General features: G+C 40.6%; 1 protein-coding gene across 12 annotated transcripts; it reads right to left on the bottom strand.

Moving 5' to 3' along the window:
- Positions 1-262: 262 nt before the first annotated feature.
- Positions 263-106,761, bottom strand: PCGF5 (polycomb group ring finger 5). Of its 12 annotated transcripts, none has more exons than XM_065552063.1 (13): positions 106,533-106,761; positions 92,469-92,585; positions 77,247-77,384; positions 56,714-57,014; positions 51,338-51,434; positions 33,056-33,111; positions 32,883-32,942; positions 29,262-29,333; positions 24,693-24,841; positions 18,992-19,090; positions 17,380-17,469; positions 15,221-15,280; positions 263-12,795 (listed from the first exon to the last, which is right to left on the bottom strand). In XM_065552063.1, exons 4-13 carry the CDS (start codon positions 56,823-56,825, stop codon positions 12,748-12,750), a joined length of 843 nt encoding a protein of 280 aa, XP_065408135.1. In that variant the 5' UTR covers positions 56,826-57,014; positions 77,247-77,384; positions 92,469-92,585; positions 106,533-106,761; the 3' UTR covers positions 263-12,747. The 12 variants fall into 12 exon arrangements, with proteins under 12 accessions (XP_065408135.1, XP_008168804.2, XP_042712757.2 ...); XM_008170582.4 differs by lacking the exons at positions 77,247-77,384; positions 106,533-106,761 and adding exons at positions 105,627-105,805; positions 106,039-106,447; XM_042856823.2 differs by lacking the exon at positions 106,533-106,761 and adding an exon at positions 106,039-106,447.
- Between the last annotated feature and the right edge of the window lie 15,135 nt (positions 106,762-121,896).

Raw genomic sequence — 121,896 nt, 5'->3', positions numbered from 1 at the left:
CTGTTTAGGTCAATTCTTGTGCTATATTTAATTTAAAGCCTGACCCTGTGGTTAGCTGAGTGCCATCAATGACCAGGACACTCCACACCTCTAGGAGGCACTAAGCACCATATAGGATTGAGAGTTAAATCAAGTATCGCAACAAGAGACTCCTTGAAGCAAGGCACCTGCCATTTAATTGGTCTATAAAGCCTGCATGATTAGATTTGAAATTAGGAAATGTGAATTCAAATATTTTTACAATCTAGAGAAAAGTCAGAGAAACCAGAGAAACTTTTTATTGCACAAAATAAATTATATAGAAAACAAAATGCAACAAAACAACTTGTATTTGTAGGCTGCACAACAGATGTTACAACATGAATATATTTATTGCTTTCAGAAAGGAGCAATTCAGTGCTAGTAAGCAGATTAGTTATACTTCTTGCTCATCTAGGATTTTTCTTAGGATTAATTCAACTGGGCCAGAGGCATCTTGCAGCATATGGACCATACACAATTGTAACTTACTATAGCAGTAATGAAGGTGCCGTGGATATTCTTGACATTAACATGAAACACTCAATTTAACATCACTGGTACTGAAGCATACATATGGTGACAATAAGAAACTGTTACATATCAAATATATTTCTTAAAATGTCCATTTACAGAGTTTGCATGAGTTATTGTACTAAAATTTACCCTCTTTACAAATGTAGATATAACTCCAAACAAACTTACTTCACTCTGCATCAAAATACAACACAGATTCTGCCAAATGAAGTCTAGTGCCAACTCAGTACCTAATTATAGAAGTGTTCACTAGTTCTAATGTAGTTACGGGTTTATCGTCCTTTTTCAGAACAACCCTCTTTTTTAAAAAGGTTATAACTCAGCTGAAAAGAATATTCCAGAGTGAACTTTGGCAGAGCTGGGGGAAACCACAGTACTTGTTTTATACACTTTTAACAAAAATACTCATTTGGTTATTAAAAAATAAAAGGCTGCAATATATATTTTACATATATATTACATTTATAACTCAAACTGGTTTGAGATTCTAAAATGCTACTTTGTTGACCCTGAGATGTTGAGCCCCCATTGATTTAATATGGACAAACTATTAGCAGCTATTTAACAAGAAATTTAAAAAGTAAAATATTCAAATTGTAAGATGTTTTAAAAATATTGACTACTTTAGGAACTCAAGGAAAGGGTAAGTGTATTAATATGGTAATGGTTTTACCAAGTATTTGCAGTCTATTGAATAAAATCCTCTATTTAATTATGTAAATATTTACACACATTTAGAATTGTAATATTGTAATTTACTGTGGACTCCTGGGCTTATAGTTACAAAACTTTACAAACTTATGGAAAACTAACACAAAAGATTAAGTGTGACTAATGTTAGAGATATGAAAGACCCCACAAATGTGAGGAAATTCAGAGTTATGGTGGGAACTCTTGGCCATATTCAAATCTCAGTTACATGAATGTAAAAGCAAAGAAACACCATTAAAGTTAAATCCAGAGCTCTGACACAGCCTCAGGATCTGTTAGTGTGGACCCATGCAGAGTCCCATTGTGTGAAGACTGTGGGTTTACACCTGTGGAACAGAGATCAGAATCTGGCCATCTGTCGTTAACAGTGATCTGGTAGAATTAATTTGGAATTGTGTGTGTGTTGCTGGGTTCTTTTAGATGTTAGATATACTACAGTACAAGCTGGCACAAAAAATGGGTTAAGAATGTCATTTCAACCATCATTTCAATTTCACCATTTCAGTGTCCATCGTTCCGTGAGATTAAGTCCTAATGTCATTTCATGTGTTCTTTTGTGTTTTCAAAAAAGTAGTTTAAAAGTATGGTTGGTACAAATGACTATGTACTAGTAACTCAAAAGGTGCAGTTGTAACATGCATATGTTCCAGCAGCAGTTTCCTAAAATTCAAAAATATCGAGTATCAGATATGTCCCATTGCACTAGGAAAATACTATTTGCTTCACATATCTGGTATGTCATTTTCATTCAGTGGGGAATTTGCTATTAAATACTGATGTCTAGCAAATTTTAGGCAATTTTATAGATTGCATAAACTGTAAATGGACTATATAAATATTGTATACAGTACCTTAAAACATCCATTGGAATGCGACCCTCAAAATGAAATTTGCTGTACCACAACAAATACAATAAAGTAGGAATGCTATAAGGTAGGAAGAAACTAATGTCAAAAATGAAAAAACAGCACCGTCATTATATGTTATGCAATCAAATTGTTGATAATATAAATATTTTTTGTAGCATGGTCAGATATACTTGGCTAAGTCCAGGTATAAAATGCATTTAGCCCAGCTGTAACAACTATACAGCTTTATACAGAATAAACATTCCATAAATCAACTGAGAATGCATTTGAGCACAAAAATAAAAATATTTAAGTGATTCTCTAAGCAGCTTTTTGTTTTTTTAAAACATAAACATAGATATTGGACTGATTAAATATCTACAAGTGCTTTTCCTTTATAAAAATACATATATTCTTAGTAGTAGGATAGACTAAGTCATTAACAATGACCTGGTATTTTTTTTTTCACTTCAATTTGAATGATTTATAAGCTAAATTTTACAACCACAAAAAGGTTTATTTGTAATAAGGTGTTATCACTTTTGACAAAAAGCTTAAAATATTTTATATTTTAAAAGAAAATTAGCAACATAACATTACAATATGTTCTATGATCTCTAAGTATTGTGAGGGCTGTTGTATTAAAAACTGATAGCCACTGACCAGATGCAAGGAAGAATTACTGCCCACCACAAGCTCCTTTCTTATCTTTACTTGGATCACAGCTTATATAAGGACACTTAAGCCCCCATCCAAAAAAATGCCATTTAGAGTACTCTATACAGACTAGTCAATAGCCTAGAACGTCTAACAAATCAGGCTTTGCATTGATTTTTCTAAAATGCAAAATGTTTTTAAATTTGCATTTGGGAAAAAATTTACAAAATTATGCATTGCTTAATGTTTATTCCAGGAAGTTTCTACTCCAGGAAAAAAAAGAAAAGAAATAAGAGCTACTGCAATTTTTTAAGTGACAGATTTAAAAACCTATTTAAATAATTGTTCTGTTTTTTCCAATCTAGTTCAGGACTATCCTGGAAAAGAAATACAAGAGATTTATATAATTTTTTATTTTTACTGCACAACACATAAAATAACCCTGATATTTTTGCTAATCAATACTCTGATGTTACTGAAAGCAATGCCATTTGCTAAAAAAATAGCTATAAAATCTGTAAAATGTAGTTTAACATCTTTGCATGATCCTCCAAGTCTGTCCTTTTTACCCTCCAAAAATTCACTAAGCTACAGCTAGAAAACCCCAAAGTATCTTGAATATTTTGTGCTTCAGAAGGTTTATGAGATTGACAGCGCACTAAAGTATTTTATTAGTTCCTAGGCCAGGTATAGCACAGATATCAGTAATGCAAGCCTTTATGCGTCTTTTTGTTAAAAGACATTACCATGACCTAAAAGGGACCATTCTTTCTACCCATGACTGGTAAATTCAATCCTTATGCTAATTTCCATAATTTATCTGTTATTTAAAAACTGACAGGTATGCCAAACTCTAGTTTGGCAATAAACAGCTACCATCAGTAACATACGTTTGTTTGATACCAGATGCACTAAACTTGACTAACTAGATGTCCACTGCACTCCTCAAGGGAAAATGACAATGCTTTATTCCAAGTCAGTTTCTGGATGGCTGACCTTTGGTATTAAAAAGTCCCTTACAACTATTAGGCAAGCAAATAAGTCATAAAAATATAGTCTTTTAAAAAAACTTTATGAATAAATTAAATGCCTGATAGGCAGATGCACAGAGTACTTTAAGTCGATCAGAATTCAGTTTTCCAGTAAAAGGGTACAGTGAGCAGCTCTGATTATACTACACCAAAATCCCTCAGACACATCGGCAACATCTACATTGCTAATCACCTGATAGAATACAAAACACAGTTATGGGACCAGAATATCACCACAGAATAAATGCATCTCACTTTGACAGTAAATATCTTTGCTTCACCTTTGTTTGCAATAGAAAACTTAGACTATAGCCAGCAGCACAAAAATGTTTTACCCTTGTAAGACTTTTATATACTACACCATTCTCTCTTAATCCGAACCCTGCCTGCTGCTCTTCAGCTTAAGGGAAAAAAAATAGCAAACTATTTATGCTCATCCCATCCATCCTTTTATATGTCACACATTAAGCCTTCTTTAAAAATATCTACTAGAAAAAAATATTATATATAAAGTTTACTGTAAGAAAAAGTACATACATCATAGCAATATGCAAATTCAATCTAATGCCTCTCTTTGGTTCGTTAATATAATCACGGAATCTTTATTTTATGGGGCTGGCCTCTCCTGCAGTCTGAAACATTAGAGCTGCACCTCTCTTTCTACAAATACAAGAGGCAGATCAGGTCTATGGGCTTTTCCACAGCCCTACCACCACTCTTGAAGTGTTTCCAGAGCTGTATAGCAACATTAAATTCCTTATTAGTAAAGGCAACAAACTTCTTAATGGTAATGACTGGATTCAGAAGTGACCATTGTAAAAACACCAGCAGAATGTCGTGTGTCAAAGGAAACCCTACTTAGAAATCCCACCTGAAAGATCCTGACCTCTCCCCCCGAACCATCTGAGACATTTGGGATGTAGTGAGCAGTAAGGAAAAAAATTAGCTGGGAAGTAAAGATGAGTAAGACAAGAAAAAATTTCCCAGTCTCTAAAATTAGTAGCATTAATCTATTCTGGGATCATTGTTTGGAGCACTCCCCACAGAAGGATGCTTCAGTTGAGAAGTGAAGATCAAGCCAATAGTGTTTTACGAAAATGTTGATAGATGACCAGGTGGAAGCTTTTCAGATTTCCTCTGTGGTGGCTCAAGCTCTTTCTGCCCTGAAAGCCATCGTGGAATGTGTTAAGTAGGCTCTGATCCCTTCTAGAATCAGTCTGTCTACAGCTGAATATACTTTGATGAAGCAGGACTAGATCCGCCTGGCTATGGAGGATTTTGCTGGCTTAGCCTAGGCATTACGGGCAAAAACAAAACAATCAATATTTTTTCTAAATTGATCGGTTCTACTAACGTATATTTTCACTGTTCTTCCCACACGTAGGATATGCCATGTTTTTGTCATCTCCAAGTGTGAGGTATTGGAAAAAATGAATGAATGATCTCCCGTGAAGTACTGATGGGTTAACCTTGTTTATGAATGCCTCTAGAGTAGAAAGAGCTTTATCTTGTCCTCCTGAAAGATGTAGTAAGGCTTTCTGTCTTCTAAAAGCAATATTTTCTGAAACTCTTCTGGTTGACATGACGCATAACCTTATTGTAAGGAAATACAGGGAATTATATATCATTGATTCAAAGGGCTGGATTGCGAAAGCTTGTAGCATTGTGGACAGCTCCTATGGTGGCTTGCTTTATTGGAAAATAGATGACTTTACTCTCAGGAGGGAATTTGCATTACTTTGGCATTTAGACTTGAACTTCTCATGTCCTCACGTCAATTTATATATGCCATGGTCATGACTGAACTAGAACATGCTCCTTCCCTAAGGCAAGCACTGAAGTCTCAAATAACCAGGCTGAAGGCTCCCAAATCTAGGAAACTGATGCTCTGGAACTTTTTTTACTTTGTTTATTGTGACAGATGTGTTCCCCATCCTGAAAGGCTGATACCAGTGGTCGGGATTTTGGGATCTGGATTGCAGAAAGAAGTTGCTACTATCATATGGGCTTCCCATCACCACCAAATGATGCATTGAAATACTCTGGATTGTATCTGCTTTCCTATGCATCTCTTGTTGTGACAGTTCCAGGCTCATAAGAGAAATCCTTGACGTTATACCATATGCACTCTTGTCTAGGGTGTAATCTCTACGTATAAGGCCAGAAGACCAAGGGGCTGTAAGTACGCACATCTTCGAGACCATTGCGTGGGCCATGTTGAATCTTTCCTATGTTGTTAAGGCTGCATTCAACTCCTAGGTGAATGATACTTTGAGAGGGCTTCAGAAAATTTTCCTATCAGAATATTTTCTATTTTGTCAACCTGTTCATTTTCCTTGTCTAAGACCACTTGGGCTTGCCTCATCTTTTTCTTACTCTGAAGAATATGAAGCAGCGTCCCGAACATTTGAGGGACAAGTTCTATTGCTTCTTGCTCCAGGTGACCGTCTGACTGAACTAGGACATTCTTCTTCAGGTGTGAGATCCTCTTCGGGATTATTTGATGTTTCTAGTTGTCTTGTAAGGTTGAAGATGGATGAAAAAGAGATATGGAGGAGTCAAACTCCAGGGTGCATCTCTGCTTCACTCGGTTCTGAACTTACCTGTCGGAAATCAATTAGAATGAGATATCTGGAAAAGGGATGACCTACCCTGCTTTGTAGGTGTACTTGACTTCAAACTGTTGTAGTCAAACTGAATGAGCTGGAAAGAGGAGTTGGACTCATTTTCTGGTTTGGGCTTTCTTCTGATGTTCTTACCCCCTTGTGGATAGGAATAAAAGGACCTTTGCATCCTTCAACTTTACTGGAGTGGGAGCGAACACTTTGGCTAGTCCATGTAATTGGCTAGCACTGTATCAAGCTTTTCTCCAGATAGGATTCCGCCAGTGTGTTTTGAAACTCAGAGAATTGGCACTGAATAACTATGCTGTCTAGGACTTAAATCAGTTAGGGCTTGTCTAATTTGTGGCAAGCTGGGATGTGACTCTACCCCGCCTTATTTTGCCATGGACTAATTGATGTGCATTAACTAGATGAAAGTGTTTTAATGAACTGTTAATACTTGTCAGCAGGATCAAGAGCAGGCTGGTGTAGGGTATACTCACACTGCAGTTTGTGGGGAATTAAATGTTTGTGTACACAAGCCCTTAGTGTCTGGCTAAGTTGGCCTTTGTGGTTTTGCTGCAACTCCATGGAATGCCCTTCTGTGGCTCCTCAGACCTTATGGCAAATAGATTGCCTCTTGACCTCTGTGGTGATAGGGAAATGGAAAACAAATAGAGCAAAAGAGCTCAGTGGGGTCCCATTTAGGGAGAAACACCCTACAAATTTTGGTTCACTATGGGAGAGGAGAGAGCAAAAGATTTTGGTTGCTGCTTTCACAAAATCAGCTTTAATAGCTAGGATTGCAATGGATAAGATGGGAGCCCTGTCCACCACTCTGTGCTGCAGAAAGTGAATTTAAGTCCTAAAGGAGTGTGACCAAACCTTAAACCCCTATCAACAAGTCTGAGTTGCCTCTGGAATTTGCAAGAGAAGTACAGACAAAATAACTCAGACTAGGGAAAAAGATAAGGATCCAAAATTCAAGATTATTGCTTAGGGGAAAATAAAATTGACTCAACATAAGACTCGCCCTTTTTAAATAGTTTCTAGTATGTGAGATTCTATATTTGCCCATATTTAAACTGCTTAATTAACAGAAAATATTTCTTTGATGTTGGTTTGTTTCACTTGAAGGAAGGTTCTTCTATGTATAGTTCTATTAAGAAATACTATTACTGAAAATATTGAGACCATTTATAATACACAGAAAAATATTCTCATTTAAAATGTATAAAGTGGGTCTAAAAGATATTCTATATTAGTAATCCACCATTTTCCTTTAAATAACATTTTCAGTAAAACCAGAACAGTCAAAATAATTTACAATATAAAACGTTATTAAAAAGAAGAATATAGTTACATTTTTGTTGCACATTGTTTCCTATCTGAGCACACCATACATTAGGGTCTGATTCTGAAAACATTTATTTGAATAATTCTTACTGTAGTGATGAATTCCACTGACTACAGTGGGGGCTATTCAGACAAATAAGAATTATTCATGTGTTTGCAGGATTGGGCCCTTAGTCAAGGTAGTTTAATAGTACACAATGTAATGCACATTTCATGCTAATCTAATAGATTTGTATTATATATGCTTTTGAGATCTTACAAGATCCCATTCTGTAAACTCTTAACTTCCAGTATGTTAGAGGATATATACTGCCTACAGATTTTTAGTCTAACAAAGGCTTTACATTTGACTTCTATTAATGGGCTAACTGGGGGAAGGAGGTGGATGTAACTTCTGGGCTCTCATTTTAGAAAAAAACCTAAACTTGTGGGATAGAGTTAAAGGTTGTACAATTAGGAAAAGTGTCTCATTTTAGGTCTGACACCCCCCCACCCCCCACCCGTTGCAGTTGGGTGCCAACAATATGGATAATTTCAGAATAACTATTGAGGGCTCAGCTATTTTCTTCCTTCCTGATTGACTTTATGCAGTGGTGAGACACTGTGTGCTATTAATGTCCACATCAAGCATGCCTGTACGTAGTAGTGTCCTGTTTTATTTGGACACGCTGTGTGATTTTCATTGAATACCCATGTTCTCACTGCATTATAATCTGACTTTGGCACTCAAAAGTGTCTGTACATGCATTCGACTATTCTTACACTTTTTATATTTTTTAATTGGCACAATGTATCAACAGGGATAATCACATGTGCATATCTGTAGACATGTCACACCTATGCAGTATAAGCAAAGAGGAATTTACTGCAGGAGAGACAGCACTTGTGTTATGCAAGCTGCCCACCTAGATATCAATTTGGCTGGCATCTAACCCCTAGGACAAGCGTTCAATCAAACCGCAAGCAGGCACTATGCTGTCATATCAGAAATTTATAATTGTAGGTAGCTAGATCGTATGTTTATAAAAGCACTGAAAGGCAGGATACTCAGCAGAGTACATTGAAAACCTATCTGTCCTTAGTTTTCGTACTTACAATGAAGAAGATTTGACTTCCCTAATCCAGTTCTGAGCTGGATTTAAAAAACAAACAAACCATGAAATAACACAGTTGTCAATTCTCAGCAAGACAAATTTTTGGCTTCTTGAACCGAGAATGCAGAAAATCTTATGAAACATTCAAACCTCTATTCATTGTCACTCATGGACCCTCATAATATAGTAAAAAGAATTTTCAGTGGCTGTGCTAAATCCAATATGAATTTGTGGTTGGGTGCAAAATTCTGTCTACGTCATACCCTTAAGAATGGACTCAAAGTGATCAATTTTGTGTTAGACAAGGTAGGTGAGGGAACATCTTATATTGGACCAACTTCTGTTGATGAAAGACAAGCTTTTAAGTTCACAGAGCTCTTCTTTGGGTCTGGGAAAGATACTCAGATTGTCACAGCTAAGTACAAGATGGAACAGACAGTTAAACATAAGAAGTTAACATGTTTGTGAAAAATGTTTACCCACAGGTAATATGGTGTTTCCACATTGAAATCCATATAGGGAATCATTAAATAATTATAACCCATACTCGATGGGGACCACATCCTGAAAGAAATATTTTCTGAACCCCCTCTTCTGGCCTTCAAACAACCTTCCAACCTTACCAAGGTCATCATCAGAAGCAAGCTCCCCACAGACCAGGACACACCAACTCAAAGTGGCACCAGACCTTGCTAGAACAACAGATGCAAAACCCGGCTGACATATCTCCACTTCTGTGATGATCAATATCTTCCACATTACACCATTCAAGATCCATGGGTCGTACACATGCTTAACACAATATGTGGTGTACCTCATCCATTGCACTAAATGCCCCAATAACAACTGTGGGTGAAACCAGACAATCACTACACTCTCAAATGAACTCACACAGAAAAATGATAGAAGACAAAAAACACCCTATCACCCATGGCCAAACACCTTTCACAAAGCAATTACTCCATATCTGACCTATCCTCACCCTCAAAGGAAGTCTGTATAACACCTTCACAAGCTGGAAAAAATTCACAACGCTGCTAGACATTAAAAATCATGGACTCAATAAAGACTCCGGATTTATGGCTCATCATAACCATCTGTGCCCCACTAGTTCTCCTTTGTCCCATAACTGCAGAGTTGTTAACTGCTCACTTCATGACTTGAATGGTCTCCTGCAACGTGTTAACTCCTTACATTTAGCAATTTGTTCCATCTTGTATTTAGCTGTGACACTCTGCGTACTTTTCTCAGACCTGAAGAAGAGCTCTGTGAGCTTGAAAGCTTGTCTTTCACCAACAGAAGTTGGTCCAATAAATATTACCTCACCTACCTTGTCTCTCGACTATCCTGAGACTACATGGCTACAACAACACTGCAAACAAATTCTGTGCTGTCCTTCTGTTTGTTTAAAACACCCAGTTCAAATGTACCAAACTAGCAAATATGCAACTAAAGAAATACACTGTCTCCCCCGAATCAACTAATAATTAAACTTGAAATATTGCTATTAATTTTATGATGAACTGAAACCAAAAGCTTTGAAACAAACCTTTCATTTTAATGTGAAGCCACCTTGAAAATACTCCTGGCATAAAAACACTTCTATGATGTGAAGGATATAAAAATTGCAAGGTGTCATTAGTACATACATGTAAATATTTAGAAACAACATTGTATTGATTCTTTATAAAGGAATTTAGTATGATGCAGATAACATGGATATGCAATAGAAATTTGGATCTCACTCCTGAAACCTGATCCATGTTGGCAGACCTCTGTGTCTGTGAAGAGTACCACTGCATTTGTTAAGGCTCTGTGTAGGACCTGGGATCTACCGACATGGAGCAGCTTGTCAAATCTGCCATTGAGCGTGCCATGGACTGGAAAAGAGCATGCCATGGACTGGGAAGGCAAGAGGTAACTAGCCTTTGCAACCAGCAAGTGCATCTGTTGCTATCAACAGTATGGCCCAACTAGCCCCAATACCAGTCAGCACACTGTGCCTGCAGAAGGGAGTATCAGAGTGTTTCCCATGGCACCCTGTGTCAGCACATTATATGCAATCTTCATCTGCAATGGCAGGATTCCTTAACAGAATGCTACGGGCAATGTCTCTACTCCCCCTTGTTATGTGGCTTTTGGAACACAAAGGTAGGATCTGACTCAGTGTGTACAAATAGGATGAAATCCTGTTCTCACTAAAGTCAATGGCAAAACTCTCATTGACTTCAGAAGCCAGCTTTTCACCCGTAATGCATGTTTGTTTGCATGCCCTACACGTATAAATTGTACTGCCACCAAACTTTTATAGGAGCTATTTCCCATTGTCTATCTTTTATGCTTTGATCCTGTGGTTTTTTATTTGATTTTCTAAGCACGACTAGTTCATTCTATAGTAGCTTCTGAAAGTCAATTTGTTTCCTTTGTGTTGTATACATAAAGTCATATAAAAGTAAGTAGGAATGCTGGTAGCTGTGCATTAAGTAGAAATTATACCAAGTATTGAACTGTAAGTATCTCTGCAGAATTTGAAATAAAAAACCCACTCTGACTTGTAAACTGAGCAAAGACAATGGAAGACCACAGAAAATGCATGAAATATAATGCTCCCTGCAATGTTACCAGAAACTTTAATACAATTTTCTTCACTAGAACCATTATATTTGTGATACCTAAGGCCAAAAAAAGCACTTTTCCCCCCACCATTACCAGGTCTGAGGAAAAAAAAAATGCCTTGAACAGCCTATTATTTTCATCAGACTGCTTATCTACTATATTGCATTACCTCTAGTTTTATGGAACTAGCTTTAGGATGCGACAATAACTAATTAAGTTAATGTGCAATAGCTTCTGAACTCCAGATAAACATAACATAGAAATTTAATGCCATTAAAGCTATGTATTTTGAAATATGTTAGTTTGTATTATTTTACTCTATTATATGCCACACTTGGACACATCTAAATCCAATCTTAAAAATAAAGTGAACGTCACAGAGTGACAAAAGATATATAAATGTTCGCTATATGGTGTAATTTTAGACAGGAAGTTCTGCTTTTTTATTAGAAATTTAAATTATTTTAACCTCACTTTTACACTGACTTTATTAAAAGAAACCTAATTTGACCAGTTGCCATTATCCTAAATAGTTGTATATCAAATTCCAATCTTTAGGCAAGTCATACAATTTTGCACTCACAAGGGCTATGGTGCTATTAGGTGATACTGGTAGAATCTATTTAGACAATTTAAAATGGCTTAGTTGAATTACTATGTTCTAATATTGTTGTAAGGATAATCTTCATTCATTGCAAAATGATTGTTGCACACTCATGAGCGAGCTATACCTGGACGCATGGAAACTTAACAAGAAAAATGTAGTGGCACAATCACCACTGTTCTAAATATATTTTCTATACAAAATATTTTCAAGGTATAATCCATAACTTTTTGTACAGTTCTCTATCATTTATACAACAATAATCAGTAAAATAGTAAATATGTGACAATTGCAACACCACATGGAATGAGCATTCTGCCATTTTGCTAGTGTAATCAACATTAGGACCAGAAAACTCTTCTAACAGGCAGGCAAAATGTTCTGTAGTTTCTGAATCTTGACTATACACGTCATGATTTTGGCTATGACTTGCAGCACACTTTTAAGATACCACAAATATCTTATGCACATTTCAGTAGCAGAATGGCACTTGGCTTGCTCTAATAGAAACAACAAAGATGCAATTGACAATTTTAAGAAAGACAATGTCCTTATTTGCATGCTGAAAATCTGGTTGTGTCCCCTTAATCCAGGCACATCCATTCATTGTGCAATCTGTCGATGGGTAACAAATAGTGCAGGATTCATCTCAGTAGGATCCGGCCCTTTGGTCTAACCAAAGTCAATTCTGGGTCGATACTGCAGTACCATTGGGTAAGACTAGAAACAAAAACAAAAGAAGAACACAACAACAAACAAACAAAAAAAGACAAACAAGGATAACATGAAGGCATGGTTTATATGAAATACAAACAAGATATAATTAAACCGTACCACAAGGAAAGTTAAAAATGTACCTCTCTAAAATTAGACTAATATGGTTTTATACATTTCAATAAAATTTACATCCACAACCAGTTTTCAAAAATATAGTAAAAAGTCTCATACCACAGTGAGTTCAGGAGTCAGATTATAATTATATCATCCATACACAATACATACGCTGCATAACTTACATTGTACGTATGACATACTGGATCACACTTGTGTGATCCTAGAAATAATTCAGGTATTCTTGTGCTGTTAGATTTGACAAAAACATTCATAAGATGTTTTTATCTCATACTGATCAAATAAATTCTAAGATGATATACTTGGCCTGGTATTTCAGAAGTACAGAGAGCCAACAGCTCCCATTATAACCAGTACTAACCAATGCAAGCTGCAGTTACTCAACTCTTTTGAAAGTCAAGTCAACCAGAGTCACTTGATTTCATGAGAAAGGAGGACTGAAATCTACTGAAAATAATTCCCTTATCTTCATATTCATTCAAGGCTGCATTTTCAATAGCTCTTAATCTTGCATTCACAAAAATGCAACACATCCATTTGGATACATAAATTGAGGAGCACTGTGATAGGGAAGAAAGGTGGAACTTGTGGTCACTTGCTGCTGAAAGGTCCATTTATATAATATATATTTTTTCAGTCTAAGTCTGATGTTTTTTTCCATATAACTTTACTGCGGTGTTGGAGCTTCTCTAACACAAAACCAGGAATGCTCTATTATGTCAGCATGGGGTTCAAATAGCCTCTGACTTCACTGTCAGAAGGGACCACAGTTGAGGTACAGACTTCTTAAATTGTGTGGGTGGAATTACTGAGAGGTTTTACTAAATTATCATTAGCAACAAAAATATTGCATTCTTTTTTCACTCTTCAAATACAACAGATGAATCTCAGAGACCAAAAAAAGAATAACCATTGCATTCAAGACTTATGCAAGAAGTTAATGAATTTTTCTCACTATGGTAGAAAAAGGTCAGAAACTGGAAAGATCACAATTGTTGTGGGTTTGTAGGTGTGGAAGTCTGAAAAATCAGACAATTAGAGCCAGGGTATTTGGGTGAGAAGACAGAAAGCACCTTAAGTGAGTTCTTGTTATAAGTAATAACTATATGCTCAAATAAACTCAATATCAGATTAGTTAGTCCAGGATATGATTACTACATGAGAAAAAGGGAAACCATCCCATTTAACATTTAAGAATCTTTCACACTTCAAACTAATGCTTAGTCTTGCAGACTCTGAACACAAGCACCTAACTTCTATTAACATTAATGGGAATTACACACAAGCAATGAGGACAATTACACCCCTAAAATTTAGTATGAGACTATACTGTACTCAAAACTCCTATGCACAAAGTCTGCATACCACTAAAAATGTTGAGCTAACTGAACAAATACAAATTGTAATGCGTAAACGGAAATGTTTTTCTAGAACACCCTTTCATTTGGACTGAATTCTGCCCTCAATTACACCCAAGTCACTCAACTGAAGTCAGCACAATTACAAAGTGTCATTTGTATCAGAATTTGACCCTGGATCATTAATTTTGGTTTTCCATGTAAGAAAAATATTAGTCCATATTGGGATCATTTTTAAAAAACAATCATTTGTAATAGAGATGGGCTCAAATCAAATACTGAAACCAGATTCAGATCCAAATTTGCAGCTTGAAATCTTCTTTAAAATAGGCCTAATTAGAACACCCATTGTGAACAATATGAAAATTTGAGAAAGTTTTGATCAGTTTTCAATTCCAATGTTCCGGGATGTTTAGAACTTGAGTTTTGGTTTGCTTCACTAGAGGGATATGAAGCTGGGATGTCAGCCCATTTCCAAATTTAAAGCAGTAAAAAGGAACACAACATTAGAAAATCTAACATTTCTTTACTTGCCAATTTTGGATATTTTATAGAGGTATAAACTTCCATTATGTCCCTAACCATGCGGTACCATGCAGTCCCTAACCATGCAGTATTATCATGAGGGAGGATAAGGGGAGAAAGGGAAGTGTGGGAGATGTCTTTTTTAACTCCCTGCTGGTGATCATCATATGCAGTGAAGCATGAAGATAAAGAGCCTTTATTTAAAAAAATCATAAGCCTTAAAACTCCTGAGTGTACTTCATTCATTCATTCAATACAAGCTTTATGGAATGAATGAATAAATAGAAGACTTAGACCTTATATATTAAGTTTTAGCTCAAAGGAACAGAGTTATAAAACCTCCACAACGATGAGTTACAATTAAAATGTTGACAGGATATGTAATATGTACAGTCGTGAGTGCCTCTTACCTGATAAAAAGTGCCATCCTGTGAGCAGACTTGCGAAGATGAGCAGTTCTGACACCGAAACTGCGGAGGAGATGATTTTCTGATCAGATAAGAGGCATCCACAACTGGACACATACATTCATCAATCATTTAATTTTTTTTTGTTTCAAATGAGAGAATTAAAATTAATTATTTTTAAAATAGGAACACATTTTCCAAGGAGTAAATTATCATTATTTCTTAGACTATATCAAGCTCTCCTAGTGTCCAGAGGTATGTCAACAAAAGCTCACAGTGAACAGTGTCACTGACATAGATAATGGATTTACCTGCTCTTCATCCATCAAAGGAAGAGATTATCAACTAAGAACCATTATAGCTTCTGTACCACACTTTGGCTTAAAATCAACTTGACCAGGGGCTGGACAAGCACAGAAGAGCAGATATTTCTGGAGCTGCCTTACTATAACCTTCTTGATAATTTTCCCCTCAAAAAGAAGTTTCCAAACAGGTTAATAATTGGAGGGTTTGTTACCAAAAACATAATTTCTGAAATATTTCACCCAGGCAGGAATAGCACCCTGAAGAGACTTGGGCTACTTCAAAGATGATAGTATTATACATTTTATATTTTCTGTTAGTTTTGGTTTGCAAGCATTGGCTATTAAGAGTAATTTATAATTATCCAATGGAAAAGGTGAATGCATCGCCTGGAGATTCTGTGTGACCATAAATGTTCCATAAAATTTCACAGAGTTTTCAGTAACATCATATATATCCAAGAAAACATTTTTCCTTTAATTTTTTTGAAAATTTAAGCTGGTGCAAATATGGGCATTTGACCAAATAGTATACATTATTGCCTCCAAACCAATGCAACTGTCAAGAATCCATGTGTTGACAGGAGGCAGTAGTTCAGCCATCATGAATGCATTCTATTATTGTTACGGCCTCATTTCTCCTCAATATTTCATTAGACCACAAGCAATGTTAACAAAATTCAGAAGGTTAGTAAAACAAATACCAACTGGATTCAAGGGCAATACTACTTTTAGATTAAAACACTCTTTGATGGTGCAATATTGCATTCTTGATAGCCATTTTAATCTCAGTGCAATATTCTGTCCTCAAACCTAGTCAATATTTGCTATGTAGAAATTAATTTTTTTGAAGGTCTTACTAGGTTTAAAGGTGAAACTGTTAAAGTTTGCGAGTTGTTTGATCAACATTGTGCTTAATTCCGTCTCCTCTGCCTATGCCACAGTGAGTATAGAAAACAAGAGTGATGGGGGCCGGGGCTCTGGAATTTACTACAGCTCAGTATGTAAAACTACACCAGTACTTAACCTTAATTGAACCCATGGGCAGCTTCCCCTTGCACTGAAATGCAACCACTTTGCACACAATGCAAAGCCTTACAAGGTAAAGCAGAATATATAACCACATATAACATGAATGAATATATAAAAGAAAGATAAAATAAATACAACAGGCAATGAGATGATGTCCGACAATTAATGACCAAATGGGAGTAATTAATGGTCCAAAGCAAACCTAAGGGTTATTAACTTAATCTGATCATTGATCCCTAAGAAATGTCCTTCAGCAAGATAGCTATTGCTTTTCTAAACTATATATGTGGGAGGGGGAAATTAGCTGTACTATCTGTTGTGGACATTATTATATGTTTACTGTACATGACATGAACATAGAATTAAGAAATGTCAAAATAATTAGATGGCTCGAATGATTTCTCAATGTCCCATCATATTATAGTTAGAGCATTTTGAATATAGAATGATTGGACAGAAACTCCAGTCTTTTGCAAGTTAAGGGATCATACTATTTCAACTGAAATTCCCACGATGACTAAGTATTTGTGGTTTCAGATATTTCACCTAAGAATTCAAAATTAGAACGTATATTCAAACTTCGTATTCCTGCTAATTCTGAATGTTAAAGTCTGTGTAGTATGCCTGTTGTAGTGTTTCAATAACTAATCATAGATTTTTTTCATATAAATAATCTGGAGAGTATGTGAGATTAATTTTTAAATACAGATTTTGTAAAGATCACAGAACACCTTTCCGACCAAGCCATGAACCCAAACAAACTCTACAAAGAAATCTATCTATACACAGGCACACATGAATACATGTAAAAATCATAAAAGTACTCACATTTTCGCCTCTTAGTCTCCATCTTGTCATATAGATGAATTCCATAGTATGATCCTTCCCCATGATTTCACCATTGCATAGTACATCCAGCTTTAAAAAAATGATGACAGAGTCCAACAGATATGAAATTGTTACTTTTAAATGAAATCATAAGTGAATCTCTTAGCTATTTAATAATCCCACCAAAGACTCTTAGTGCATGGACCATATATTGACTTAAATAAATGTCAATGCAGATGAATGCCCCCTAAAATATTGATTTTATTAATCTTATACAGTCACCTGAGTAAAGAGAAAAGCTTTACAGTGTGCCTTGGAAGATGCTCTGAACATTGCAATACTCTTTTAGTCCTAAGGATACACATGACTATCACACTTTCCTGCTTATTAAAAAAATTAAGAATAACCCAAAAATGCAAATACCATTCTTTATTACTTGAGGACTTAGGGCAGGAGAAGAAAGCAATGTGATGAAGTGAGAGAGTCTGTGAGAAGCATTTCTACCAAAATGGCATTGTGGGGTCTCCTGTTTGTTGTCTCTTAGGTCTTATCTCCACTGAGACTTTTTAGAAATTTTCCTATTGCTGTTTAGCAGAGGAGCTGCTCCATTGGCCAGATAAATATTACTTCCCCACCTCACAGGGGTATTGTTAGGGAAAATATATTAAAGATCATGTGGTGTTCAGATATTATGGTTATGGAGGCCATATAAGTACTTAGACATAGGTTAGTCTATCAGAACTGGGCTGCTTTTCACATTACACAGTAACAATGAAGGATCACTAATGAAACTGAAGAACGTTTTGGTCAGGTGGTGTCTAGTCACCACTCCTTCTTTCCCAGCAGTTATAGCTATAGGGTTACTTTTGTTATTAACCATATAAAAGGAGGCAAGAAGAGAAAACATATACCTGTATATCAAAAAACTTAAAAGATAACTAATACATAAGGATATGATTCTGTTATGGATACTGTGACTTTCTAGGACCTCTATGACTACTTCTGGGGCAGGGCTGGAGCAGCTGTTAGCCCTGGGCTACCGAAGCAGGTGGCCAGGGTTGGGTCAGCCCCTGTCGCAGGAGCAGCGTCGGGGCTGGAGCAGTGACCCCCGGAACAGCTGACTAGCGGCTAGCCCCAGGGCCACCGGAGCAGCTGGCTGGGGTTGGGTCAGTCCCTGCTGCAAGAGCAGTGGAAGGGCTGGAGCTGCAAGCCCCCGGCAGCACTCTATTTGTCCCTCCCTCCCCAGGGAATTTTTAGTAAAAGACAGGAACAGGTTGCAGGCAACAAACAAAAGTTCACAGAAGCCCGCAACCTGTCCCTGACTTTTACTAAAAATACCTGTGACAGAATCTTAATCTTACTGATAAAACAAAATGATGATCACTCCAAAGCTGAGCAACAAGCAATATTTATATGAAGGTGCCCGGGTAGCAAGTGCAGTTGGTGCTCCATTGGCTAAGTGCCCTTCAGTGGGTCTGGCTCATTTCCGGGTTTAGGAAACCTTGTACCAGAGACTGAATACTGCCTTGTACTCACTGATTGAGTTATTTTAAAAAGACTTTGTTTAGCTGAAGCTTAAATTTAATATTTTGCAGTGGGTGGGGGAACTTACCTCATAAGAACTTGGAAGCTTTAATTTTAAACTGAGAAACTTTTTGATGGTTCCTACAGTTACTCGTGTAGAACAGCGGATGAATTTCTTCATTAAACCCTAAAGGAACATATCAGAGAAGGGGTGTTAGATATTTTGAAACAAAACACCCTCACTTTAATAGCATGTATGCAACTTTTGGCACAAGAATATTTATTAGAGTGGGCATGTTTACTGTTAACTAATTTTACTGTATTGTCTCTATTTATTTAGTTTTATTATTAATTTATAAAGGATGTATATACATTTCTGGAAGGCATAATTTTTTATTAATCCAAGGTAGGCTGGTGAAATTTACACTGCCACAATTTTCTTGTTCAGTATAGACCCGGTGTTTGGCTGGGTTAGAGCACCCCCAATCTGCTACTGCTTTGCACTGGCTAGTTTGATAGTACCATAGATATTTGGAACAGCTAGCCCACCCTGTTCAATGGGTCTGTATAAAGAATCTACTCTCACTTTAGGTCTCTTCTTGTTCCATATAAATTTAAACAACATCCTTTGTATTCCTGCAAGGGTTTTATCTGGGATAATCACAGAAAGATTTTGAAACAAGAAAGTATCAGGAGGTAGCCATGTTAGTCTGTATCCACAAAAACAACGAGGAGTCTGGTGGCACCTTAAAGATTAACAGATTTATTTGGCCATAAGCTTTTGTGGGTAAAACACCCACTTCTTCAGATGCAACCAGATGCATCTGAAGAAGTGGGTTTTTTACTAACGAAAGCTTATGCCCAAATAAATCTGTTAGTCTTTAAGGTGCCACCGGACTCCTTGTTGTTTTTGAAACAAGAAAGCTATTCTTGGCAAAACGGTTATTTTGACTGTGACTATTCTTCCTAACCAACTTGAATACTTCCTCCAGTACTCCACATCTTTTTTCATTTGCTGAAATAGTTGTTTGACATTTAAATCATAGAGCTCTTCTAGGTTGTCTGAGATTTAAATTCCCAGGTACCTTAATGTTTTCTGGAGCAATGACTTTTCAGAATCTGGCAAATTTACAGCTAGCATTTCAGATTTGACATAATTTACTTCAAATCCAGACACTTTCCCAAAGTCATGGACTTCTTTAGAAATTAATTTTAGGGAAATATTTGGCTTAGTTAAAAATAATATGACATTACTTGTATTTAAAGATACTTTCTGATAAGTTCCTTCAAGTTTTATTTCTGTGATAGATTCATTGTTCCTTTGTGCAAAAGGCTCCATGCCAGTGAAAAAGTAAAGGAGACAATGGACTTCCTTGCCTAGTCCCTCTGTGTAATTCAAACAGTGGTGATTTAACCCCAGTAACGTGCACAGCTGCTTCTGGACTGGTGTAAAAAGCAATTATCCATTTAAGGAACTGGGATAAGGGGCAGGATTTGAAATAGAAAGTTCCACTCTATTCTATCAAAGACTTTCTCTACAAGAAGTGATAACAAAAGAAACAGATCTTTACTTGATTCAGCATTATGGATGATTCCAAGTACTCTCTGAATATTGTCCGACATTTGTCTCTCCTTAATTAATCAAGTTTGATCTGGATTTATATAAGCTGAGAGCACAGAGTTTTGCAATCGACTAGCTAGTATTTTTGCTAAAATATGTCATGATTCAACAGTGCATAAAGTAAGATCTTTTCCAACTTGAGGGAGAACAACAGTAGCTTCTTTCAAAGGTTGTGGAAGTTCCCCCTTTAACAGAAAAGGGCAAAAGGTACCCCTCAAGGGACCCACTAATACCTCCTTAAATACCTTGTAAAATTCAGCTGGAACACCATCAGGTCCTGGAGTTTTATCACTGTTCATGCTTGCTTTTGCCTCTAAGATTACTTCCTCTGTTATTTCTTTAACTAAAGCTGCTTAATCAATTTTATCTTTGGCAAGCCTGCTATTTACAGATATTTCTGAATAGATTCAGAGCTTGGATTATCTGACAAACTGAGGTGTTTATAATAAGTAGCAAAAATAGCACATATTTCATTAGGGTGTGTAATTTATCCTTTGCTGATTGTTTTTACTTCCTGGAATAACATGTTGCTGTTAAGTATCAGAGGGGTAGCCGTGTTAGTCTGAATCTGTAAAAAGCAACAGAGGGTCCTGTGGCACCTTGGAGACTAACAGAAGTACTGGGAGCATAAGCTTTCTTGGGTAAGAACCTCACTTCTTCAGATGCAAGTAATGGAAATCTCCAGAGGCAGGTATATATCTCGTTATCTCCACACTCGTTATCAGGTATATACCTCGTTATCTCCACACTGATATATACCTGCCTCTGGAGATTTCCATTACTTGCATCTGAAGAAGTGAGGTTCTTACCCACGAAAGCTTATGCTCCCAGTACTTCTGTTAGTCTCAAAGGTGCCACAGGACCCTATGTTGCTGTTGAATCCCTTTAAGCTTTTGAACCAAAAGATTATACTTTTTATTTCCTTTTTCATAAAACATCTTCTTCAGATACTTACAGGCTTTTTCAGTGGCATCTCTCATCAACATATTCAATTTCCCCTTATATTAGTTAATTGTTGATATTCTTCTTTTGAACCTATTTTTATGACTGTCTTGTAATCTTTTTATCTCCTATACTAGTTCTCCTATACTTTTTATCTCCTATACTAGTTCTATTTTTTCTTGAGTGCTTTCTTTCTTCAGTTGAGAGTTCTGCTTATCCAAATGGCCCCCAAATACAGCTTTACCTGTCTCCCAGATAAGACCTCTTTTTATATTGTCCAGATCATTAATCTGAAAGTATTGAACAATACCCTCTTTAACGGCTGCAACCCGATCTTTGTCTTGGAGAAACAAGCACTTCATTTGCCCCCAAAAAGTGATCTTTAGGACCTATCCCACCTATCAAATACTACTTTCAGTGGTGCACGATCTGGCCCTGTAATGGTGCCAATTTGTGCCGGTCCTGTCTGCTTCATTAAGGATTTAGACAGAAACAATAAATCTAGCCTACTGTGGGTGTGAATAAAATGTATAGTCTCTTCCCTACGGGTGCAGTTCTCTCCTACAATCCAAGATTGAGTTATTAGCACAGAGAAGTCAATGCTACATCTGTTTTCCCACCCCTCTTGACTTTTTTGTCAGGTCTGTCCCCCTAAAGAATCAGTGTGGAACAGAAGTCTCCTCCAGGTATAATTTCCTCATCCTAAAGTGCTGCAGAATTTTAAAAATCTTTAAAAAAAAATTGCTTTTAATTGGGAGGCACTGAGCCAACTCTTATTAATAACCCAGCAATGGTGCCCTTCAACAAGCTAAACTGGTCTTTAATGTGGAAACATACATGTTCAGCAAATACATGCACACCTCTTTTCTTTTCTTTGGCTGAAGCAAAAAATATCTGCCTAAACCAATTACCTTTCATGCCCATAATTTGCCCTTCCTGAGAATGTTTCCTGAAGCAGAATAATCTAAGAGCGTGTTTTTTAAATTCGTCCAGAACTTTTTCCCTTTTAATGACATTATTTAGCCCTTTGACATTCAAAGATGTTATTTAAAAGGAAGAGCCATTGAGAATAACTATTTAGCTTACTGAAAAGCTTGAAATGATTGTGATTTTTTTTAGCTGTTTGATGGCATAAATCCTTGTGTGTCCGATGTCTCTGGTTTCTAATTGTGTTGCATTTGCGATAGTTTGCCTGAATATGGCTTGATTTCTGTTTGTAAACTTCCCTAGCTATTTCCTATAACACTTCCCCTTTGCCTCCCCACTCCTGCTTTTCCCCTGGTTTAAATCCAAAACCAAAATACCACCATACCATATAAATCACTCCCCAAACAAGTGTTTTGCTGAACTCTAAACCTCAGTACTCTCCCCATGAATACTTGGGCTGCTTCTCTTGTAATTCAAAGATGGTACATTCTCCACCTATGGGACCTTGACCCTCACCCTCAGGGATTGATTATCATCTGCTCACTTAAGTTACATTTGAGCCTAAGGGCTCCTCCCCATTACCTCTCTATCTCCTCCATCCCTAGGATACCCCTACCTATTCCCTATTGTCCTTTATTTTCTAAAATGCAGCTATCACAAAATTATGCTCATCCCACTTAAAAGAAATACCATACTATTTCCCTTCTAACATTAACATAGTTACTTCACAATTGTTCATTCTTGATGACTTCAGGAAGTCCCTTCTGTATAATCTTTAGCTGATTCCTTAGATACCTGAGTACTCCTGTTCAGGTTCACTTCTGCCACTGACAGTACATTATCGAGAGGATTTGTCTTTTCTTTTCCTAGCCTCCTTTTCTTGGGTTTCACCATCTGCCAAGATTTTTCCAGCATTTTATCCTTGGTTTCTACCTCTGGAGTAGGTGTTCTGATTTTTTTTTCTTGGAGACTCCATCTTCTGAAACCCTGTGCTCTGTTTTATGGGAGGAATTAGTAGGTTCAGGAAGTCGATGGAGGCAGTTTACTTTGATAACCCTTTACATCTCAGGCTTCAGGAAGCCATTTTTGTCCAGCCCTCTGCTGGTCCTATATTGCATTGCTTTTAACTTTCTTTTAAGGGAATCAACAACATTGACAAAGCAAGTTCTCCCAACATATCAGTATTTTGTATATTTTTTTTAAAAAATACAGAAATGAAGAAAATATAAAAGGAACATGGGCTAACAGGAAACGGACACAGCCACATGATAGCTGAACAGATGGAACACTTCTTGAAACACTAAAACCTCTCTCAAATAATCCAGTGAAAACTCTTTAAGGCCCCAATGTTGAGATGTGATCTGTTATTGCAGACCCTAGCGCCTATGTGGTTAACACTTTTTATCCAACCTGCAAAACACAGAGACCTATCTTGGGAGAAAGAGACATTTCTTGCAACATGTGACATATCGAGTTGAGGGAGGGACACAGACACATACACAGTTCTGCTGATCCTGGGTCAGAACAAAGACTTTTCTATTGAGTAAAGAGTTTCAAATATTGAGCATGATTGTTTAAAATACACACCTACTCAGTAAAGCATTCTGTAGTACTTGACTAGGTGAGTACTTTGTATGTATCCTTTTATGATTTTCTCCGTGCAGCAGTTTGACAATTTGACAGTAAAATCGGCAAGGATTCCTAAATAGCTTGCTCCCCTTAGGAAGGGCTCAGACATGAGAGAAAGAAAATACCCTTAAGTGCTGGAAGACTGGCAAGCCTCATCATCTCCATTTTTTAAATAGGGAAAGTGACTTGCCCAAGGTCACAGAACAAGTTAGTGTCAACACCATGTTTATAGCTCAGGAGATCTGGCTCTCAGTTCCTCAGTATTCGAGCAATCCTTGGGTTAAAAATACTAAATACTTTTTTTAATGAAAGTGATGGGAAGATATTTCAGCCAGTTCCTGTAAGTGGACGAACCACAGCAGAAGAAGATGTAATGTACTGTAATACTATGGTGTACAGTTCTATTTGGTATTCCAATTCTCATCCTGCTTTACCATGACGTGCTAGTTCTATAGATTATTGAAAAGGTTAATCACAAATGAGTAATTTTATAGGCAGCTAATTGTGAAAATTGCAAGATTCTTTATAATGCTCCAACCAAGAGAGGATTTTGTTATGGTGACAATGGAGATGGTTATAGGTCATGAACACTGCAAAACTCTCTCCCACAGCAGTTTATCTTAAATTGTCAGGAAATAATAAGCAGCACAGATTCTTCCCAACAACTCACTTTTACTATGTTATCCCCTGACTGCCCATTGTTCCGTAAACAATCAAGGCAAATAGCAATCTGTGGGTCACTCCTATGATAATCTTTATCGTCTTGATTTTCATCATCCTCTTCATCTACTTTGGGCTTGTCAGCTTTTGGACTTTCATCTGTAAAATATAAAAATCAGATTATTCAGGTACCATACAATTAAAATGAATGGTTTGCAATGCCTGGGAATGAACTAGTACAATCATGCGTACAAACAGAGATATAGATATGAAATCAAAGATGTATTTAAAGCTAAATTCTCCAAAATGCATTAAAATGCTTTGGTTCAATTATTTTAAATCTGGCATGGTTTTCAAAATATGTTCTTTAAAAATATGCTATTGGACTGAATTTCATTCAATGCATTCTTTAAAAACTGCTCAATTTACAATCCCTGAAAATTGAAGTTTACTACCGAAATTGCAATTTTACATGCACACAAAGGATTTCTACTTTACAGATAGTGGTTAGGCAGGTGGTCAGTAGTGATTATGGTAGTCTATTTTTGAGTGTTTACTTCCTGTAATTAATAAAGCTCACATCTCAGAATAAGTCAATCCCATTTAACTATGCAAAACTAACATGCATTAGCTATCCTGCAGTAAAATCCTAGAGGCGACAAAGCACTATATTTTTACCATGAAATATACTAGGCAAGATCAACCACATGTGGGGGTACAGTATTGACTTTGCAGTAAAATCTACGGGTGCCCTGTCTCCACTAGGATTTTACAGCTAATGTGTTAAATATCCTGCTGTAAACCCCCCCCCCCTTTTTTTTGCAGTGAAGACATAGCCTCCGTAACTATGTGTGCTTATCACTGTTACCTTTTACCCTCCTTCACCCATTCCCTCCATTTATTTGTTACACCCACTTGTTGCATCTTAATTTACACTGTAAACTTTTCAGGGCATGGAGTGTCTCCTATCATGTACGTTACAGTGTCTAGCACAACAGAGCCCAGTATCTGCGGAAGCGTCCTAAAAGGGGGGGGGGAGTGGCAACAAGTGCTGTCCTCTGTCGCCGCCCCTGAGGCACAGCCCCTTCTCCTCAAGCCCTGCCCTCATGCTGCCCCCTCCCCCCAAGGCCCCGTCCCTCCTCACTTCTCCGTCCCCTCCTCACCCCTCACTCACCCTTACGGCTGGTAAAAAGTGCATAGCTCTCCCACTTTTAAAAGTGAGGGGGCCACGGACCTCTGACCTCTTCCCCCTCCCCCCCGTTCTGGTACCGCTGATAGAGCCCCAATCTAACAGGGACCTCTGGGTGTTTTTGTAATACAAATAACTCTAAGCATACAGCAAATTAAAATGGTGTGTTTCTAACTGACTTAGCTTTTAACCAGTTTGGAAGACAACATACAACACACCTATTATATACACCTAATAGTGGCAATCTCAGAGTCTCTCTATTTTATTTAGGAAGTTACTGGCAAAGGCTGTTCACTGCAGGCACAAAACACTAATTCAAGATATCAAGACTAATAAAGTGCTGACATGAGTTACAGAAAAATGAGTAGCTGATAAAAATTGAGAAATAAGAATAGAAGTAGGACAAAAGAACAGTTTAAATAAGCTGATCTATCAACTCCGATTCACATGCATGCAAAAACTGGTTTATGAGATAAACAAGTGACTTGAATGGATTACTTTTTGCCTATTCTGATACTCTGTTAAATCAGGTTCTATTATGTTTTTGCATTTCCACCTCAAACTACTCATACATGAATGTAAACAGTTTAAATGTGAAACCAGAGTCAAAATGGTATGGAAAACCATTTCTCATGCCTAAAGTAATTAATAAATGCACACATTTTCAGACATAGTAACTTATTCACCTTGTCCACTTTTGTTACTCCAAATTTTTGGAAAGAAAAGTATCAAGCCAGAAACAAGATGACTCGATGTCTGAAAGACATCCCTAAATCACTGGCACGTTTTCTAGTTGAACAAACCACATTTTTATTTGTCCCTGCAGCTGCTTTTTACAATCTATCAACAGGATACACTGTATCAAACTACCAAGGAAAGTTCTGTGAAATTCCAGGAATTAAACCCCTTTCCTCACACAGGCAAAGTACATTCGATAAGCATTTGTCTGTGGAGAATGATCTGTGCTTCATGGCTTCTGGAGCAAATACAAAACCTTGAATAACTTTAATTTTCAGCAGTTACTAATGCTGAATAATAGAGGAAGCTTCAATTAAGGATCTGGGTTTCCTGTTAAGGCTTTTCCAATACCAGACACTAGGGAATTAGCTAACTTCCAATCAGATAGGGAATCCAGGAACATGTGCAAGAGAAATATCTTTCAGGACACCCTGATAGGAATTCAAACTCCCCTCCCAGACCTTAAGAGCTCAATGCTATTTCCCAGAAAAGTCCTCGCAGCTATTTCAACTATGATCTTGTCTAGGCAACTGTCCAGGCATCTGGTACAAGCAACCTATTAAAGCATGACTTGATGCAATTGAAAAAATATATCTTTTTTAGACTTGTAATAGTCTTCGAATACTTAGAATCAGTATCCAAGACATTTCTTCAATTCAAAAGAACCAAACCACACATGGCATAAAAATCCTTCACACATTACAGTATTAAGCTGCTGCCGGTACCACAAAGCAACACTTGTGAAATTATTCAGTAAGAAATCCATACATTTAATTTCTTTTCAGAGCAGATTTCTAAGCACTTTCTGGGTGTATAACTTATTCCAAATGCTTCTGTTATGTAAACATGTCTATCCAACCTGTTATCTGGACTCCCTCAGCCCAAGGTCACCTTTGCACTGACGGAAAGACCCTGTATCTGCGGCTCTATGGAAGCATATTTTGGTAGTTTGAGACTTGCGGTGAACAGACCTCACTACTGATATTAATAAAATTATTATAACATATTCTTAAAACATTAGGTCATAACAAACTTGCTTGTGCCTTTACTGAATATTAACATATAGTTACAAGCAGATTATAGCCAGGGTGCTTGGTGAGTATGACAAACCTGTTTTTAGTTATTTATGTTGGGAGGTTTTCAAGCTAATCAAAGGAATTCCAGGAGGCTTCTGCTTCCTGTCACCTCAGGGACAAGTCTGCAAGTATCAAGGGAGATAACTTATGACTCCTAAGAGTGTTTACAAAAATTTGGAAATGCTGCATTTTTAACTTTATCTTGCTTTAACTTTCTATGCCAATTCCTTTTATGCTATGTTTTGGAAAATGGATGTAAACTTGGTTGTTGTGATTGATACTTTGTATAGAATATTGAACTGGAGTTTTAATTGTAAAAATTGCAACTGTTAAATACAATTTGGTCAAAGGACTTCAAAAAGAAGTAACACCGAAGATCCTTTTCAAAGACAAAACCCAGGAGTATAGCGGGCCTCTGCGAGCTCCTCTTTCCAAGAAAAAAAACCCTGTAGTAAACCCAAACAAAAGAATACTAGAAATATCCTTATTGAAATGGGTTTCTTTCACAATCACTCTAAAATCTTCATTCTGGAAATTTTAGGAAAAATGCCGTATCGAAAACCTTTATTTATTTCTTAAATGTTGAAACGACATATCTGCAAGTATTCTAAGTGAATGAAAAACATTTAATATGGTTTCCTAATATCATTGCTATGGTAAAATGCTATATGTACCAACCTGAAATTTAATAACTTTGCTAAACTGATTTCTAATCTAAGAAGTCTTTTAAGTATGGAATACTTATATTGATGGGAGATAGATTAATTATTTAATATGTAAGCAGCCCCCTCCCTCCCCCAACTCAGGAAGACAAGAAGAATTATCTCTCCAAAAATTATGATGAATCAATAAATTCTATAATGACTATTTAAGCTAGAGACCCTCTTTAAAAGTTATTTAATTTAAAAAAAAAGACTATAAAATTAAAAATGTTTATATAAAGAATGTTTGGACTTTTTACAAACAGAATTTCATTTCCTGCTGAACCCTAATGAAACTGAAGAAATCTCTGAGGCCAGGTCTACACTACAGACTTAGTTTTGTATAACTACATTACTCAGGGGTGTGGATTGTTCACACCAGTAGTTATACTGACCTAACCTCGGTATAGAAAGCGCTATGCCGGTGGGAGAGGTTCGCGCGTCAACACAGCTACTGCCTCTCACAGAGGTGGATTAACTACACCAATGGGAGAAACTCTCGCATAGGCAAAGGAGTGTCTTCACTTAAGCATTACTGTAGTTCAGCTGTGCCATTGCCGCATTTTAAGTGTAGATCTGCCCTCAGGAAATGGACTGAATAATAATAATAATAATTAAAAAAAAGAGATAAAACTCTAACTTTAAAAGATTATCTGGGGATAAGAGAACAAAGGCAATTAGAAGCGTGCAGCAAATTCATTAAGCAGACTGCATGCTCAGGAGCTGAAGGTGTGACCAAAACCAGGCAGAGCCCATGAAAGGATAACTGCAGCCAACTTTGAATCTAAACAAGCCTGAAACAGGCGTATTTTCCTATAATTTCATAAACATAGAAAGACGAGTATAAAACTCTTAAGTGATCACCCTTCACTCACACTCTCTGCTACCCTGCTCAAGCACTCCTCCACTCATCCTGTCGATCTCTACAAGCAAGCTGCCACAGACACCTAAGAAGAAAAAAGAAGGTATCAACTGTGACAGTCAGGGTGCAGACACCTCCAGGAAGAACAGAGTGTGTCTGAACCCCAGAGAATAAACTAATGAATCAACTAATTTATTGTGTATAAATATACGCCAAGTAAGGTCTTTTATGAACGCTTGTAATGTTCTGACCTTGATGGTCATAAGGAGATACGTATTGTGACAAAGTTCCTCCTCTATCTTGGTGGGTCCTGTGCTTATTGGCGGATTTTCTTGCCTCAGAGTTTCACCATGTGGGTTGGGGAACAGCCCAGACACCTTCCCCTCTGGAAGAACCCACAGTCCAGGTCAATTGGGAGGTCTGGGGGGAACCCGGGCCCATCCTCTACTCTGGGTTCCAGCCCAGGGCCCTGTGGACTGCAGCTGTCTATAGTGCCTCCTGTAACAGCTGCATGACAGATACAACTCCCTGGGCTACTTCCCCATGGCCTCCTCCAAACACCTTCCTTATTCTCACCACAGGACCTTCCTCCTGGTGTCTGATAACGCTTGTGCTCCTCAGTCCTCCAGCAGCACACCCTCTCACTCTCAGCTCCTTGTGCCTCTTGCTCCCAGCTCCTCACACTCGCACCACAAACTGAAGTGAGCTCCTTTTAAAACCCAGGTGCCCTGATTAGCCTGACTTAATTGATTCTAGCAGCTTCTTCTTAATTGGCTCCAGGTGTCCTAATTAGCCTGCCTGCCTTAACTGGTTCTAGCAGGTTCCTGATTACTCTAGTGCAGCCCCTGCTCTGGTCACTCAGGAAACAGAAAACTACTCATCCAGTGACCAGTATATTTGCCCTCTACCAGACTCCTGTACCCCATTGGTCTGGGTCTGTCACAGTATGCAGGTTATGGTTATGAATCAATTCATGTATATTTGTATATATATATATATATATATATATATATGTAGAAAATTGTAATAACTGTGGTGCAACTACAGCATCACCTCAGAACAGAGGATGAAATAATCAGGCAGAGAAGGGCACCTTCCAGGTTAGTTGTTTACATGAAACCAACTTCAAATACCCATCCATCGTCCAGCCAGGAAGATACAATGGTGGATCATTAAAGTTAATGGAAAGACATTTAAACTGAAAAGAAAATTAAGGAAGGAGGGAGTTTCCCCTGCTCTGTGTAACCATGAATTACCAGAGCCTGACAGAAAGAAAAACAAAACAAAATGGCACACCCTGTTAAAAAGAGAGGAGGGTTTGAAGTGAAGGCTATCCAAAAACTCAGGGCCAGCATCTAAGCTGGGTGCTATCTGGGAAACATGGGATCCCCTATAGAACAGAGGGTATATGCTGGGCAACTGTTCAGAGGCAATAGATAACTTGTATTAGAAAAGGGAATTTAACTAATATAGAAGTGTAAAGACAGACTGCATCTTTATGTATATTTTCTGTGTAACGTGTGTTTGCTTTTCCTCCCTATTTCATCTTTGAATCTATGATTTTTCTATTTAACAAAAACTTTGGTTTATTTTTACTGCAAGCAAGAATTTGTTGTGCAAACTGTGTGGAGTGTGTGTGCTAAAGTGAACTCATGACTGGAGGCAGGTTTCACTCCTTCAGGGGTGACAAATCAGAGGAGAAAGGTCCAAGTGTCTGGTAGTTAAGAACTCGGGCAGACTGATTTGGCGGAGATTCAAGACTAGAAGGGCTAGTGGGATCAGCCCTGCAAGGAGTAACTAGGTAGGTAGAAGCCAGGGTTGAGACATTTATGCTTGTAGGCTGGCTACTGGTGTCAAAACTCTTGAGCTCTTATAGCATAGCAGTAAGGCACCCAAAATTACAAGACAGGTGGTGACAGAACCCCTTACCGATCCGGGTGATCCCCAAAATGTCACAATAACCACACAGGAGCAGCAAAGGCAGGCAACCTTCCAGCCTAGATGACAACCAAGACTTCATCACGGTGAGATGGAAGTAGCCAGCCTACATAACCCCTTTATATTCTACACTTTGATTTACAAAGCAAAGAAGTCCTTAGATTAACAACTGAACTGTATTAGATTAACAACTGAACTATTTGAGGAAGATCTAGAAGAATGAACTGATTAAAAATATATCAATCGTACAATCCTTATAACTGTATAAATTTACAGTAACTGGTAATCTACAGTGTATTTCCTTGACTCTGCTATATTCCTTTATCTTGTAAATGTGACTCCCCTCATTTACTCATCATAATGATCCATTAAAAAGCACTATTAACAGTTCTGTTTATCTTTAATAAAAATTAATAAATAAAAATATTTTCCTTAAGTTTATGTAATATGTACTTCTAATTATATTGGCTCCAGGTGTCCTAATTAGCCTGCCTGCCTTAACTGGTTCTAGCAGGTTCCTGATTACTCTAGTGCAGCCCCTGCTCTGGTCACTCAGGGAACAGAAAACTACTCATCCAGTGACCAGTATATTTGCCCTCTACCAGACTCCTGTACCCCATTGGTCTGGGTCTGTCACAGTATGCAGGTTATGGTTATGAATCAACTCATGTATATATATATATATATGTAGAAAATTGTAATAACTGTGGTGCAACTACAGCATCACCTCAGATTTGTAGTGGACTAGTAAAATTTTGTCTAAACTGTTCTGTAGGCTAACATTAAAATAATTGTATTAATAGGAAGAGAAAAAATTAAAGTTTACCTTGTAATGTTTGCCAAATGTAAATGTACAAAACTAGTGAGGTAAGAAATGTTATTTTTTCAAACTGAAAAGAGGATATTATAAAGAACAGAAAGTATATAAAAAATTATAAAAAGAGTACTTGATAATGTCTCTTTGAAACAGATGATCCTCATACATAAATCTCTCTTTGGATTGACAGAGTGTCTTTAAATGGTTTACAAAAAGTCAAACATGCTATGGCATCCAAATCATGAAGCCAGTTTAGAGAATACAAACCCCCTGGATTTTCTGCATTACTTATCAGCTCAATAAAGGACTCTCAAAGATTTTTAAGACTACTATGAAAGATAGCCATTCTGGAATCTATATAATGCAGTTGTTTAGCACTTGTGGAAAAACATTTCTGTTACTTGTCAAACCTAATTCTTGACAAGCTCCCACTTAACAGCTGGCCAAATTTGATAACAGAAATTAATCTGTATATAAAAACTCACATAGTTCTATGTTTTACCGCTGGTTGATAATAACTAGGATCAAAGTAGAAAACATCAAGTATAAAAAATATTAAGAATTCAAAGCAGAAAGTAGTATGAATCTCAAACATGGGAATATTATTGGGAAATGCAACTAAAAATAAGGATGAAATTGTTAGATTTCAAATTTACAATTGCTGAATAGACAAACATCAGGATACTGTGGCCCTGATCCTGTAAACACGTACGCAAAGGTGTCATTTTATGTACCTGTGTAGTTCCAAGCACTGAATTCAATGGAACTGTACACAAACACAAGTATTTGCAGTGGACTGCGGCCTATGGAGAAGCCATTATATTACTTAACAGATACATTATTAAATTTATAGCTAGAACAACAACAACAAAAAATCACCTTGTCCATTTTCTGGAGGTTTGTTTTTCTTCCAAAATTCGATCTCACGCTGAAGTTCCTCTAGTTAACATCAAACAAAAACAAAGTGATGTTTCAGATCAACAATACAGAAATATCACTAGAAATGCTGCTTCCAATAAAACAAAAAAGGTAGCAAAACTAATCAAACTTACGTTCTCGAAGTCCAGGCACCAGCTTAAATATAATTTCCTCTAATGTGTTATCCAACCTTTCAAGGAAGAAAAAAAAATTTCTTTTAAAGAAAGAAGATTCCTATGCAGGATTTTAAACACCCCTTATAAGTCATTAAAAACAAATTTAAAAAAGCCTCCTAAACCAGTAACTCAGTAATTATATAACAATACTCCTGGTAAGTAATACTTCATTCACAATCCAATAGATTTCAAAATGAAAAAAAAAAAAAGAAAAACATGAGAAAAATATATTCTCACACATCTCCTCTCACCCATCCCTTGCACTGATTTGTTACAGATTCAGGCATAACTTCAGATGTCAGTATTTAAAAAAATACAGAGAAAAAGTGGGAGAAGAAAGAGGAGAAAAACAATCTCACTATATAGAACATTCATAGCATTTTTCAATTTCTGTCACATGCAAATTATTGTGTATCACTGTGAAGTGGTTCACTTAATATTTGAAAAGGACAATTAGAAAAATGGCAAAATGTAACCAACCCTTCTCCCCACCCCATTCTAAGATGGCGGCCACTGTAGCCAACTTTAAATAATAAATTCATTGACCGTAATGTTTCTCTGGTAAATTTCTGGTTATGACTGTTTTTTTTTCTGGACTAAAGAACATTGCTATAAACTATTATGATCATCAGCATTTTTAAGATGTCCATCACCACAATATCAAGGTACCATCAAACAAAGCAATGACACACCATCTCTTAAAAATAATTAAAAACAGGTAGCCATACAGAAAAATAACCACCAGGTTAATATAGAGTGCTAGCACACACAAACATTATGTTTCATAAGGTTATAGTTAGTGTCACAAACTAACAAAAGGAAGGCTACTTACAGATAAAGGTAGCAAATATATTTTTATCTCGATTTGTGTAAACTGATGAGGGTAACTATCTAGTACTGAAGCTGTTAGCTTAAAGACAGAATATGCTTCTGCTATCACTTCTACCAGCCTGGATAGGAACTCACTTTCTATGATACTGTTTTTTTATATATTAACAAAACATACAGCTTTCTATAGTAATATGACAGCCAAATAATCTTCAGATTAAAAAAGAATGTATGTACTTTGGGTATGAACAATACAGACTACTGATAAAATAATTTAACAGCTCCATCTAAAATATAACTATGCATTATAGAATAGTAAAACCACAGGGTTAAATTCAACAGTGATATAAAGGGAGGTGCAGATTGGAGTAAGTGGTAGAATAGCATAATTTACATGGATATTGCATTAACTGAGTGTGGGAAATGAATGTAATTTACACACCAAAGGACAGAAGGACAAGAATGAAAACAAAAAGTAAAGTCAAAAATAAAGCAAAGATGATTCCACTCTACTTTATTGTCAAGCTGTGTAAGGGGTGTAAGAAAGTGGTTGGGTGGGGCAGGCTTGCTTTTATACCCTTGTGTAGGTTTCTTTTCCTGATCACCCCACTTTCTGCATCCTCCGTCTGGACACTCATTAGGCTAAATCCTTGGTCCCTGTTCTGGCTGCTTTGCTGGGGACTCACCCCTGGACGACTCCTGCTGAGAATCCCACAGGTGACACAAAGCTAAAGTAGTTGGCTCAATGCAACTTGTTTCACTTCTTCACACAGAGGGCGTGATGGAGGTGGGACATGCTAGGAGCGGGTTTGCATACAGGGCTCTGCCAGATCCCCCAGGACGCTGATTGGTTGCTGCCAGCATAAATTAGAGGCTGCTCTAAATTATGCTGGGAATCCTGGCCATCAGCCAGTGCAGGATCAAGGAAGCATAGAAGTGGCTTTGAGCCATCTCCCAGCTTTCCCCAAGCTGCAAGGAGCGTGAATTTGGCACAGCTGAGAACTGAGGCTACTGGGTGCCAAATTGATAGCAGCTGTGCTACTTTTCCATTTACACTGGTTTTGTGATCCAGTTACACCCGACAGGAGTTGCACCTATTTAATCCAGGTCTAAATTTGGTCAATAGACAGTTGTCCTAATAGGTTTTTAAGTCTTTAGTTCAGCTACAGTCTCTCATAAAAAACTCACCATATATTGTATTTATGGTTAGACACTGTGTACATGGGCATTTAGAGACTTAAAAATGCAGGGTTTTGATATTAATTCTCTCTCAATTTTCTGATCACTAAAATGATATGACCCATTTTTTCAATACAGCTGCCAAGAACAGATATAATCTTTTCCAGAAAATAACATGAATCTATGTTTTTATTGCTAAAGCTAAGAATGTTCTTTTACCTCTCTTAATCTCACCCACTCTCCTGTCCACTTAGTCTATCCTCTTCTTTCTACCTCTTCACCTCTCCTTTTGGTCTCCTCTCCCTCTCTGTTTCCTCTTCTCTCCTGTTTTCTCTTCCTTCCTCTCCTCACTGTTTCATCTCCTCTCACCAACAGTAAAGTACGCTGTTCAGAACCTGGACAACAAACAGGACTCTAAGGCAAACAAATAAGGTACAATATAATAATACTAGGGAAACAAAACAATTCTAGAGTCACTCAGAGGTCACATCACAAATGCAGTGCTTGCTGTTGGATTCTGTGAGATGTCTGTAGCACACGCTACTTGCCCTCACAATAATTAATAATGTAGAAGAGAAAATGCACTCATACACACACCTCCTTTAATTTTCAGCATCAAAATTCAATGAAAAGAGCATGTTATTTTCTGGAAATTATGGTAAATCTCTGTGTTAAAAATACAGAAGTACTAATTAACATTTTCTAAACAAAAAACCCTTAAAATTCCCATCCCTGATCCCTTATCATGCATATTAGATGTTATTAACTTGCAAAACGACAATGTAGCAAACAAAGCTGTTTGAAGCTGTGTGTGTGTGCATCATCTGAAACTCCTAACTGCAGTTTGTTTATTTAGACTCATAGACTTTAAGGTCATAAGGGACCATCGTGATCATCTAGTCTGACCTCCTGCACATTAACGACCACAGAACCCCATCTACCCACTCCTGTAACAGAGCCATAACCTGTGGCTGAGTTAATGAAGTCCTCAAATCATGATTTAAAAGCAGTGATACTTAGACTTAGGCTCACAAGTGGATCTGTAAAGCATCTCCTGAGGCTCTTTGTGGCACACGATATTAAAACTCTGTGTGATTTAATTATTAACCAATCAGGATTCTTTTACTATGTTATTAACCAACTGTAGTTGATAAAATAATAATACTTGGCCAGTCATTTTGCTCTGTGTGTATGTAAATAAATTTAAATAAATAAATTTTTTTAAAACATCAATTAACATTACTGTGACTCTTTTGGGTATTGCTGATCGCTAATTTGACTCGTGAAGAATGGAGGTCTGAGTATTACTGATGTAAAGACTTCAAGTTACAAAGAATCCACTATTTACTCTAGTTTAAACCAGCAAGTGACCCGTGCCCCATGCTGCTGAGGAAGGTGAAGAAACCCCAGGGTCACTGCTAATCTGACCTGGAGGGAAAATTTCTTCCTGACCCCAAATATGGTGATCAGTTAGACTCCAAGCATGATGGCGAGACCCACCAGCCAGACATCTGGGAACGAATTTCATTGTACTAACTCAGAGCCCTCCCCATCTAGTGTCCCATCTCCAGCAGTTGGAGAGATTTGCCAGTAGCAGTCACAGATGGGCCACATGCCAGTGTAGGCAATCTCATCATACCATCTATTATGGTATTCACATCCTACATGCTACTACAATAATCTTTGTACAAAATATGCATTGTAAGGTATCATTTGAAAACTAATAACTCACTGGTCAATAATATCATGATTATTTATATATAAAGTTATAAATAGCTAAATTAGATCTGAAATGTATTTACCAGACAAGTCTGGGTAAACTAGCTTCTCAAAGACAAAGGACAAGATGACACCTCTAACCAGATATCATAAAAGTTGATGGGCAATCACCTATAAAGTGGCCACTTTTTGGCAAGTGTTCTTGTGCCAACATTGGCCATTAACTTAAAAAACTCCTCCTCCTCCCCCTCCCTGCTGTTTATCCCTGTGATGTATTTATAAAGAGCAATCATATCTCCTTCCAGCCTTCGTTTGGTTAGGTTAAACAAGCCAAGCTCCTTAAGTCTCCTCTCATAAGGCAGGTTCTCCATTCTTCTAACCATCCTAGTAGCCCTTCTCTGACCCTGTTCCAGTTTGAGTTCATCTTTCATAGACATGAGAGACCAGAATTGCATGTGGTATTCCAAATCAGGTCTCACCAGTGTCTTGTACAACGGTAATAACACTTCCCTATCTTGACTGAAAATACCTCGTCTGAGACATCCTATGATTGCATTAACCTTTTCATGGCCGCATTACATTGGTGGCTTATAGTCACCCTGTGATGGATCAATACACCCTGGTCTGTCTCCTCCTTTGTCGCTTCCAAATGATATGTTCCCAGCTGATAGCAAAAATTCTTTTTGTTAGTCCCTAAGTGCATGACTTTTCATTTTACACTATTAAATTTCATTCGATTTCTATTACTCCACTTCTATTACTACGTCATCCACTTCTTCTTGTCTGTTATTCCTCTGTATTGCCGATAGTTTCCAACATTGTGTCATCTGCAAATTTATTTGCACACTCTCACTTTCTGTGCCAAAGTCATTAATGAAAATGTTAAATAAGACTGGTCCCAAGACTGATCCCTGAGAAACTCAACCTGTCTCCAGTCTGACAGTTCAACTATCAGTATAACCCGCTGTAGTCTCCCCTTTATGCAGTTCCTTACCCACCTTTCAATTCTTGTATTAAGTCCCATCTTCTCCATATTAACCATGTGGAACTGTATGAAATCCTGGTAGATTAGAGCTACTGCATTTCCTTTGTCTAAAAAAAATCAGTTATCTTCTCAAAGAAAAAGATCAGGCTGGTCTGGCACAATCTACCTTTGTAAACCATGTTGTATTTTATCCTAATTACTGTTTACCTCTATGCCTTTAACTACTTTCAAAATTTGTTCCAATTGAAGTTAAACTAACAGGCTTATAGTATCCTGGATCATTTTTTTCCTCTCTCTTAAAAATAGGTACTATATTAACGAATCTCCAGTCATAGGATGCAATCCCCAAATTTACAGAGTCATTAAAAATCCCTGCTATTGCACTTGCAATTTCACGTGCCTTGTCCTTTAATATTCTTGGCTGAAGATTTATCTGGGCTCCCCAATTGGGTCCCATTAAGCTGGTTGAGTTTGACTTCTACCTCGGATGTGGTAATTTTTACTTCCATATCCTCATTTCCATTAGCTGCCCTGCCACTACCTCTAATCTCATTACCCTTATTAAAAACTGAAGCAAAGTATTGGTTTAGGTGTTGGGCCATGCCTAGACTATCTTTAATCTGCACCCCATCTTCAGTGTTTAGCAGTCCCACTTTTTTCCTTGCCCCCCCCCCCTTTTTTTTTTTTTTTTAATTTATATGGCTAAAGAACCTTTTACTATTGGTTTTAATTCCCTTTACAAGGTCCAACTCTGCTTGGCTTTTGGCAGTTCTCACTTTTCCCCTACACTTTCTGACCTCCAGGAGGTAGCTTTCCTTGTTGATCCATCCTATCTTCCATTCATTGTAGGCTTTCTGCTTTCTCTTAATAACCTGCCTAAGATGATTGTTCATCCAGTTTGGTCTGCAACCCTTCCCTACAAATTTTTTTTCCTTGCTTCGGGTACAGGCTTTGGATAGTTCCTGCAACTCTGAGTTAACATAATTCCAAGCCTCCTCTACATTCAGATCATTGAGTTCTTCAGTCCAGTCCTCTTCCTCAACTACTTCTCTTAGAATTTTTTAAGTTTGCCTTTTGAAATCAAAGACCCTAGCTGTAGACCTATTTTTCATTTATCCATCCATTTAGCTTAAATTAAATTAGATCATAATCACTCGATCAAGGTTGGCCTCTACAACCAGTTCTTCTATGAGGTCCTTGCTACCAATACTAAATCTAAAGTGGCATCACCTCTTGTTGGTTCAGTGACTATTTGGTGAAGAAATCTATTAGATATCACATCCAGGAATATCTGAGCCATACCATTATTAGTAGCACTCATTCTCCAAACTATATCTGGGAAATTAAAGTCTCCCCTAATCAGACAATTCCCAGTAGTATTTATTTCATTAAAAATATTAAAGAGGTCTCCATCTATATTCAAATTGGATCCTGGGGGTCTGTGGCATATCCCAAGCACAATCCCAGTGTAGCCTCTGTTACCTTTCTTCCACAAAATGATTTTGACCTAAACAGATTCCGCTTTATCCATTCTTCCACTGTACAATAAAATACCTTTTTCAAATTTCACAGAAAAAGAAACTAAGGTACACAACCTTATTCTCTGACTAAGACATGCCAAGTTTCAGCCAAAATCTCATTTATAACATACGCCTCCAATAGAGGGCACGCTTGTTCACTACCTTTTCCCATGAGGGTGAAAAGTTAAGGAAGAGGAGAGAGGTGATCTTGTAGTTGGGGAATGGATAAAGGCCATTTCTACACATATGTATCTTCTTGTAGTAAATATATGAGAATTCCAGATTCTCTCTTTACAGACAGCATGTCTAATAAAAAAAAAAGGTCAAATTAGATCTGTCACCAAAGCATTTTGTTATGAGACTACTATACTGCCTTTTGAACTTTAGTCCTGGACTACTGTGCCACATCATGAAGAAAGCCCTGCTATGGCATTTTTCATATTCTAGGCACTTTTACAAATCACTTACTAATTATTTCTCAACTTCCTGCCAGACCAGAAATGAGACTCCAGCATCTGAAATGGGTTGTCCCAACAGGCCAGGGAAGCTAAGAGAGCAACACTCAGAGAGCTGGAGGGAGAACAAGAATCCTAGGATACTGAAGCACTCCTGCTCTGATAGTTACCCCAATGAGCCTGCCAGCCTGGCCCAGGTGCACTGAGGCCCTTTTATAGCCTCAGCTCTGAATGTTCAGTGCAGCTAATGGGCAATGCTTTGCATAAGGTTCCCAAAGCTTAGTGGTGCTGGGGTAAGGGCATATCAAACAAGTGGGAATATACACAGGCCACCTAGAACCAACTCCATATCCTAAACTAGCTCCAACTGACTCCTACTAATACTACTACAGCACCCCTCCCCCCAAATAAAACATCTCCTAATTCCCCAGAAGGGCAAACAAACCCCCCAAAAACCTCCTCCATCCTTTTCATTTACAGAACGGAACTCCCCACCTGGTGCCTTTTATTTTGTCTTCTAACTTTGGTGCCAAAGACATCAGTACTGCTTATACAGCCAGATATCCAGCATACTGGGTAAGTTTTGAAAATAGCATTGAATGCTGGTTTCATGGTCTACAATTATTGTTTTCTTTCAATAAGGAAACAAACCAAACAGAGCCATTTTGACATTTGCTCTCTAAGGAGCATAAATATTACACAAATCAATGCATGTCTAAAGTAATAAATCAAAAAATGGCAGAAACACTAATGTTAGGTTCTGACTACAAACTATAGGGAATAATAAAAATTAGAAAGTACTTGTCACTTTCAGGTGTGCCCTTCAGAGTAGTCCCACCATCCTAAGGTTTTCAAAACTACAAGGAAATTTTCATTCACACCAAACGAATTCCAAAATGAAACCTGAACAACTACATTAGATAATTCCAAAGTCAATCTTTCCTGTCATTTAACATAATAGTTCTTGTAAAAGTTGAAGCAAGTATTTTAATAGATTAATTATAGCCACCTTTCCTTGTGTTATAAACATCCAGCTAAGGGTAGCATAAAATCCCTCCTCATCCTGTGAAAGGTTAATCCCTCCTTTACCTGTACAGGTACAGGTCCTTTGGCACCTGACCAAAAGGACCAATAAGGGGACCAAAGGACCTGATACAAGTCCTTTGGCACCTGACCAAAAGGACCAATAAGGGGAGAAGATGCTTTCAAATTTGTGGGGGAAGGTTTTTGTTTTGTATCCTTTGTTCTCTCCGGGTCAGCAGGGAACCAGGGCAGGGAAAATACATCTTCCTAAGCAGTATCTGAACTAAGCATCTAATATTACAGAAATAGTAAGTAATAGCAAGGAAATGCGTTAGATTATTTTTTGTTTTAGCTTGTGAATTTTCCCTGTGCTAAGGGGGAGGTTTAGCCCTGTTTTTGTAACTTTAAAGTTTTGCCTAGAGGGGAAATCCTCTGTGATTTGAATCTTATTGTTACCCTGTAAAGTTATTTTTCATCCTGATTTTACAGAGGTGATTCTTTTTTAAATAAACTTCTTTTAAGAACCTGATTGTTTTTCAGTGTCCTAAAGACCCAGGGGGGTTGATCTGTGCTCACTTTGTAACCAATTGGTTAGGATATTATTCTCAAGCCTCCCCAGGAAAGGGGGTGTAGGGGCTTGCGAGGATATTATGGGGGATGTAGGGCTCCAAGTGGCCCTTCCTGAATGTTTGTTTAAATCTCTTGGTGGTGACAGCGATACCAAGGGCAAGGAAGGAATTTGTGCCTTGGGGAACTTTTTAACCTAAGCTAGTAGAAATAAGCTTAGGAGGTCTTTCATGCGGGTCCCCACAACTGTACCCTAGAGTTTAGATTGGGGAGGAAAGCCTGAACCCTGCAGCAAAAAAAAAAAAAAAAAAAAAAAAAAAAAAAAAAATCACCAAACGTACAGAAGAGCATAAAATATCAAATGTAAATACCAGCTTTAGACTTGTCCCTGACATTTTTATTTTTAAAAGACAGGATGAATTACATGAGCAAAGCAATTCTCCACTACTAATTGTATGTCACAGGCAAACTGAAAACTCATTCAGGTTCACTGGTGTCCATAGAGCAGGATATCAAAAGAGTGTGATCCTACCTTCTTGGTACACCCAAAGCCCCCAATGATTTTTGGTGCATACATAATTTTGGTTAGACAGGGAATGCAGGACAGGGCCCAAAGTGATTTTAACAATGTAACATCCCTCAGAAAGTGAATCCCCATTTTCAAGATTGACATAGAATTTCACAGTTAACTTTGCAATTTAGACAGGCCCTGAACACTACTAACTGAAAGATATATTTAAAAAAAATTAACACTTATGGCCATTACTCGGAAGTTAGTTTATTATGATATAGTACCTATATTTCAAAAATCTAACTGGTTCAAACATGTAACAACATAGTTCACTCATATATCACTGAAGTTTCAAGCGTAATAAACTACAGTGTAATTCATTTTTAGTTAAAACTTCATAAAGTGTTTAATGCCATTGCACATAAAATATTATTCCATTCTCAAGTAATGATAAAGATAGGCTCTCTGAAAACACATCATGTAAAATATATATAGCAAGCCATATAGTCAACATCAGAAAACTCAGTTTAATATTTCTGCTCACCTGCTCTTCTGATTACTTTGAGTTTAACATATTTTTAAAACTGTTTTTTATAAATTGTAACTAGCAAACTATTTGTTTTATGAAGGTTCTTGTCAAATAAACCCCTTTTAGGGTAACTGGGTTTAAGGAAACTTCCCACAGAATATTGCTGTTTCTGCAGTTCTAGCCTGTGGTCTTATTTTTTTCTCACCTTCATATTTCCTGCCTAGAGCACAAAATTATTTACATATTTCAGAAACGTATTTTTCAGATAAAGTGAAATTCTCACATCAACATAGAAATATTTCTACTATATTTTTGTTTTCAGCATATAAGCAGCATTGTTTGTGCTACACACCATCTTCTGAGAGGACTAACCCAATGCATCAGAGTTACTCAGGCACTATGGTGAGGGGAAGCAATATGAATACCTATAAACATTTATAGCATATATAAAGAGAAAGAGATCCTTTCATGCCTACCCTCCCCAAAAGCTTAGAACAACAGTTTTTGAGATGTTCATTAACCAAACTGGTCAGATGCAGCTGAATATCACCCTGTCTTTTTTATATATAATTTAAACATGTCATTCTCCCATGAACTGCTCTACATACAAACACCTAACCATAAACCCACAGACAGCTTGTAGCTGTCACAAGGGAGTAAACAATTAAACAACTCTGATGAAATTAAGACCTGAATATTTGCTCTTATATTGACACCATATGGATCTTTTCTTCACTTTTAATCATAAGCTCTACTGGTAGAATATCTGTTACAAAATAAGAAAAACTCAGCCTACATTACTGGCGTAAAAGGTTGGGGGCTGTTTTTTTTACCCTTACAGAAAGCAAGAGATAGTTGCTGGGCACAAAGAGATTGTAGGTATGCTCAATCATGCTTCCTCAAAAATTACCATTAACATTAAACTACCTTTTTAAGCATATGAGTCAGACACCTATTACAGCTTTTCCCAGGTGATATTAGATCAATTATAGTAAGTTTCACCATGCAAACTGTACCTCAGGGAATAGTTAATTTCTTATCTGTTAATTTGGTTTCTTCAGTTGCCTCTGAAAGCCCAGACAATGGGTAAATGTCCTCTTTTCAGCAGAGAGAAAAAATACCAAACCAAACCCACCAACCTAGCTCCTGGGATATCACTCCCTCTATACAGCAGTCTGGCTGTCTGCCCAATTTACTTTAGATAGAAGTTACCTGAACAATATAAACCCTACCAATGTAAAGGAACTACATGGAAAATTATTCAAAGAAAAATTCAAACCCTAACTCAAACAAAACCACAAAAATTGTGGGTTATATACTGTGTGTATAGAGGAATATGGAACAACAAAATTACTTATCCCTAATACATCTTTACTCTTGTCAGCAAGAAACTGCAGAGTAGGTGCCTATAAAAAACCCAGAAAGTAAAAGACTAGTGTGCACAACTGGGCACATTTGCAGACCCTGGAGGAGGTGAAAAGCTGTCAGGACATTGCATCACCAAATCTGCTAGCCCTTTGGTAAAAAGGACTGACCCAAGAGGGAAGGCAACTTTCAGATGCTTCTTTAACAATTTAAAATTTGAGTGTCTCTTGTAGGTCAAAACTACCAAAGTGATTTTTCCCTACCAAGTTTGTTGCCTTAAGGCTTGTCAAACTAGGGCATCCACAACAAAGATGGAAGTCCTGATACTATAACAGATGAAATTTCAGAGTTAATAAATGCACAGTAATGCACATTGGAAAACATAATCCCAACTATACATATAAAATGATGGGGTTTAAATTAGCTGTTACCACTCAAGAAAGAGATCTTGGAATCATTGTGGATAGTTCTCTGAAAACATCTACTCAGTACGCAGTGGCAGTTAAAAAAGCAAATAGAGTGTTGGGAATTATCAGGAAAGCGATAGATAACAAGACAGACAATATCATATTGCCTCTATATAAATCCCTGGTATGCTCAAATCTTGAATTCAGCGTGCAGATCTGATTGCCCCATCTCAGAAAAGATACTGGAATTGGAAAAGGTACAGAAAAGTGCAACAAAAATTATTAGGGGTATGGAACAACTTCCATATGAGGAGAGATTAATAAGACTGAAACTTTTCAGCTTGGAAAAGAGACGACTAAGGGGGGATATGATAGAGGTCTATAAAATCATGACTGGTATGGCGAAAGTAAATAAGTGTTATTTACTCCTCATAACCCAAGGACTAGGGGTCACCAAATGAAATTAACAGGTAGCAGGTTTAAAACAAACAAAAGGGAGTATTTCTTCACACAATGCACCTGGAACTCTTTGCCAGAAGATGTTGTGAAGACCACGACTGTAATAGGGTTCTAAAAAAAACTAGATGAATTCATGGAGGACAGGTCCATCAATGGCTATTGGCCAGGATGGAGAGGGATGCAAAATGATGCTCTGAAATTTCCATAGCCTCTGTCTGCCAGAAACTGTGAACAGGTGACAGGAGGTGAATCACTTGATGAATACCTGTTCTGTTCATTTCCTCTGAAGCACCTGGCATTGGACACTGTCAGAAGACCGGATGCTGGGCTAGACGGACCATTGGTCTGACCCAGTATAGCCGTTCTTATGTTATTATGCCATTGCAGAGAAAAATCTCAAAAGTCTCTATCTAGAAGAAAAAGTGCTCATCAGTCTGCCTTGGAAACCAGTATTGTAGACAGCCGTGACAGGTTGCTGGGGCACTATCTGGTCCTCAGTTAACAAGGGATTAACCTCAGTTAACCTCAACTTCACCCTCCTCTTGGCACCTGTACTCTGGGAAGAACCATAAAATAACTGCTTGAGGGACACAGAAGGAAGAATGCCTATGGAAAGACAGGGTTCCATACCCAAGGTCACAGAACTGAGTTGAACTCTAGGTTGTCATCTGTTAATTGTTTTTTTGCCTGTGTCAACTCAGTTTTGGGGATAGTTAAAAAAAAACAACAAGTATTTTCTGTGAATTTTCAAACAAATTACAATATTTTCACTTTGTTCAAAAATTTTCATTGAAATATTTCAGTGAAATTAAAATTGTCTTGATTTGAATCATCATTTTGCTTCAGTTATCAGAGGGATTACTTTTCAGAGTAGCAGCCGTGTTAGTCTGTATCCGCAAAAAGAAGAACAGGAGGACTTGTGGCACCTTAGAGACTAACAAATTTATTAGAGCATAAGCTTTCGTGGACTACAGCCCACTTCTTCGGATGCATATGCATCATTTTTGCATCATTTTGCATATGCATATGCATCCGAAGAAGTGGGCTGTAGTCCACGAAAGCTTATGCTCTAATAAAGTTGTTAGTCTCTAAGGTGCCACAAGTCCTCCTGTTCTTCTTTTAGAGGGATTACTGTTGTTCCCATTGCCATCTCTCCCACTGGAAAAGAGGGGAAAAACATATCAAATTTTTTTTCGATTCAAAACAATTTTCATTTTGATTCATTTCACTGAAAATTTTTAAGGAAACAAAAAATTCCATTTCCTTCAAAAAGCCATTTTGCATCCAAACATTTTTCGATGAAAAATTTTCAGAGGCTCGATTGATTTTATTTCTGAATATGTTTATATATAAGGGCTGTCGATTAATCACAGTTAACTCACGCGATTAACTTAAAAAAATTAACTGTGATTAAAAAAATTAATCACGATTAATTGCACTGTTAAACAATAGAATACCAATTTAAATTTATTAAATATTTTTGGATGTTTCTACATTTTCAAATATATTGATTTCTATTATAACACAAAATACAAAGTGTACAGTACTCACTTTATATTAGTTTTTATTACAAATATTTGCACTGTTAACAAAAGAAATAGTATTTTTCAATTCACCTCATACAAGTACTGTAGTGAAATCTCTATTGTGAAAGTGTAACTTACAAATGTAGATTTTTTTTTTGTTACATAACTGCACTCAAAGAGAATCTGGAATTCTCATATATTTACTACAAGAAGATACATATGTGTAGAAATGGCCTTTAGCCATTCCCCAACTATAAGATCACCTCTCTCCTCTTCCTTAACTTTTCACCCTCATGGGAAAAGGTAGTGAACCCAACTGTAAGATACCCTCTCTCCTCTTTGGCTGAAACTTGGCATGTCTTAGTCAGAGAATAAGGTTGTGTACCTTAGTTTCTTTTTCTGTGAAATTTGAAAAAGGTATTTTATTGTACAGTGGAAGAATGGATAAAGCGGAATCTGTTTGGGTCAAAATCATTTTGTGGAAGAAAGGTAACAGAGGCTACACTGGGATTGTGCTTGGGATATGCTACAGACCTCCAGGATCCGATTTGAATATAGATGGAGATCCTGCTGCCTGCTTCTTATTTACAACGTCACCTGAAAGCGAGAACAGGCATTCGCATGGCACTTTTGTAGCCGTTGCAAGGTATTTACGTGCCAGATATGCTAAACATTCGTATGCCTCTTCATGCTTCAGCCACCATTCCGGAGGACATGCTTCCATGCTGGTGATGTGCGTTAATTAAATTTGTGACTGAACTCCTTGGGGGAGAACTGTATGTCTCCTGTTCTGTTTTACCTGCATTTGTCATATATTTCATGTTTCAGCAGTCTTGGATGATGACCCAGCACATGTTTGATTTACGAACACTGTCATTGCAGATTTGACAAAATGCAAAGAAGGTACCAATGTGAGATTTCTAAAATTAGCTACCGCACTCGACCCAAGGTTTAAGAATCTGAAGTGCCTTCCAAAATCTGAGAGGGACGAGGTGTGGCGCACGCTTTCAGAAGTCTTAAAAGAGCAACAGTTTGATGCGGAAATTACAGAACCCTCAACCACCAAAAAAGCAAATCCATCTTTCTGCTGGTGGCATCTGACTCAGGTGATGAAAATGAACATGCATCGGTCTCCACTGCTTTGGATCATTGTCGAGCAGAACCTGTCGAGCAGAACCCGACGCATTCCCTCTGGAATGGTGGTTGAAGCATGAAGGGACATATGAATCTTTAGTGCATCTGACACGTAAATATCTTGTGACGCTGGTTACAACAGTGCCATGCAAATGCCTGAGCTCACTTTCAGGTGACATTGTAAACAAGAGGTGGGCAGCAGTACCTCCTGCAAATGTAACCAAACTTGTTTGTCTGAGAGATTGGCTGAAGTAGGACCGAGTGGACTTGTAGGCTCTAAAGTTTTACATTGTTTTATTTTTGAATGCAGGTTTTTTTATACATAATTCTACATTTGTAAGTTCAACTTTCATGATAAAGAGAATGAACTACAGTACTTGTATTAGGTGAATTGAAAAATACTATTTCTTTTGTTTTTTACAGTGCAAATATTTGTAATAAAAAATAATTATAAAGTGAGCACTGTACACTTTGTATTCTGTGTTGTAACTGAAATAGATATATTTGAAAATGTAGAAAAACATCCAAAAATATTTAAATAAATGGTATTCTATTATTGTTTAAAAGCGTGATTAATTGCGATTAATTTTTTTATTGAGAGATTAATCGCAATTAATTTTTGTAATCGTTTGACAGCCCTAATATCAATATCTATAATATATTTATATTTATATCTAAATCTATCATCCCTTGAGGAAAAACCCTTGCAGACTATACAGTACTGGTGTTTTCTTTCTGCTATATCATTTTACCAGATCTATACCACATTACTAATGGCAGGATTTTATATGTCAAACAGATCACAATCTGCACAGAAACTATGCAAAAATCATGAACTCTCTTAGGTGCTCTCTCTCTGATTTCCAGCCCACTGAAATCTTTGGACCCTCCCATCCAGTCAACTAGGAAAGTGATATTTCTATGCACTTCTAGATGCTGGATTCTACTTTAGAGTGTGTCTATACTGCAGCTGGGAACGAGCTTCCCAGATTGGGTAGACAGACTCGTGCTAGCTTGACTTGAGCTAACACAATAAAAATAGCACTGTGGACATTGCAGCTCTGGCAGAGCCTTGGGCTAGCCACCTGAGCTTAGACCCAGGGGGTTGGGTGGGCTTCAGAGCCCAAGCTACTGCGTAAGCTGCAATGTCCACAATGCTATTGTTAGCGTGCAAGCTCGAGCCCCACAAATCCAGGTCTATCTACCCATGCTGAGAGGCTTGCTCCCAGTTGCAATGTACATATACCTTTAGATGCTACAAGAACTGAAATTAGATATATGCTTTGAGCCACTTAAAAGTTGTCTAAGAGCAAATGGAACAGTGGGGAGTTTTCCATTATAGTCCATCCTGCGTCAAAAATGTTGTGGATAAACAGTCCATTGGCTAGCAATAACTGAAGCTCTCTTCTTTGACTCCAAGGAGTTCTCCTGTAGATTAAGAATGCAGCTCACCTGTTTAATTGGCATAACTATATTTTCTTTTCTAAAAACTGTCCAACTCTCCCCCGTAGGAATGTCTTCCCTCCAGAATTATTAGTTTTCATAGCTTTCTCCATAACAATTGTATCCACAGAGGGATACTAATCCGCTGCTGAGAAAAACTCTGAGACTGAGGCTTCTTTCTCCTTTGGGTCAAAGGCTGGAACTGAGAGATGTCATGAGACTAGGACAGAGGCCATGGCCATGAAGGCTGATATATTTCATATAAGGACAATATATGGGAGAACCCGCATTTCTCCCAATTATCATTTGGCCTACTAAGAAGTCTCCAGGGAGAAGAGTTGGTCACCCAAATCTACAGAGCCATCTAAGGTTGGAGCTGTAACTACCTTTGCAGAACATGGGTAAAAAGTGTTGGAACAGCCATCCTTAGCAGAACCACCGCACAATAAACATTGTATAGGCAGTTCTTATTTTCTTTCTGGCAAGGCCAAGGCTCCTTCCGTGATGAATACATTTTAATGATTGAGCAAATGGGTACTAATTTTCATCCTAAAAGTTCCCTTTTACTCATAGAATTATGTAGATTAGACCTGGATATGTCATCAAGTCCAGTTCCCTGCACTCAGACAGGACTAAGTATTATCTAGACATTCCCTGACAAGTGTTTGTCTAACCAATTCTTAAAACCTCCAATGACGGAGATTCCACAACCTCTCCAGGCAAATTGTTCCAGTGCTTAACTACCTTTACAGTTAGGACATTTTTCCTAATGTCTAAACTAAATCTCCCTTGTTACAATTTAAGCACATTTCTTATTGCCCAGTCCTCAGTGGATAAGGATATCACCCTCTGTATAACAACATTTTATGTACTTGACCACTGTTATGTTCCCCCCTCACTCAGTCTTCTCTTCTCTAGACTAAACAAATCCATTGTTTTCAATCTTTCCATGTTTTCTAGACCTTTAATCATTTTTGTTGCTCTTCTCTAGACTTTCTCCAATTTTGCTTTTCTCCAACTCCACCTGCTGGTAGGAGAACTTATAGTCCACCCAACTACCTGTGCTGACATAGAGGGACATTGGAGAAACTGTTCTGGAGTGTATGTAGCTCCTGTTAGTGTCACCAATGTACTGGCAACTGCAGAAATTATCAGAGACAGAAAAGGAAGGAAAGACACAGGAAATGGGGGACAGAGCTAGGGCTGGTTCAAAAAATAAAATGTGTTTTTAAAAAAGTTATAGATATCACATATTCTCTCCATGAGGATTATAGTGGTGAACTATTTTGGCCTTTCAAACAGCCTATGGGATTCCATATTTCATATAAATTTGTTTCTCTCCACAGTAAGTACTTCGCACTGTGGGAAACTAGTTATGTACTTAAGGGTGAACATTGTCTAGAGGTAGCCTTGTTAGTCTAAATTGGATCAAGGAAAAGCTGCTCAACAAGGCAGATAAGACAGAGAATTTAGGTATTGGAGGTTTATGCCTTTAACTGTATGAAATATATTTTCACATCATGACAATTCAAAACTCTGTTAAACAATTTTTTTTCTTGAAACTTTGAATTCTTCTGAGAAAATCTTATGTTGAAATCAAGGTAATAGGCAACTTTTAAATATGACAGAGAGAAACCAAGAAACATGCCATTGGGAATGCGACATAGTAATTCGCCAATTCTGTTGTTTCTATTTCATATAACATCACACTGGGTTCCTTTAGGGATGGAAAACACTATGTCTACTGTTCTCTTGTCTGCTAAAGAGGGGATTTCTGTCTAGCTTCTGCCTGATGTCTTGAATAAATCAAAGTATATTATGGATATTTAATGCTAAACTTTAAGGATGCTTGTTAATGCCAATCAATTCACAAGCCTAGATCAAGCAATCCTCTACATATGTAAACTTATTGTATGCAATTCCTGGTGAGGCAGTTATCTGGAAAAGGGACTTATCAGAGATGGGGTTTGAAATGGTACAAGTGCATTCTGGAATGTTTGAATTATAAATGAACAATACATTGAAAGGCCATACTAGAAACAACAATAAATTTAAATATAAACATTAGGCAACAGAGCAATGGGCAAAACGACAGACAATCAAAATATAGTAACGACAAATTTTAAAAAAACCTATTAAAAAAAGAGGTCTAGAAGGGGAACTGGCAGTTTTGGAAGAGCTTTCTAGGGAATACATAGTTTGTGCCACTGCTCCTTTCCCAGTTGCAAAATAAGCGTAGATGTCAGAAATATTTTTAAAAGTGCTTTCTCCTTTTAAGTGAATTTATTCTAAATGAAGGTTAGTCAAACTACAATGGTCACCTTTCTTTCCAGCATTTGAAGACAGGGAGTAATTTAAAGGAGGGGGAATTGAAACTTTCTAGTTGACCAGTTTGCTGCTGGTGGGTTATGCTGGGTATTCATTTAGTTTTATATTCAAGTAATATAAAGGGTGCTTAGAGCATACACACAGGAGTCAGCATTTGTATAAATTAAAAATAAAAAAGAAGAAATTATGGCATTTCCTTAGAACAATGAAATTATCAAAAATACCGTTATATTTAGTCAAATTTTGTTTAATGTTGTCTTACCTTAACATTTCTAATGGATTGGTCTCATGCACCTGATTGCCACACCTGGGGCAGTCATTGCTGTCTTCAAAGTGCTGAACAATACATGTCTTACAAACTGTAACAAAGAAAAAATTGCCATAATTAGATAAAAGTATACATTATTGTAGTGTAACTTTTAGATCAAGAAAATATTATTGCTTGCAATATGGCTTGCAATTAAAAAAAAAACAGACTTATGCTGAATGCTTCTGGTAGCAGGGATAAGAGGGGTATTCTTTAACACAAGTGATTACAATACACCATTAACTTATCTGTTTCTTGTTCCCAAAAATTATGACTAGCTGTAACCTGCTGAGATATTACAACATTGAGCGAATACAGGTTAGGAGAGTATTGTTTATAAGTATGCAATTTTTTTTACTGTTTTATATTCCTCACAACATAGCACAGAGATTCAGAGAAAGTACATGCAGGGGATCCCGTCTCAGCAAAGCAGGAGCTAGTCATGACTTTGGAGGATCTGAAATGAAGGTAAGTTTGCAATCAGTTATGATACAGAATTCCTGCAAAAATCCCTGCAATACTGGTGACTGAAAAACTTGACATCTACTATTTTCTAAAAGGGTAAAAAGAAAATTATAAAAAATTGTTCCATGGGTTGAAATGAGCTATTTTTCCCTCCACATATATAGCCTTTAACAACAGTGATGGTAGAAGCACTGGTGAACATTCAGTACTTGAATCTTAAAATCAAAATCATCAGAGAAGCGTAGATATTGAATTAGGAATCAACAACATCAAAATAAGAGCCTACAAATTTATATTAACCCAAACACTACTATAGTTTTTAATCAAAAAGTATCAGATTGTGGTTGCTTCCAAATATGATTAATTACAGATTTTAGTATCAAGACAAAAAATTGAATATAATTTGGCAAGAAGTAATAGGTGTGCTATTATTAATTTGTTAAAATGTTCTGGATGCAAAGTAACTTTCTTCTGTTTATTATTTTTCACCTGAATTGAAATGTGAACTGCAAATACTTTAATAAATGGACGGAAAACTATTTTGTAATTTCTTCCAACAATTCTCCAAAGAACTAAGACCACTTCTGAAACAAAAACAGTGAACCCTAATAATATGGGGATCTTTGAGGGACTCCTGAAATCTTCAGAAAACAAACATTTTAATAATCTGGAAAGCCAGCCAAAGAGGTTCTAAAGTCTGCATTCATGTCTCTCTGAGCCTGGGGCATAGACTTTAAGGCCCACTGGCTGGCTCTCCTAATTATAGAGACTGATGGCTGGCTTCCCAAGGATGGATGGATCTAGCAGCCGGGCTGCACTGCGGGTCCCCCATAATCCTAATGAAATGAGGAGGATCTCTTGCCGACAAATCCAGCAACAGGGGCACACCTGCTGCACTCCAGGCTTGTGACACACAGGGTGCAGACGAGAAAGGAGATGCCATCAAGGAGGCACAGTACAACCCTCAGGACACAAATGAACTTTCATTATCTGGGATTGCATGGTATAAAGTATTAATATGGAATAGCAACAAACAGTAACCACAGAGACACTACACAGATCTCATTATAGCAATCAACAATAAAATATTTTAATACTTCTGACTGTTTAAATATTGAACTTGATTTTCATTTGTATGAAAATACATGAACACAAAACTATCTTACAGAGCAAAAATTATTCAAAGGACTTAACAAGAACAGAAGAACAAACTTGATATTCTGGTCTTGTTTGCTCTTATATGAACTTTTTTTTTATACCTAGAACTCTTAAATATGAATACTTCACTACTGTCATTTTAGTGTCATATGAATATATTTACAAACTATTACCTTAGAAAACACTATGCAATAAGTCATCAATACTCTAAACTTCAAATATAAAAGAGCTATAAAATCTACAGAAGAACATTAAGGCCCTGATCCAGCAAAGCACTTAAAGCCATGTTTCACTTTAAGCAGATAAGTAGTTGCAATGACTTCTTACAGATCTGCAATTAAGATCTTCATAATTTAGTTTTAAAAATGTGACTGATAATTACCTCTGCATGCAACTCAGAATAAGCAAAAATCTTCTCATCCTCCAAAAAGGACAGATGTCAAGATGTCTTGTGTTGGTACTATAAGAACTCCCCCTCCACTACCCCCAGTTGAAGAAAAAAAAAAAAAAAAAGGGCATAGTTTGACCAAAATTGAATGTTACCAGCCCAAAACACTTCATCATCATTAGAAAAAGGAAAACTGATTTGAAATAAATATTGATGTTAACTAGAATAACTTGTGCTCTTTATTATGTACAACTGTGCTGTCATTAGGGAGTTGTTTACCAGAAGCTATATATGACTTTTACATATCTGTCAGTAAATCAGAACTCAAAATGTGAATTCTAACACTCAAAAACTTTGTACGGACTTGTGATTCCTCTATAGGAGTAGGTCCAATCAACCAATATTTTCATCTGTCAGAGGCATGAGCTTATTCTATTATTCATAATATGGAAAACTCTGCACATTTTCCTGGGTCTATCACTTTGACATTTCTAGAATAGGGGGAAAAATCTCTGAGCAGGAATTTAAGTGATAACTATATTTATTTAACACCTTATAAAAACCTTCACACTTACAGTATGAGATACACAAATATGGTACAATTTTAACTGTTTTGTTTTACAGTACAACACAAAGCGACAGCCAACACACTGGAGAAAAAAATAAACAAAATGTGAGATGGGTTTCAGAATTTTGAGACATATGCCACGCATGTCAGTGCAGCGAGAGAATTGTCAGATACACTTGATTTTTGGCTGCACCATGATACGTAGGGCAAACCATTATACAAGTTTCACGACTCACTTACCACAGCTTAAAAGCACCAGTGTGACATACCTTTAATTCACTAACATACAAATCATGTCATACAGTGCGCTAATTTTCCTTTATATAGGATAATTGTTAATACTGATGGTCCACTTTCCACTTTTAAAACCCTTGCACTGAGCCAAACAGTTATGTATACATGTGTCAGTGCTGCTGCACCCACATCAACACTGAAGGAACACATATCATTGATACTGTATTTACAGAGACAAGGTGGGTGAGGTAATATCTTTTATTGGATTAACTTCTGTTGGAAAAAGAGGCAAACTTTTGAACTTACAGAGAGCTCTTCTTCAGCTCTGCATAAGCTTGAAAGTTTGTCTCTTTCCACAACAGAAGCTGGTCCAATAAAAGATATTACCTCACCCCCACCCCACCCCCTTGTGTTTCTAGTATCCTGGGATCTCCAGCCCTGACTCATCTCTCCCTTACCCACAGCTAAGTAACAAGACAGGTGATACAAAGAAAAGCTTCTCTGTAGATCACCTACTTTATTAAACTAAACTTTTACCTCTTTATATACCAGCTTTAAAAATAACCTAATTTTTCGAACAATGTCCTTGTTAGAGATTTTAAAATTATAATTAAAAAACACTTCACTTGTTCAAGGGCATAAATAAAGTTGACCGTTAATCAGCCACTCCCTTACACACAATGTAGAATTCCATGAAAGGACCAACTATTCACCAAAATCTACTGCAGACTTGCACGCGCTTTATCACGCTTCTGAAAATTGCTTAGGCACTTACCTTCCACTTACACGCTCCATTAAGTGCCTATCTGCCTATTTAAGTACATGCTTACTATCACAATTACAAGGAGCAGAGAGACTCAAACTGGAGTTCCCTCTATTTACAAATGGAGGGGTCCTGGTGGTAGGGTATCCTCCTTGAGGAACTCACCTTGTTCCAAAACTGGATGGGTTTACTGACCTTGAGGACACACTGCAAGTCACACATTTACTTAGGCTTTGGAGGAGGGAAGGGAAAAGGGACTGAGATTTGTTTGTGGAGGGTTGGGAAGTTCTGAAGGAATTCTGACGTGGGTACAGTCCTGCTAGGAGACGCTGGTAGTTTCAGCAGGGAGATTTGTTTTTGTAATTTATGTCAAAGACACAGATTGCTAGATAGATATGTTATTATTATGTAATATGCAACAAACAACAGTTTTGAAAATTCTGGCCCAGGTAATTTTTCTGTGGGGACTGGCATCCTTAAATCACGGTAAAGCTAGTATTCCCTCCTTCCTGAACTTCACTGAGTAGACATTACATGCTCACATGAGGAGCATGATACTCTTTGAGCCTGATCTGCAAGGACTATACTCTGTGTGTAAGATATCCCAGAGAGCTCTTCCTGTCTCTATCATTCAGAAGGCACAGGATGGTTTAAAATTCCCAGCTGTTACTTATGACAGACATTGCACTAAGACTATTGTCCAGATACCTAAATATTACAAGTGGCAGAGCAGCCGCATCTACAACTTCTCTACCAAGAAAAGCTAATACAACACTGGTCTAAAGGGAGAGAAGCGAAGAGAGAATCCAGGCTGAGGAGATGCCATTCATCAATGTCTTCATCATCTGGGTCTGGCTTTATTAGCTAAATGATAGGTCGAGTCCCTGAAAAGTCACAGCACTAACACCATTAGTAGCCCGGGAGAATAGCATTTATGTTAGGGAAGCACCCTGTGTGATCCATTACAGCCTAAATGACTAGAATAGTATGATTTAGGCTCGAAGAACTCTGAAGGCTGATTGGGGTTAAAGAACTGGAAGTGAAAACAATCCACAGCCCCAGAAGTTTTGGAAGCCTTCCATTATCAGAAGAATATAGGTATTTTGGGCACACAGATCAGCAGGACATGCCTCACTGCAACAGATTCCTCCTGTGCTATATCTCCCAGAGTGCTCTTCTGCAAACGAAAGAATTTTCAGGAAAAGTAGTTCTTGGATAGTCACCAGTCTGTTGTAGCAACTCAACTTTCCACAAAGGGAGTGGCTCCCACATGGGTGGCTATACATTGTAAAGCTGTAGTCAGTTCCATGTGCAGAAACTCAAAGGTGGGGGGGGGGGGGGGTCTTGTGCAGATGTCTCAGCCACTCATTTTCAGTGCAGACAGAACATTTCTCACCAACTGGCAGAGCTTGGCTTAGTTCAGTCTTCCCTCCCCATAATTCAGTTCAACAGTTCTCATGTTATTAGAAATGTACATTGGATACACTATACTGTAATTTTAAGTATAGTATACTGCCAGAACCATAACAAATCCCTTTGAAATATTTGACTTCTCTCTTCCCCAATTAACTCTAAGGCCCAAAGTACTCCACACTGAGATTTTTCAATGATAATAGTGTATATCCAAGCTGAGCAAGCTGAACATCCTGAAACACTTTATAATCTTTCATGCTATACATTTTTTTAAAAATGAGTGGTGATATCTGGAGGAAGCATTACTTGTGAAGGATGGATACCTTGCAAAGTACTACTTACAGGTATGGAGGCATTCAGTTACTGTGGTTGGCTTGATAAGATATCCTTTACAGATGTAACAGGTGATATGAGGATTGAAATCTTTCACCAAGTGCTTCCTCTGGGTAGCCATTCGTGGGACAGGCGATGCTGGCTGAGCGCTTTAGGCCAGAGGGGTGAGTTTGACAGCTGGAGGTGATGTGGTTCACAGGAGCTGCTCTGTGCAACTGCACCTCTCCAGGCATTTGATGGACATTCCAGACCTCTCACGGAGACATCATTCATAACTCCTGCTCCTTTTCTGGGCTGGGTGTTTTCATACCTGCAAGGCATGTGAAAGGAGAAGCATAATAATGATGACGATGTCCCAGCAGACAAGTGTCACAGTCCTTGGCATGGGGCAATCCACAGCACAGACTCTGTACTAGGTGCTTTGCTGACAAGAATTAAGCCAGTGTCCCTGCCCCCACCCCCCGAGCATACTACGAGGCTAGCAAAGTGACACTCAGGGCTGGGGGAGGAGGTGGGGGGCAGGTGCAGGGGCTGCGCTCAGGCTGCCGGGACCCTGGGAGATTTTCAGTAAACCTTGGAGGAGCCTGGGAACGTCCCACTGAACCACACACAGGACGAACTCCTCCTCCTGTAGAGGCACAGCCCGTAAACAGGCCTCACCGTGGGTCCCGGCGGAGGGCGGCTCTCCCCGCTCTGGTCCCGTCCCCCGGCCTGAGGGGAAGGGGGGGTCTCCCCGAGCGCTGGGCAGGCCGGGGCACCACGGCCCAGCCTCAGGGCTGTGGTGTGGCGCTCCCTCCCTCTTGGAAAACTCCTGTCCCTCCCCCCATGCACCTGCGGCGCCTCCTGCCCCGTGTCCGCCCCAGCCCCCCCGAGCAGTACCTGCGGCGCCCGTCGGCCTCTGGCCGGCAGCCCCAGCCGCGCTGCCCAGCGAAAGAGAAAGGGAAACAGCGTGCGCCTCCCGCCCCTTCAAGCCCGCCCTCCTTCCCGCCGGGCTGCCGCGGCCGGTCCCAGCGCTGGGCCAGAGCGAGAGCAGGCGGGACAGGCGCGCAGGCGCTGCTCCCACGCCGAGCCCTCCTGCGCCACAGCCCAGGCGGCCTCTCGGGGCAGGGCGCGGCGTCTCCCCGCGGGCTCCGGGGCTGCCGCTCCCAAGAGCCCCAGGCACCCGCCGCTGGAGCGGGGAGCTGGGGCGAACCTCTGGGGGAGTTGGGGACAGTGGGTAGTTTTGGAGGTGAGGTAGAGGGCAGCCGGGGCTGAAGAGGGCAGATGGCTGGGGAGAGGAGAGGACGTGGGGCAGGAGAGGGCAGATGGCTGGGAAGTTGCAATGGGGCTGGCAGATGGGTGTGAATGGAGAGGAGGGGTGGCCGGAGAGGGCAGATGGCTGGGGAGTTGCAGTGGGGCTAGGGAGGGTAGATGGCTGGGGAAAGGAGGGGAAGTGGGGCTGGGGAGGGCAGATGGCTGGGGAAAGGAGGGGAAGTGGGGCTGGGGAGGGCAGATGGCTGGGGAGTTGCAGTGGGGCTAGGGAGGGTAGATGGCTGGGGAGGGCAGATGGCTGGGGAGTTGCAGTGGGGCTAGGGAGGGTAGATGGCTGGGGGAAGTGGGGCTGGGGAGGGCAGATGGCTGGGGAGAGGTGGGGTGGTAGCGGAACTGGAGAGGGTAGGTGGCTTGGAAGTTGCTATGTGGCTGGCAAATGGGTGTGGATGGAGAGGAGGGGTGGCTGGTAGAAGTGGGGCTGGAGAGGGCAGATGGCTGGGGAGTTTCAGGGGGGCTAGGGAGAGCAGATGGGTGTGGAGAAGAGGGGTGGCTGGAGGAGGTGGGGGTGAAGAGGCTCGATGGCTATGAAGCTGGGAGCAGCTTGTGTTGAGTAGCATTAGATGAGGAGAGCAGTAATTGGCACAAAATAGTCCGCCCCCAGTGACTTTTCTCTTTCTGTCACAGTTTTTATAAAAATCTCTCTCGGGACTTAAATCACACCTCTCAAGGAGTTTTTTTTTTTAAATAATACTGAATTTTGTTCTTATTATAGTTTGTATCTAATTTTCGGACAGCTGAAACAAATGAATTTTCAAAACTTTTATCCTTTCTATATAGCACTGGGCATTTAGGGAGAGAACAGAGTTACTATCAGTAAAATACTGAAATAAATTAGGCTCAGATCCAGAAAATAATTACACAGACGCTTACCTTTAGTGGGACTACTCATGGATGTAAAATCAAGCATGAATGAAAGCATTCCCCATTGTCAGATGTTTACTGTCTTGCTCCTTGATTTATATAAATACAGGGTTGCTATCAACGTTGTTGGGATGGAACTGGTGATGTATATTTAAAAAAACAAAACTGATGCATGGTTGGGGGAGACACAAATTAGGTGAAAAGAACAGGAGTACTTGTGGCACCTTAGAGACTAACAAATTTATTAGAGCATAAGCTTTCGTGGACTACAGCCCACTTCTTCGGATGCATCCATGAAAGCTTATGCTCTAATAAATTTGTTAGTCTCTAAGGTGCCACAAGTACTCCTGTTCTTTTTACGGATACAGACTAACACAGCTGCTACTCTGAAACAAATTAGGTGGAATTTGGTAAAGATAAAAACAGAACAAAGTACTTCCCATGCTGTGATTTTGCTTTAGAATCTGTGACTGTGCCGTGCCATGTCTACCACCTATAGCCTGTGACTTTCCACTTTACTTATGAAACAATTGCTTTGTCTAGGCCCAGTTCTGTCTCATCTTCCATATTTTAGTTATGCTGCAACAGTAGAAGGCTTTCCTAAGGCCCAATCCTGCCATCAAATCCAGATGGGTGGAACCTTTACACCTAAATGGAGTCCCATAACTTCAGTCTGAGTGCAGGATAGGTCAAGTATTGTTCAAATGAAATCTTACTTATAATTAAAGTTATGGTACAATGAAAGTATTGGACATTTTTTTTAAGTATGAGGTTTTTAATTCATCAAAATTTTTTTTTTCAAACAAAGTTTTCATTTTTATGAGAAGACTTTACAATATAAATGAAAGTTTGCTGAACTATAATCAATTTTAACTTAGTAAAAAAACAAAAACAAAAAACAGCATGGATTAAGAACATAAGAATGCTCATACTGGGTCAGACCAAGGTCCATCTAGCCCAGTATCCTGTCTTCTGACAATGGCCAATACCAGGTGTTTCAGAAGGAATGAACAGAACTGGTGATCATCAAGTTATCCCCTATCACCCATTCCCAGCTTCTAGCAAACTATTGTCTAACAAAAGTTACATTTTGTTGGGTTTGGCCTTGTTTGTCATAATACACACTCTGGCAAGTTTTTCTAAGATTAAATATCACCTTGTAAGAAGGAAAACATGCAACATAAGAATATATTTGTTAGATGACAAAATTGTTTAAAAGAAGTATAAGGAAACAGTGAAATAAAGTCCCAAGTACTTTCAAAAGTTTCAGTTAATAAAACATTGCAAGTTAATGAAAAAACATTGTTTCCCATAATTTAAACAACTTTTACCACGAAGTATGTAAAAAGGAGGATTTTAAGACACGGTTTTCTAAAGTTGTTCCTTCTTTACGCACAGCAGACAGGCATTGACTCAGATTAGGAAAATGTGGGGGAGGAAGGAAGAGGAAATCAGTAATTTTTACAAACTACAATATAATTAAAGTCAAGTAATAGTTTTGAAACATAATTACAACCAAAATTATTAAAGATACAGGGAAGTTCAGATATTTGAAATTGAAAGCTGAAAAGAGTGTGGATGTCTGAATGGAGTATTTTTAAAAAAAATAACATTGAATTGTTACACTTTAAAATCATAATGATCTTTAACAAACATTTATATAATACTAAATGTAAGTCCTTTTTCATATCAATCAATCTTTTATTTGGCAAACTGAATATTTCCATTTGTGATTAAGTTTTGCCAATTGTTAGAAGTTGATTTTTTTCAGAATCATCATTTGGGTGGCCCTACTGAACATGAAATAAAGTCTATAAGCATCAGAGTGCAATATTAAACCCCTTTGGGTGTAAAATAAGCAGCTGCTGCTATTTTCTTGGCCATTTCAAAATGATTGAGGCTGGGAGGATTGCTTTAAAAGAAATTCTGTCTGGATCCTAATTTTGGGGACTTCAAAACTTATTTGGTTTATAAAATCTCTTGCTTTGGTGCGGGAATTCTGCACCAAAAATTAAAAATTCTGTGCACATTTTAAAATTCTGCAAATTTTGTCAAAATAACACTGCATAATCATGCCCATTTCAATTAATTTGGAAGTTTATTTCAATATACCTATCAGCAAGTACGTCTGTAACAGTACAGACACACACAAAAAATTCCCCCAGGAGTAGAGAGTTAAACCCCTTTGACAACCCAGTTCCTGTTTCTCTGCCTCCTTCTCCTCCTCCTTCCCCCGAGCCCAGCAGGGAGCCAGACACCCACAACCCCTCCCCCCCAGCCCAGATATCCACACCCCTTTCCCCCCACAGCCCAGCTGTAGGGCCCCCCCGGCCAGACACTCACACCCACACCCAGAGCTCAGCCATGCCCCTCCTTGCCCAGATACTTTCACTCCCTACCTACCAAAGCCCAGCCATGCCCCCCAACCCAGACACTTGCCCCCTACCCCTCAGAGCCCAGGAAGGGAGAAACAGCCTGATTCCGGGTCCCAGGCTTGCATGGAGTTTCCTGCATGCTGTCTCCTTCCTTCAGGGCGTGCTGGGAACTGCCGCTGCTGAGAACCCTCTAGCTCCCTCCCCCTCCCCCAGTAGTGTCTTCTATGTGCAACCTGGGCTCTGCTGGGTCCAGTGGCCCCTAGTGGTGGCCAGCAGCACTGCAGCGAGTTTCTGTGGGGGGGGAAAGGAAATCCTGTGTACACAACATTAATTTCTGCAAAATTCTGCATTGTGCAGTGGCACAGAATTTCCCCAGGAGTATTGCTTGTTAAAAGGTCTTTTCTAAGTATATTTGTTTATCCACCAGACTCAGTTTCAAATAGTAATTGATGCACAACATTCCATTAAAGCATAGCTATAAGGTGGAATGATATTGTTGTAATGATGTCTAGCTCAAACCATATTTTAGAGCCCCACACAGACATGACTGGTTTAGACACTCATGAAATTCAATAAGGACAAATGCAAAGTACGCCACTTAGAAAGGAAGAATCAATTCCACACGTACAAAATGAGAAATTACTGCCTAGGAAGGAGTACTGCAGAAAAGGAGCTGGGGATCATAGTGGATCACAAACTAAATATGTAATGTAACACTGTTGTTAAAAAAAAAAGCAAACAGCATCCTGGGATTTATTAGCAGGAGTGTTGCAAGCAAGACATGAGAAGTAATTCTTCTGCTCTACCCTGCGTTGATAAGGCATCAACTGAAGTATTGTGTCCAGTTCTGGGCACCACATTTTAGGAAATATGTGGACAAATTGGAGAAAGTCCAGAGGAGAGCAACAAAAAATGGTTAAAGGTCTAGAAAACATGGCTTATGAAGAAAGACTGAAAAAAACGGGGTTTGTTTCGTCTGGAGAAGAAAAGACTAAGGAGGGACATGATACCAGTTTTCAAGTACATAAAAGGTTGTTAAAGAGAAAAATTGTTCTTGTTCATCTGAGGACAGGATGAGAAGCAATGGGCTTAAATTACTGCAAAGGAGGTTTAGGTTGGACATTAGGAAAAACTTCCTGTCAGGGAAGTTAAACGCTGGAATAAACTGCCTATAGACGTTGTGGAATCTCCATCATTGGAGGCTTTTAAGTGCAGGTTAGACAAACACATGTCAGGGATGGTCTTTAATACTTAGTCCTGCCTTGACTGCAGGGGACTGGACTAGAAGACCTCTCAAGATCCCTTCCAGTCCTACACTTCTATGACTCTATGATTCATAAGCCAAGTTTTTTAAAATCCCATTTTATAAGGAATATCGATCAGTATTTAATATTTTGGTGTTGAGTGATTATTTTTGCATTATAAGAAAAATAGCATAATCAAGAATAATAAATTACATTAGTGCTTTTAAATATATATCATATATTCAGGGCATCAAGTACAAAGGAGATAACTACATCCCTTGAATGCTAATGAGGAAACTAAAACGGCCCAAACATTTTCATATTCTTTAAACACCTGATTTTGCTTCTGATTGGCTTGCTCTTTTTTCCATAGATGGTAGAAACAAAAGTTTGTCTTGTAATGTATTATGGTTTTAGCTAGATACTGCCATTACTATTATGGAAAGCAGTCTAATGTGTGGAAAATATAGAATGTATCCTAAAAAGTTTTAAAGGTTTGGGGTAATTTGTTGCATTCCCTATTAAACTGTTGTAGTACTCTGACATATATGATGTACAGTAATTCCTTGCATTCTATAGAAAATAAATATCTTTTTAATGGAGTGGCCAGGTCATAAATAACAGAGGAGTGAATAACGCAACATGTGAGTTACAACTGCTCCATTAATTTTGCTCATTAATGAAGCTGTAACACTTTCAAGAACCGACATCAAATATTGACAACATTTAAGTTTTCTGCTGTATGTCAGGAAACAGAAAATAAGCATTGGATCAATAGTCAAGCTGACACTAGCATTTTAAAATCAAACTAAGACCCTGATCCTCCAAGCAGGATCCAGTAGGTAGGCCCTGAGACACCTATGGAGCCCTACTGGCTTCAGTAGCATAAGCATCTATCCATGCAGCTCTAGTTGCAGGACTGAAGCCCCAGTTTTTCTGATTATCACTTTGAGCTACAGTTTAACTATTAATTGGTCAAAAGCTAATGTGTTCTGTTTCCCCCCTTACATAATATCCATTGTAATCAAGCACTCAGTTATCCCAAGAGAGATTTGGATTTACTGGGTAGGCAGAAAAGATCCTGGGACACATCTGGATTGGGAAAATTGTTTCCCATCTAAAGAACTACGTTTGGAAAACTGTGTTTTGTCTGAGCAGTCAGAATCCTGTTTAAGAGGTGTCACTATACTTACTTCCATCAGAAATAGAACCGAATAGGAAGTAATAATTAGGAAATAATCATTGCTCTGTGGTGACAGTACTAACTTTAAAACAAATATTCACGATTTAAAAATTACTGCATCTTTTCACAGATGAAAATTAGAATATGCTAAATCTAACCTCGTCTAGCACTTACTTTACTTTTGTTTCTGATGCTAGGTTCCCGAATTATGGTTACAATATTTTCCCTAAATATAAGTAAACTAACAGCTTTTGTTGTCATTATATTGGGATCATACATTGTCATTTTCTTTACTTTCCAAGGGAGTGGTTACATTAACTACTATGTAAAAATTTTATTTTATTCAAATTTATACTATCGAAGACTATCTTTCACTTGGGGCTTTTCTATCTCTCACTTGATGGAAAAGTGTGGGAATAGACCTAGTATTTCCTTCTCCCTCATATTCCCGAGAAAGGGTCACCAAAAGGGCTTTGGTATGGGAATCCTTTCACATCACCTTTGAGCTCTATACAAGGTGCCTATCTGTTGGCAAGTACTAGCAGTTACTTACCTCAGTTCATTAGAGGGTGGAATTTCTCTCACATGCTCACTCTTATTTTGTATGCTATGAATGCATAGTGAAATCTAAGGTGCTAGCCCGAATACGGTGATACCTTTGGCAAATAAATGTTTTTGAGAGGAGGGCGAGATTTTATCATAAAAAGGACTCCTATTCATTTTCATTAGTCAAAAACATACTCTTTATACATTTATATGGCACTCTGGCAGTTATCCTATTTGAATTATAGGATACAAATACCTGAATTATTTGCAGTCAAAGGAGGGCACTATTCAGGCCTTGAAGCATGGATATTAAAGTGTACATATGGATCCAAATAAAATTACTACTATCAGACTTGTCTGAAACATTCAGATCAGAAATGGAGAATACCCTATTAGATCATTAACCCATCCCCTCCCAAAGTAAGATTGTTTCTACATTCTATGTAAGTGTTATCTTGAAGCAATAGCGGGACGTATACCATCCTCTGCAAAGAGGAGATAGGATGAATCAGCTGAGCAGTGTTATGTCAGCAGAGGGCAGTGTGATGAATCCCTTGAGGGTGAATTTGCTTCTATTCTTTCCCTCCTACTCAGAAGATGCTCCAGAGTGACTGGAAGGGCAGTTGGTGAGGAGTGGGTCGCAGAGGTAGGATGTCTGGGGGTCCTGAGGACAGTGGTGTGGGAGGCAAGTAGTGGAGTGTACATTGGGAGATACCAGCTGTTAGAGCCATAGGCTCAGCTTTTTCAAGGTATGTAGTGTTGCTGCACTCAATTTCAAAGGGAATTTAGGTACTTAGAAGTCCTTTTGAAATGGAGATGTAGGCTCCTATATTAGTTTGGCATTGCAACACTGAGCACAGTGATGCCTAGATACTTAAAAATCTAGGGCAGGGGTGGGCAAACTTTTTGGCCCGAGGGCCACATCTGGGAATAGAAATTGTATGGCAGGCCACGAATGCTCACAAAATTGGGGTTGGGGTGTGAGAGGGGGTGAGGGCTCTGGCTGGGGGTGCGGGCTCTGGGGTGGGGCTGGGGATGAGGAGTTTGCGGTGCAGGAGGGTACTCCGGGCTGGGACTAAGGGTTTCGGACGGCAGGAGGGGAATCAGGGCTGGGGCAGATGGTTGGGGCACGTGGGGAAGCTCAGGGATGTAGGCTCGGGGTGGCGCTTACCTTAAGCAGTTCCCAGAAGCAGCAGCATGCCCTTCTCCCACTCCTACACAGAGGTGCGGCCAGGCGGTCTGCACGCTGCCCTGTCAACAGGCACTGCCCCCACAGCTCCCATTGGCCACACACACGGAGAGCCCTGGCTGCCCCTATATGTAGGAGCCGGAGGGGAGCCATGCTGCTGCTTCCGGGAGCCGTGTGGAGCAGCTCCCGACCCTGCTCTCCGGCTGGAGCACCAGAGGGGGGCCATGCCACTGCTTCTGGAAGCTGTGTGGAGCAGCCTCTGACCCTTCTTCCCGGCTGGAGCGGGTCAGGCCCCAGACCCCGTTCCCCAGCAGGAGTTCGAGGGCTGGATTAAAATGGCTGGCAGGCCGAATCTGGCCCGTGGGCCGTAGTTGCCCACCCCAGATCTAGGGCATAGTGCCTAATGCTTGGAGTACCTGGAGCACTGGGTCTGTGTTTGCAGCAGCCTAGCGTGTTTGGCTCAGCAAGACAGAGTACTGAAGTCCCAAGCTGGCAGGGAAAATGGGCTCAGAGGTAGTCTCAGCACATCAGGTGGCAGTCCCAAGAGGGTCTCTGCGACCGAACCTGTCACACTTGTATTTTAGCACCCCTGGCCGTCACTATCTCCCCACACACCCTCCATCACCCAACCCCTGCTGCCTTCCCGGGCTCCTCACAAACCCCCATCATCCCCAGCCCCTGCTGCTTCTCCCTCCCCTTTATCCTGAATTCCCTTCCACAGACTCATACCCTAGAATCCTTGCCTCTTGACCATATGGCCCACCCATAAGGCCAGACCTGTTAACACATGTTGTAAGAAGCCACTTAAAATGAAGTGGTAAATTTAACACCTTTGCAGTTGTAGGACAAAGGAGGGTTAGTAGGTCACAAACTGTTGTAATGAGCCACAAAACCAGCGTCTCTGTTGAGACCATGCATGTCTAGCAAACATGTCCCCATGTTTGTCTTCTGAAGGTTTCCTTTGAGGACAATGACTAATAGGTCAGATAACACTGATCTACAGCCACAATGCTTCTGAAATAAATGTAGTCAAACTTTACTAATTCTGGGTCACTGAGAACGAAAATGATGCTTAAAATTGTTGATTGGCTCTAGTTTTCAAGATATGCTATTGGGTCAGTATATACGACCCTTGACTGGGAATGGCGGAGGATAAGTGAGTTATAAAGGGAAGGGATCTCAATTTAAACCAGAAATGACTAAAATACATCTTTGATTGGATCTATGAATAAATCTATGACTGGGTTTGGACAGTACTTGCTTTCTAGGCAAAACAATGAATGATGCAATCTGAAGCTGGTATTGCGTCATACACAATATGAATTGCATCATGTTATTCCTAGAAGTCATGGATGATGCAATCATAATGAAGCTTACATCACTCTGCTGAACAAATTGCCCTATATCAGCTCTAGAAATCATACAGTGTCGTGCTCTCTTATTTGTCAGTGTTTGATTTTTCAAAGGGACATTTCTGTTTAGCCAAAGTGAGCAGAGATGCCTCGTACTTGTGTGAACAGTGCAGATAACTTCTGCTATGTTTGTGGTGAAGTGATTTTTGCATCACAAAAGCGCAGTATAACCACTATGGTTAAGAAAGCTTATCACCTTTATTTTGGCTGCAAAATTGGAGATCAGGACAAGAGGTGGGCCCCACACATATGCTGCAACATATTTCTGCAACAAATCTTTGCCAGTGGTTGAGCAGGAAAAGGAAATCTATGCCTTTTGCAGTGCCAATGATTTGGAGAGAGCCAACAGATCATACCAGCAATTGTTACTTCTGCATGGTGCCTCCAGTTGGGAAAGGTGTGTCAAAGAAGAAAAAAAGTGGACTGTGCATTATCCAAACATTCCATCAGCTATACGCCCAGTACCCCACGGAGAAGGACTGCCGGTTCCTGATGCACCAGAATCATTCTCACTTGAGTCAGACGAGGAAGAAGAAGAGGATGAAACTTCTGGTCCTGAACCATCAATGTCACAGGACCCACATTTTCTTCCATCCTCCTCCTCTGAACCACACCTCATAACACAAGGTGAACTGAATGACCTTGTCAGGGATTTGGAACTACCCAAGAGTAAGGCAGAGCTGTTGGGCTCCAGACTACAGCAGTGGAATCTCCTGGCAAGTGATGTTAGGGTTTCCTTGTTCCATGACCGTCAAAAGGATCTTGTCCCATTCTTCTTCATGGAAGGTGATCTTGTAGCCTGCAACAACATCGATGGTGCGATGGCAGCCCTCAACATCGTTTACGATCCAGATGAGTGGAGACTGTTCATTGATTCATCGAAGACGAGTCTTAAAGCTGTTTTACTGCATAATGGCAATGTTTTGCCATCAATTCCAGTTGGTCATGCAGTCCATATGAAGGAAACCTATGACAATATGAAACAACTTTTGAGGTGCATAAACTATGACCAACATCAGTGGCAGCTTTGCGGTGATTTGAACGTTGTTGCTCTCTTGCTTGGTCTGCACACTGGATACACAAAGTACTGCTGTTTTCTCTGCGAATGGGATAGTCGTGCAAGAGATTCCCACTACATCAAGAAAGATTGGCCACTCCGACAGTCATTGGAGCCTGGGAGGAAAAGTGTTCAGCATCCACCACTTGTTGAATCAAGGAAGATTTTGTTACCACCCTTACACATCAAGCTGGGTCTGATGAAGAACTTTGTCAAGGTCATTGACAAAACACAAGCAGCTTTCAAGTACCTCTATGGAAAATTTTCAAGGTTAAGTGAAGCTAAGATAAAGGAAGGTGTCTTTGTTGGTCCTCAGATTCGTGAACTTCTTTGAGATGATGCATTTGACCATGCACTGCGTGGCAAGGAAAAGACGGCATGGAAAGCCTTCCAGTTAGTGGCAATACATTTTCTTGGAAACAACAAGGCAGACAATTACAGGTTGTTGGTGGAAAACCTCCTCAAGGCATACAAAAGTATGCCTTGAGTGCAACATGTCACACTAAAGATACATTTTTTGCACTCTCATCTAGATTTTTTTCCACCGAACTGCGGAGCAGTGAGCGATAAGCACGGCGAGCGATTTCACCAGCACGTTGCAACAATGGAGAAATGCTATCAGGGCAAATGGAGCCCATCAATGCTTGCAGACTATTGCTGGACAGTGACAAGAGATGCTCCATTTAATGAATACAAGAGACAAGCCAAGAAGCGTCGAGTAGACACTGAATAGGACTAAACTATGTACATAATAGTTTTTTGCCTTTTGTTTCATAATAAATGTTATTTATATAACCCTTTTGCTGATTTTTAAAGTGTTACATAAACAGGACAGGTGAAATATTATCATGTAAAGCAACCATAAACACATGAAAAGACCTAGGTTTACAATTTATGATTAAAACTCTACTATCTACACAATATACATAGACATAAAATGTAAAAACTTAAATATCTTAGAAACAGTAGACAATCAATTGTTTTAATTGTCATATTTGAATTCAGCACATCAAAATACATAATATATAGCACATTTTATCTCTGAAGCAGACGACTTCTCAAAAATTGTAGACCAGTGTAATGAGTGATCATACTGTGAAAAGTGTTCACCTGTGGGTAATAGGGTGATTTTGTCTTTTACCGTTTTTCTGAGAGAGTTCATTTGAGAGCGGGTTTCACGTACATGGTTGTTGTGTGGGCATATGATGCATTGGATGAGGTACACCACATGTTGTGATAGGCCCATGGATCTTAAAAGGTATGTTGTGGGAGGGGTATTGATCATTGTAGCAAGAGAATTAAGTGTCCAACTCCCACTGACTTTCAATAGGAGTTGGAAGACCAACTCTCAGAAATCTAAAATGTGTGTGTATTAAATCAGACTAAAACCTACATTTAATCATATAACATTGGAGAGTCTTCAATTTATTTGCACTGTGTGGGAAGACTCTCATTCATGGGAATGTCCTTTCATCTGCATATTAGAACAGTAGACTTCATTGCCCAAAGTTTAAGTCTAATATAGATATTTTTGAACTTACTGAAATAGATAATGTGTTCCCTGGTTGAACAGAGAGAAAAGAAGGGGAAGATCAAGATACTTTGACCCTAGCTTGACGTTCGTGTGTCACCCCTTTGATTAACAATTTGGCAGAGATATTGAGTAAAATTCTGTACAAACTTATACCTTGTGTGAGCCCACTGAAATCCATGGGATCACATGGAATAAAAGTCATAGCAGAACTTGGCCCACTGAGAGTTAGAAAAAACATTCTCTCCATATTTGTCTAAGACTCTTGGCTGAAATGTGAAGGCCTTTAAATGCTCTGGACTCTTAACAGTTATTATTAACAAAATGTGAGTTATTCTGAATAACACTTTACTGGAAGCATATCTTGAAACATATTAATGATTTTATTCAATATCTTAATGGAATAAAACTAAGCAAAATTGATGTTTTTAATTGATTTCCTATCTGAATAACACAGTTAGAGGAGGAGGCAGACTCAGGATTCTAGCCAGAAAACTATTCTCAAGTGAGCAATCACTCACAGCCCATAACTTGGCACGGTATGCCAGTTGGGAAGTCACTTTGGCCTAAAAACTGACAGGCCTGGTTTTTGGCTTTAACCCTGTATCTGTAATAGAATCATAAAATTCCATCTAAAGATTTCATACTATAAACTATCATAATATCAACTTTATCATCATCTGTGTGAATTTTCCAAGAATTGGATTTAGAAAACCAGATTTTCAAGTATAATAACTAGTGTTTTTAATTTTATTTTATGGTCACAGAACTAAGAAACTCAAACTCTTAGGGCAAGTCTACACTATCAGTTTAGTCAATCTAACTTATGTCGCTCAGGGGTGTGAAAAAGCTCCCTGCTCCCCGAGCGATGCAAGTTTCACGCTGTCCACACTGGTGCTATGTTGGCCGGAGATGCTCTCCAGCCAACATACCTCCTGCTTCTTGCCAAGGTGGCGTAATTATACTGACGGAAGAATGCTCTCCCCTCGGCATAGCGCGTCTTCACCAGATGCGCTACAACAGCGCAGCTGCATCAGTGCAGGTGCGCCGATGTAGCACTGTACTGTAGACTTGTCCTTAGAGTCGCAAATAACTAATTTTTCCAGCCATATCTCCTCAGGTTGCAAATTTGTCCACTCTGATAACAAAAATAGTAACCTATATTGCTTAGTTTAAGGAAAACGCAGTTACTGCATGAAATGGTGGTAATACTTCAAAAGATGGTACTCTTCCTTCTGCATCTGTACTGAACCAATGCCTCATTATAGTGCTACAGGCCACAGTATTGCTGGAGGTTCCATCTTTTGGATAAGATGAAAAACTGAGACTCTTGCTTGTTGTGGTTATTAAAGATCTGATGACACTTTTCTAAATGGAGTCCTGATTATAGCTCAAGTTGGTAATTACTAGGGCTGTCAAGCGATTAAAAAAATTAATCACGATTAATCACACAATTAAAAAAATTAATTGTGATTAATTGCACTGTTAAACAATAGAATAATATTTATTTCAATATTTCGGACGTTTTCTACATTTTCAAATATATTGATTTCAATTATAACTTGGAATACGTAGTGTACAGTGCTAACTTTATATTTATTTTTTATTACAATTATTTGCACTGAAAAAAAAGAAATAGTATTTTTCAGTTCACCGAATACAAGTACGATAGTGTAATCTCTTTATTATCAAAGTTGAACTTACAAATGTAGAATTATGTACAAAAAATAACTGCATTCAAAAATAAAACAATGTAAAACTTTAGAGCCTACAAGTCCGCTCAGTCCTATTTCTTGTTGTCAGTCAGTCAATCGGTCAGACAAACAAGTTTGTTTACATTTGCAGGAGAGAATGTTGCTTCAGGTGACATTGTGAACAAGAAAGTGAAACAGGTGTTCTCATTGCACTGTTGTAGCCAGTGTTGCAAGATATTTACATGTCAGATACGCTAAAGATTCATATGTCCCTTCATACTTCAACCACCATTCCAGAGGACATGTGTCCATGCTGATGACAGGTTCTGCTCGATAACAATACAAAGCAGTGCGGACCAACGCATGTTCATTTTCATCATCTGAGTCAGATACCACCAGCAAAAGGTTGATTTTCTTTTTTGGTGGTTTAAGTTCTGTACTTTCCACATCAGAGTGTTGCTCTTTTAAAACTTCTGAAAGCATGCTCCACTCCTCATCCCTCTCAGATTTTGGAAAGCACTTCAGATTCTTAAACCTTGGGTCATGTGCTGTAACTATCTTTAGATCTCACATTGGTACCTTTGCATTTTGTCAAATCTGCAGCGAAACTGTTCTGAAAACGAATAACATGTGCTGAGTCATCATCCGAGACTACTATAACATGAAATATATGGCAGAATGCGGGTAAAATAGAGCCGGAGACATACAATTCTCCCCCACGGAGTTCAGTAACAAATGTAATTAACACAGTATGGAAGCATGTCCTCTGGAATGGTGGCCGAAGCATGAAGGGGCATACAAATGTTTAGCATATCAGACAAGTCAATGCCGGCAACAAAAGTCCCACATGAACCCTGGTTCTCACTTTCTGGTAACACTGTAAATAAAAAGTGGGCAGCATTATCTCCTGTCAATGAAAACAAACTTGTTTGTTTTAGCGATTGGTTGAATGAGAAGTAGGACTGAGTGGACTTGTAGGCTCTAAAGTTTTGCGTTGTTTTGTTTTTGACTTCAGTTATGTAACAAAAAAAATCTACATTTGTAAGTTGCACTTTCATGATGAAGAGATTGCACTACAGTACTTGTATGAGGTGAACTGAAAAATACTGTTTCTTTTATCATTTTACAGTGAAAATATTTATAATAAAAATAATAATATAGAATGAACAGTATTTGTATTTTGTGTTGTAACTGAAATCAATATATTTGAAAATGTAGAGAAACATCCAAAATATTTAATAAATTTCAATTGGTATTCTATTGTTTAACAATGTGATTAAAATGGCGATTAATCACAACTAATTTTTTTTTAATCCCATGAGTTAACGGCTATTAATCGACAGCTCTAGTAATTACATTCTACTGCCTCAATTTCCTGTATTTTATTTGGAAAAAATAATCCTCATTTCCCTTGATAAAAACTGTTGTATAGCACTAAGTGCAGAAAAGCTGCCATGTTCTATGGAAGAGATACATATATTTCAGTGGCATGTAAGTGATGCTTATCTACTCTGATATAGGAACTCCTTAATGCCACCTGGCAAGAGGGATACAGGAATGTCCTGATTCTGGTATGTAGATTCTGGGTCAAAGAATGTCATGTGAGGTCTTAAATGAAAGCTAGAGCACACCGGTCATTAATTTCATTGTTAAATGTATGTACAGAGATTAGGTAAGGAGTTATGTGTATATATACCGAAAATACATTTTAGAAGTCTATATCAAGGCAGGGTAGACAAACAGGTTTTCTGTCAGACAAGAAATATTTATTCACCAGTCTCCCTGTTGAGATGTAAATTAAGCATTGTAAGATAACACAATGGCTAGCCATTTACATACAAAGTCAAGACAGCTGTGAAGTCAACAGGTAAGAACACACAGGAAGAACAAGTGATGAGGGGTTATACGGCCTTTGAGTACAGACAATAAACTTTGGGGATATAGACAGAAGGCAAATCAGACAATCCTTTATCCTGCACCTAGGAAGTAAACAGGCAGTGTGTTTACATTCATGACAATGGGATCACAACCAGCCTCGGTTGGAAATGCTGCAGAAGACGTTGGGTGAGATAAGACTTCTTTAGACAGCAGACTAGTCAGTTAAGTTTAGTCTCTAGAAAGCATGTTATGATTTTGTTTTCTATATAACCCTTTGTTTCCATTATTCTTACTCACTATTTCTTGAATCTCTGGTAATAAATGTATCCTTGTTTTCACTATAAATATATCTAAGTGCTGTGATATTAAGCAAGGTGCTGATCCTGAGCTAAATCATACAAACTTTTGCATATACAGTTCCCTTGGGGATAGCCAACCTAGTATTTCTGGGGGTGTTCAGCGGAGAATGGGCTGGACACTACAGGGGCTGCTTCAGAAGGGCTCAGGGACTGGAGTGTACGTATTGTTAACCTACAAAGCAAAGCAAGGGCTAGCATTGCCTGGTAGTGTTAGGGAGCTGAAACGCAGCTTAGCACAAGCAAGTCTTCCTAAGCTGGAGGCAGGGGGATACCTAGATAGCTCACAGTCCTAGGTACCCCAAGAACTGTCACATATACCTACAATACATAAACCCTGATTCTGTAAAAACTTACACACATGCTTATGATGCATGTGAATACTCCCATTAACTTCAGTGGATTACTCACATGTGCAGGACCGGTGCAAGGATATTTTGCGTCCTAGGCGAAACTTCCACCTTCCGCCCCACCCCCCGGAGCATCACTTATTATAAACTTTCAAAAATGAATACTGCATAATATGGCATTGTGCATTAGAATTAATACACATTTGGCTTGAAAATTTATTAATTTCATTATTTAGTCTACATATTTAATAAAAATAAATGAATAACCTGACAGTGTTGACATTGTTATTGTTTTCACTTTGCACAACATTGCATGGATCTTAAAATAAATCACATACATTATACACAATACACTGTCACTTCCTTCCTTCATTCTTTCATATCAAAATCTACTACATTTTATTCTACCTTTATAATATCCAATTATTATTATTAATAAAATTTATAAAATTAGAGTTTTGCATGGTGTCAAGTATCAGGGGGTAGCCATGTTAGTCTGTATCCACAAAAATAACAAGGAGTCTGCCAGCAACTACACACCACACCACAGAAACACTAACCCAGAAACCAGTCCCTGTAGCAAACCTCGTTGCCTACTCTGTCCCCAGATCTACTCTGGCGACACTATCAGAGGACCCAACCACATCAGCCACACCATCAAGGGCTCATTCATCTGCACGTCTACTAATGTTATATATGCCATCATGTGCCAGCAATGCCCCTCTTCCAGGTACATTGGCCAAACCGGACAGTCCCTACATAAAAGAATAAATGGACACAAATCGGACATCAGGAATAGTAACATACAAAAGCCAGTAGGTGAACACTTCAATCTCCCTGGTCATTCTATTACAGATTTAAAAGTCACTATTCTTGAACAAAAAAACTTCAGAAACAGACTTCAAAGAGAAACAGCAGAACTAAAATTCATTTGCAAATTTAACACCATTAATTTGGGCTTGAATAGGGACTGGGAGTGGCTGGCTCATTACAGAAGCAGCTTTGCCTCTCCTGGAATTGACACCTCCTCATCTATTATTGGGAGTGGACTACATCCACCCTGATTGAATTGGCCCTGTCAACACTGGTTCTTCACTTGTGAGGTAACTCCCTTCTCTTCATGTGTCATTATATAATGCCTGCATCTGTAACTTTCAATCCATACATCTGAAGAAGTGGGTTTTTACCCAGGAAAGCTTATGCCTAAATAAATCTGTTAGTCTTTAAGGTGCCACTGGACTCCTTGTTGTTTTTATAAAATTAGAATGGTGGACACTCCGTTATACTGGGGGACTGGGTTTGGTGGGGAAGGGAAGCAGACTGGGTTCGGTCACTGGGAGGATCAGGTTTGACTGGGGAGTGCAAGGGGAGCAGACCGGGTTCGGTCAGTGACAGTGATGGTTCGAGTTTGGCCAGGAATTGGGTTTGATAGGGAAGGGATGCAGACTGGGTTCGGTTAGTGGGGGATTGGGTTTGGCTGGGGAGCAGAAGGGAAGCAGACTGGGTTGAGTCAGTGGGGTATCGGGTTAGGTGGGGAAGGGAAGCAGACTGGGTTCAGTCAGTGGGAGATCAGGTTTGGCTGGGGAAGGGAAGCAGACCAGGTTTGGGTGTGGAGGGGGGAGAGGGCGCAATCTGGGTTTGGCCAGGGGGTGGCGGGTAGGGTAGGATTCAAAGAGCCGCAAGGTGAAATGGGCACTCTCCTCTCCAGTCCCTGGCATGCAGCAGCGGGCCAAGTGCAGTTGTAGCAGGGCAATGGGAGCATGTCGCCTGCTTTGCCTTCATGAGTCCGTCCTGCGCCTGGGCTGGGGAACTGAATGCTGGGCTCTCGCTCCGGCAGGGGGGCGTGGGGCAGGCAGGACTGTGAGGCAGAGTGTGCACGGCCCTCACGTCAAAGCAGGGTCGGGAGGGTAGAAAGCTGGACGCAGGGAGGTGGGTTAAAGCAGCTTAGCCGCCCCTCCACTCAAGAGAGCCCACAGAACTGCCAGCTGTGGCCACCCTCCCTTCTCTCCCCAGGGAGCAGAGCCTCTGCCCTGGAAAACCTGCAGCCCGCTCTCCGAGGAGCATGCCATGTGCAAGCCGGCCCCGCGTTCACCACACTGACAGCACAGCTCAGCCCCACCGGGGGGGTCTTCCCCCCCCAAAAGCTGCTCCACTCTCCTTCTGGCTGCTGCTGTGCAATCTACTACAAGACAGAGGGGCTAGTACTGTAATAATGGACCTACCAACACAGCAATCTGTACAATTATCGATTGACAATCAAAGGACTTCACATGGCAGGAGACAGGAGTCGGAGAGCAATTCACTGGGAGCGTGGTTCTTACCACCTCCTTCTCCCTATAGTCTGAGATCTAATCAAAGGACTTCCCTAATCGCTGGCTTTGAAAATGGCAGGAGAGCAATTCATTGGGAGCGTAGTTCTTATCTACGTCCTCCCTACAGTCTGCGATCTGCAACCTGCGTCTTGATTGCTATCTGGTCCTATTTTTAGGCACCGGCTTTTCGGCGCCCCCCACCCCCACCCCTCCCCAGATCTCGACGCTCTAAGCGGCTGCCTAACTTGCCTAGTGCTTCCACCGGCCCTGCACATGTGTAAAGCTAAGCATGTGTGTCCTTGAAAATTGGGATCATAGTCTATAAAGTACTTTGGAATCCTATATGATGAAAAGTACAATATATATTTGAATTATTGTAATTCATCTACATTTCACAACTGGGGTACAAAGATAGATAAGTTGTTTTTTTTATGCTTGGCAGTTTAATACAGTATTAATACAACTTTATGCCTTACTGCTGTTTCTGCTCCATATTGTATTAATCCCTAGCCTTTGAGGCCATCCTCACATTGTTTCTGGAATCCAAAATGTGAGATGATTTACCTCACATGGAAACTTCTCACTCTAATTTTTTCTTACTCAATTAATGAACACAAATTAATGCATTACTTGAGCTCCAGTGAAATATCTTACAACATCTAAAGCAGATGACAAAGTCTGCTTTCAGTAGTGATTAATGTACAATACCATGACCTTTCAACATTCCTATGTCATCTTTATACTCTGCTCAGTTATATACACATACACACACACCAAAAACCCAATGATTTTTAGCCTGGAACAACAGACCTGACTATTTTCTTCAGTTCTATCATCAGCTAATGTCGTATAGGCCTAAAGTAAGTATGCTTCACTTATCAATTTGCATAGCAAACCTCCTTGGCTTTCCCCAGTCTAATATTCTTCCTCATTAGGATTTTAAGAATAGAAAACATAATTATTATGAAACCATTGGCCTCTATCACAAATGCATGAGACTAGATTAGTTTTTTGACAAGGAATTCAGCTTATGAGCACTTGTTGATACACATCATAAGATGCAACCCTCTGTTGCTTTTTACAGATTCAGACTAACACGGCTACCCCTCTGATACTTGACATCATAAGATGTAGTCTGTTCATATTATCTTAATTCTGTCTACTTATTCATTTCACCTAAATATAAACTCTTAATTTTATTTCTGCTTAGCTGTGGAAACTAACATAAATTAAGGAGATTTACCTCTGCTGCTGAGAAAACTAGAAAGCTGTCAGGTGTTTTATCATCTCCGTGTGTCTTACAACTCTTCAGAAATGCCAGTGCCATAGCATGCCTTTACCAACCACAAACTGAAAGTTGCCTGTTTGGGTTAATTGCCCTCTGAGGATTCATGCGGATAATGAGAGAAGCCATTATTAGTAAAACAACTTAAAAAAAAGTTAAATACCTACAACAGTCTGCCAACTTACACCTTTGTCTGAAATTTATTTTACCTACTGTTGTGAGTTCTCCCTGTTGTTTCTGTGAGTCTTCCACATTGTAAAAAGGAAGGAAGAGAAAAACATTTTTAAATAGGCTAATGTCATTGCAAAAGTACAGAAACTGGCAAGGAGACTCAGGGTCAAGGATAGTACCTGAAATTACTTTAAACATTTCTTTAAATACATAAGTGGATTTCAACTTGCCAGTGACCTGTTGTTGTTGTTGTGTTTGATGAACTGCTCAGTTCTAGCACTGGCAGAGAAAATGCCGCAAACTTTCTGAAGACTACAAAGTACAACGAATGTGATGCTGGTGAAACTGCTCAACATACAGTTCATTATAAATAGAAGAAATGGACAATATATTTCATTTAGACAAACTACTGAAATAAGTTATTTTACATAAAGTAAAACAGGTAATTTCAAATTTCATCTGTAGTCAAGAAAGATCTGCACATACCTCTGTAATAGATATAATCTTCACATAATAAAAGTACCTATTTTCCAGTTTCAGAGCTGACATCCTTATTATGAGCCTGATATTACTTCTATTGAAATCAATGACCATACTATTGGCTTCTTTGGGAGCAGGAGCAAATCTTAAATGGGGTTGACTGTGTCCTGTGAATAACAAACTTTAAACTGCTGAAAATGGACATTGTCAAATAGTTTAGGTAGCACACACAATGGAACTTCATGCTTTGCTCGACTGACCTTCCACACAAGCCAGTGTTTAAAGCAACACTGATCAGAGTCAGAATGTGAACTTGATGGTTAGAGTGAAAGGTAATTGTATCGCTTAGTCCCTCTCATTATGATCTTGATCCAGCAAAACACATAAGCATGAGCTTAACTTTAAGCATGTGAGTAGAGGATCAGACTATATAAAATTATCTTATTTCTCTTAGTATTTGTCACCTGTGCCTCGTATGTTCATTTTTGAAAATTATGCCTGTTTTCAGTGTTTTTTTATTAGGAACTGGAGCAGTAAAATAGAACAAAAACCCCATCAAAATTCTAGGTACCTGTATATGAAAGCTATTAATGGAAAAACTAAAGGCATTTTTCACTTCCACAATTAATTAATAGAAGGTTTAAGTCTAAACATAAGAGACACTTATATTCAGCTGACAAAACAAGTCATCTTCTTAAACAATTCACTTTGGAAATGTCCAATAATAAACTAGACATTTACAGAATTGCATGTCTAGCTTACTAGATGTCTATCCATCTTTCACAGGGGATCCTGGTAGATCTATTATTTCTATAGCTCCTGCCACCCAGGAGGGTGAACTAGATGACCTCTTGAGGTCCCTTTCAGCCCTACTTTTCTATGGTTCTATGACCATATGGCCTGAATTTCCGAGGTGCTCAACACCCAACATTCCCATTTAATTCAGTTGGAATTGTGGGTGCTTGGTACTACTCAAAAATAGGCCTTAAAGTTCCTAGATGTAGCTTCAAACATCTCCTATTTTCTTTTCATGTACTGTTATTTTACTTACAAATAAAAAATGTGAGCACCAATAAATCTCTTCTGGTCCTGAAGAACTTAACACAAAAGATCAACAATGCTGCTGAATGCCAGAGCTGTCCAAGCCTGAAAACCATCTTTGTTTAGAAATCAAGTTACCAAAAGGCAGGGTGCAGTGATTTTAATGAAGAGCTGGGATATGTGTCATTTTTTGAGTGCAGTACCCTGCAGCCTATGCTCAACATAAATGCACTCTACTGGTCCAGTATACGAGTACTACTAGTAGAAATAACAGAAAGACAACACTGTTTCTTTTCAGTGCAGTCCCAAAGGGGCTAAGTATTTAGGACTCAAATGGACGTTTTAAAGATCACCCAGACCAGTAAGGTGTTCTGTCACCACCTGCCCTGTAACCTTGGGTGCCTTTATGCTGTGCAGCTATGGTTCAGGTCCCTGACACCAGCAGCCAGCCCACAAGCACAGTCTGACCCTGGCTTCCACCAGCCTAGTTACTCTTTGAAGGATGACACCAACAGTCCTTTCAGTCCCAAGACTCCCCAAACCCATCCTTCTCAAGTGCTTAACTACCAGACACTCAGACTTTTCCCCTCTGGTTCGTCACCCCAGAAGGTGTAAAACCAGCCTCCATTTATCAGCTCACTTTGGCATATACACTCCACACAGTTTGCACAACAGAGACTTGTTTGAGGTAAAAATAAACTAAAGGTTTATTTAACAGAAAAGCCACAGATTCAAAGATGAAGTAATAAGGGAAGCAAACACACATAAATTACACAGAAACTAAACATAAAAACACAATATCAGGCTTTACGCTTCTATACTAGATAAAATCCCTTTTCTAATACAAGTTACCTATTGCCTTTGAACAGTTTCTTAGTGTACCCCTATCCATAGGGGGATCCACTGTTCACACACAGCCTCCCACCTCCAAGACTGTGCCTCAAGTTATGGATATCTTCAGTTCATACCCCTCCATTTTAAAAAGATTTTTGCAGTTTTTTCCCCGCAGCCACTATAGATATTAAAAGTGGGGAAAACACTTTCCGTTTTTAGTTTTCAAAGACTGGGGTTTTCTTTTCAGTTTCAAGCTGTTCCCATTTGCCTTGATGGTTCCTCAGAGTTTTTTCCTGACCTGGACGATGGCTTCGAGCCAGTCTCATCTAGGGTTGCCAACTGTCTAATCCAGAGTCAGGATCCGGCCCGCGGGACTGTCCTGTCCGGCCTTTGAGCTCCCGGCCAGGGAAGCTAGCCCCTGGCCCCTTCCCCGCAGCCACGCAGGCAGCACTCTGGGCAGCGGGGTTGCACGCTCGGCGCAGCTGCCAGACATGCTGCTCTGAGCTACATGGTAAAGGGGCTGGGGGGGGGGTTAGATAAGGGGCGGGGGATCCTGGGGGGCAGTCACGGGACAGGGAGCAGTGGGCGGTTGGATGGGGCAGAGGTTCTGGGGGTCGGTCAGGGGATGGGGGGGTTGGATAAGCGTGGGAGTACCAGGGGGCCTGTCAGGGGGCGGGGGTGTGGATAGGGGTCAGAGCAGTCAGGGGACTGGGAGCAGGAGGGGTTGGGGTCCCGGGGGCGGTGGGTCCCGGAAGGACAGTCAGGGGACAAGGAGCGGGGGGGGGGGGGGAGGTTGGGAGTTCTGAGGAAGGCGGGAAGAGATCAGATAAGGGGTGGGGGCCAGGCTGTTTGGGGAGGCACAGCCTTCCCTACTCGGCCCTCCATACAGTTTTGCAACCCCAATGTGGCCCTCGGGCCAAAAAAGTTTGCCCACCCCGGTCTAATCACAGAAATCCAAACGTCGTTGCCCTGCCTCCAGCCCCGCCCTTTCCCCCAGGGGGCTCCTGGCTGGAGTAGGGGGTTGGAGTGCAGGAGTGGGTGTGGGGTGTAGGCTCTGGCTGGGAGGTGCTTACCTTGGGCGGCTCCTAGTCAGCGGCACAGTGGGGCTAAGGCAACCTCCCTGCAGTTCCAGCCGCAGGGACGTGCCAGCCACTTCTGGGAGTGGCGCAGGGCCAGCGCAGGCAGGGAGCCTGCCTTAGCCCCGCTGCGCCACCATACTTTCAGCACCTAAAATCTCCCGGTTTGGCTTCAGTAGCCTCCAGGAGATAGGGCGTGAATCCGGAAGACTCCCCACGAAATCGGGAGGGTTGGCAATCCTAGTATGATCTAATTGGGGAGGTAGCACTTCTTTGCCTGATTGCCTCACTGCCCAGTTGTGAGGTGATGCTGAAATTGCACCACAATTACCATTACAATTTTATATATATACATACATACATACATACACACAGACACATTCTTAACCGTGTGTGTGTGTGTGTGTTATATATATATATATAAATAATCATAATGACTATGAAGTTCAGTGCATTACAGCTTTCATTAAAGACTTTACTTGCATATTTTATAGTACAATTAGCACAGTCAGTTGGTTTGGGTTTAAACCTTCAGTACTCCCCTGGGGATGTCTGGACCCTGATTGTCACACCAGTCTTTCAAGTTATCTTCATGTGGAACTCACTGATATTAATGGGAGATACAAGTGTGAAGGGACTGCAAGCTCTCTGTGGGTCCAGGGCCTGTGTGAGGGGAGGAGGTGTCTGAGGGAGACTGCATCTGTGGTCAGGGACATCCACTGTCCTCTAACAAGCCCTTTGGGGAATTTGTGCAATAGGTAATACAGACTCAGACTCTTTTTTTGCCCCCTCAATGCTGTGAAGCCCCCTTCATGGATGTCCCAAAATCAGCTACCCATATGGGAGTCCCTGACAATATGGCTCTGTTGGGCAAGGAAGCCACAGACCTGGCATGGGAGCTGGGGCCTCTGTACCGATGGCTCTGTCTCTATTTTGGAGCTTTCTGCAGGACAGAGGGTAGAACCACTTGCTTCTTTAGCTAGGGAAAAATGGTAAGAGGGCAAAGCCTGGTTCTCCAGTGGCAGAAGAGAGTCCTCAAGCAGTACCACCCATGTTTTCTCTCACGGGTTCTTTTGCAGAAGGCCATAATCTGGCCCCAAGAGTTTTGTAAAGACGATAATGAGAACTCATTAAAATATTATCAATTTTTAAGGGATAGAAAAATATTAATCTGCTGCGTTGAAATAGAAGGGGGGGGGAAATAGAAGGAACCAGAGTAAGTGCTTAGATAACACTAAATCTCTGCTGAAATACTTAGTTTAAAAAGCAAATGGAGAATGAAGAGGCTTGTAAGCAGTCTAACTCATAATACAACTATTATATTTGGTAGAAGGGGTAAATTAAGTGAAGCACTATGAAGTACTATAGGGCATCAGAAAACATACATATAATCCATATTTTATTTATATGCAAACCTGAACATTTGTACCAAGCACTGCATAATACAAAGAGCTAGAAATAAAATGGTAGAGTGGAACAGGGAACCACAGACAAAGTTTGACAGGACCTGGATGCTAGAACAAAAGTCTTTAGGGAAACAGAAGAGAGGTACACAAAAAGACTGGAGCAGACAGAGGATGGGTGTAAGAAGCTACTGGGCCACTTAATCACAATGGTCTCATGAGATTGAATCAAACTATTAAACAGAAGAAGGAAGCCTATGGCAATGGCTGGATTGGTAATGTGAAATTAAAGGTATGTCTACCCCGCAGCCTACAGCGAGCCTCCCAGCCCAGGTAGGCAGATGGACTTGCACAAGTACACTAAAAATAGCAGTGTGAACACTGTGGCTCTGGGGGAGACTCAGGCTACTCACCCGAGTTCAGACCCAAGGGGCTAGGTGGGCTTAAGAACTCAAGCTGCTGCCCGAGCCATTACAGCCACACTGCTATTTTTAGCCTGCTAGCTTGAGCCCTGCTAGTGCACGTCTGTCTACCTGGGCTGGGAGGCTTGCTCCCAGCTGCAGCATAGCCATATCCTATGGGTTCAATTGTGCCTTTGCCACAATCCCTATATAGTGGTCAGCAGTAACTGTGATGTCTCAGGAGCAGAACAGGAAACAGATTGTGACACTCAGAGTCATCATTTGCCTCATGATTTCCTCCTGCTCCACAGGGGTGGATGTAAGCCTGCTCCAGCCCCTAATTCCTGGTGTGGCATATGTCTCCTGTTACAATGGTGCAGCTGGCCTGGCCTGCACGTATGTGGGTGGGGACAGGTGGCACTGGCAATCTGCCCTCTTCCTGCCCATATGTGCAGAGGGTGTAGAGACCCTGTGGGGACTGCTCTCCCATCTGTGCTACTTGTGATATGGGTCGGCAGCATGGGATGCAACCTAGCCCTGAATGGAAAACCATAGGGTTTGGTATCAGAGGGGTAGCCGTGTTAGTCTGGATCTGTAAAAAGCAACCAAGAGTCCTGTGGCACCTTAAAGAGTAACAGATGTATTGGAGGATAAGCTTTCGTGGGTGAATGCCCACTTTGTCAGACGCATAGGGTTTGGGACACTACTAGACATTACCTGTACAATCCTAAAAAATAGCTGAAAGAAAGGAACAGTTTTCATACTATAATGCTACACTATTTAATAAAGTCGCTATGACTCAACCAAGAGGTCACTGATGTTGCATACAAAAAAATTAGTTTTTAAAACTATATAAACTTGACCATATGCATGTAGTTTGAAGCAAATCTTTGTTTCCTTTTCTATAAAAAGGGAGAAAGTTACCCACAGGAATGCTATAAACTTTGATTTCAGTGGGAGCAGGAACAGGCTCCAGATTATTAATTGTTATGTGTATTAAAATAGTGTATGGAGGCTCCATCTGAGCTAGGTCCCCACTGCACTAGGCACTGTACATAGGCCTACTAAGAGACAGTCCTTGCCCTGATGAGCTTACAAACTAAATAGATTAGACAGGCAAGTGTGGGAAAGAGAAGTATTATTAACCTCCCCCCTTTCATAGACGGGTATGAAAGATTAAGTAATTCCCACAAGGGCATTAGAATTTTCTACCAGGAGTTATGAGGGTTTATACTACTCTAGGAATGAAACCCAGCTCTTGAATCCCTGTCCAGTACCTTTAGCACAATACCATTCTTCCTCTCTATATTCATTTAGCTCCTGACCTAAACTAGACAACCTCTGCATCACTAGAAAACACTGCACCTGAGTGTCCCAAATTTCACATAAATAATCACATAAATAAATAAAACACTCAATCCTTGATTATTTTCAGAGACTATTCATTGCCACTTTTAGAACAGAAGTTTTAACAATTTAAAGTCAAATCCCAAATCTCTCTCTGGTCTCAGAAGAAGTCAAGGAAAACAGCCCTGAGAAACTGTTACAGAAAAGACCCTGATTCTCCAGTGCCTTGAACCTTGTGCAGTCATTTATACCTGTGCAAAATGGAACTGAATCACTATCATTTTGAATTAGTAGCATTTTACATTCACTTTGCACACTAGGTGCAAGACAGTGCAGAATCAAGCCCATAGACTGCAAACTCAACACTATTTTTCTTTCTTATTAACATAAAAGACATAATGAACATGAGCAAGGCTGTTTACACAGTCTAATTCCATAAACAGCCTCCACAACTTCCAGACGCTAGTTATTTTTATGCCTCTACGATGTAATTAATCTATTTATGCTGGTGGTGTGATGATCCAGTTATTGGGTACTATGCATGCAGTACTGATAGACTGCTTCATAGCTAAACATGCATTATTAAAAAGGAAATAAAAATGCATTAGCCTGCTTATTTCCAAACAATGTTTTTAATAACAAACAGTGGTTGAAGCAGAAATATTGTCTCATTTTGTATTTTTAACCAACAAAGAAAATGCTCTGGGACAAATTAAAACAGTGGTAAACAGATAGATTTACACAAACACATACGTAAACTCTGGGAGCAGGTATGTTTAAGGAGGACATCTCTTCATTACCACACTTTGGAATAATGGTTAGAAGTACATGCACAAATTATGAGAGGGAATGAACCAGTCCTCTCTTATGTGCAGAGGGGTGGAAAAACGCACAAGTACTGGCCAAAGCCAATGGAATAGGGGAAAATACACTGTATACAATACACTTCATGACCCTGCTCATGAAACTTGCAGAAACCTCCTCTATGGGTATTTCTAAACTTGAAGCTAGGGGTATGGTTCCCATCCCAAAGAGACATACCCATGCTAACTCTCATCAAACTATTGTGCTAAAAATAGCATGCAGCCATGGTAGCATAAGTGGAGGGGCAGGTTAGCCACCCTGACAATGTGCCTATGATTTCTGATGGACACGTACTTGGGGCAGCTAGCCTGTCCTGCTGCTCATATTGCCACAGCTACATTTTATTTTTTAGCACGCTAGCGTGATGACACCTAGGTATGTCTCCTCGAGCCGGGAATCACACTCCTAGCTCCACAGGTAGATGCAACCTGTTTGTACAGAGGCAGGGATGGCAGGGTAACTTTCTCACAGGGAATGATGGTGTGGAATGTAATGCATATTGAATTGAAAATGCTAACATCAACCTTATCTTACATACAAATGCCATGCGCACACTGAAACTGCTCTGAAAGGACGCTTGTACTGTCAGGAGACCAAGGGATACTAGGGTGTGCTACTTCTTTTTTGCCTCTCACCCCTGGAGTTTTCACTGTAGGCTCTGGGAGCATTCCCCCATTTCTGAATGTCTTTTGGAGGCTACACTCTCTGATAGCAAGGGCTGGATTTGTCCACCACAGTACAAACAGAACGATCATTCAGGAACTCTGAGTTTCAACTTGCAGAATTTCCATTCCCCTCTATGGGTTTTTCCCAAGGAGGGGATGATTTGGCTCTATAATTTGAACACCACCTACTCTGACTTTTTTCTCAAGGGCGTAGAAACTTTTTGAGCATCAAAGCAAATTCTCTGTTTTGCAGTTAAGTGGGTGACTCATTTTACTATTAGCATGTGGGCATAGATAAGAAAAGAATGAAGTTTTCACACAAGTTTCTAATATTCTTATGGCATGACATGTCTTCATGTGCATATGAGGAACATTTGACAGCTTATATTTCTTCAGATCCCAAGTCAACAAAAATAACAGTAGCCACCATGAGCTGTATTCCCAGAACAACATTGTCAGTAACTTGCAATGCTGATATGAGAATTCAGGTCAAAAATACTTTCAGTTTCACTGTAGAGAAATGCCACATGTAATCTTTCAGATCTCATTTCTTTTTAAAAAATTCTCCCCAAGATTTGTTGTACTGGCTTGAAATTACTACTATAATTCTAATGTAATCTCACTGATTAGTGTTACTGGAGAAGCTGCCTGTAGAAGTCACATTTAGAATCATATAGTAGCATTGTGATATACACAGAGATATAATGTGTCCCAAAGACCAGATAATTGCTAATGTGAGATTTTCATCATAATGGCTACAGCTTTTGCAAACAGCACATCTTTAAACAAAACCCACGCAAATACAATTGCTTTGCTCGAAGCTAAACCAAATTACTTATAGTAATACTGTAAATCCCAGAGCCTTTGCTCAACATGTTAAACTTACCTACCAATAGAAAAGAATGAAACAGAAAATTAGAGATCACTTTTCACTGTGGGCTTGTGATGGGGTGTATAAACCCTGCACTAGAATTGAAGAGGTTAAAGAGCAACTCTGACCAGTTGCACCTGCAGAGTATGCACCAGCTAGAGGTGGAGCTTAAAAGGGAGCCAATCAGCTCAGAAGTGGCCTGGCAAGTCAGGAAGAAGGACCTGCCTTGGGAGTGCCTGAAGAAAGATGCTGCAGAAACCATCTCCGGTGGTGTGGGGGCCTGCCTAATGATCCCAGAGGGGCTGAAGGTGCAATTGGTACCTTTTCTCTTATTACTTAGTGACAGACTGAAAGCCTTTGACAAAAGAGTGGGTGGTAGGAAGTGGCTCAAGGAGGCAGCCTTAAGGCACTCCTGGGTGCTGGACATTTGGTAATGCTTATAGGTAAGGCTACATTTTAGTAGTAAAAGTCATGGACAGATCACGGGAGTAAACAAAAAATTCACGGTCCGTGACCTGTCCATCACTTTTACTATATACCCTAACTAAAACTTGGGCAGGGGAGACCACGGGTGTTCTGGGGGGGGAGGTGGTCCAGGAGCTCTGTGGGTGCTAGGGGGGCGGGCCAGGACCCCCGCTGGTGCTGGGCTGTGTGTGGACAGGAAGTGGCGCACAGCCCAGGATCCCCGTGGGGGCTGGAGGCTGGGCGGTGGCGTGTGGCCCGGGGACCTGCTGATGCTACGGGGAAGGTGGGCAGCACACGGCCCGGGACCCCTGATGGTGGTGGGGCTGACAGGCTCCCTACCTGGCTCTGTGTGTCCCGCAGCTCCTGGGGGAGGGAAAACCGGGGGGCTCCATGCATGCTGCTCCCGCCACAAGCGCCAGCTCCACAGCTCCCATTGGCCAGGAACCACAGCCAATGGGAGCTGTGGGGGCGGGGCCTGTGGGCACAGGCAGTGCGCAGAGTCCCCTGGCCTCTCCACCTAGGAGCTGCAGGGACATGCCGGTGGGAGCTGGAGAGCCCCGAACCCTCTGCTCCTAGCCCCCTCTCACACACCCAAACTGCTGCTGCCGGCCCAGGAGCTGCCCAGCTTGGGCAGCCCCTGAGCCACACCAGCTGCTGCACAAGTCACAGAGGTCACGAAAGTCACGGAATCTGTGACTTCCAATGACAGACACGCAGCCTTACTTATAGGCCCTGTGTTGGACTTCAGTGGAGTGGGAGGGCCTGGACTCCACTGCCAACTCTCCACCTCATTAAGAAAGGCACAAAACCCCTCACCTTTTAGACTCACCCCTGGGGTACAAAAAGAAGGACAGGATTAATACCTTTTGCAAACCCTGGCTGGGATTTGACACTTGTGAGGTGGGCGGTGTCAACAGCCACACCCCATATCTCCCTGGAAACCCTGTCAGACTGGAGGGAGAGAGGACTGAGTTGTAACCTGACTGGAGGGTTGAGTCAACCCACAATAAAAGATAGATTAACACCAGATGTGAGGGTGGTCTAGGGGAAAGAGTAGAGCCTAACTCCCTAACCACTGTGCAATGGCACCTGCAAACACCATCCCCCACTCATCATGTTCTCTATAACTATGGTGGTTGCAAAAGTGTCCACTATCAAATTACAGCAACCTCTTAATCACAAAATATATCAACATTCTTGAATGGGCATAAACCTCTAATACTAAATCATGATGCACATCCAATACTTTATCTGTTGAGAGTATCTCTCCATCTTGGATAGTTCTAACCTATTTATCCCCACAGGATGAGTCCTGTGCAGTTTATTAGGCCTTGGCTACACTTACCCGCTAGTTCGACGGCTGGAAATCGAACTTCTGGGTTCGACTTATCGCGTCTAGTCTGGACGCGATAAGTCGAACCCGGAAGTGCTCGCCGTCGACTGCGGTACTCCAGCTCGGCGAGAGGAGTACCGCGGAGTCGACGGGGGAGCCTGCCTGCCGAGTGTGGACCAAGGTAAGTTCGAACTAATTCGAACTAAGGTACTTCGAACTTCAGCTACGTTATTCACGTAGCTGAAGTTGCGTACCTTAGTTCAAATTAGGGGGGTAGTGTAGACCAAGCCTTAGAAAGCACTAACAATGTCCAAGGTTATTACCCCCCTTCCCTGGTGGATATTTTAGTTTGGTTGCATTTTACTGATTCTTTTAATCTCATGCACTGTAAACTCTTTTCAGTAGTAGCCGAGTTAGTCTGGATCAGCACAGGGACTCCTCGTTTTTTTTGTAAACTCTTTGAAACTACTCCAGACAAATCACACACTTCTGAATAATGCAACTGATTAGATTATAATAGTGAAGAATTTCTGTAGTAGGGTCACTTACTATACATTGCCTTCTCTAGCAACTACATAGCAACACGTATATTAAAGCAACAAAAATAAAACAAAATGTGACTCCCAAAGAACAACTCATCCCTGCACCCCCCCCAAACCTACAGCCAAAACAGACAATGCTCCCCTGACAATATCCTCTATGCAGGATGCCTTCTTAGCTGATATAAAGCTAGTGTAAGGGCTCTACATCAGCCCCCTGATTTACGGGTGGATCATGGGTGTGTTGAAGATGTGGCTGGAGTACACTGCAGGATAGCTATTCTTTGTTTGATAGCCACTGATGGTAATGGGAAGCACAGCATCATTTATAGAACTCCTGAGGCTGCTCTACATTAGGGGCCAGGCAGTTTCTTGCACAGCCCTAGAATGCAGGGAGCACAGAGGTGGCTTATAATGTATCTACTGAGAATCAGGTTCATTGATTTACTGGAGGAGAATAGAACTTGATTAGGTTCTGAAACATTAAAATTCTGAGGCTGTGTAAAAAAGAAAAGGAGGGGACTTTATCTCCTTTCTGAAAACTGCCTTCCAAGAACTCAGACACACCTGATAATTCTACTTCTACTGAGAGTACATATTTGCACCACTTTTAGAAAACTGTCATATACAGCCACAAGATATTTATTTTTCCTAGATCTTGGATCTAGCACTTTAGGCTCAAATATATGCTAGGAGTCCACTGAAGCATGACATTCTTTAAAAATAAATAAATTAAAACTAACTTTCCAGAAGAACTCTTGGGGTTTTTCTTTGAAAAATGTTTTGTAACTTATGCGCCTTCTTTTTAATCAAATATTATCAATTGGTACAACTGATATTGTAAGACACCATTCTTCTTTTACATGTTTTTGGTTTTTTTTTAAGAATGAAAAATCACTTGGGACAGATTTAATCTACTAATCACAATATATAGTATAAATTGGAGGCAACAATTTTACATCCAGCCAAAATGTCAGATAAGTTTCATATACAACAAAAAATACCTATTTTGTAATCTTAAAGTCACATTGAGACTAATAGATTATATGAAGGCAGTACCTGGTGCTGATTTAGATATGGACAATCTTTTGCTTCTAACTCATTGGGTATTATTTATTCAACTCATAAAATGAGAGGAAAGATAAGTTAAAGCTAAATGCACATATTTAAGGTAACTTTGATTTGTTTAGATAAGTCTTTTTTTTTAAATTTGGATAACCCACAGCAGATATATCAGTCTTGAAACTTTTGTCTCTGTTGTCCAACAACACAACACAACTTTCTCTATACACAGGTATTTGTGCTTCACTTTACCTGGATTAAGATAATCAGGATTCAAGAGAATTATAGGTAAGTTAATGCAAAGCACTGTGTGTCAAGGTTGCACTTAATTAAGCACTCAGTCAAGGCTGAATGTGTTCTGCCTTTATTCTGTCCCTTTGCATATATGTATGTAGTGCCATACAGTTTCTGGGTCTGTCCTTGCTACTCCCAAAATGGTCAGAGGGATTATTGCTGAGCAATTTAAATTCCTGTCCCCACAACCAGAGGCTGAGCATATTGCCTTTTCAATATTTTCAGCGCCTCCTGAAATAAGAGGGACATTTTTGAGGCTCTGACTACAATGATAGTGCATCTATCATACCTAACTCTCTTTGGAACATGGTGCTGTACTAAATTAGGCTCCTATTTCCTCTTAACAATCAGTTTGTATCTCATAATGATGTCTGTTCTTCTATTACATATATTATAACAAAAGTTCCACTATGCTGTTCCAGGTGCCTTGATGTACATACTACTATTAGGTGAACTGATCTATCACCATGGTGTTGAATTTAATGTATATACTGGGAACAAAATTACATTAAATTTGTCCCCATATTCTACTTGCTATCTCTGTTGTGAATGCCTAAATAGTGTCCAGGCATATTTAGATATTTCTTACAACTTAATGCAAGAAAACATGGGTTTGTGGGATATAAAAATCACTCACCTCTTAATTCTGTCTTTTCTCTCCATCTCCTTTTATAATGCTTTTTTCCCCAGGATTTGCAATTTAGCAGTTCAGCTGGAGACTCGTCTAACATTTGAATGAAATGTTTGTTGTATGGAAATCTCCATTATATTGCCTTAGGAATATAGCCAGATTACATCTCCACCTCATTTCTGCTGATGCATAGGTCTTTATTCAAACCTTTGTGTCATCTTGTTTAAACTATTGTTGTAGAGCCCTTTTAAGCTGTTTTGCCCTGCATGCCATTAATAGACTTCAGCTGGTACAAACTGCCACAGCTAGAATTCTGCTTGGCATCTAATAGTAAGAGCATAACTTCAGTTTTGATCAGTAGACACTACATAAGTGTTCTTATTTAAGGGCATAGGTGTATGGACCTAGACAATTTGCAGTATGTCAAGAGGCCATGCAATCTTACACTATGAAGATTTATTAGGAAGATTAAAAAAATAAAGCAAATATATGAAACCACCAAAGGAAGCTTTATCGCCAATCTAGATCTAACCTCTGCCCCCAAACAGTGCTGAAAAATAAACAGTTTCCAAAGGAGGGGTGACTGACTCCAGGCAGACAACATGAAATGTAAAAGTATATGAAGATTTAGTCTGAGACTTTAAATAGGCAAGTTATGGAAACAACAACAATTAGTCACAAAAATTAAAATGTTCTTTTTTTAATTGTAGCATTACTAAATCCCTTGAGTAAGTCTAAACTTTCCTTGGTATGTCGTCTCACATACTTATGACAAAATCAGATTTCATTGGTAAAGCCCCCCTTTCATGCTGATTTCAGGCTCACAGGTGTAGAGCATGTAAATCCACGTATTTTCTTTTCACAACCTTGGTATAACAAGGCAAACTTTGGTCCCTTAATTCAGCGGGAATTTTGTGAGTGATTTCAGTGGGATAATGGGACCAGGGACTCTGGTATGTAAAATTGAGGTAGGATTATCTAGATTAACATGGCATGCCAATATCTTCTTCAGTTATAAATGAATCATTCAACTACCTTTTGGCTTTACATCGAGGGGGAATGGAGTAAAAGGTATTATACGTCCCCCTCCCTACTTCCTTGTATAATTTTAAACAACACTCAAAATTCAACAGGTCCTAAATAATCCTATTTGATTATGAATATTGCTGTTTAACTTTCTGCTTAGTTGCTTAAATCTTCACTTAAGAACAGATGCAATGATTTTAAAATGCTCTGTTTATTATAATTTAATACATAATTATAGCAAATTTTAACTGATATTGTGCAGAGTATTTATTGCAATATGTTCTGATTTTTGAAAAGCAATGTGCCTGATAATAGTTTCAGAAAAAGTTATGCAACTATTGAATAAATAATCGGAGTCAATATTTCTAACAACGTCATTTCAAAACCTAGTGCTAGAAGGTAATGGCCTGGTAATGCTACATATAAGGAATCAAGACACTATACAACCTATTACTTCAAGCTTGAAGAGAAACAGGCCCCATGTGCAGTAGAGGCAATACTGTTTTAGCCAAAATCATATTTAAATATTGTTCTTCCAGTAAGAATGGTTTCAACACTGCCTGGCCAGTGTTGACCAAGGAGAACTGTTTTACAAACTGTGCTCTATATTAGGTCAGGTTTCTCTTCCAGGATAGACGCTGTCCTAAAGTCCAACAAAAATATTTGTAGTTTCATACCAGCACTTGTACTCTAGATTCTGCTCCGGGATACTTCCTTGTTTTCTTTGTGGTATACTCAAGTTTCTTCTGATTCCTTAATTTATCTTCTACCTGGAGTTTTCACCAGCTCCTCATCTTTGTAAGATAACCAGCAACATGCAAAGGAAAAGAACAAAATGATTAATGAAAATTAAAACCTTTGAAATATAAAATCTTGAAAATAACCCTAATAAAAAGAAATGCCACATTTGCAGGAGGGGGAAAGAACAAGGATGAAAGATTTGAAACAGGAATGTACCAGAAGAACACACAAAATATATATAGCACACACAGCAAAAAAAATTTAAACTGAAAATATTTAATGGATGCACATGCTGCTTACTCATCACAATATAATTCTCTACAGTCTATTTGCTGCCATTTTTATTTGCATAAGCCTCAGTGCACGCACAACTGTGGTAGGAGGGAAAAGTTACTCCAGTCTAGCAGGAGCGAAAACACAATAGCAGCAGTGGGGTCATGTGACACCTCTGATTATTGGGCTAAACTGTTACCATCATTAATTCCAGCAGTTTGTTCTCTAACCTAAGGAGAGAGCCAATAGTTGAAGAAGACATCATACAAAAGAGGTGTGATCTTCTCTGAATTACAAAACCCTCCCATACCAGACACTCAGGAAACAGCTCCTGCTGATATGAAACTCGGTGATGCCTAAGAAATGTCTTCCATTTGGGTAGAAAAGTATAGGAAACTGTATTAAGGCCCAATTCCATATTTTAAAGAAATGTTTGGGTGAATACAGTAGGTCCCACTCACTCTAGTGAGCCTGAGTAATCCTGTCTGAGATATTTAAAAAAAATGTTTCTAAAATCTTTAATCTGAAGTATCTTGGATATGCTTCTATTATCCCACTCTCCCACAAGTGCCTTCTCACCCCTCATGCATGAGCACCTTCCACAAACTAATCCATAACTCCACTGCTGCGTCCTCCTCAAGTTCCATAGGCATCTGTTGTGATGACTATGGAACACAGATGTCTGATAATGGTTAGGAAGGTGGGGAGCTGGGACAACTTTTAAAAACAACCTCCACAGCACCTTTGTACCTACAAATTACACACCCAGCTAGTCAATGAAAGACATGGTGGTATTACTGTTGCCTCTCCTAATCCTGGTTTGTCTATCACACTCATTTGTTTAGACTGAAAAAAGTCTTTGGGATAGGGACTGCCTTTTCCTATATATTTGTAAAACACCAACCTCCGGTTGGAGTCTCAAGACACTACTGTAATATAAATAATAATTACAAGCAAAAAAAGTTAAAGGAATTCAATCCTCTTTGTGTGTATGCACGATACAGCCTTTAATGACATCACCATATAATATTTTTCCAACACCTATCCATTCAGTTAATGGGTGGTTATTCAATATTTTTTTAGTCTCCCCATTCAGTGTGCGGCCTCAGGCCTTATTTACAGCACATAGCTCCCTCCTGCACTAAATACTAATATTCAACTTTCTCCTCGCCATTTCTATGTTGCTGATTGCTATAACATCTGAGGACTTCACAAACATCAATAAATTTATCTTCAGAACATGCTGTGAAATTAGGTGATAGTATTATCCCCATTTTGCAGATGTGGGAACTGAGGCACGGACAGATTAAATTCAAAATTGTCAACAGGGTCCTCCAATTTTGGGTACCTACTTGAAATACCCAGGGTTCCATTTTTTAGGGTACTTGACACACTATAGCTCTCTTTATGTTCGAAGTACAGCTCCATTTGGCTTCAGTGGCAGCTGAGAGTGCTTATCACTTCTACAAACCTGGCTATAAGTGTCTCATGTTGGGCACCCACGAAGCAGGAATACAGAGTTAGTGGCCAACTCAACATTTTGAGTAACATGACTTGCCCACCATCCCTTAGTACTTCTTTGGCAGAGACAGGAACAGGCTCCGGGAGGGTGGGGCCGGGGATGAGAGGTTTGGGGTGCAGGAGGGGGCTCCGTGCTGGGGCCAAGGGGTTCAGAGTGCAGGAGAACTCAGGGCTGGGACAAGGGGTTAGGGTGCAGGAGGGGGTGTGGGCTCTGGGGTGGGGCCATGGATGAGGGGTTTGGGGTGCAGGATGGGGCTCCAAGATGGAGCAGGAGGTTGGGGTGCAGGAAGGAGTGGAGCAGGGGGTTGAGGTGCGGGAGAGGACTCAGGGCTGGGGTGCGAGAGTTCAGGACACAGTTGCCAACTTTCATGTGGTAAATAAGAACCCCAACTTTAACAATAAGCCAAAAATCAAGCTAATCCCATTTCAAAACAAGGCCCAAACAAGCCAATCCCTAAGAACCCCAATGCTCTATGTGACTAGATCCCCCCCAGCGTGCAGTCTGGGACTGTGGTGGGTCTGCTGTGCACCCCTGACTCTCTCCCCCCCTTGCCCCTTGTCCCCCCCTTGCCCCTGCTTGCTGGGAGCCGATCAAAAAAAAGAAGCAACAAGCTACAACCAGCCAAAACTAGCCAACAAACAACTCACAAGCCAATTAAGCCAAAACCAAGTGCAATTTCTGCATTTTTTTCCCACGGGTTTGGCATGTCTGGTTTGGGGTGCAGGCTCCAGCCAGGCAGCGCTTACCTCGGGCGGCTCCTGGAAGCGGCCAGTCTGGCTCCTAGGCTCAGGAGCAGCCAGGTGGCTCTGTGCGCTGCCCCTGCCTGCAGGCACCGTCCCCGAGCTCCCATTCGCCATAGTTCCCGGCCAATGGGAGCTGCAGAGATGGCAGTCGGGGCAGGGGCAGCACGCAGAGACTGCCCTTGCACCTAGGAGCCAGACTGGCCACTTCCAGGAGCCTTGCGGAGCCAAATCAAGTAGGGACCGGACTTTTAGTGGCCTATTAAAATCTCCCAGATTGCTTTCAATAGTCACCAGGAGATTGATGCCAATTCCGGTAGACTCCTGGCCAGTCCAGGAGTGTTGGCAACCCTATCTTTGGGAGATAGAAAGGACTGATTCTTCAGATTACCTCATCTTTGAGGGAACATTAAGAATTGAGGATCTGTACAAGTAAGAGTTTGATTCCCCTTACGGAGCTATATTAGAGGCTCAAAAAGACTTTGGCAAACACTTAAAATACGATAGAAAACCACCACTAATTTACTATTGAGTCTTCATGCAAAGAATAGTAAATCAGTATGACTGCAGAGGTTTCAAAGCTAATAGGCTCTCATGACTCTGACCTATAAACAGACATTTGTTAAACATCAGAAGATTATTCTGATAGTGGAACTGTAATACTTTTGTTCAATTAAAAGAAATGTATGTTTACAAAAAAGTGTCTAATGTAACTGAACATTCAGATCAGAATTCAAGTCATATTGTTCACTGGAGATACAGATAGGTCTAATGTTGCAGACAAACAATGGCTAAATGATAATCTATTTGATAGGGATGAGGATTCTCATTAATAATATCATAATGGGTCTAACATAGTGTTCTGATTTCCTTAGAATATGGATCACTTTGAGTACACAGTTCTCCTTTTCCTGTTGTCCAGGACCGGGTTATAGAAACACTAGTTAACAGGATGGTGGTTCATCTATACAAACATATACATCTTTCTTTTTAATTTATCCTCCCACCACTTCAGGTGTGGAAGGTGTCCACCAATTTCTGCCACTTATTTAGCTTTTGCCCTGGTCTCTTCAGGCTCCTGAGTGTCATGTTGATGGATTTGACTTCTTTCACTATTGTTCTGTGTAATGTTTCTCTAGGTCACCCTCTTTTACTCTTCTGTAATATTTGTGATTAGAATGGCCACAAAGGAAATCTCGCCAATGAAGAACATCAAGTTATTGGGGAACACTGCAGCTAATGAAAGACATGTTCCCATATGCTTCATACACAACTACAGGAAAATGTGCTTGTCACACCAGAACTCAAGAAAAATTAGACTCACCTAAGCAGAACACCACCAAAAATGAATCACTATGTATCATCAGTGAAATAATCACACCTCAGAGAGGGGCGGTATCAAATATGTGAGTTTAGGGAATCTGTCTGTGTAAAACTTATATATTCTAGTTGATTTTATTAACACTATGTATATAAAGTGACCCTCACTGTATACTGAATCAGCCATTTGCTAGCAAAGACTGGTCATGAATCTCACAAACCCTATCAGGAAGCTGCTTCAGGACAATCAAGAAGTCATTAACACTGAATGCCTCTACCTTGATGGAACAAGTGTTACTCTAAAGCAGGGGTAGTCAATTATTATTTGTCAAGGTCCAAATTTCTTGGACAAGGTCTAGTCAAGGTCCAGACTCCAGAGAAAATAATAATAATAAAAAATAACAATAATGATATAATAACTAAATAAAAAGATTTTGAGGTCAGTTCAAAAGCATCTGGTGGTCTGGATTTGGCCCCTGGTTCGCCTAGACTACCCCTGCTCTAAAGAGTGTGACCAGGCTAAAGGAAGCTGGTTCTCCCAGGTTGCCTGAGGGGGAGAGGTTGGAGCAATAAACAATCCTGAGTAAAAAAGAAACTGTCACAGTTTGAATGAACAGCACCAACTCAGATTTTCTTTCTTTTTTTTTTAAACCAGAACAGATTCAATAGGAAGGCACCATCAGTTTGAAAGGAAACTTACTCTTGAAATTTTGAGCAAAGCCGGATGTTATAGAAAAGCCCCATTGAAACCAATAAAGAATTGCTAAAATCCAGCCTCTCTCTGAATTCAATGGAAAATCTCTTGTGAAACCAATGGAAAATTTTGGATCATATTCAGTGTTGTAACAAATACAAATTATGATCCAAATTTTCAAAAGATCATACAAAGAAAAGTGCACACATCAGTAGGGGATTTCAAATGCACACACACATAGAACATCAGGCATTGCACTTGTGTACGTGCATGTTATTTCAAATGCATGTGCATGCATCCACTAGTCACTGGTGGATACCCAAGAGTTGATCCTTAGCTGTGAAGAATAGCTTTGGTTTTCTGGACCAAACTAGAGCCTGGATGGTATTCTGATGCTGTTTTCCCTCTTTGGTGAATACTGCTATTACACTTGCATTAACTAGTAGTGATGTTTCTGTAAGGGACTCCTGGGACTCTTAATCTCTTATCTCATTTCCAGTAAATCAACTACTCATCTTTAACACCAACACTATCCCCACTGGATAAAAAACAGAACTCATCTCATTTGGCTGTCTGATCATTGGCTAACTAGCACTGAAATGCCACTTGAACAGTATTACATTTTATTTTTACGGTAGCAGTCATTTTAGACACTCACTACTGATTGGGAAATTCCAGTTCTTAATAAAGTCTTGATCCTGACCGAGGCTACTAAGCCCTACCACAATATCAAATATTATTAATAAATATAATTCATTACATACATGTGACTTCCAACTGCAGGTATTATGCATATACGTGAATAGAACAATGGTTCTCAAACTCTGACCTATGGACTACCAGTTGTCCATGGAATTTTTGCTCACGGTCAGCAGAACAAAATATTTTGAGAACCAAGAAGTGGGTGACTAGGGAGTGGGGAAGGTGGAAAGGGGAGATGGTTCCATAAGAGGGTCTTTTTCACATGATGGTCCACAGGATGAAATGCTAGAAAACTACTGGGATAAAATATTTGTAACATCCTAGTTTCATTTCTTATATAAGCCCAAGTTCCACAGCCCTTACTCTCATGAATAGTCCCACTGGGAACAGAATTGAGTCCGACATGCTATTCCCACAGGTCAACAAAATATAAATGTAATTAATATGGGTATGATATCACACACCCATATTAACTGTATTGATTGAACGTGTATTGAAACCAACTTGCTTCTTTTCTACACGGAATGCTAAGACATTTTTTTTTTAGAAATCTTTTATATTAAAAATAATGTATACAAGAATACACCATCTTAAAATTCTAAAGAGAAATCACTTATGTTCTGCTTAACGATATCACCAGAAACCCTCAATGGCTGTATATCTTTGTATGAGACAGTTACTCATCTATATGTTCATACACCAAGTTGTTCACTTTTACTTAGGGTTACCAGCCGTCCGGGTTTCCCCGGACATGTCCGGCTTTTTTAGCTTTAAATGGCCATCCAGGGGGGATTTCTAATAAGGTAGAAATGTCCGGGATTTCCCCCTTCCCCTCACGCAGAGTGCAGTGCGGCTGATTGGACGGCTGTGCCTGATTGAAAGCCGCTCGCAGCCACTGGGGCCTCTAGCAGCCAGAATCCCTCCCCCTCCCCCGCAGAGCAGTGCCTTATTTGTTTGGCTGCACATGGAGCCCGCAGCTCTTCCTTGGCCTGGTGGGGGGGGCAGGCATGGGACAGGGAACGGGGGGGTTAGATTGGTCGGGGGTTTGGGGGGGGCTGTCAGGAGAAGGGGGTGTAGAGAGCGGTTGGGGCAGGTAAGGGACAGGGAACGGGGGGGTTAGATTGGTCGGGGGTTCTGGGGGGGCTGTCGGGAGAAGGGGGTGTAGAGAGCGGTTGGGGCAGTCAGGGGACAGGGAGCAGGGAGACTTAGATAGGGGGTGGGGTCCTGGGAGCAGTTAGGGTGGGGGGGGACAGGTAGGGGGATTCTGAGGGGGGTGGGAAGTGGGAGGGGGCGGGGCTAGGGCAGCACCCCGTGTCCTCTTTTTTGATTGTTGAAATATGGTAACCATACTTTTACTGCAAAGTAAATTGGGCGGGGGGGAAGGAGAGGGGAGGTTGTTTTTTTGTTACAGAACAACAGGTGCAGGGAATACATTACTATTGAAAGACTGGAAACAGCAAGTTACAGCCTAAAATATTCCATTAGGCAACTCTTCTAGTCCTAAAAATTGACCCAAGAATTGCAACAATTTAAAGATATATAAATGTAATATGTATCGCTATATTGTAAATTCACATATTTACTATCCTCCAGAGTAGTACCAATAAAAAAAATCACCCTTATAAGAATAATATGAAGATAAATTGTCTTTCTACAGTATAGTAATACCACAGTATTTGGTTTTATATAGCCTTTTTTCCATAGTCAACATATCCCAAATCACTTCCCAAAGCACTGGAGTGACTATAGACAAATGCAATTTGCTAAACTGTTGACTTTTTCCACTAGAAACCAAGTCCATAGCTGAACCAAATTCCAGTCTGAGAGCAGCACAGGACATTTTGTCCATAGAAACTCATTTTGTTTTTGTTTTTTAAACAATGTTCAAATTTTAATTTTCTTAGGGTTTAATTTTGCCATCAGTGACTCTTGTGCACGTGCCCTTGTAGTTGTTGGAGCTTCACAGGAGTCACCAAGGGCAAAATCTAGGCTTACTTGTTTTCATTCTTGTTACTATTTGTTTAATGCTATTTGTCTTGTATAATGCGCCGGTGCTTGGGGAGAACACTCTTTTATCCCTGCAGTAAAATGTTGTGGGTTTGTTTTTGTTTTTAAAGACTTGGGCAAATTCCTAAACCTATAATCATTTTAAACACTTATATTATCGCAGCACCTAAATGACAAACTGAAAGTTGTTAGAAAAAGCCATATGGATGGCCAACAATTAAAAAAATATATCAGGGTGAATAGATTATTGGTGTGCACTACAGAGTGCAAGTGAATTAGGAAACAATACCTTTACTACTGAGGATTCAGTACTCTTTGAGAGCTGAACAACTCCCAGCAACTTCCATATACAATTTTTAAGCCCCTCTGAGAAGGAAAGCATTTTTCTCCTTGAGTCTCCTCAGTAGTACCTTTTGGGCAAATAAAATTATCATTGTACTTAAGGCAAAAAGGTCACAAAATAGTTGTTTGAAACAGGGACATTTCCATCCCTTTCTGTCTTTAAGATTCTTCATTGAAAAGTTCTTCATGAAAAACAAATTCTGGACAAAGAACTAAGAAAACTGCTTGCAAGTGCATTTCAATATGTCTTCCAATGCTTCTTGCAGTACACGGTGCACGAGAGGCCAGACTGGCTGAATGAGTGGAGAACAGAACATTAAGGACATTTGAAGGGCAAAATTCTGCAGTGAATTATAGTCTGTAAACGCCACTGACATCAGTAAAGAGGCATAGGGTGTCAGTCAGTGCAAATTTGCCTGGAAGCTGCCAATATCTATTTGTTGGAAAGAGTGAAAGCCTCCAGTCCAGAGTGATGGAACTGAAGATAAAGAAATTTAAGCGGTTAGTTAGTTCAAATTCAATTAACATTTTAAAACTAAATGATATGAACTTGCGACTGAGCTCCATTCAGTTAAAATAATTGTATACCTTATGCAACTTCACACTAAGCCTGAAGGAAGCCCATTTAGAAAAAAACAAAAAAAAACAAACAAAAAAACCAACAACACCTCTCACTTGGCACCAAGCAGAATAAACCTACAACCCAGCAAACATGGAGCTGCAACACTCATGCAAATAGACTGTGGTATCCAAACATCTTCAAGGGCTGAGGGGTTAACCTTTTTTTTCCCCCTCTTTCCTATTTTCTTTATTTAAAATAACCAGTTTGTATTTGTAATTCACACATCAACCCAGCAAAAGCACTCCAAGTTTACAAATACATACATTTAAGGTAATGGCATAAAGGAAGAAAATTATTTAGTCTCAGAAGATGACAGAACAAGCAGCAATGTCCTAACCCTAAGGAACAAAAAGGTGTGGGTAGCTATTAGGAAAGTTCTTGGGGACTGGATGGATTTGGCAATTAGTAATGGGAAATGAGCATTTCACCTTTAGGTTACCAGATCAAATGTGAATAGGGTCAGTAGTCACTATAAATTGTTACCATATGAGGGCCGTTCAGTGTTTTACATGTAAAAAGAGGTGGTGGCGGCAATAGTTCAGTCCCTACTTGACAAGTGAAAATATGTATCCTTCATATCCCAAAACCACCACAAAGGTACCTCTATAGCCAAATTTCATAGAGAGAACAAAGAATGGAGACTGAAACACCACTTCTCCCCATACGTAAACTTAAAAGTTGTTTTGCCACATGATTGAGGTTGCTGCCTGTGCTATACCCCTTCTGTTGATAAAGGGCTTCAGTCTCAAAGGCTGTCAAGCTGGCACTTTTCACAACCACTACAGTGATTGAAAAAATAGTTAAGAAAAAGTACAATAGAGGACTAGACTATCAAGGGAAATGGTCAAGGAACCAATACCACAGAGATTCAAGAACAAGTTAGATAAGGCATTAACAGGAATGATGGAGTGAATGGAGAATGGAAGGTGGTAGATTCTGTTACACAGTGGTCTTTTCTGTCCCTACTCTCTTTTATATTTTGATTTATATTTAACTAGCAAAATAAATTCAACCTATTTTATTACCTTGCACAACATGTAGGAATTGGCAACAAATATCTGTGTATTTTATAATGAAACAAAATTTACAATCTCTCAATTTTACTTTGAATCCCATGGCGTACACCGAACACAAAAGAAAAAAGTGGAGCAGATAGTCCATTTTCTTACTTATTTAAGTGTAGTTCCACTTTTGTGCCAAATAGTACCCAAATAGAATATGGATTTTCTTCTTTTTGTCTGTTTGTTGATGTTTTAAAGAAAATTCAATGAAAGAAACATTAATGCAGTGTTAATGTTGGTAATTTAAACATATCAAACTAAATTTTCCACTTCTGTGTTAACATGGCCATATTGTACCCCTATTTCTGATGAATATTTTATTCATTTAAATATACCTCCTGTTGTTTAGTGTGTCCAATATTGCCGAGCTACCACCGCTATGCAGACTAACCCTTGTTAACTCCTGAACTTCCTGATTTGAGTGTTAAAATGATTAGAGTGAACACTGAATTAATCTAGTCTTTTTTGCATCCAACTGCTACACTGCTGATATAGAATTGTTATTTATGAAGTGCCAGTGTGTTCACCGCTGTATGAACACAGAAGATGGTATGCCCCCTCTCCCCTAACAGTAATGTATGAGACACTAACAGTAACCCTGTCCATGAACATGTTTGCTTTCATGAGAAGAGCTGCAGGTATGGAGCTCAGCCCATTAGAGATAAGTAGGGCCCTACCAAATTCCAAGCTGTGAAAAACGTGTCATGGAGTGTGAAATCTGGTCTTGTGTGTACTATTACCCTATACAATACAGATTTCACAGGGAAGACCAGCATTTTTAAAACTGGGGGTCCAGACCCAAAAGCGGGCTGCAGGGGGAAGTCATGGTATTGCCACCCTTACTCCTGTGCTGCCTTCAGAGCTGGGTGGCCAGAGTGTTGTGGCTGCTGGCTGGGCACCCAGTTTTGAAGGCTGCGCCCCACCAACAGCAGTGCAGAAGTAAGAGTGCCAATACCATACCATGTATCAGGGGGTGGCCGTGTTAGTCTGTATCTACAAAAACAACAAGGAGTCTGGTGGTACCTTAAAGACTAACAGATTTATTTGGGCATAAGCTTTCGTGGGTAAAAACCTCACTTCTTCATGCCACCCTTACTTCTGCGATGCTGCCTTCAGAACTGTGTGGCATGAGAGTGGCAGCTGCTGGCTGAGGGCCCAGCTCTGAAGGCAGCAGCACAGAAGTAAGGGTGGCAATAAGATACCATGCCATTCTTACTTCTGCACTGCTGCTGGCAGCAGTGCTGCCTTCAGAGCTAGGTTTCCAGCCAGCAGCCACCGCTCTCCAGCCACTCAGCTCGAAGGCAATACTGCAACTTCCCTATGATAACCTTGCTACCCCTACACACAGGGCCAGCTTTAGGCCGATTCAGCCGATCCGGCTGAATTGGGCTCCGCACTAAGAGGGCCCCGCGCCACAGCTCTCCACCCCGCTCCCAGATCACTTCCCCCTCCTCCCCTCCTCTGCACGCTCCGCCCCCTGCTCCTCCCCTGCCCCTGCTTCCCGCGAATCAGAGGTTCGCGGGAAGTCAGAAAAGAAGCAGGGGCGGGCAGGCAGCACCTGGTAAGCGGAGTCAGGGGTGTGGGAGGGGGACGTGAGAAGCGCTCCGGGGAGGCGCGGCCCAGTCCGGCCCCGGCCGAGCACCTCCGGCCCCAGCAGCTCCGGCCCCGTTTCTGGCCGAGCGCGCCGGCCCGGCCCGCTTGGCTTGGCTCCGTTCTGGCCCCCGCGGCTCGGCTCAGGTCCGGCCCAGGCCCCGCAGCTCGGCTCGGCTCCAGCCCAGCTCCCTTGGCTTGGGCCGGGCCCGGCCCTCGCAACTCAGCTTGGGCCCGGCCTGGCCCGGCCCCCACGGCTCAGCTCGGGCCCGGCCCCCACGGCTTGGCTTGGCTTGGGCCCGGCCCCCGCGGCTTGGCTCGGCTTGGGCCCGGCCCCCCAGCCCGGCTCGGGTCTGGCCCGGCTCGGGTCTGGCCCAGCCCCCCAGCTCAGCTCCAGCCCGGCCCCGGCTGAGCGGCTCCGGGCCAGACCCAAGCCCCACGACCCCGGCTGGAGCTCCGGCCAGAGCGGGGCCCGATTCCTGGGGGCGGGGCTTGTGGCAAGCCACGCCCTCAGGAATCGGGCCCCGCTCTTGCTAAAGCCGGCCCTGCCTACACAACCCCATTTTGAGTCAGGACCCCTACAGTTACAACACCATGACATTTGAGATTTAAATACCTGAAATCCTGAAATTTATGATTTTAAAAATCCTATGACCAATTGGAAATTGACCAAAATGGACCATGAATTTGGTAAGGCCATAGAAATAAAAATGTACGACGACCAGACAAGAAAGTGGGGGTTTAAATGAATGGAGACTGTCATATGCACACACGCACACTTGACACAGTATTTATGTTTTTGGATTGCAGGTGCCTGCATGTGTACAGCACTTTCCCCTGCTATACTTGGCTGCTTCATTCTTGAATGCAGGTTGGCACCACAGGGAAGGAGAGGAATTGTAAACTTCATGTCACTGCCTCCTCCATACAAGAAGACAGGAGACAGAAGTCAAGGAAAAGTGGAAGGTATGCAAATGGGATTCCAGAGAGAAGCTGTATACTAAGGACCCAGTAATAGTCTCAGTGGAGTCAATGGCCATCAACTTTAAAGGACCAGATCAGACTGTAGTTTATGTAAGGGTGCAACTGTAGCACATTTATTGAGTAAATTGGCTCAGCTTCCCCCCAAAATACAGAATGCTTGGAACAAACTTTTATTTTGAAATAGATCAATTATTTTGGCCTACAACCAAAACTCTTTTAAAAACCTTTGTATCTGACAAAGAATGTCCTTGGCCTATGTTTTACAGATGTAACTATACAATTTCATATTTTTCCTATTCAAATCTGATTTAAAATAGCATACTGCATCCTGACCTGCACCCCAAGTATCAGTGATGCGATATTGGCAACTTTAATATCATTTAAGATAGTAAGGAAATCAAAGGGTTGGTTAGTTCATAAAGGCAGAGGTTACCACTCAATGAGCTCTCTTCTTACTGTGCCAAGAAAATAACAGTTTATGTTGCAAGACTTTCACAGCTCATGAACTAGCCTCAGGAAACCGGGGTGGGTTTTTGAGTGCAAAGTACATCCTACCCCCCTCCCACTGTTTCAGAAACTGACATTGATCTTTCACTATCAACAACAATGTATTTTGTGTGTGTATGTACACACGTGTGAGAGAGATGATTCACCAGCCTTTATTCCATAGAGAAGATGATTCATTCAGTCATCTCCAGATCATACTAACATACTAAACATGCTCAATAACAAAGCAAAAACCAAGTTCTTAAACTTTTTTGCTCAAATATTTATTTTTTAAAAAGTGAGATATATCCAGAGTAAGAGGAAGGAAATGTGCAATGAGGAAATACAATGGGCTATATTTCATTTCCACCACAACCGTTGGAAAACGCACCCAACAGTATGTGTAAAAAGAGCTCATCAGTTTTGCCTGTGGGCTCAGACAGGTGTGTCTGCCGGTTCTGCGCTGGCTATATCCTTTGGGCCGTGACTAGTCCCTCGATCCCCAACTACTTGGAGAGAGAAATGCACAGGAGCAGCTTTCTATGCAACAGAGGACTTCTGCCTCTCTTCTTATATAATAATCCAGCCTAACCAAAACGGACGCCAACCACCCTGCCATGGAGCATTAACTAGAGATAATTACCCTAGAAACAGATGGTCTAGACCAGAACCTATTCCTCACTAACTAACCACCTAGGCTCTTTGCTAGGAAAATCCTTGGTGGAAGCACACGCAGAAGCCAAATGCAAACCTGCTTGTTACCGAACAGCGAATGTGCTGCTGCTGCTCTGTCCCCAGCAGGAAGCTACAAGCATCACAAACTGCAGCAGCTTCTTCCAAACACATTTCAGGGTCTCTCTCTCTCTCTCCCCCTCTCTCCAGCCAGAAATCTCAGCTCGTTCAGCCTCTGCCCGCACTGAAGCAGGCTCTCTAATTAAAGGGAAATAAAGGAGAAAGTTACTCTGTGGCTCTCTGCTCCAGTCCCTTGGAGCCCCTGTCACATCCCTCCTGCCAGCCTGCCTCGCTGCTGCTGCTCTTCCCTGCAACATGATTCAACAGCAATGTCACGTTAAGCAACTTGTTACGACACCTGCTCGCCCCCTGCACCCCAGAACACGCTCCCCAGCCCCCTGCTCGGGCGTGCGGGCAGACGGATCCCTTACCTTCCCTCAAGAGGCCCTGAGCTTGGGGGGAGCGCGGGCGGCGGGGAGGCGGGTAACGGTAGGGCGCTCCGGAGCCGGAGGGCGGGGGAGGCTGCGGGAGCCAGCCGGGGGAGAGCACGGCGGAGCGGAGTGCGAGGGAGCGGCGCGGGGGGCGGAGGAGTTTCCCAGGCTTGTTTACGCATTGCTGCCCTGTTCCGCGCGCACCCCGCACGCTCTGATTGGACACAAAGTGGGGCACAGCCTGTCGCCGCCCGCCTGCCCTCCGAGCCACGCCGCCGCCGCCTGGCGCTGGCCCGGGCCGGTAGGGGCTGCGGAGCCCCGCAGCGGGGCCGGGGACCCACCGCCCGCTCTAACCGCCCTGCTCCAGGAGCTGCCCTCCCCGGCGCCGCAGATGCTCAGACGCCCGGCCGCTGGGGCCCCGATGAGCATGTGCACAGCGGCTGCACAGGCCCAGTTGCGCAGGGAAGCCCCAGCGAGGCTGCTGCCGCCCTTACCCGGCCAGCTGCCTGGCTGAGGTGGCCCGGAGCAGCACGGGGAGGCGCACGCTTCTCGGGCGTGCAGGTGGTGGAGGAGCAGAGCGGGGACTGGGGAGCGGGCTGGCGGCGAGGAGAAGAGGGGGTGCTGAGAGCAGATGACGAGGGACACACGAATAGCCCGCCGGATTTTGCATTCTGAGCTGGACACTGAGAGAGAAACATCTCGTGTGTGTGACTGAGTCAAACCCACCCTAAATATCTGCCCGTGTGCTTGGATTGCGTCCCCGTGTGCTCGGCGCGGCGCCCTATTCCAAAGCCGCAGCTGGAGCGTGTAAACTATCCACGTTTCAATCTATTTATCTGTCCCCTTCAGTTAGGGCTCTTGGCATAAACCTCATCTCTCCCTCTGCTTACTCCGTAAGGAAAGCAACAGGTCCTCACTACACGCACACGCTTTTACAAATTGATGAAAAAGAAAGCTCTGTTACAAGTTGTGATGCACATTACTGCTTCGGACAATGGTAGTTTCAGGCAGCCCTTGGTTCCTTTTCCGATAAAATGATAGAATGTCAATTTTGGATAGAGTGCAACCTAAAATAGTGCTTTGTGAAACAGCTCATGTAGAAAAATGCCACATCATTCTCCCTTATCTCCCATCAAAAGCCCATTCAGAACTTAAACATAGAGTGGGGTTGTTTTATTATTGCTGTTGTGTTGATTGTGACTGGCATTATGGCTGATAATTTCTAGTGTTAAAACCAAGGAAATAATGAGCTCTTTATAGTATAATTTGAATTTACTAAATTATTAATTATTTTTTGGTTAAAGCAACTCAGATTACTTTCCCATTCTCCCTCCCAGCTTTAGATGATGTTTTACAGTTGCAATAAATACAGTATCCCCGTATTTTGGTATTGATGTTCTACATAGGCTGTAGCTCTTCATAATGGAAGTCCCATCTTGCTATTTCATTGGGTGCCTTTGGAGTTTCAGTGGAGTCAGTTTCTCAGTGTTTCCTTCTTTTTACTAGACAAGTATTCATGTTCTTCTCACTAATAACAGAAGCTTGGGTGCCCAGTTGTTGCACTGCATCTTGCATGATGTTCAGCAGTAGTCCCCTTGCTGGAACCATTTCATGGCAGAGTGTGAATCCAACATTTTTGTTCTACAAACCATCTGTCTTGGTCACTGCTGATGGTGTGTAGGAGCTGTTTACAGGACAAATCAACTGTCTTTCAATCTTCTGGAGCTTCTTTTGCAAGGGAGCAGTTGCTGGGTCCTAAGGCCGTGGTTATCAACATGGGGTACATCAATTCATAGAATCATAGAATCATAGAATATCAGAGTTGGAAGGGACCTCAAGAGGTCATCTAGTCCAACCCCCTGCTCAAAGCAGGACCAATTCCCAGCTAAATCATCCCAGCCAGGGCTTTGTCAAGCCGGGCCTTAAAAACCTCCAAGGAAGGAGACTCCACCACCTCCCTAGGTAACGCATTCCAGTGTTTCACCACCCTCCTAGTGAAATAGTTTTTCCTGATATCCAACCTGGACCTCCCCCACTGGAACTTGAGACCATTGCTCCTTGTTCTGTCGTCTGCCACCACTGAGAACAGCCGAGCTCCATCCTCTTTGGAACCCCCCTTCAGGTAGTTGAAGGCTGCTATCAAATCCCCCCTCATTCTTCTCTTCTGGAGACTAAACAATCCCAGTTCCCTCAGCCTCTCCTCATAAGTCATGTGCTCCAGACCCCTAATCATTTTTGTTGCCCTCCGCTGGACTCTTTCCAATTTTTCCACATCCTTCTTGTAGTGTGGGGCCCAAAACTGGACACAGTATTCCAGATGAGGCCTCACCAATGTCGAATAAAGGGGAACGATCACGTCCCTCGATCTGCTGGCAATGCCCCTACTTATACAGCCCAAAATGCTGTTAGCCTTCTTGGCAACAAGAGCACACTGTTGACTCATATCCAGCTTCTCGTCCACTGTGACCCCTAGGTCCTTTTCTGCAGAACTGCTACCTAGCCATTCGGTCCCTAGTCTGTAGCAGTGCATGGGATTCTTCCGTCCTAAGTGCAGGACTCTGCACTTGTCCTTGTTGAACCTCATCAGGTTTTTTTCGGCCCAATCTTCTAATTTGTCTAGGTCCCTCTGTATCCGATCCCTACCCTCTAGTGTATCTACCATGCCTCCTAGTTTAGTGTCATCTGCAAACTTGCTGAGAGTGCAGTCCACACCATCCTCCAGATCATTAATAAAGATATTAAACAAAACTGGCCCCAGGACCGACCCTTGGGGCACTCCGCTTGAAACCGGCTGCCAACTAGACATGGAGCCATTGATCACTACCCGTTGAGCCCGACGATCTAGCCAGCTTTCTATCCACCTTACAGTCCATTCATCCAGCCCATACTTCTTTAACTTGGCGGCAAGAATACTGTGGGAGACCGTATCAAAAGCTTTGCTAAAGTCACATCCACTGCTTTCCCCTCATCCACAGAGCCAGTTATCTCATCATAGAAGGCAATTAGGTTAGTCAGGCACGACTTCCCCTTCATGAATCCATGCTGACTGTTCCTGATCACTTTCCTCTCCTCTAAATGTTTCATAATTGATTCCTTGAGAACCTGCTCCATGATTTTTCCAGGGACTGAGGTGAGGCTGACTGGCCTGTAGTTCCCCGGATCCTCCTTCTTCCCTTTTTTAAAGATGGGCACTACATTAGCCTTTTTCCAGTCATCTGGGACCTCCCCCGATCGCCATGAGTTTTCAAAAATAATGGCTAATGGCTCTGCAATCTCACCCGCCAACTCCTTTAGCACCCTTGGATGCAGCGCATCCGGCCCCATGGACTTGTGCACGTCCAGTTTTTCTAAATAGTCCCGAACCACTTCTTTCTCCACAGAGGGTTGGTCACCTTCTCCCCATGCTGTACTGCCCAGTGCAGCAGTCTGGGAGCTGACCTTGTTCGTGAAGACAGAGGCAAAAGAATCATTGAGTACATTAGCTTTTTCCACATCCTCGGTCACTAGGTTGCCTCCCTCATTCAGTAAGGGGCCCACACTTTCCTTGATTTTCTTCTTGTTGCTAACATACCTGAAGAAACCCTTCTTGTTACTCTTAACATCTCTTGCTAACTGCAACTCCAAATGTGATTTGGCCTTCCTGATTTCACTCCTGCACGCCTGAGCAATATTTTTATACTCCTCCCTGGTCATTTGTCCAATCTTCCACTTCTTGTAAGCTTCTTTTTTGCGTTTAAGATCAGCAAGGATTTCACTGTTTAGCCAAGCTGGTCGCCTGCCATATTTACTATTCTTTCTACACATCGGGATTGTTTGTTCCTGCAGCCTCAATAAGGATTCTTTAAAATACAGCCAGCTCTCCTGGACCCCTTTGCCCTTCATGTTATTCTCCCAGGGGATCCTGCCCATCTGTTCCCTGAGGGAGTCAAAGTCTGCTTTTCTGAAGTCCAGGGTCCTTATTCTGCTGCTCTCCTTTCTTCCTTGTGTCAGGATCCTGAACTCGACCATCTCATGGTCACTGCCTCCCAGGTTCCCATCCACTTTTGCTTCCCCTACTAGTTCTTCTCTGTTTGTGAGTAGCAGGTCAAGAAAAGCTTTGCCCCTAGTTGGTTCCTCCAGCACTTGCACCAGGAAATTGTCCCCTACACTATCCAAAAATTTCCTGGATTGCCTGTGCACCGCTGTATTGCTCTCCCAACAGATATCAGGGTGATTAAAGTCTCCCATGTGAACCAGGGCCTGCGATCTAGCAACTTCTGCTAGTTGCCAGAAGAAAGCCTCGTCCACCTCATCCCCCTGGTCTGGTGGTCTATAGCAGACTCCAACCACGACATCACCCTTGTTGCTCACACTTCTCAACTTTATCCAGAGACTCTCAGGTTTTTCTGCAGTTTCATACCGGAGCTCTGAGCAGTCATACTCCTCTCTTACATACAATGCAACTCCCCCACCTTTTCTGCCCTGCCTGTCCTTCCTGAACAGTTTATATCCATCCATGACAGTACTCCAGTCATGTGAGTTATCCCACCAAGTCTCTGTTATTCCAATCACATCATAGTTCCCTGACTGTGCCAGGACTTCCAGTTCTCCCTGCTTGTTTCCCAGGCTTCTTGCATTTGTGTATAGGCACAATTCATTTAGATATTTGCCTAGTTTTACAACAGGCTACATAAAAAGCAGTAGCGAAGTTAGTACAAACTAATTTCATAAAAATAATTACATCTCTACCCCGATATAACGTGACCCGATATAACACAAATTCGGATATAACGCGGTAAAGCAGTGCTCGGGGGGAGAGGGGAGGCTGCGCGCTCCAGCGGATCAAAGCAAGCTTGATATAACGTGGCAAGATTTTTTGGCTCCCGAGGACAGCGTTATATCGGGGTAGAGGTGTACTTGTTTATACTGCTCTATATATTATCTATATATATTCACATGTAAATACAATATTTATATTCCAATTGATTTATTTTATAATTATATGGTAAAAATTAGAAAGTAAGCAACTTTTCAGTAATAGTATGCTGTGACACTTTCATATTTTTATGTCTGATTTTGTATAACAGGGTTAAAAAAAAACTAGATAAGTTCATGGAGGATAGGTCCATCACTGGCGATTAACCAGGATGGGCAGGGATGGTGTCCCTAGCCTCTGTTTGCCAGAAGCTTGGAATGGGCAAGAGGGGATGGAACACTTGATGATTACCTGTTCTGTTCATTCCCTCTGGGGCACCTGGCATTGGCCACTGTCGGAAGACAGGATACTGGGCTAGATGGACTTTTGGTCTGACCTACTATGGCCATTCTTATGTAAGCAAGTAGTTTTTAAGTGAGGTGAAAATTCAAGATAAATCAGACTTCTGAAATGGGTACAGTAAGCTGGAAAGGTTGAGAGCCATTGGCGTAGGGCATCAAAGACATGGGCCTTGACTGTAGGTAAGCAGAAAGTGTTCTAGGAATGAAAAGGTTGTGAGGCCTTCAAGACTCTTCTCAGAAGATGGCAACATGTTAGATGTTTTTTACCTTCACTATCAAACAAAAATAGATTAGCAGAAGATCAGAATAAAGGACTCCTCTCAAGACGTGACTCAGTCTCATTCATTTCTGTCTAGCTATGGACACACCTCTTCCAACTAGCACACAGGTTTTAGCAGATCTTCCAGATAAATCAAATTGGAATGATTTCTCTCTTACCTGCTTATTAACAGTCTCAGCTGCTATAAAAAGATTTCCCCTTCTGCAATTCCAGCATTGCCAAGAGTGCTTTCCAGCATGGGTAAGTACTTATTAGGAGTAGCATCCGATTTGCTCTTCCTGAGGGTACAGGTGACATCCATGGCCATTCTGCAAAGATTCTCTCACAGCTATTTTTGCTTCTATCAGAGCATGCTATCTTTGATCATTTGGGTGGCTTGATGGATTCAGACATCAAAATAATCATTTGAACATAGCAGAGAACATGCACAATCACTACATGGATGTGTATGAAGGGCCTGGATTCATAGGTCAGATTAATGTTAATCTTGACTGTAGTGTCATCTGTTTAGTTGTAATTAAATCTGGTAATCAGACAGTGGTACCAGCAGTGCCTCTGGCTCCTGTGAGCATATGTACACAATGGGTGTCACCCTATTTCATAATAATTTCAGTGAACAATATATCCAGTTCTTTAAGAAATCAAAAGACCTCGCTGAAATAAGCTAGGTTGTTCACACCTATCAAAGATCTTGTTTCAGGCTATGTGAAAACATATGAACTGGTTACACTCAGTGCATATTTTCAAGATTTTCTCTGAAATTGTAACAGCTGGAGACAATTTTTTTATATGAAAGCTGAGATTCTGGAGTACAAACAGCAGCTTGGGAGAGGTCCTGGGACACTGTACTGCTGCCCTAACTGAAGCTCTGTGTTTGTTGGGGCCAAGAAGGAAAAAGGGAAAAGAAAATTCTCCGTGAAACAGACAGCAATTGATGATTTTGCCAGTCAGCACATCCTCAACTGGCTATGTTCCTGTATACCTGGGGACTTGTGTGGACCTGCTAGAAAATGAATGCTCAGCTAATTGTTCTGAGAGCTCCTCTATATTTTGACCCCATACTGCCAAGTGGGTGGGTGCAGTCAATGATAAGAAGCAGCCTTAAACTATTTTTAGGAATCCAAGCCAGACAGTAACAACAAGCTGAGTGACTCTTGCAAACACACAGTCCAATGCAGCAATTTGGGGCCAAAATTCTAAGGCTTCTAAACCTAATATAAAACAAAATCCAGCATCACAACTGTCATCCTTCCGAAGATTCTTTGACTAACTGCTCCATGGTTGCTGGAACATCCACTGGGGTACTCACAACAGCTGCCACAGTACAGATGCTGATCTATCAGGGCATCTCAGAAATTCAAGCATGCTGGTCAGCCCACAAGTATGCAGTCTGCGCTTTGGAGCCTTTCGCCTCTTCTCCTCTCCTAAGATAGAAATTGCTGACAGGAGCCAACTGAGGAAGGGGGGCAGCTGGATGAGGCCAAAGGGCTGTCAAGAGATCTCTCGTTCAGCCTTCCCTCTGCCAGTTCTAAAACTGGACCCTGTTTTTTCTTCTGCTGTTTGCTCCCTGCCACTCACTGTCTTTCATTCAGTATTGCTTTAGCTGGAGAAAAAGGGAGGAGCAACAGGCTGCAAGAGCAACTGTTTCCTCTTCAAGGCAACACTTTGTGCTGGTGCAAAGGACTTCATTCCTTTGTCAAACACTGACTATGCAGTGCCCTTCAAAGGAATAAGGCATGACCCCCAAAGGGGGCTTACAATCGTATTTGATTGTTGATTAAAAAATACAGTAATAGTGCCAGATGTCCATATATTACAACTGTTCCACTTCTGTCTTCAACTATGCTCCATTGTAGCTTTCTCTGAAATTGCTTCTAGTTTGAGGTGCAAGGCCAGTTAGACAGAACTGCAGGGTCTCAATGTGTGGCTGAGACAACGGTGTTGGTAGGAGGAATTTAGGTTTATTAGGAACTGAGAAATCTTTTGGGAAAGAAGGAGCCTACACATGAAGGATGGGCTCCATGTAAACCAAAATGGAACCAGATTGCTGGCATGTAAAATTAAAAAGGTCAGAGGAGTTTTCTAATTGCTGCGGGGGGGGGGGGCAACATCTGTGGAGGAGCACTTGGTTCACTCAGATACATTCCATGGAAAGGATTTATTAAAGGGATACTCTATATCCTAGTAAAGAGGAGAGAATAGAAGTTGATAAAGTACAGGTAGGAACTGAAGATAAATATTCAGACAAAAAAGAATCCCCTTCAGTTACATCAGATGAAAGCAGACGACTAAATAAGTGCTTGTATACAAATGCTAGAAGTCTAAATACTAAGATGGATGAACTTGAGTGCCTGGTATTAGATGAGGATATTGATATAATAGGCATCACAGAAACTTGGTGGAACAATGATAATCAATGGGACATGGTAACACCAGGATACAAAATATACAGGAATGAGAGTAGGTCATGCTGGTTGGGGAGTGGCACTGTATGTGAAAGAAAGCAGAGTCAAACACAGTAAAAATCTTAAATGAATTAAACTGTACCATAAATCTCTATGGATAGAAATGTCATGCTTGAATAATAAGAGCATAGCAGTAGGAATATACTACCAACCACCTGACCAGGATGGTGATGATAATTGTGAAATGCTCAGGGAGATTAGAAAGCTACAAAAACAGAAAACCCAATAATAATGGGGTATTTCAACTATCTGCATATTGACTGGACACACAATCACCTCAGGTCAGGATGCAGAAATAAATTAATGACTGCTTCTTGGAGCAGCTAGTTCTAGAACCCACAGGGGGAGACACAATTTTTTTATTTAGTCCTAAGTGGAGGATCTGGTCCAAAAGATGAATATAGCTGAACTGTTCAGTAATAGTGATCATAATGTAACTGAATTTACAATAGAATTTACAAATACCAAAGAAACCCACCACAGTAGCATTTAACTTCAAAATGGGGAACAACACAAAAAATGAGGACACAAGTTAAACAGTCACCGGAGTGAAATGCCTTCAAGCTACATGAAAACTATTTTTAAAACACCCATAGTAGAGGCTCAAACTAAATGTACACCCCAAATAATAAAATAATAAAAACAGTAAGAGGACAAAAAAATGCCATCATGACGAAACAACTGAGTAAAAGCGGCAGTTAAAGGCAAAAAGGCATCCTTTGAAAAGTGGAATTCAAAAGCCTACTGAGGAAAATAGGAGCATAAAATTCTGGCAAATCTAGTGCAAAAGTATAATTAGGCAGGCCAAAAAAGATTTTGAAGAGCAACAAGCAAAGGCCCCAAAACTAACAACAACCTTTTATATATATATATATATATATATCAGAAGCAGAAAGCCTGCCAAACAATCAGTGGGGCCACTGGATGATTAAGGTGTTAAAGGGGCACTTAACGAAGAGAAAGCCATTGTGAAGAAGTTAAATTAATTCTTTGCATCAGTCTTCACTGCAGAAGTTGTCAGGGAGATTCCCATAGTTAAGTCATTCTTTTTAGGTGACAAATCTGAGGAACTGTCACAGACTGAGGTGTCAATAGGTAGGAGTTTGGAACAAATTGATAAATTACAAAGTAATAAGTCACCAGGACCAGATGGTGTTTACTCAAAAGGAACTCAGATATGAAATTGCAGAACTACTAACTGTGATATGTAACCTAGTGCTTAAATCAGCCTCTGTACTCAATGTCTGGAGGATAGCTAATGTAATTCAGTTTTTCTGAAAGAGGCTCCAAAAGCGATCCTGGCAATTACAGGCCAGTAAGCGTAGCTTCAGTACCAGGTAACTTGGTTGAAACTGTAGTAAAGAACAGAATTATCTGATATGTATATGAACATGATATATTGGGAAAGAATCAACATGGTTTCTGTAAAGGGAAATCATGCTCCATGAGTCTATTAAAATTCTTTGAGGGTGTCCACAAGCATATGGACAACAGTGATCCAGGGGATATAGTGTATTTGCATTTTTCTGAACGGTTTTGACATGGTCCCACACCAAAGGCTCTTAAGCAAAGTAAGCAGTCATGGGATAAGAGAGAAGGTCCTCTTCTGGATCAGTAGCTGGTTAAAAGATGGGAAACAAAGGGTGGGAATAAATGGTCAGTTTTTACAATGGGGAGAGGTAAATAGTGAAGTCCACCAAGAATCTGTACTGGGACTTGTGCTGTTCAACATATTAATAAATTATCTGAAAAAGGAGGTGAGCAGTGAGTTGGCAAAATTTGCAAATTACAAAATTACTCAAGATAGTTAAGTCCAAAGCTGACTCCAAAGAGCTGCAAAGGGATCTCACAAAACTGGGTGACATGACAGATGGAATTCAGTGTTGATAAGCGCAAAGTAAACATCCCAAGTATACATGCAAAATGATGGGGTCTAAATTAGCTGTTACCACTCAAGAAAGATCTTGGAGTCCTTGTGGATAGTTCTCTGAAAACATCTGCTCAATGTGCAGCAGCAGTCAAGAAAGCTAACAGAATGTTAGGAAGCAGTAGTAAAGGGGTAGATAATAAGACAGAAAATATCATGATGCTACTATATAAATCCATGGTATGCCCACATCTTGAATGCTGTGTGCAGTTCTGGTTGCCTCATCTCCAAAAAAGTTATATTAAACTTGGAAAAGGTGCAGAGGAGGGCAACAAAAATGATATGATGGCATGAAACAGCTTCTATATGAGGAGAGATTAAAAAGACTGGGACTTTTCACCTTAGAAAAGAGACAACCAAGGGAGGATATGATAAAGGTCTACAAAATCACAAATGGTGTGGAGAAAACGAATAAGGAAGTGTTAGTTACCCCTTCACATAACAAACCTGGGGTCACCAAATGAAATTAATAGGCAGCAGGTTTAAAACTAACATAAGGAAGTACTTCTTCACATAACGCCCAGTCAACCTGTGGAACTCATTGCCAGGGGATGTCGTGAAGGCCAAAAGTATAACTAGGTTCGAATAAGAATTGGATAGGTTTATGAAGGATAGGTTCATCAATGGCTATTAGCCAAGATGGTCAGGGATGGAACCCCATGATCTGGGTGTCCCTAAACCTCTGACTGCCAAGGATAGGACTGGACACAGGGGATGGATCACTTGATAATTGCACTATTCTGTTCATTCCCTCTGAAGCATGTGGCACTGGCCACTGTCACTGGCCACTGGAGACTGTATACTGTGCTAGATGGACCATTGGTATGACCCAGAATGGCCATTTCTTCTGTTCTTCAGTACACATCTTCCTAAATGAAGTAGGTGGTAGCAGCAATAAACCTGAGAGGCTGGACTGGATTCTAGGATGGATATCAAGTATGCTCTGCAGATTGCCTGGGACGCAATAAATTCGTTTCTGGGCTCTGTGGATCAGCAGGTAGGGTATGGAGTGACTTGCTGGGCTGGACTTGCAATATTAGCCCTAAAGACAATCTTTCCTGACAGGTTAATTCATTATTGTTATCTGCAGTGCAGAAGGTCCTAGGGGCACGATGTTAGGATGAGTGGGCCTATCAGGTTGGCAAAGAGAAGGGAAATCTCTTAACTTGCTCATCTATTTAGGGCATTCTCCCTTCTGTTCTTCTGGGGGGCTAGTGCTTGTGCTGGTTTGAAGGGTTGCAATGTTTGTTCTGGGGATTCTTGGCCATCTCCCTTCTATCGAGTGACAGATGCTAAGGGCACACACTTGGTTCCCTGCCCTTGAGCAGCAGCTTTGTGTTAATGGTGAAGTCGAGTTGAGGTTTTGAAGAGTCACGGAACAGAGCCTGCAGTTTGCTCTGAACTCACTGGGATAACTGTTCTGCATCTGCCAAGGTGCAAGTTAATGCCAGACAGACCCACACTGAAGGACAATATGACACCATATTATGTGGGAGGGAGCTGGACACAATGGGGAATCATTTCTTAAAGCACAATAGAATTCACCTGTAGGAAAATCACTTTTTTACCCAGCAATTTAACTATATTTTGTCATTACCTATCATTAGAATTTTAATTACTCTCCGCAACTAAAGACCAGCCCAAGCTGCTAAGTTTGGCCACCGAACCAAACTTTCCAAAAGTTTGAAATGGGAGGATGCTGGATTCCAGGTCAGATCTATCTCTAGTGGCAATTGACTGAAACAATTTGAGACTCATTCAGCTAAAACAGTTTCACTAGAAACAGCTTCCACTGTAGAAAATATTTCCATAGTTATACCTGGACATATGCTTCATCTAAAATGACTGCCTAGCTTGTGATGAAGTACAGTTTAGAGGAATAGGAGCTTACCACTTTACATGAGCTGTGTATCCGGCCTTTTTAGTTAATGCCAGTAAACAAGGTTCTATCAATTCCTTCTATCAACTATACTCTCGGTTTGAGTTTTCCTAGAAATCATTAAGCTAAATTCAAAATAATCATTTAAATGTTTAAGTGTTAGAGGTTACCTTTTAGTGAAGTCATGCATCAGAATTCTCTTATCTACAAAATATATACCCTGGTATAGGGGATTTCCCACATATCTTCAGCTAAAGAAAAAGATGCACAATGTATTGTACACAATACACAATTTTTAATATTTTATCCTAACTCAGGCTACTTGAGCCAAATTCTTCCTTGAGTTATCCCAGGATTGTATATGGCCCATTTATTTAGATTAAAGTGGTACTCAGTTATGATTAGTGGGGGGGATGTATTCTTTTGCATTGATAATAATATATCATCTGCAAAGCTGCTAATAATTTTTTGGGAAACATTTCAAAGTTTGACTTAAATTTAAAGGAAAGAAACATATAGCAACTGTTTTCTTAGCATCTTCTCCATTCACTTATTTGTATTTCAGACCATTTCAAAGGCATTTCGTTAGAATACCTCATGGTTATTTTCATAACCAGCATGATGTACATGTATCTGCCACCCAGTGCTATAATGGCAATACTAGGAGTCTGTGTACTATGTATTATGTACAATGCATAGGAACATTGTAGGGTCACAACTTTCTGGATCTACTCTAAGAGTTCTTGGCTTCCGAGTCCCAATCCCAGTGCAGACCTATTTCATTTTCTGGATCTCCTGCACTGGCACAGTGCTGCAGTATCTGGTTTCTATTTATCTATCCTAGGTACTTACCTGAAAGCCTCACAATCTTCAGTCTAGTCATCCTCACAACACTTCTGTGAGGTAGGGGTGTATTATTCTCACTTTACAGATGGGGGAACTGAGAAACTGAGGGCATTTAGGCACCTGATGAGGCAGATAGGCACCAAAGTCCACCACTGGTATTTTTAAAACCGCAAATTAGCTGGTGCCTAATCCTGTAGATACCTGCTTTCTTGCTCATTGGCTCCAAAATGCCTGAGCATTAGCAAAGCCTAAGCACTGCTGCTACCACACAGCCAATAGCCACATCTTTGAGAAACAGAGCTTATATGCAGGGACAGTCACAGATTCACCTAGCAGTACATCTGAACAGTTACATATGCCACCTCTCAGCCCCCCGCTGACATGGAGCTCCCTGGCTGTCTAATTTACATTTATACTAGGCTGCGGCACTCCTATCTTATTTCCAGTGGCTGGTCATGTAGGAGTGCTTGGGTCAAGCTTAACGCATGTCATCTGGCACTGACTGCAGGTGTTAGATGGAGTGGCAACAATGAAAGTGCTTAAATGGCAGCAGGTGGCAATGGAAGTGTAGGGTGAACCAGAGATGTATGCTGTGAGAAAAAGTTTAGTTAGCTAGGGACAGATTGTAAGTTAGTCGGTCAGGGGGTTAATGGGGCACCTACAGGGAACAAGAGATATGTGTTGGGACAGTTTGGGTAGTTATGGAAATAAAAAAGTGTCTTCATAACAAAGATTTGGGGGAAGTGGTGGTCAAGTACATGGGAGTGGGGGAAGGAACAGGTGTTAAGTGCACATGGCTGCTCATTTTTTACCTCCCCTCCCCCCTCCCCCCCCCCCGCTTTGGCACCCAGTGGCTGTCCCTGTACATTCCGGTTCTCTGCTGTATTGTGGGGCTTACTGGTGGAGACGTGCTGGGACTGGGGTCACACATCACTGCTTTGCCCTTTCTTTAATGTGAAGGTTGTGGTGGAGGGGAAACCAAAACAGAGGGCACAGATGACCATTATTGTCATTGTTTGAATGTGGATCAGCAGTTGCATCCTCAGAAGTAGTGGGTATCTGAGAAGTTATCTAGGTGTCAATATCAGTTTCAGCAGAGGTAGACAGTCCAGTTGTTGTTGGCTGTGGCAGACAGATTGGGGGCTGGGGTGGGGGACTGGAGCACAGAGCCTGTATGTGGTGGGGGATGGGACACAGATGAGAGGCAGACAGGCAGGGAGGTCTGGGGCAAATAGGAGTACATATGGGAACAGGAGGAGGTGGAAGGACAGAGGGGGGTGGTTGGGGAGGAAGGGACTGACAAACATTGATACAAGTAAGAGTAGGAAGGTCATGAGAGGTGAAGCAGGTGGGTGCTGGTATGGTAGGTGGTAGTGGTTGGGGAGTAAGCAACATTTTGGCTAGGATTGTTTGAATTGATTCTGCAGGGGGAGAGGATGGGCAAAGCACTTCCATGCGCTTGGGTCTGAGTCCATACACTGATGAGTTGGGAAGAACGCCAGATGCCTGATACTGGGTGGCCATTAGCATGATTGCTCTGCCATCTTCTTCTGCAGTCTGGCTATCCTGGCAACCATGCAATGCAAAAATGGCCTCTTTAACGCCACACAGCCTGACACAGCTCATGCAGCTCACATTATTGGTTTTATTCTAATACTCCAACACACCCTTGAGCCATCCAGCTTGCTCCACCTTATCCATAAAACTTCCCACACCAATGTGTCATTCTGGTTTGCTATGACCTCTCCAAAATTCTCAGTTGTAATGGGGGTGGAGTGGGAAAAACTTCATGAGCACACTGCTGTAGGAACTGATGTCTCTATGGGTCTCTCTCGCTCTAGAGAGAATTATCGAGTTTGTTTGAGGGTCATTTAGGGATATGCCATGATCCAAATATTATATCTGGTCCCCATCTGTGGCCACAGGAGCTGGAAGACCATGGCAGCTGCTCTAAGAAGTGCACCCCAGCAGTGCAGCTGGTGATGCTGATGCCCAGTGAAGAGATGCTGGTCCCAGTCCCCTGGTGCTGGTGCCAGGAGCAGACGAGCTTGTGCTTGTACAGGCCCAGCCAGGTTGTAGCCATGTGCTGCTAGTGGTCCAATTCCAGTGGGGCACCTCCAAGACTGTGTTAAAAGCAGAGTTTCTTGTTTACTGTCCATACAGGTGGCATGTCTGAATTGCTACCCTCAGAGGGGATTGCCAAATGCATTGACGTCTCCCCATCTGACGGCTCCTCCTTAGGGTGGTAGGTTGAACCTGAGATCTCTAGCTCATTAGAATGGAGAGCATGGGGGGAGGAGGGTTGGCTCCACTTGCAGAGATAGTGTGCACAAGGCATACATTAATGTATCTGAGCAGTCTCCATTGCAGTGCCGCCAATCCTGACCCATCGGACACATGGTGCTGGAGTGAGTGAGTCCAGCTTGATTGATGTGTGATCTTGCGGACAGACTCCAATGGCTAATTCCAAACTTCTCTCCTGGAATGGGTGCACGGAGAGGGGAAACTTGTTCAATCCCAAACAGGAAGCCTGCACCAGAGCAGTGAACTGAATCTGGTTCTCCTGAGTACCAGGCTAGTGCCCTAACCAGTCCCTTATATTGTAAGGGAATAGTTAAATCCAGGGAAAAGAGGCCAAACCTGTTTTCATTGCTATTTGAAAACATAATGACAAGTTATTATTAGCTTGAGATTTTCAGAGAGAACGTAGACACAGTATTGCCATCCCAAAAATCATATATGCCTCCCCCCCATCATGAAATGGGCTTGACAGCCATAAAAAAATTAAAATAATAAATGTTGGGTTGTTTTTATTTCCCCTTGGTTTTTGAGCCTGTAGAGTTTGTGTTTTCAAGGGCTAGAAAGTTATGTCTTAAAAAATTGAAGCTGAGATTCTTATATATTTCACTTGACTCCAGCTGCTGAGGTTTTAAGAAAAAATACCAAATATTGTGAGACTCACAATAAAATTGCAAGAGTTGGCAACACTGTGTTCCATTAATTGTAATGCAAGATGTCTAAATCTCTATATCTTTGAAAATCTCAATCTTAAATTCCATTATTAATTATTATTATGTTAAATTAAGTCTACATTATGGGTCTAATCTGCTTTACAGTTTCCCAGTAAAGTTTGCATATGTCATAGAGAGGATCATTTGGCTGAAGACTCATTTTTCTAATTATACTTCTTTCACTTCCTCTGATT

The sequence above is a fragment of the Chrysemys picta genome, chromosome 7 (genome assembly GCF_011386835.1).
Source record: "Chrysemys picta bellii isolate R12L10 chromosome 7, ASM1138683v2, whole genome shotgun sequence".
NCBI classification, from domain to species: Eukaryota; Metazoa; Chordata; order Testudines; family Emydidae; genus Chrysemys; species Chrysemys picta.
Note: the sequence above shows the minus strand (reverse complement) of the source record. Positions and strands in the feature narration are given on the sequence as shown.

Excerpts from the sequence above, each read along its gene's own strand:
- PCGF5 (XM_065552063.1), bottom strand. The coding sequence starts at position 56,825 with ATGGCTACCCAGAGGAAGCACTTGGTGAAAGATTTCAATCCTCATATC. Across the intron at positions 24,842-29,261 it reads TGAGCAGGGTAGCAGAGAGT|ATGAAAGTCCAAAAGCTGAC; the intron begins GTGAGTGAAGGG and ends TATATTTTACAG. Across the intron at positions 17,470-18,991 it reads AGCTTCCAAGTTCTTATGAG|CTGGATGTACTATGCAATGG; the intron begins GTAAGTTCCCCC and ends ATTTTTTTAAAG.